The sequence below is a fragment of the Biomphalaria glabrata genome, chromosome 17, assembly GCF_947242115.1.
Source record: "Biomphalaria glabrata chromosome 17, xgBioGlab47.1, whole genome shotgun sequence".
NCBI lineage: Eukaryota > Metazoa > Mollusca > Gastropoda > Planorbidae > Biomphalaria > Biomphalaria glabrata.
The window spans coordinates 21880958-21991742 of record NC_074727.1 but is presented as its reverse complement, the minus strand read 5'-3'; the positions used below and the strand labels follow the sequence as shown (position 1 = coordinate 21991742).

At 38.9% G+C, this 110785-nt stretch overlaps 4 protein-coding genes across 6 annotated transcripts; 2 read left to right on the top strand and 2 right to left on the bottom strand.

Moving 5' to 3' along the window:
* The first annotated feature begins 2369 nt into the window (after nucleotides 1-2369).
* Nucleotides 2370-48213, top strand: LOC129923591 (uncharacterized). Of its 2 annotated transcripts, XM_056015205.1 has the most exons (3): nucleotides 2370-3068; nucleotides 33001-33115; nucleotides 45168-48213. In XM_056015205.1, exons 2-3 carry the CDS (start codon nucleotides 33009-33011, stop codon nucleotides 46621-46623), a joined length of 1563 nt encoding a protein of 520 aa, XP_055871180.1. In that variant the 5' UTR covers nucleotides 2370-3068; nucleotides 33001-33008; the 3' UTR covers nucleotides 46624-48213. The 2 variants fall into 2 exon arrangements, with proteins under 2 accessions (XP_055871180.1, XP_055871181.1); XM_056015206.1 differs by lacking the exons at nucleotides 2370-3068; nucleotides 33001-33115 and adding an exon at nucleotides 35003-35981.
* A 1180-nt stretch (nucleotides 48214-49393) lies between these two features.
* LOC106051515 (DDB1- and CUL4-associated factor 13-like) lies at nucleotides 49394-68325 on the bottom strand. The gene is made up of 12 exons (XM_013206696.2): nucleotides 68166-68325; nucleotides 65256-65455; nucleotides 63186-63293; nucleotides 62842-62928; nucleotides 59078-59233; nucleotides 58913-58990; nucleotides 57428-57510; nucleotides 56174-56241; nucleotides 55172-55268; nucleotides 54643-54778; nucleotides 50405-50568; nucleotides 49394-49689 (listed from the first exon to the last, which is right to left on the bottom strand). Exons 1-12 carry the CDS (start codon nucleotides 68260-68262, stop codon nucleotides 49602-49604), a joined length of 1362 nt encoding a protein of 453 aa, XP_013062150.2. The 5' UTR covers nucleotides 68263-68325; the 3' UTR covers nucleotides 49394-49601.
* Nucleotides 68326-68597: 272 nt separating this feature from the next.
* On the top strand, nucleotides 68598-74975 carry LOC106051516 (uncharacterized). The gene is made up of 2 exons (XM_056015204.1): nucleotides 68598-68757; nucleotides 71515-74975. The coding sequence occupies exon 2, from the start codon at nucleotides 71665-71667 to the stop codon at nucleotides 74119-74121; it is 2457 nt and encodes an 818-aa protein (XP_055871179.1). The 5' UTR covers nucleotides 68598-68757; nucleotides 71515-71664; the 3' UTR covers nucleotides 74122-74975.
* A 2427-nt stretch (nucleotides 74976-77402) lies between these two features.
* On the bottom strand, nucleotides 77403-110065 carry LOC106051514 (solute carrier family 12 member 8-like). Of its 2 annotated transcripts, none has more exons than XM_056015908.1 (16): nucleotides 109919-110065; nucleotides 102196-102366; nucleotides 94486-94606; nucleotides 93555-93692; nucleotides 92571-92762; nucleotides 91125-91242; nucleotides 90706-90819; nucleotides 89739-89940; nucleotides 88852-88939; nucleotides 88461-88607; nucleotides 86926-87190; nucleotides 85112-85333; nucleotides 83587-83675; nucleotides 82330-82447; nucleotides 82148-82202; nucleotides 77403-81585 (listed from the first exon to the last, which is right to left on the bottom strand). In XM_056015908.1, the coding sequence occupies exons 2-16, from the start codon at nucleotides 102279-102281 to the stop codon at nucleotides 81411-81413; spliced, it is 2130 nt and encodes a 709-aa protein (XP_055871883.1). In that variant the 5' UTR covers nucleotides 102282-102366; nucleotides 109919-110065; the 3' UTR covers nucleotides 77403-81410. The 2 variants fall into 2 exon arrangements, with proteins under 2 accessions (XP_055871883.1, XP_013062149.2); XM_013206695.2 differs by lacking the exon at nucleotides 109919-110065 and adding an exon at nucleotides 109466-109614.
* Between the last annotated feature and the right edge of the window lie 720 nt (nucleotides 110066-110785).

Below are 110785 nucleotides of genomic sequence, written 5' to 3'. Positions count from 1 at the left end.
TAACGAACTCCATTTGAGATTATGTTCATATTTCTCTCTTACTCAATCCTTCATTTTAACAAGGCCTAAGACAGCTTCCTCGACCATTTAGAGGGGGTAAAAGAAACAGCAAAGTGGCGAGTGGGTGCCAGGTGGAACTGAGGCGTTTTTATACGCCCGATAAGGTGAAGATAATGATGATGTCAGAGAAAGACCCCGCCATGATTTGGCAGGGCTTTAACGGTCAGAAATAGGATCGTGTCTTCTGCGCTACTGAGCGCCTGTCAAGATTAGCGAGTGGAATCTTTCGTGACACACGATGCAACTCGAAGGTAACGCTTCATAATAGGGGGAGAGGGAGGGTGTGAAACAAAGTACGGTGCACCGCTTGCGTCAAGTATACATTTTTAACAAATGTGGCGACATTTCTCTTATATAGTTTTAAGCTTTAAAGATTTAAATTAGTAAAGAGCTCCTTTTGCCAAATATGATAATAATCTCTCTATATATAATTCTCTTCATGGCTCAAGAGTTTGGACACCAGTTAATGGACAGATCACTCTTTTATTTCTGCAAGTCGGAGGGACTATAGTTCCCCCCCCCCCCCCGTAATTTTAGAGGCGAAAAAAAAAGAGGGGGGGGGGAGAGAACAAGTAGTATTCTCCCGTCACTAAATAGCAGGGCCGGTTCCATTGTGACCAAAAAGTCATGGAAAGAGAACATAAAAACGACCAAAAATTGAGTTATTTTCATAAAGTTTATATATTATAATTTGAAATGTAAATATTTAAATATTTGATATTTGACTTCAAGTGAATTGCTTGTATTTCCTGATGTTATCGCAACTATCTTCTTCAAGCTGACCTCATATTATATTTACATAAGTAAAAAATACAAAATAAATTTTGACATAATTTTCATTAGCTCTTCCTTAATAAATCTTAAATATTCGTATTAATGCTAAAAAAACAAACACAATATGTTAAATTGAAACTAGACAATAAATGTATTTAGAAATATGTTAGTATTTTTGTTAGTAGCAGTTTCATTTCTTTTAAATTAACAAACCCCGAGTAGCTATCTTTTTTTACAAAGCTTATATCAACTCATTCTGTCTGTCTGGTAAAAAAGTGTGTACACGTTTTTGCTCCCACACCGAATCTCGGATCAAGCTGAAATTTTGCACAATTATTTATTTTACTAGCCAACACAAGAATCAATAAAAGCAAATTAACCGATTAGTTCATAAACTATTGATTATTTTGTTTGCTACCTCCAACAAAGGAAATACATTTTACTTTACTGATAAGGTGGTATAAGTAGAATTAGTCCCCTTTATTGTTTGTAGAAAGAAAAGTTTATAAATAACTATAGAACTATTTTCATAAGCAGCTTCCTGGCACAGTGGTTACTGTATTGGCTTGAGGAGGCCTTAGCCCTTAGCCCCCGAATTCGACTTCACGTCGCCAACTTTTTTTTAATAAGTACATTAAAAAATCGATCATCCAGATACCCCTTTCTTTCTAACCCCTACCCTTTCCAACTGGTCCAGACAAGTGAAAGGATCATAGCGTATTGAGAAAGCTAAAAGTATGAAATTGTGCTAAACAAAAACAATAGGTAAAAATACTTCTAATCGCACAAATTTATAATTGATGTTCTAGAATAGTCTAGATTTATTACAAATTTAACTACACGACTGATCCAAACAAATTGATAAAAATACACTTGATATAGATGGTTTTTTTTTTTTAAAGTATTTTTTGTATGTTGCTTGTTTTACTTTTGTAAAACAGTAGCACGAAGAAAAAAAAATCTTATTGTTCTGCTAAGAACAGATGCCGACATGAAAGAGCTTATTATTATTCATTACTGGAACAGACACAAAATAGAGCAGTGAGATTCATAACAAACGAATATTCACATTTGTTAAATCACTTTAGTTAAATCACTAAATTTAGAAAGCCTTCAGGATAGAAGACTTAAAAGTAAAGTAGCAATTGTACATAAAACACTGAACCATAATCTTCAAATACAAAAACAAAATTTAATAAAATACTCAGAAAGACACAAAGATAAAGGCACGTTCCTCATCCCATATGCTAGGACAAATTTGTACAAATACTCCTTCTTCCCTAGTGCTATTAGAGCATGGAATGGGTTGCCTGAGCTAGCCAGGAAAACCAGTGACTTTTGCAGAATTTAAATCATTTGTTAATATGCATGACTGAATGCATAACGCGTAGGACGTAATCATCTTCTTTTTTGAAGTAACGTCTCTATTATATATGACAAAATAAGATAAGAAACGCTCAAATGTGGCTACAGCGGAGCACCGTACATGCCAACATGCCACTTATGGCAGACGGCCGTTTGTTATTTTAACTGAACGATCCGACGACATAGCGTTCCGTAGTCTTGGCCATTCCGCGCGCCTTGCGAACGAGCATGTGGTTTTAGTTTGCAAAACAATTCGCGAACCTAATTGAGAGAACCATAACAAGAGAACTAGAGTAGGAAATAGGGAGACACAGACAAATTGAATTTAAAAAACAAAACAAAACAAAAAAAATATAGAAAAAAAAGGCAAGGGAGATAAACAATAATGTGCTAAAGGCTCTTGTGCGTGACAAGCAATAAGTGCCATTAGTTAGACTAACAAGGTCGTCGACTGCTGGCTGTCCTGATTAGACTATTGTTTAACCAAGCCTACTGGTTTGCTATAACGTTGGCTTAGCGGTATAACAGTTCGCAGTAGGGTAGGCGCGTATTTTATTCTTGTGATAATCGGGTCATATTCTAAGCTAGTCAACACGACTTTTGTGACTGTGTGTGTGGAGATTCCCATTGTTTCATGAAGCTATAAACATTGACATATTTATTGAGTATGGTGCACCGTGAAGGTCATAATTAGTGTAAATCGTATGTCTAGGGTGCTTTTATTGTGACTGCCTCGGCTTCAATACTGTGTGCTATGTAGATCTAAGTCTAAGTGTTCTAGATGACGGAAAGGATTATTTTTCATGAGATGAAAACCAAATTCAAATAGATCTAGAGATCTATATAGATTAGGTGCTGCTGTCCAGAAGGTAAGACCAGAAATAACAATGCTTGAGATTACTATTTAATATCTAGATGTAGACTACATATTTATCAAGATATCTTTACTCTAGATATAGATCTAGATTCTAGATCTAGCCTATTCATTTTTTCCTTTATATTTCAAGTAAAACCTAGATCTAAGTCTAAAATACAAGATATAGATCTAGATCTAGCTTAGATTACATCTAGATTATTATTTTGTATATACGAGTCAGTCTGTCACTCATACTAGATCTAGATGCAATGCGGGTAAAGTCCTACATCTAGACCTAGAGATCCTTTCTGATTCGAGACATTGTCCATACAAAGTCCATATGGAGGACGAACAATTGACATATTTCCAGGCCTATAGTGAATTGTATGTACGAGGGTGTTCATAAGCCAGCACAATGACCCCCCCCCCCCAACTACCTTTTTTCTGATAGGCCCTACTAAACAATACCGAATATCCAAACATCACAGTTCTCCAATCTCATTATCTCCAATACATCATTCTCATTTTTATTACATGCTATATTCCGGAACGCAGTTAGCCCTACCCCCTTCGTTTTTATTTTCTAGATCTAGATCGAGAGCTAGATTCTATATCTAGAATCTAGATTTATATGATGATTGCTGTAGACTAACATTCACTTAATGCAATGAGCTTTTAACAAGATTTGGTTATTAAGTGGATAATCTATTCATCTAGAACCAGACCTGTTTTGTATCGTGTAATCTACATTTGGAAATTTATGTATGCAAGTTATGCAATTATCTGTAGATGATACTATAAACTATCAACGATCAACGAGAAAGAAAGAGAGAGGGGGGAGGGAGACTCACAGAAGAGTAAAGCTACAAGATCTACGTGTATTTTAAACTCCTTTTTCTTCACGATTTTTATGGCTACTAGCCGTTGACCTTGGCTATGTGATCAGTGGCGTAGCTAGGGTAATGTCCACTGTGGAATTGTCTGTTGATGTTGCAGGTCTGCAGCAGTACCGGTCTCTGACAGGTAATGAGAATCTTCTCATGGATGTCTAGACCTTGAAAGTGTCTGTAAGGTTATGTCACCACCCTGAAGCTCTTTTAACTGGAATGGATGTCCTGAAACTGTTAACACTGGAGTCGATGTTTTTGAGTTATTATCACTGGTATGGATGTACCACTAATGGTTGTCACTGGAACAAATGACGCTGAAATGGTTGTCACTGGATTGTCTCTGAAATGGTTGTCACTGGAAATAAATGTCTTTGAAATGGTTGTCACTGAAATGGATGTCAGTGAAGTGGATGCCACTGGATTGGTTGTCACGGAAATGGATGTCATTGAAGTGGATGTCACTGGAATGTTCTGTTCTATTGCAGAAGTGTGTGTTCAGCAATCAATGCAATCAATGAATGCATTACAATCTCCATCTCTATTGATAACGCCAAGCCATTAAAGCCAGATCATTTCTCTCACTTCAGTTCAAATCCTCAGAACATCTACAATTTATACTTCACTACGTTGCATGAGGGCTTTGAAAATAGGTGGCCGAGTGGCAAACGTCCATATTGCGTTCCTTGCTAAGATAAGATTTGAGCAGAAATAAGTGAACAAAAGATAAACTCCATCCTTCAGTCTAATTTATTGTTACAAATGAACAGTGATAGGTAGAGGTCAACGTATGACCCCGGCGAGATGACACAGCAGCTAGTGTTCTCTGCAATCTACATGTACAAACAAAGACAGGATGTGACGTGTCCACACGTGTTGTTCCAGGGGACGAACAGATCTAAGTAGGGGGACAGTTACTAATGAACAGTGACAGATAAAGGTCACTACGTGTGACCCCGACTTGATGACACTGCAGCGAGTGTTTTCTGGAATCTACGTGTATAAATAAAGACAGGATGTGAAGTTTCCTGACATGTTATTCCAGAGGATACTAGGAGTGTTTGTGCAACTTTGGACAAGCGATTAGGGACTCTATATAAGCCAGAGAGTTAATGTTAGAGTCGTATGGAGTCGTATGGAGTCGTGAGTGAGCCGTTACAGTCGATACAGACGATGTAAGACGTGTGCGGCTCTGTGGAAGAGAAATGTGTACGACTCGATGCAAGTTAACTAGGGTAGAGTTAACTGGAGTGGACTACTGTCGTTAAAGTCTATACAGCGAACTACAGTGGACTTGAGCCGTTACAGTCGATACAGTCGATGTAAGACGTGTGCGGCTCTGATTCGGTAGACTTGAGTACGACTTGGTTCAGCTTTGGGAGACCTGGAGCGACACTGGGAAGTGTGTCGTTGGTCTGTTCTGTGGAATACGGCTCGAGGAAAGTTGAGAAGAGATGAATTGCAACGAAGTGAAGAGATGCAGTGCAACGAAGTATAGCTAACTGTAAACTGACAGATATTGTACAGTCTTCTACGCTACATGTTACAGTAACGAATTGTTAGAGTTAATAGTCATTAAAGTTATATGAAACTGAAAGTTTAGTCGTCAAGTTCTTTGCTGTGTTTTTATTTGTGTGCCAACTAATACATATAGCCAGAAGTTTCAGAAATACGTAACAATTGGTGTCAGAAGTGGGATATTTCTGGCTAGAATGTGTTCCATCAAACTTCTTATTGAACTTGACATGAAAGAACTTAGACAAGAGCTTCGAGAAAGAGGTCTACAGCTTAACGGAAATAAGGAAACGCTAACAGCACGTCTCAGACAAGCCCTGTTGGAGGAAGATGAGAATCCTGACACTTGTCAATTTGAAATCAAACCTAATACGATGGAGCTCCTGAGAACTTTGCAATACAAAATGAACTCGGTGAAAGAGAGCATTAAGAAGATAGAATCAGAAATCAACACCAGATTTTCTTCATTTAACCAGTTGATTAAAGTCATGAATGAGAATGAACAAATAGCTACCACGCCCAACAAGACAGAAGAACAAACAGATACGATAAAAGATCAAACTAGAATCATGATTAACGAGCTGCTGAACACCCAACATTATCAGATTGAGTCGACAGATGAAAGAGCTACACCACTGATGAACAACGAACAATTGTCCAACCAAGGATATGGCGAAACAGACAATTACGATAAAGATGCTGGTGATGGCTGTGCTGTTTGTGACTGTGATAGCAAACCAAACGAATGTGGCCCACAAGAAATGAAAAGAGACGGTAGCTGTTACTATTTCAACGAGAAGCAGAATGAGACCGCTGAAGAAACAATAGAAGAGACCTATAGTTTGACCGAAGCTTTAGCTATAGATATACCTGATATGAGTACCTCAACTAGCCAAACAGATCAAGACAACGTTGGGTCTGCGTCCAAGCCTGTTGCTGTGGGCCTTAAAGACTTCTGTCTATCTGTCATTGTCTACGAGAGGAACTCGAAGTTTGATTATTGCACCCATGCGTTTGACAAGAACTGTACGTACGTAGCTATGCAAGAAGACTGTGAATGCCAAGAAATACACCAACAAGCTCTAGACTTAACAGAAGCTTGTACAGCTATCAAGGTAGGCGTGAGAAGCCCTGGTGATAGTCAAGGAATTACAATAGAAACTGATGCTGAAGTTGATGGACCTTTGCACGTTGAATGTTATCAACCTGCCCCACAGTCGAGTCCTCCAGACTCGGATGAAGGTGATGACGTGTTTGACAACTTGCCTTCAAGTGGACTTGCAGTTCATTCGCAAAGCACCCATCGAAGAATAATGCTGAAGCAACTTGTTAGATCAACAGTCTTGATGACTACAGCTATGAAATACAATGCCTTCCTATGTGCTAAGTCGCTGCCATCAGCATTGATCGACAGGAAAGCAAGACAACGACAACGACATCAACGCAACCAAAGAAATATCAAATTGAGGAGGCGGAGAAAGCGACATATGCAGAGTGCAACGTGGATGGCTCCAACAAGATCAAGATACAAACCCACCCCTTCTCCCACTGATAGACCCCCACCTGCATTTATGAAACTCCATAGCCCATGTTGTTAGAAAACAAGCCCACCACTTCTCCCACTGATAGACCCCCACCTGCACTGATGAAACTCCACAGCCCATGTTTTTAGAAAGATTCTGTCCGGGACCATAAACCAAAGAAGAAAGCCTTACGAATCAGTTGAAATTGTGAAGCCACTAATGAATAATCTAAGAACATTCATGAGAATAGGTTTGATGAAGTATAACAGAGGTTTTAGAAGAACGATAATCAAATCAGAAGCAAGAAGGACAGAACTAGTGTTAGATGCCAGAACTGTGAAGTGAGTAACCATCTGAGATAGAACTGTACAAATAAAACTGTACGAGAAGATCAACCCAACAGGCATCGTACAAACCCAAGACAGTTGCTGTTGTAAGAAGAACATGTGAATATTGCTGTACTGTAATGAACCTGGTCATCTCTGAAGAAGCTCTGTAAAAAGATGCTTGAAAATGTAAAACTCAGCCAGTGAAGCACGAACTCGTTAGAATGCTGATGAATTTTCTCGACAAGAGTGCCCAATGTCGTCATCTGAAGGTCGATGTTTCCATACCAAGATTGATGAAAACATTTGTGAGGAACTGCTGAAAAATGAGGATTTGGCTCCCATTCTTCTATGGAAAGAAGATGGACAACTACCAGATTGAAAGAACATCTCTGAGAAGGGGGCAACCACCAAAGCTTCCTACTTGATCGTCGATCGATTTCATCAGTATCGTGATGAAGTAGAATCTGTTCGGGACGAACAGATCTAAGAAGGGGGCAGTGTTACAAATGAACAGTGATAGGTAGAGGTCAACGTATGACCCCGGCGAGATGACACAGCAGCTAGTGTTCTCTGCAATCTACATGTACAAACAAAGACAGGATGTGACGTGTCCACACGTGTTGTTCCAGGGGACGAACAGATCTAAGTAGGGGGACAGTTACTAATGAACAGTGACAGATAAAGGTCACTACGTGTGACCCCGACTTGATGACACTGCAGCGAGTGTTTTCTGGAATCTACGTGTATAAATAAAGACAGGATGTGAAGTTTCCTGACATGTTATTCCAGAGGATACTAGGAGTGTTTGTGCAACTTTGGACAAGCGATTAGGGACTCTATATAAGCCAGAGAGTTAATGTTAGAGTCGTATGGAGTCGTATGGAGTCGTGAGTGAGCCGTTACAGTCGATACAGACGATGTAAGACGTGTGCGGCTCTGTGGAAGAGAAATGTGTACGACTCGATGCAAGTTAACTAGGGTAGAGTTAACTGGAGTGGACTACTGTCGTTAAAGTCTATACAGCGAACTACAGTGGACTTGAGCCGTTACAGTCGATACAGTCGATGTAAGACGTGTGCGGCTCTGATTCGGTAGACTTGAGTACGACTTGGTTCAGCTTTGGGAGACCTGGAGCGACACTGGGAAGTGTGTTGTTGGTCTGTTCTGTGGAATACGGCTCGAGGAAAGTTGAGAAGAGATGAATTGCAACGAAGTGAAGAGATGCAGTGCAACGAAGTATAGCTAACTGTAAACTGACAGATATTGTACAGTCTTCTACGCTACATGTTACAGTAACGAATTGTTAGAGTTAATAGTCATTAAAGTTATATGAAACTGAAAGTTTAGTCGTCAAGTTCTTTGCTGTGTTTTTATTTGTGTGCCAACTAATACATATAGCCAGAAGTTTCAGAAATACGTAACATTATCAAAACAATATTGTTACGTATTTCTGAATCTTCTGGCTAGAAGTATTAGTAGGCACACAAATAAAAACACTGTAAAGAACTTGACGACTAAACTTTCAGCTTCATATAACTTTAATGACTATTAACTCTAACATTAATGTAACATGTAGCGTAGAAGACTGTACAATATCTGTCAGTTTACAGTTAGCTATACTTCGTTGCACTGCATCTCTTCACTTCGTTGCACTTCATCTCTTCTCAACTTCTTCGAGCCGTATTCCACAGAACAGACCAACGACACACTTCCCAGTGTCGCTCCAGGTCTCCCAAGGCAGAACCAAGTCGTACTCAAGTCTACCGAATCAGAGCCGTACACGTCTTACATCGACTGTATCGACTGTAACGGCTCAAGTCCACTGTAGTACGCTGTATAGACTTTAACGACAGTAGTCCACTCCAGTTAACTCTACCCTAGTTAACTTGCATCGAGTCGTACACATTTCTCTTCCACAGAGCCGCACACGTCTTACATAGTCTGTATCGACTGTAACGGCTCACTGACGACTCCATACCACTCCATACGACTGACTTTCACATTAACTTTCTGGCTTATATAGAGTCCCTAATCGCTTCTTCAAAATATGCACAAACACTCCTAGTATCCTCTGGAATAACATGTCAGGAAACGTCACATCCTGTCTTTATTTATACACGTAGATTCCAGAAAACATCGGCTGCAGTGTCAAGTCGGGGTCACACGTAGTGACCTTTATCTGTCACTGTTCATTAGTAACTGTCCCCCTACTTAGATCTGTTCGTCCCCTGGAACAACACGTGTGGACACGTCACATCCTGTCTTTGTTTATACATGTAGATTCCAGGGAACACTAGCTGCTGTGTCATCTCGCCGGGGTCATACGTTGACCTCTACCTATCACTGTTCATTTGTAACACTGCCCCCTTCTTAGATCTGTTCGTCCCGAACAGATTCTACTTCATCACGATACTGAAGAAACCGATCGACGATCAAGAAGGAAGCTTTGGTGGTTGCCCCCTTCTCAGAGATGTTCTTTCAATCTGGCAGTTGTCCATCTTCTTTCCATAGAAGAATGGGAGCCAAATCCTCATTTTTCAGCAGTTCCTCACAAATGTTTTCATCAATCTTGGTATGGAAACATCGACCTTCAGATGACGACATTGGGCACTCTTGTCGAGAAAATTCATCAGCATTCTACCGAGTTCGTGCTTCACTGGCTGAGTTTTACATTTTCAAGCATCTTTTTACAGATGGGTTAGGGCTTTTTCCAGAGCTTCTTCAGAGATGACCAGGTTCATTACAGTACAGCAATATTCACATGTTCTTCTTACAACAGCAACTGACTTTGGGTTTGTACGATGCCTGTTGGGTTGATCTTCTCGCACAGTTTTATTTGTACAGTTCTATCTCAGATGGTTACTCACTTCACAGTTCTGGCATCTTAAACTAGTTCTGTCCTTCTTGCTTCTGACTTAATTAGCGTTCTTCTAAAACCTCTGTTATACTTCATCAACCTATTCTCATGAGGAATGTTCTTAGATTATTCATTAGTGGCTTCACACTTTTAACTGATTCGTAAGGCTTTCTTCTTTGGTCTGATGGTTCCGGACAGAATCTTTCTAAAAACATGGGCTGTGGAGTTTCATCAGTGCAGGTGGGGGTCTATCAGTGGGAGAAGTGGTGGGCTTGTTTTCTAACAACATGGGCTATGGAGTTTCATAAATGCAGGTGGGGGTCTATCAGTGGGAGAAGGGGTGGGTTTGTATCTTGATCTTGTTGGAGCCATCCACGTTGCACTCTGCATATGTCGCTTTCTCCGCCTCCTCAATTTGATATTTCTTTGGTTGCGTTGATGTCGTTGTCTTACTTTCTTGTCAATCAATGCTGATGGCAGCCACATAGCACATAGGAAGGTATTGCATTTCATAGCTGTAGTCATCAAGACTGTTGATCTAACAAGTTGTTTCGGCATTATTCTTCGATGGATGCTTTGCGAATGAGCTTCAAGTCCACTTGAAGGCAAGGTGTCAAACACGTCATCACCTTCATCCGAGTCTGGAGCACTCGCCTGTGGGGCAGGTTGATAACATTCAACGTGCAAAGGTCCATCAACTTCAGCATCAGATTCTATTGTGTTTCCTTGACTTTGACCAGGACTTCTCGCGCTGATCTTGACAGCTGGACAAGCTTCTGTTAAGTCCAGACCTTGCTGGTGTATTTCTTGGCATTCACAGTCTTCTTGTAAAGCTACGTACGTACAGTTCTTGTCAAACGCATTGTTGCAGTAATCAAGCTTCGAGTTCCTCTCGTAGACACTGGCAGATAGAAGACAGAAGTCTTTAAGGCCCACAGCAACAGGCTTGGACGCAGACCCAACGTTGTCTTGATCTGTTTGGCTGGTTGAGGTACTCATATCAGGTATATCTGTAGCTAAAGCTTCGGTCAAACTATAGGTCTCTTCTATTGTTTCTTCAGCGGTCTCATTCTGCTTTTCGTTGAAATAGTAACAGCTACCGTCTCTTTTCATTTCTTGTGAGCCACATTCGTTTGGTTTACTATCACAGTCACAGACAGCACAGCCATCACCAGCATCCCTATCGTAATTGTCTGTATCGCCACATTCTTGGTTGGACAATCGTTCGATGTTCATCAATGGTATAGCTCTTTCATCTGTCGACTCAATCTGATACTGCTGAGTGTTCAGTAGCTCGTTCATCATGATTCTCGTTTGATCTTTTATTTGTTCTTCTGTCTTGTTGGGCGTGGTAGCTATTTGTTCATTCTCATTCATGGCTTTGATCAAATGGTTAAATGAAGAAAATCGAGTGTTGATTTCTGATTCTATCTCCTTAATGCTCTCATTCACCGAGCTCATTTTGTATTGCAAAGTTCTCAGGAGCTCCATCGTATTAGGTTTGATTTCAAATTGGCAAGTGTTCGGATTCTCATCTTCCTCCAACAGGGCTTGTCTTAGACGTGCTATTAGCGTTTCCTTATTTCCGTTAAGATGTAGACCTCTTTCTCGAAGCTCTTGTCTAAGTTCTTTCATGTCAAGTTCATTAAGAAGTTTTGTGGAATACATTCTAGCCAGAAAGATCCCACTTCTGACACCAATTGTTACGTATTTCTGAATCTTCTGGCTAGAAGTATTAGTAGGCACACAAATAAAAACACTGTAAAGAACTTGACGACTAAACTTTCAGCTTCATATAACTTTAATGACTATTAACTCTAACATTAATGTAACATGTAGCGTAGAAGACTGTACAATATCTGTCAGTTTACAGTTAGCTATACTTCGTTGCACTGCATCTCTTCACTTCGTTGCACTTCATCTCTTCTCAACTTCTTCGAGCCGTATTCCACAGAACAGACCAACGACACACTTCCCAGTGTCGCTCCAGGTCTCCCAAGGCAGAACCAAGTCGTACTCAAGTCTACCGAATCAGAGCCGTACACGTCTTACATCGACTGTATCGACTGTAACGGCTCAAGTCCACTGTAGTACGCTGTATAGACTTTAACGACAGTAGTCCACTCCAGTTAACTCTACCCTAGTTAACTTGCATCGAGTCGTACACATTTCTCTTCCACAGAGCCGCACACGTCTTACATAGTCTGTATCGACTGTAACGGCTCACTGACGACTCCATACCACTCCATACGACTGACTTTCACATTAACTTTCTGGCTTATATAGAGTCCCTAATCGCTTCTTCAAAATATGCACAAACACTCCTAGTATCCTCTGGAATAACATGTCAGGAAACGTCACATCCTGTCTTTATTTATACACGTAGATTCCAGAAAACATCGGCTGCAGTGTCATCAAGTCGGGGTCACACGTAGTGACCTTTATCTGTCACTGTTCATTAGTAACTGTCCCCCTACTTAGATCTGTTCGTCCCCTGGAACAACACGTGTGGACACGTCACATCCTGTCTTTGTTTATACATGTAGATTCCAGGGAACACTAGCTGCTGTGTCATCTCGCCGGGGTCATACGTTGACCTCTACCTATCACTGTTCATTTGTAACAATATTATTGTCTTACGGCAATGATCAGTGGAGTTACGAGGGAGGGCGGATGGGGAGGCCGCCCCGTTTATCGGAGCATGGGGGTGTGTGTGGGTATCACATAGGCCTAAATCTCTCGCTACATTCGTTCACTTGGTTTGCATTACGTACAAGTTTTGTGTTGGCTGTTCGTATGCAAATGTAAACGGCGCACCGGTACACTCTTTGGATATGGTGGGAGGAGGGTCGAAGTTGTTGCCCCTGACGCCTAACATCCTCGGCAAGGCACTGGCAAGGACTACTATTCACGTTCGAATATTGTGAACAATATAGAGTCCTGCTATTTATTGTTATATATTATTACATTTATGTTTTTTTTTTGGTTTGTAATCTTCTCTCCTCTTTGTTATATACTGTTCCGCACCTGGATTCACCCCCCCCCCCCCCAATCCAGCTATAATTACTGTGTGAATGCGAAACTGGCTGCACGTCCCCCACCTGTTTTCGATAGGCCTGGCTCCCAGCATTTAGCTCAAATTAATTCTGACAGGGGGAGGTAATTCCCAACGATTTACTGCGTGACTTTCCAAGGCGTTATCTTCCCTTCCCCCCCCCCTTTCGCCATACGTTGTAGATAAGCCGTAAGAAAATTGGTTGGGTGGATCCTTTGGGAGGGGGGGGATGTGATGGCGGCTGGAGCCAGAATGGCAGGATGGAAAGAAACATTGCAATGAGTAAGGAAGAGATTGAGAGAGAGAGAGAGAGAGAGAGAGAGAGAGAGAGTGAGAGAGAGAGAGAGTGAGAGAGAGAGAGAGAGAGGAGATACACAAAACACTGAACCACAATTTACAGATTTACAAAACCTTATGAAATACCCAGAAAGACACAAAGATAAAGGTACATTTCTTATTCCATACGATAGATGGAATTTAAATAAGTATTCCTTCTTCGTAGAGCCATTAGAGAATGGAATGGGTTGACTGAATCAGCTAGGAAAACCAACGATTATTAGCAGAGCCTAAGTCGTTGGTTAACATGCATGACTAGATAGACGCATGAAATGCGTAAGACGTAATTATCTTATTTTTTGAAGTAACGCCTATAATCTATAAGATAAGAAGAATATAAGAGAATGAAATAAAGAGAAAAAAAAGGACAAAAAAACGAGAGCGAGAGAAGGAGGGAAAATGACAACGAAAAGAATACACACATAAGAAGAAGAAGAAAGAAAAGGGCAGAGAGAGAAATGGACAGAAAGAGAAAGAGAGAGAGAGAGGAAAAAGAAAAGGACAGAAAGAGAGAGATGAGAAAGAAAAGGACAGTAAGAGAGAGATAGAGAGTGGAGAAATAAAAGGACAGAAAGAGAGAGAGAGTGGAGAAATAAAAGGACAGAAAGAGAGAGAAAGAGAGAGGAAAAAGAAAAGGACAGAAAGAGAGAGAAAGTGAGAGGAAAAAGAAAAGGACAGAAAGAGAGAGAGAGAGGAAAGAGAAAAGGACAGAAAGAGAGAGAGAGGAGAAATAAAAGGGCAGAAAGAGAGAGAGAGGAGAAAGAAAAAGAGATAGAGAAGGGAAAAAAGAGTGAGAGAAGAAGAAGAAAGAAAAGGACAGAGAGATAGGAGAAATAAGAGAGAGAGAGAGAGAGAGACAGAGAGAGAGGAGAAATAAAATAAGAGAAAGAAGTGAGAAAGAAATAGCTTGGGGTGAGAGAGCTATTAAGATAATAATGTAACAGACTGGAAGGTACATCAGTTTTAAATCAGCGCGAACTCCAATTTGAATTCAGCATTACGACAACAAAAATCTGTGCTGCAGCCACAGTCGAGGGAGATCTACTCAGGGGCATCTTATTTGTCCTTTCCGCTTTGTTCATGGAGGCCCTATAACAATTAAGAGACTATGATAATGGGCGAGATTTCAGTTTAAATAACTTTCAGTACCCAAATTTGTTTGAGAGAGAGAGAGAAGTCAATGTGATTGTGCTTTGGAACTATTTCGGACGGTAAGAAAAAAGAAAATGAAGTCTTGTAAGTCGCCCTGACCTGGTCAACCTTAGGTGAAGGATATCCAAACCTGGACGACCATTTGCAGTATTTGCCATTGTCAGTTGATTCCCAGTTATCCTTGACCTACGGGGTCCCCGCTGCCTGTTCGAGACGTCCAAATACTGAAGCTTCTCTTATCATCTATAACTTAGTGACATATCTCTTATTTAAGTTCCTGTTCTAGCGGCATTTCTATTGTGTACGTATCTGTTATAGTGGCATATCTATTACTTAAGTTTCTGATATAGTGGCACATCTATTACTTAAGTTCCTGATATAGTGGCACATCTATTACTTAAGTTCCTGTTATAGTGGCATATCTATTATTAAAGTTCCTGTTATAGTGGCATATATATATATATATATATATATATATATATATATATATATATTGCCTTGGATGTGACAGAATATGTAGGTCACAGCTAGGGCTGCGCAGCCACGAGAAATACTGCATTCCTCACATCTTCGGACCCGAAGACAAGCCTTATTATTATTATATATTATTGTTCACTGTACTGTCTTTAATATTTAATTTTAATAAGGCTGTTCTCTCTGTTGAAGGTTTTACCGTACTTGCATCCAACAAAAGCCTTCAAGTTATTACAAATGTAATGGTACTGACTCTGGGCATTACAAATGTAATGATACTGACTCTGGGCATTATACATTTAGACAATATGAGAAATAGGGAGAGAGGGGAGAGAGTAGTAATGTGTTCCAAAATGTGTTTCTGGACCACAAGTAGCCCGACGAACGCATTTTGTTCACCCCTTTTTTTTTATTCCCATAATCTACTAAATCCCATGTGTATATGAATAATATAACAAGCCTATCGAGCTAAGCTTACAGTGGAGAATCAACAGTGAATTATGGCTAATATCGGAGACGCGCTTGGCTTCTGAACCAGGGGGTCCCGGGTTCAAACGGCACCTTCGATATAGGGGTCACGGAGGTCATGGTTCAAATCCTGGTGAAGAGTAGGATTTTTTATTTCGGGATATATGGGCGCCTCTGGGTTCACCCAGCTCTAATGGGTGCCTGACAGTTGGGGAAAAGTAAAGGTGGGTGGTCGTTGTACTGGCCACACGACACCCTAGTTAACCACAGAAACAGATGACCTTTATATGATCTGCCTTATACATAGCAGGGTCTGATAGGCGAACTTTACTATGGCTAATATCATATCTTAATGCGAATTAATCTTTACACATTATCGCAAATGGCACACTAATATATATATATCTATATAGATAGATAGATAGATAGATAGATAGATAGATAGATAGATAGATAGATAGATAGATAGATAGATAGATAGATAGATAGATAGATAGATAGATAGATAGATAGATAGATATGTTTAGTCTTTTAACTTTTTTTGGGGGGAGGGGGGGGGGGTTTGCGATTTCAATTGAGGAGAGGGGTGTTATACTTAGCACTGCTCTGGCTTAGCATGTCAAGAAAGGAGGCGGGTTGGTGGGGGAGTTCAGTTTTAAAGGGAAAAGTGTTTACAGTCTTGAAAATGGGAAAACGGAATCAAGATCTTCACGGGCGGGACGAGGATGGAGTGAGATTGAGAGAGAGGGTGGGGGAGGGACGACAGAGAGAAAGAAAGAAGAAGGAGGAGGGGGGAGTGAAAGAACGAGAGAATGGGAGGTAGAGAAGGTAAACATGGACGTGTCAAGCACGTCTCGGGAATAAAACAAACATGTCATATAGCCTCGGCACTGGGAAGAGTTTGTACCAGGCTGACTCCTGACTCCTGCTAGCACACAGTGCTGACTCCTGCTAGCACACAGTGCTGACTCCTGGAGTCTTGCTAGAAATGTAGTGCCATGTTCGACACCGCATGAATTTTTTTTCTCTTGGCGAAAACGCTCAGTACATGCAAGTGTTAACGGAAACGTTCGTTAACGAAAATAAAAGCGATTTGGGATGTAACTAAAATAAAAATTAATTAACAATTTAAATAATGAACAGCGCCTATAGAATAAAGTCGATCTATTGAGTAGAAACTAACGCCAATCTACTCTAGACTAGTGTTATCTTATATACATTTTCGCGAATGATTCATCTTTCTCGAGATCTCTGGAACCTCCTAACAGATTCGCATGAAATTACGTACACAAGTTCCTTTTATCTCTTAAGTGCTCACTAAGAAACGGTTTTGATAAAATCCCGTTTTAAAAGTTTGTCATGTTAATTTTATTGTTGTTTCAAAATTAATTATGCCAGATTTGTTTTTCACAAAATACACAACCAATAAATACACAAAAGTAAAGGATTTATTTTAAGATTTTTTTTTCATTTGAACTTCTGTTATTTTTTTCAAAATAATGTTATAAAATATATACGTATTATTTAGCTTTGAGTTTTCTGGTAGATCTATATTAGCTACTTACTAATAAGAGAATTTTTTTTAAAATATTAAAAATGCAGATTCTATGTACTTATTCACACGTTTTTTTTTTAAACGAGACTTGATAGGCAGTGGTGCGTGTTATTTCTTCGGCCCCTGTATTACAAATCTGGAATCGCACCAAGGGCTCTTGAGATCCTTGACCAATGGGAAGGATTGTTTTCAGAGGCCATTAATGAGAGGCCATTAGCCAAACAGACAGGCGACAAGTAAGACCTAGAACCTTGTGCATTTGGTTGAAGTGATCGCCGGCAATCAGGCTTTAAATAAATATTTTGCATGGAGTGAGTTAGGGCTGTGGGTGTAGTTCATAGCTTCTAAAATTCGGGTTGGAAATGTTGAAACCTTTCTGTCTACTGCACTACTGACCCATATGCGGACCTATGGGGGGCGAATCTGAGTTTTTGTGATAACTCAAACTCTCTTTGTAATCTTGTTCTATTTTTTTTAAATACTTTAGTTACTTTTCGTCTACACATTATAATACTAGCTGCATTTCGTTTTTTATTTTACATGTGTTTCATTTTATTTTTATTTTCGTTGCTGTTAATGGTTTCACTTTTTTTTATATGTTAACTGTTACATTCGTTTCCGATTACAACTCCTACTCTTTTTTTTGTTTAGAATATATTGCGTGCACTTTATTGAAAATAGGTGGTCTTTAAATGCATGTATTTCAAACACAGAACTTCATTGACCTGTCTGTGAAGCAATATCTCACTGAACTGTATGTGCGTGAAGTATATGAAACATCACCTCACTGACCTGTGTAGACTTGGCGTCTGTAAAGCAACTAAAGCAGTACTTCACTGATCTATGTTGTCTTAAAGTATATGAAGCAGTACTTCACTGATCTATGTTGTCTTAAAGTATATGAAGCAGTACTTCACTGATCTATGTTGTCTTAAAGTATATGAAGCAGTGCTGCACTGACCTATGTTGTCTTAAGTCCGTGAATCTGCGCCGCACTGACCTATGTTATCTTGTAGTCTTTGAAGCAGTGCCACACTGACCTTTGTTGTCTTGGAGTCTGTGAAGTAGTGCGCACTGACCTACGTTATCTCGAAGTCCGCACTGACCTATGTAAACTTTCAGTCTGTACAAAAGTACTTCACTGACCTGTGAAGTAATGCTGCTCTGGCTCTTAGAGTATAGTATTTGAGGATGTGCTTAATAGCCTCTTGTTATAGTCCACTTACTATTAACTCTAAGCTCTACTGACTTCTAGAGTCAGTATCTTGGCGAGCCCTCCCACACGATAGAAAAACCTTCCTACCTACCTTCCACTACGGCTTCTACCTACCTACTGTCAGGAGGGGGCTCATCTAGGGTATGACGTACGGGCCCGGGCTTACTCTCCTGAACAGTGTAAACCGAGAACAAAGAATACTAGCAGTGGAACCACAAACTAAATTGAACAACGAATAAACATTATCCAACGGAACCGTTACAGATTAAATAACAGTTGTCAACGTGAACAATACTTAATAATACGTAATTGCAAATTAATAAAATGATTACATGTATATCAGTATCATTGTGGTGAGCATTACATTAAAAAATATTCAAATAGCAATAACACACCTTCCACACGGAAGGAAAGGCGACACTCTTTCCCATAGCCCCAAGCCTAACACCCTGAAATGAAACGATAACCTAGATCTAGCGATGCCGCTACGACAAAGACTTTTCATTAGCGACACCCATACCGAAAGATCAGCCTCCTTAATAAAACTATGTACTTACGTACCGTTACAACGGGGAACCCGAAAACCATCTAACAAAAGAAGCTCCCTTCATTGCGGAAACTAAGGATGACGTAAACATACACATACACAATATTGTAGACAACAAAACGCACCTAATGCAAACCACCTCCTATTCGCTAAAACACAAATATTAAACACAAAAGGAAAACTTCACGCGCGCTCGACACTTACCACTACGGCTTCTACCTACCTACCACTACCTGCCTACCACTACCTACCTACCACTACGGCTTCTACCTACCTACCACTACCTACCTACCACTACCTACCTACCACTACCTACCTACCACTACCTACCTACCACTACCTACCTACCACTACCTACCTACCACTACCTACCTACCACTACGGCTTCTACCTGCCTACCACTACCTACCTACCACTACCTACCTACCACTACCTGCCTACCACTACCTACCTACCACTACCTACCTACCACTACGGCTTCTACCTACCTACCACTACGGCTTCTACCTACCTACCACTACGGCTTCTACCTACCTACCACTACCTACCTACCACTACGGCTTCTACCTACCTACCACTACCTACCTACCACTACGGCTTCTACCTACCTACCACTACCTACCTACCACTACGGCTTCTACCTGCCTACCACTACCTACCTACCACTACGGCTTCTACCTACCTACCACTACCTACCTACCACTACGGCTTCTACCTACCTACCACTACCTACCTACCACTACGGCTTCTATCTACCTACCACTACCTACCTACCACTACCTACCTACCACTACGGCTTCTACCTACCTACCACTACCTACCTACCACTACGGCTTCTACCTACCTACCACTACCTACCTACCACTACGGCTTCTACCTGCCTACCACTACCTACCTACCACTACCTACCTACCACTACCTGCCTACCACTACCTACCTACCACTACCTACCTACCACTACCTACCTACCACTACCTACCTACCACTACCTGCCTACCACTACCTACCTACCACTACCTACCTACCACTACCTACCTACCACTACCTACCTACCACTACGGCTTCTACCTACCTACCACTACCTACCTACCACTACGGCTTCTACCTGCCTACCACTACCTACCTACCACTACCTACCTACCACTACCTGCCTACCACTACCTACCTACCACTACCTACCTACCACTACGGCTTCTACCTACCTACCACTACGGCTTCTACCTACCTACCACTACGGCTTCTACCTACCTACCACTACCTACCTACCACTACCTACCTACCACTACCTACCTACCACTACGGCTTCTACCTACCTACCACTACCTACCTACCACTACCTACCTACCACTACGGCTTCTACCTACCTACCACTACCTACCTACCACTACGGCTTCTACCTACCTACCACTACCTACCTACCACTACGGCTTCTACCTGCCTACCACTACCTACCTACCACTACCTACCTACCACTACCTGCCTACCACTACCTACCTACCACTACCTACCTACCACTACCTACCTACCACTACCTACCTACCACTACCTGCCTACCACTACCTACCTACCACTACCTACCTACCACTACCTACCTACCACTACCTACCTACCACTACGGCTTCTACCTACCTACCACTACCTACCTACCACTACGGCTTCTACCTGCCTACCACTACCTACCTACCACTACCTACCTACCACTACCTGCCTACCACTACCTACCTACCACTACCTACCTACCACTACGGCTTCTACCTACCTACCACTACGGCTTCTACCTACCTACCACTACCTACCTACCACTACCTACCTACCACTACCTACCTACCACTACCTACCTACCACTACCTACCTACCACTACCTACCTACCACTACCTACCTACCACTACGGCTTCTACCTACCTACCACTACGGCTTCTACCTACCTACCACTACGGCTTCTACCTACCTACCACTACCTACCTACCACTACCTACCTACCACTACCTACCTACCACTACCTACCTACCACTACCTACCTACCACTACCTACCTACCACTACCTACCTACCACTACGGCTTCTACCTACCTACCACTACGGCTTCTACCTACCTACCACTACGGCTTCTACCTACCTACCACTACGGCTTCTACCTACCTACCACTACCTACCTACCACTACCTACCTACCACTACCTGCCTACCACTACCTACCTACCACTACCTACCTACCACTACGGCTTCTACCTACCTACCACTACGGCTTCTACCTACCTACCACTACGGCTTCTACCTACCTACCACTACGGCTTCTACCTACCTACCACTACGGCTTCTACCTACCTACCACTACCTACCTACCACTACGGCTTCTACCTGCCTACCACTACCTACCTACCACTACCTACCTACCACTACCTACCTACCACTACCTACCTACCACTACCTGCCTACCACTACCTACCTACCACTACCTACCTACCACTACGGCTTCTACCTACCTACCACTACCTGCCTACCACTACCTACCTACCACTACCTACCTACCACTACGGCTTCTACCTACCTACCACTACGGCTTCTACCTACCTACCACTACGGATTTACCTACCTACCACTACGGCTTCTACCTACCTACCACTACGGCTTCTACCTACCTACCACTACCTACCTACCACTACGGCTTCTACCTGCCTACCACTACCTACCTACCACTACCTACCTACCACTACCTACCTACCACTACCTACCTACCACTACCTGCCTACCACTACCTACCTACCACTACCTTCCTACCACTACGGCTTCTACCTGCCTACCACTACCTACCTACCACTACCTACCTACCACTACCTGCCTACCACTACCTACCTACCACTACCTACCTACCACTACCTACCTACCACTACGGCTTCTACCTACCTACCACTACGGCTTCTACCTACCTACCACTACGGCTTCTACCTACCTACCACTACCTACCTACCACTACCTACCTACCACTACCTACCTACCACTACGGCTTCTACCTACCTACCACTACGGCTTCTACCTGCCTACCACTACCTACCTACCACTACCTACCTACCACTACCTACCTACCACTACCTACCTACCACTACCTACCTACCACTACGGCTTCTACCTACCTACCACTACGGCTTCTACCTACCTACCACTACGGCTTCTACCTACCTACCACTACCTACCTACCACTACCTACCTACCACTACCTACCTACCACTACCTACCTACCACTACCTACCTACCACTACCTACCTACCACTACCTACCTACCACTACGGCTTCTACCTACCTACCACTACGGCTTCTACCTACCTACCACTACGGCTTCTACCTACCTACCACTACGGCTTCTACCTACCTACCACTACCTGCCTACCACTACCTACCTACCACTACCTACCTACCACTACGGCTTCAACCTACCTACCACTACGGCTTCTACCTACCTACGACTACGGCTTCTACCTACCTACCTGCCTACCACTACCTACCTACCACTACCTGCCTACCACTACGGCTTCTACCTGCCTACCACTACCTACCTACCACTACCTACCTACCACTACCTGCCTACCACTACCTACCTACCACTACCTACCTACCACTACGGCTTCTACCTACGTACCACTACGGCTTCTACCTGCCTACCACTACCTACCTACCACTACCTACCTACCACTACCTACCTACCACTACGGCTTCTACCTACCTACCACTACCTACCTACCACTACCTGCCTACCACTACCTACCTACCACTACGGCTTCTACCTACCTACCACTACGGCTTCTACCTACCTACCACTACCTACCTACCACTACCTACCTACAACTACGGCTTCTACCTACCTACCACTACGGCTTCTACCTACCTACCACTACCTACCTACCACTACGGCTTCTACCTGCCTACCACTACGGCTTCTACCTACCTACCACTACCTACCTACCACTACGGCTTCTACCTGCCTACCACTACCTACCTACCACTACCTACCTACCACTACCTGCCTACCACTACCTACCTACCACTACGGCTTCTATCTGCCTACCACTACCTACCTACCACTACCTACCTACCACTACCTACCTACCACTACGGCTTCTACCTACCTACCACTACCTACCTACCACTACGGCTTCTACCTGCCTACCACTACCTACCTACCACTACCTACCTACCACTACCTGCATACCACTACCTACCTACCACTACCTACCTACCACTACCTGCCTACCACTACCTACCTACCACTACCTACCTACCACTACCTACCTACCACTACGGCTTCTACCTACCTACCACTACGGCTTCTACCTACCTACCACTACCTACCTACCACTACGGCTTCTACCTACCTACCACTACGGCTTCTACCTGCCTACCACTACGGCTTCTACCTACCTACCACTACCTACCTACCACTACCTACCTACCACTACGGCTTCTACCTACCTACCACTACGGCTTCTACCTACCTACCACTACGGCTTCTACCTACCTACCACTACCTACCTACCACTACGGCTTCTACCTACCTACCACTACCTACCTACCACTACCTACCTACCACTACCTACCTACCACTACCTACCTACCACTACCTACCTACCACTACCTACCTACCACTACCTACCAACCACTACCTACCTACCACTACCTACCTACCACTACCTACCTACCACTACCTACCTACCACTACGGCTTCTACCTACCTACCACTACGGCTTCTACCTACCTACCACTACGGCTTCTACCTACCTACCACTACGGCTTCTATCTACCTACCACTACGGCTTCTATCTACCTACCACTACGGCTTCTACCTACCTACCACCACCTACCTACCACTACCTACCTACCACTACCTACCTACCACTACCTACCTACCACTACCTACCTACCACTACCTACCTACCACTACCTACCTACCACTACGGCTTCTACCTACCTACCACTACCTACCTACCACTACCTGCCTACCACTACCTACCTACCACTACCTACCTACCACTACGGCTTCTACCTACCTACCACTACGGCTTCTACCTGCCTACCACTACCTACCTACCACTACCTACCTACCACTACCTACCTACCACTACCTACCTACCACTACCTACCTACCACTACGGCTTCTACCTACCTACCACTACGGCTTCTACCTACCTACCACTACCTACCTACCACTACGGCTTCTACCTACCTACCACTACGGCTTCTACCTACCTACCACTACCTACCTACCACTACGGCTTCTACCTACCTACCACTACCTACCTACCACTACCTACCTACCACTACCTGCCTACCACTACCTACCTACCACTACCTACCTACCACTACCTACCAACCACTACCTACCTACCACTACCTACCTACCACTACCTACCAACCACTACCTACCTACCACTACCTACCTACCACTACCTACCTACCACTACCTACCTACCACTACGGCTTCTACCTACCTACCACTAAGGCTTCTACCTACCTACCACTACCTACCTACCACTACGGCTTCTACCTACCTACCACTACGGCTTCTACCTACCTACCACTACCTACCTACCACTACGGCTTCTACCTACCTACCACTACGGCTTCTACCTACCTACCACTACCTACCTACCACTACGGCTTCTATCTACCTACCACTACGGCTTCTACCTACCTACCACTACGGCTTCTACCTACCTACCACTACGGCTTCTACCTACCTACCACTACGGCTTCTATCTACCTACCACTACGGCTTCTATCTACCTACCACTACGGCTTCTACCTACCTACCACTACCTACCTACCACTACCTACCTACCACTACCTACCTACCACTACCTACCTACCACTAGCTACCTACCACTACGGCTTCTACCTACCACTACCTACCTACCACTACCTACCTACCACTACCTACCTACCACTACCTACCTACCACTACCTACCTACCACTACCTACCTACCACTACGGCTTCTACCTACCTACCACTACCTACCTACCACTACCTACCTACCACTACCTACCTACCACTACCTACCTACCACTACCTACCTACCACTACGGCTTCTACCTACCTACCACTACGGCTTCTACCTACCTACCACTACGGCTTCTATCTACCTACCACTACGGCTTCTATCTACCTACCACTACGGCTTCTACCTACCTACCACTACCTACCTACCACTTCCTACCTACCACTACCTACCTACCACTACCTACCTACCACTACCTACCTACCACTACGGCTTCTACCTACCTACCACTACCTACCTACCACTACCTACCTACCACTACCTACCTACCACACCTACCACTACCTACCTACCACTACGGCTTCTACCTACCTACCACTACCTACCTACCACTACCTACCTACCACTACCTACCTACCACTACGGCTTCTACCTACCTACCACTACCTACCTACCACTACGGCTTCTACCTACCACTACGGCTTCTACCTACCTACCACTACGGCTTCTACCTACCTACCACTACGGCTTCTACCTACCTACCACTACGGCTTCTACCTACCTACCACTACGGCTTCTACCTACCTACCACTACCTACCTACCACTACCTACCTACCACTACCTGCCTACCACTACCTACCTACCACTACCTACCTACCACTACGGCTTCTACCTACCTACCACTACGGCTTCTACCTACCTACCACTACGGCTTCTACCTACCTACCACTACGGCTTCTACCTACCTACCACTACGGCTTCTACCTACCTACCACTACCTACCTACCACTACGGCTTCTACCTGCCTACCACTACCTACCTACCACTACCTACCTACCACTACCTACTTACCACTACCTACCTACCACTACCTGCCTACCACTACCTACCTACCACTACCTACCTACCACTACGGCTTCTACCTACCTACCACTACCTGCCTACCACTACCTACCTACCACTACCTACCTACCACTACGGCTTCTACCTACCTACCACTACGGCTTCTACCTACCTACCACTACGGATTCTACCTACCTACCACTACGGATTCTACCTACCTACCACTACGGCTTCTACCTACCTACCACTACCTACCTACCACTACGGCTTCTACCTGCCTACCACTACCTACCTACCACTACCTACCTACCACTACCTACCTACCACTACCTACCTACCACTACCTGCCTACCACTACCTACCTACCACTACCTTCCTACCACTACGGCTTCTACCTGCCTACCACTACCTACCTACCACTACCTACCTACCACTACCTGCCTACCACTACCTACCTACCACTACCTACCTACCACTACCTACCTACCACTACGGCTTCTACCTACCTACCACTACGGCTTCTACCTACCTACCACTACGGCTTCTACCTACCTACCACTACCTACCTACCACTACCTACCTACCACTACCTACCTACCACTACCTACCTACCACTACGGCTTCTACCTACCTACCACTACGGCTTCTACCTGCCTACCACTACCTACCTACCACTACCTACCTACCACTACCTACCTACCACTACCTACCTACCACTACCTACCTACCACTACGGCTTCTACCTACCTACCACTACGGCTTCTACCTACCTACCACTACGGCTTCTACCTACCTACCACTACCTACCTACCACTACCTACCTACCACTACCTACCTACCACTACCTACCTACCACTACCTACCTACCACTACCTACCTACCACTACCTACCTACCACTACGGCTTCTACCTACCTACCACTACGGCTTCTACCTACCTACCACTACGGCTTCTACCTACCTACCACTACCTACCTACCACTACCTACCTACCACTACCTGCCTACCACTACCTACCTACCACTACCTACCTACCACTACGGCTTCAACCTACCTACCACTACGGCTTCTACCTACCTACCACTACGGCTTCTACCTACCTACCACTACGGCTTCTACCTACCTACCACTACGGCTTCTACCTACCTACCACTACGGCTTTTACCTACCTACCACTACGGCTTCTACCTACCTACCACTACCTACCTACCACTACCTACCTACCACTACCTGCCTACCACTACCTACCTACCACTACCTACCTACCACTACGGCTTCTACCTACCTACCACTACGGCTTCTACCTACCTACCACTACGGCTTCAACCTACCTACCACTACGGCTTCTACCTACCTACCACTACCTACCTACCACTACCTACCTACCACTACCTGCATACCACTACCTACCTACCACTACCTACCTACCACTACGGCTTCTACCTACCTACCACTACGACTTCTACCTACCTACCACTACGGCTTCTACCTACCTACCACTACGGCTTCTACCTACCTACCACTACCTACCTACCACTACGGCTTCTACCTGCCTACCACTACCTACCTACCACTACCTACCTACCACTACCTACCTACCACTACCTACCTACCACTACGGCTTCTACCTACCTACCACTACGGCTTCTACCTACCTACCACTACCTACCTACCACTACGGCTTCTACCTGCCTACCACTACCTACCTACCACTACCTACCTACCACTACCTACCTACCACTACCTACCTACCACTACCTGCCTACCACTACCTACCTACCACTACCTGCCTACCACTACGGCTTCTACCTGCCTACCACTACCTACCTACCACTACCTACCTACCACTACCTGCCTACCACTACCTACCTACCACTACCTACCTACCACTACGGCTTCTACCTACCTACCACTACGGCTTCTACCTGCCTACCATTACCTACCTACCACTACCTACCTACCACTACCTACCTACCACTACGGCTTCTACCTACCTACCACTACCTACCTACCACTACCTGCCTACCACTACCTACCTACCACTACGGCTTCTACCTACCTACCACTACGGCTTCTACCTACCTACCACTACCTACCTACCACTACCTACCTACCACTACGGCTTCTACCTACCTACCACTACGGCTTCTACCTACCTACCACTACCTACCTACCACTACGGCTTCTACCTGCCTACCACTACGGCTTCTACCTACCTACCACTACCTACCTACCACTACGGCTTCTACCTGCCTACCACTACCTACCTACCACTACCTACCTACCACTACCTGCCTACCACTACCTACCTACCACTACGGCTTCTATCTGCCTACCACTACCTACCTACCACTACCTACCTACCACTACCTACCTACCACTACGGCTTCTACCTACCTACCACTACCTACCTACCACTACGGCTTCTACCTACCTACCACTACGGCTTCTACCTACCTACCACTACCTGCATACCACTACCTACCTACCACTACCTACCTACCACTACCTGCCTACCACTACCTACCTACCACTACCTACCTACCACTACCTACCTACCACTACGGCTTCTACCTACCTACCACTACGGCTTCTACCTACCTACCACTACCTACCTACCACTACGGCTTCTACCTACCTACCACTACGGCTTCTACCTGCCTACCACTACGGCTTCTACCTACCTACCACTACCTACCTACCACTACCTACCTACCACTACGGCTTCTACCTACCTACCACTACGGCTTCTACCTACCTACCACTACGGCTTCTACCTACCTACCACTACCTACCTACCACTACGGCTTCTACCTACCTACCACTACCTACCTACCACTACCTACCTACCACTACCTACCTACCACTACCTACCTACCACTACCTACCTACCACTACCTACCTACCACTACCTACCAACCACTACCTACCTACCACTACCTACCTACCACTACCTACCTACCACTACCTACCTACCACTACGGCTTCTACCTACCTACCACTACGGCTTCTACCTACCTACCACTACGGCTTCTACCTACCTACCACTACGGCTTCTATCTACCTACCACTACGGCTTCTATCTACCTACCACTACGGCTTCTACCTACCTACCACCACCTACCTACCACTACCTACCTACCACTACCTACCTACCACTACCTACCTACCACTACCTACCTACCACTACCTACCTACCACTACCTACCTACCACTACCTACCTACCACTACGGCTTCTACCTACCTACCACTACCTACCTACCACTACCTGCCTACCACTACCTACCTACCACTACCTACCTACCACTACGGCTTCTACCTACCTACCACTACGGCTTCTACCTGCCTACCACTACCTACCTACCACTACCTACCTACCACTACCTACCTACCACTACCTACCTACCACTACCTACCTACCACTACGGCTTCTACCTACCTACCACTACGGCTTCTACCTACCTACCACTACCTACCTACCACTACGGCTTCTACCTACCTACCACTACGGCTTCTACCTACCTACCACTACCTACCTACCACTACGGCTTCTACCTACCTACCACTACCTACCTACCACTACCTACCTACCACTACCTGCCTACCACTACCTACCTACCACTACCTACCTACCACTACCTACCAACCACTACCTACCTACCACTACCTACCTACCACTACCTACCAACCACTACCTACCTACCACTACCTACCTACCACTACCTACCTACCACTACCTACCTACCACTACGGCTTCTACCTACCTACCACTACGGCTTCTACCTACCTACCACTACCTACCTACCACTACGGCTTCTACCTACCTACCACTACGGCTTCTACCTACCTACCACTACCTACCTACCACTACGGCTTCTACCTACCTACCACTACGGCTTCTACCTACCTACCACTACCTACCTACCACTACGGCTTCTATCTACCTACCACTACGGCTTCTACCTACCTACCACTACGGCTTCTACCTACCTACCACTACGGCTTCTACCTACCTACCACTACGGCTTCTATCTACCTACCACTACGGCTTCTATCTACCTACCACTACGGCTTCTACCTACCTACCACTACCTACCTACCACTACCTACCTACCACTACCTACCTACCACTACCTACCTACCACTAGCTACCTACCACTACGGCTTCTACCTACCACTACCTACCTACCACTACCTACCTACCACTACCTACCTACCACTACCTACCTACCACTACCTACCTACCACTACCTACCTACCACTACGGCTTCTACCTACCTACCACTACCTACCTACCACTACCTACCTACCACTACCTACCTACCACTACCTACCTACCACTACCTACCTACCACTACCTACCTACCACTACGGCTTCTACCTACCTACCACTACGGCTTCTACCTACCTACCACTACGGCTTCTATCTACCTACCACTACGGCTTCTATCTACCTACCACTACGGCTTCTACCTACCTACCACTACCTACCTACCACTTCCTACCTACCACTACCTACCTACCACTACCTACCTACCACTACCTACCTACCACTACGGCTTCTACCTACCTACCACTACCTACCTACCACTACCTACCTACCACTACCTACCTACCACTACGGCTTCTACCTACCTACCACTACCTACCTACCACTACCTACCTACCACTACCTACCTACCACTACGGCTTCTACCTACCTACCACTACCTACCTACCACTACGGCTTCTACCTACCACTACGGCTTCTACCTACCTACCACTACGGCTTCTACCTGCCATCTCTTAAACGGGAAGGAATGCAATGGCACAGTATTGGCCAAACGTTTTCGGCCATGGGCCGTGTAAATTTCGACACGCTTGTATTGGACCGATTCAATAATTCTTTAACTATATCGATTTCCTGAAATGTATACAGAGGCTGCGAGAGGCTGGAATTTACCCACAGGCCGTAAGTTGAGCATCCCCTGGATTAAATCACAACAACTTTAATATAAAATATGCTTTTTAATGATGGCAAAAAAAAAAAAAATATATATATAAAATTTAGCCAACTTAGATCTAGTTATCACTGGCTTACTTGTTTTGCTTTTTTTTTTTTAAAGGCTCTTTTACAATGACCCTCCTGTCGTCCATAACTCATACGAACGTAAACGATTCCATCCAAGCACGTGCCGAGAATCGAGTACCATCATTTCAGAACAAAGCAAACACCACATGTATCGATGCTAACATGAACCACAAAGGAAACGATACCCACGCCCGTGAACGAGAGAGAAAAAAAATGAACGAGAGAGGGCGGAAACGATCCTAGGGAAAAGAGAAAAATAAATCGATACTGCGCAATTTTACATCAAAAGCTAAATCTCCCATCACGATGAGTCCATTCCAAGATGGACTCTGCTCATGTTATTTTAACTACAATTTTTATTTTCGAGGCGGACAGACATTTTTTTTTTAATTATAGATTATTTTTTTTTACTCCAGAACATAGTCTTCAAAGGGAAATCCCAATGAAAGAGGTATCGGGAGAACTCGTCTGTAATATTCGATATTACTGCTGATGGACCTGATCAAAGAGCTGAAATTTCTCTCCTTGGATAGATCTAATTCCTTTCATGTGTCCACTACTGGGAAAGGAGGCTAATGGAATGGTCTGGAATACCGGAATAAACAAGATCGAACTAAACAAGTTTTTTTTTTTTTTAGTTTCGTTAATATTTTATAGTTAAGAGTCATTTTGAAATCCCCATTATAAATAGAGTATTTCCGGTTCCATTTTGTATTTCTTGATTTCTTTTTTGCCCGTTCCCTTTTCTTGATCGTTTCACGCTCCTTGTTCTTGGCTGCTTCTCCCATTGGAGAGTTTCACCTTTCATGTTATTAACAGTTATCTGCTCATGTTCATAGTTTTGGTATAGGATCCGGCCTACATTCTTGAAGAAACAAAATATGGTAGCATCGACAAAGAAGAGAAAATGATATGAATTAATGTTGGTTGCAAGTGACTAGTTTTTAGAATGTACTACTATGGACGGCTTTAGTTACCTTCTAGCGTATTTCCTTGCGAGGGATTCAATCCATGCCATTGGCGATCAGTTTTGTTCATTCAATCATTACTCATATATGTTACTACTCGACCGGCGACGTAGAATACGCCGCTATCTTGCAGGTACGGTCTTAGGCCACTGCAACCTATGTGACCACAGTGGGCCTCGCACTTTCATAGAACTTGCACTTTCAAAGGACCCGCGCTAATTCTAGGTGTATAAATTATTAAATTAAACCATTTTATAACTTATATAACAGATTTCCCTCGACCTCCTGTCGATTTACCAGGAGCTCCTGGAAATCTCCCGAAATTGCAAAATATACGAAAAAGTCCTGGAAATATCCGAAAATTATTAAAATCTTTAGAAAACTCATACAAATCTCCTGAAATACATAGGCGAAAATTGTCATTTTTGGGGTGTCAGTCAATATGGAAAACGCCAATCCTACGCGCGATAAAAAAACAACTGCATTATGCAATACCCGTAATTGTGGAATGTAATGAAAGAAGCTTCTCGCGCCTCAGAATAATGAAGAATTACTTGAGGTCAACAATTCTCGTAGATAGATTGAAACATTTGGTAATTCTTGCTATTGAGCGTGATCTATGTAGGAAACATAATTTTTTATAATATAATGTATGACTTTGCTAGGCGCAAGGCTCGTGTAGTAATTTTGTGCTTAGTAAAGAAAGAATAAAATGCAAAGACGAATATATTTTCTAATACAAACTCTTAATTTTCACTTATTATCCGTATCCCTACCCAAACTGGGCCCCGCGAAATCCGTTTTGCATTGGTCCCCACAATGGTTAAGTCCGGCCCTGCTATTTAGTGACAGGTGAATACAGAGTAGATTACTTGTTTTCTTTCCATGACTTCTTGGTTACAATGGTTAAGTCCAGCCCTGCTATTTAGTGACAGGTGAATACAGAGTAGATTACTTGTTCTCTTTCTATGACTTCTTGGTCACAATGGTTAAGTCCAGCCCTGCTATTTAGTGACGGTTAAATACTACTTGTTCTCCCCCTCCCTTCTTTTTTTTTTCGCCTCTAAAATTACGTGGGGTAACTCTAGTCCGTCCGACTTGCAGAAATAAAAGACATTACTTTATGTGCAATTATATATATATAGAATTGTTTGTCCACAGGTAGGACAATGTGGGACGTTCACAACACGTGCCTGGCAGTGGCCATCATGTCTGTCCTATTGTCCTGTGCGGTCATCTGGTCATCCTTAACGGCACAGGACAGTCCTCTCACCAGGTGAGGTTGGTTTTTTTTTTGACAAGTCGTACGTCAAACTTGTGTTCTTTATAAGCATTACTTTCTTTTATAACCATTTTTTTTCTTTTAAACCATCACTTTCTTTTTATAACCATCACTTTCTTTTTATAACCATCACTTTCTTTTTATAACCATCAATTTCTTTTATAACCATTAGTTTTTTTTTATAGCCATTACTTTCTTTTGTAACCATTTTTTTCTTTTAAAACCATTACTTTCTTTTAAAACCGTTACTTTCATTTAAAACCATTAGTTACTGAAGCACTTTTAAAATATATAATGTTATTAGCAAGATGGTTGGATGTAATGTATTCTACACTATTGCAAAATGGAGAAATAAAGTGGCTTACTAAACAAAAGGTTTAATAATCCGCGAAAACATTTTTTTTTTAATTGGGGATTTTCATTATAAACTAAACAATGTGAAGGACGCTAAACAATGTCAAGGATGCTAAACAATGTCAATGATGCTAAATTTAACTAAAATTTAAAAAAAAAGGATGAGCAGTGCTTTACCCTGCAGTGCTATAAAGTGCTTTGCTTTTACCTCAGTGAAGTGTTAGGATTACTTACTTTTATGACCTTTGACCCGGGAAAGACTTTGATACCGTGGCCAGGATGAGAGGTTGATTCCTCTTCTGGAGGCCTCGATCAACTAGATGATCATGTAATCAAATCCGTTTTCATGAGACACTTCTCCTTGAGCCAGAGGCGTAGTGATATGGTGCAAGGGTGGCACAATGCCCCGGGAGCCACCCTCAGGGGCGCCAAAACAAAATTATTGTAGATATTTTAGTTAGGTAATACATTCTAAGGTTATTTGTATTTTATTTGTATTTTAGACCTTTTATTTATAAGCCTACATTTCTATGTGATGCTCATGGAAAATGGGGGGGGGGGGGACCGCCAACAAAGCTTCTTGCTAGGGCGTACGTTTTGCTCACTACGCCTCTGCCTTAAGCCATCTTCATTAGTTTTGTTTTTGCCTCTTTCTCTCCGTAATTATTTTTCTACCTTCTGGGTCATTGGTCATGTAGGCCTACTAACATGTTCAGATATACCGGTAACTTCAATTCCTTTTTTTTTAATCAAACATGGAAGAAACTAGGTAAATGGCTACTAGAATTTACTTGCCAGATAGGCCTATATACATTTTTCGCTAATAGCCCAATTATTTATATTTAATCCGCAGCCCCCAAGGGTCGGTAAATTGTTGTTACGGGCCGCCAAACAATACCCAGCAAAACAATAACAGACACGCACGCACGCACGGTCTAAGATTATACTTGCGGCAGTCATTGCTGAGAACAATGGGGATTCATTTTAAATCCTTCAAGCGCGTACAAAGTGGGGGGGGGGAATGGAAGAACTGCGCCCAATTCCCCCCCCCCTCCTCTCCCTCTGCTGTCAGCAGACGATTCAAAGCAGACATGATTCTTTTCAAATGGATTTTGACACGTCCGTCTGGTGAGTTGACACTTTTCATAAAGCGCCGCCGAAAAAAAAAAAATAAAAACGACGCATGTGACACTGGACTCTCTCTCTCTCTCTCTCTCTTTCTCTCTCTCTCTCTCTCTCTCTCTTTCTCTCTCTCTCTCTCTCTCTCTCTCTCTCTGTTGCGTAGTTCGATACGATATAGCAGATGAAGCATAAATAAGAACTAATGTGCTAGGCGTATCTTGTAGAATGTAATTGAGGGGCTTGTACACCCACAACGATTGCCATTAAGTAAGTGTGGTTATGTACTCGATAAATTCTTCTAGTCTTTGTCTAATCTCAGTGGTAAAGCTCTTGGCTTCCTAACCGGGTTCCCGGGTTCGAATCCTAGTGAAGACTGGGATTTTTACTTTCGGGATCTTTAGTCTTTAGGGCGCCTCTGAGCTCTAATGGGTAGCTGACGTTAGTTGGGGAAAGTAAAGGCGGTGGGTCGTTGTGCTGGCCACATGGCACCCTTGTTAACCGTGTGCTACAGAAACAGATGACCTTTATATCATCTGGCCTATAGTTTAAAAGGACTGAAAGGGGAAATTTACTTTTACACAAGGTCCACACACAAGGTCCACAGGACTCGCAAAGACCTTTCTTCATGGAACAGCACCAGGAAGAAGAAGAAAAAGAAGCGGAAGACAAAGAAAGCGATGAAAAGACAGCACCGAAGAAATGACAATGCCAAGGACAGAAAGGAATGGAGAAAGACGGTTGACAGATCTTGTGTGGTGCCCCAGTGCTCCAACAGATTATGGGCTAGGTGAAGGAGATATAAAGGCATTCAGTAATACCAGTACTTATCATTGCAAGACTGAGCCTTGCCTGCAAAGCTCAGAACAATTTGGAAAGACAAATGCTTAGTCCGCGGCACTAAAATCAGATTGGTGTCTCCTGGGTCATGGCCACATTCATATATGCATAAGAATCTTGAAATCAGAGCTAGAGAGAAGGATCCTAGCAATGGAATTGAGATGCTATATTAGGATAATAGGTATCACCTACAAAGACCACATCACGAGGATTCATGCGAAGATTTGAAACAGGAACTCATTGGTTAATGGGCCCCACGAGGAACTGCTGACCACTGTAAAAAAAAAAAACGCAAACTAAAACTTTATGGCCATATCACTATGTCCACAGGGCTCGCAAAGACCTTCCTTCAAGGAACAGTACCAAGAAAAAGAAAAAGAGACAAAACAGAGAAAACGATGGGAGGACAACATTAAGGAATGCACATGCAAGAGATTCTATTCAAGACAATAGACAAATAGACAATAGACAAAGAGGATTGGAGACAGATGATCGACAGATCATGTGCGATGCCCCAACGATCCATCAGACTAAAGGATAGGTGAAGGTGAAATGGTGATAATATTCTTAAGATAAAGAGGCTACACAAAGTAAAAGTGAACTTCTCTTTTCACAGTATCACTTTTGTTATCACTTGGATCTATTTCAACCATTTTTTATTTATTTCAACATTCCCTGTCTCCAAGCTCCGCCCCTTGAGTTACAAAATTATTACATTATTTCCTGAAAATAGAGATTATAGATCAATTTATTCTTAACACACTGAACAATTCTCTTTTTTTTTTTGCTGAGTTGTGGCCTCGAACTTTCTAAATCCGGCCTTGTTTTTTATTTATCGGTTTGACAAATAATGTTTATTTTACGCCATTTCGTGGTATATGGGAGGCCACTGTCAAGAACTACTGTCAGCGCCGCCATTTGTCCCTTCTCATGTACCTGGCGTCAGCGTTGATGTTGAAAGCTATTGGGGGAGTGGGGGGGGAGGGGTGCACTGTCTCATTCTCATTCCCACCTGCGCCATGCACTCCAATCTCTCCTCCCCCACTGCCTTCATTAGTGCCACCCCACCCTGCACCCTCATCAGTGCCACAAGGACAACTAAACGAGCCCCCCCCCTCCCCCGGTGCGCGGTACAAGTGTCAACGCTAAGAGAGAAAAAAATACCTGTCAGTTGAAGTGTCGTGTGTCAGCATGACACTGTCGTTGATGGAGGACAAACTAAGATCAGGGGCGTAGACAACTCTTCATGTTATGGCAAAAAACTTAGTCTTAACATCGGTGTGGCTGGTCAAAGAAATAGTGGGGAGGGAAGACATATACATTGTCATTGTGATAATAACATAATAATATCCAATATCCGGAGGCTGAGTGGTAAAGCGCTTGACTTCTGAACCGGGGGCTCCGGGTTCGAATCCTGGTGAAGACTGGGATTTTAAATTTCGGATCTTTGGGCGCCTCTGAGTCAACCCAGCTCTAATGGGTACCTGACATTAGTTAGGGAAAAGGAAAGGCGGTTGGTCGTTGTGCCGGCCACATGACACCCTCGCTAACCGTAGGCTACAGAAACAGATGACCTTTACGTCATCTGCCCTATAGACCACAAGGTCTGAAAGGGGGAACTTTACTTTTTTTTTATCCAATATCCAGTCGGGTAGGATGGACTCGTTAACCTTGGCTAGCTACCCACTTAGGAGAAGGGAAACTCTGAATTCAAGCCTCTGCTTCCTTGCAGCTATAACAAACATGGGAAAGGCTTCAGGAGTCCCCCCTGAGAAAAAATCAGCAACCGGAGACCCTAAGGCAGCTGTTCCTTTGAATACATCAGCTGCTTGAAGCAGGGGAACTGTGTGGGCACCATTTCCATGAGATGATCTATATTCGTTTCGCAACTGAAGGAGACCATATATAATAACCAGTAGACCACAGACATTTTAATCGAGTCCTATGAAATGAAGCACCTGCGGCTTCAATTTGCACTGTGGTCAGTTTTAAGGGTCTAACTCCGAATAGTACCGCGACACTGGTTACAAATGGCATTCAGACCGTATTTTGTGAATCACTGATCGAATCATTTTTGGTCTGAAATAAACAGCCGACTTTATTGACCAAAAAGCTTCACGTCAAAGCTAATTTTCTGACCTCACTAATCACCAAATTAGCGCTGTCCCATTTAACCATTTCAGAGGTACAACAAAGGGGTCGTCATTTAGGGTTGGGAGGGGGTTGAGCCCCTTGCACAACGCCCTAAACACGTGCGTCCTTTAAATCACAATCACGACATCTTATTGCTGATAGAATTCACCATTTTTCGTCACAGCCCTGGTGGGCTCCCCGCGACCCCCCCCCCACACACACACAATATCTACGGTAGATACGCCTATGTTGTCAGCGACATTTATTTATTCCATTGTCCGCATGTCACTTAGACTCGCAACAAAAGGTCGTCGCTTGGTTTTAGCGAGGGGCACACATAACAAATGCATAGGCTTGACGCAATCATTTAAAAAAAAAAGTAACTTCTTTTTTTCTTTAGAGAAGATCAGGCTGGCATTTATTTACCCCCTAACCCACCTCCCCTTCCGGTGTTGACTCTATAACAGTCTGTATTGTATGTCTATAAAGTCACTGCATAAAATTCAAATACATTTATTTAGTCGTTAGTTGTTTTGTTTTGTTTTTTTTTCTGCAAGGGTCATTTTTTAACTTAATCAGGATAAGTTGGCTACGGTTGAGAATCCGGTTCTCACACAGCTGGGTTTACACAGCTGGGTTTACACAGCCGGTTTTTCCGATACATTGCGTTTCTTTTCTCGGTATGTTTTGTATCGATTTAGTTTTCAATACACCGTCTCTTACGTTCTGTGTTTATATATTATGTTTTTAAAACAAGCCTTTTCCCCCCTCTTGTCTATAGTGCCTGAACAAATAGATAATCATAATCACTGGTTCTTTTAAAGCTAATGGATGGCTGCCGGGTCGTGTGGTATGTGCTCTGAACTGTCTTCTTGGTGGTCCCGGATTTGTCCTTACACCCAACCGTCCCACGAGAAGTTTGGTCTTGGGGCAGTGTTTCCCAAACTTTTTTTCTAAACGGAACACTTCGTACATTCTGAGTACTTAGCGGAACACTTTATGTTTTAGAGAGGTTAATTCACATGGTGGCCTACTAGTTAATTAATCATAATCCAGTTCGTGGAACACCTATTCAGGCATAGCACAGTTAGAAAAACTTTGGTCTGGGGTGTAAGCATCTTTAATTCTGAAGAAACATCCGAAACATGTGAAACAAAAAACATTTTAACCTATTTTATTTTTCTGATGAAGAAAATCCTCCATGGCGTCTGTCAGATGGCAGAAGAAGTACTTGAACTCTAAATGTCGTCTTGTCAATCCTAAGCGCTAACCTCTTGATTGGATAGAAAGGGCTTAAGGGGCGGGGATAAGTGATGTTTTACTGATAACAGGCGGAAGCTTCAAAGGGCAGTTTTTTAGTTTCAGTGGGAAAGAAGGGGGTTCCCATTTCGCACAGGTATGTTCCTTGTGGTTAGGGTTAGGGCTTGTTTCGACACCCCCCAACCCATTTCTTCGCTTCAAGATAATTAACTCTTTCTCTCCTAACTGACGATACCAACGTTGATTCCACCAGAATGTGGTAAATAATTACGGAGAGAAAGAGTTAATACAAACTCGTGTTTACGTTTGTATATTCGTAAAGTTTGAAGGGGATCCACCCGAGACCAATCGTTACAGAAGGCCTGAACACTGAACAGCGACGTCACAACCTGTGGGTAGTTTTTAGACCAATAGCTCGTTGCCACGTCGTAGGTCAGTGTTCAACCCACCCTGGACCTACAATATTTGCAATACTTTTTTACCTTTCAACCCAAAAACCCTCGAGGGACGAGCTGGGGGCTCGAGTTCGAATCCAGACTATTTCCTCCTCGTCCTCCACGCCCCCCTCCCCCACGTGTCCACACCAAGGGTGCACCCTCTCCTCACGCTCTACGACACGGGGGCAGCAAACAGTTCACGTGACGGACACAATTAGGGCATTACTGTAAAGGTAATGTTGGTGTACTTAATCACTCCTGACAGAAGTAACTCTCATTAATTAGCGTGCGACTAATGGCAGAAGTCTATAGTAGCGGAAGGTCTACATCTTACCCAGACTCAGTTTACTAATTTATTTCTTTTTATCTCTGTTTCTATCATTAAGTGGTCAATAATATCATCTGTGACTGTGAAGGATTGCGTTTCATGGTGTACTCAATGAGTCCAATACATAAGTATATATGTGCTTATGTTTGTATGGCCTCAGATGTGGAAAACTATGCAGGTCACAACTGGGTTTACCACTGCACTCATCTTTAAGCTTCGGAATCAGTGACATTGCCATTATTATATGACCTCCTTCAGTCGCGAAACGACTATGTATATTCTCATGGAATTAAGATGAATGCCTGGACATAAGCTGTGAAAAGATGTCACGTAGACAGCAGTTCTCCCCTCTCCACGCAGTACCAATACAGTTTGGGATCAGCGGCTTCAAAGGCTCTGTTATGGTGTAGCATTGTGTGCTGCAAGCTGCCTAAGGGTCTCCTCTACAGATTTGACTCCCAAAGCCTTTCCGGCGGAAGTGCTGTCACTAACTGGAGAAGGAGCAAAGGCGAGTAACTGGCGCTTAAACCAGTAAGTCTTGTGCAGAGGAGGACTGGCTACACTCAGTAGACTTAGATTCTCCCGCGCCGTTCGGCTCGTTGGGCGGCAAGCTGTCTCTAGAGGTCAGTCACTGGCAACGTCTGAAGCCTCTTCTCACCTGGTGTCTGCTGTCCTAGGCTACCCACCAAAAAGAAGGAAAACTCTTAATTCAAACCTCTCTTATCTTTCAGCTATATCCACACATATTTGCATAACACGTTTACAAAAGCGCCATTTCATACATTGGATTATTCCAAAACAAAATTAATAAATCTGGTTACCATTTTGTTTTCTGACTCGCTTGACAACACACACACACACACAATCGTCGATTCCTATGGAACCAAAGCCTCTGAGGTTTCTTTGTGCAGTTTTGGCAGATAGAGGCCGTATAGCAACGCCTCACAGGTCGGATATGGTCCTGGGGCAGTAATTTAAGCCTTCACTGCAGTAATACATAAGTATATGTTCAACTTGCATACATTAGAAAAGCGGAAGAGGGTGCACATTATAATTCGAGCATAGGAGGGCTTGGGGTTGAAATGTAAAGGAAAGAGAAAGACGTATAGTAAGCATTTGTGACTTTAGTGAAACCTTTTTCAGATGTCCAAATAGGTCGAGGCAAGCACCCCCCTTTTATGAACCATGTGACCCGAGAAAGGCTTTTATCTCGTGGCCATGATGAGAAAATGGCTCTTCACCGATCTCTCTGTCAGGAGGCCACCGTCGACTAGGTGATCATTTATTCACACCCGTCTTGGCATGTTGCACGATCTGCCGAACCCCTGCATGAATTCCTCCTTTCATGTGGCCGGAAGCTCAAGCCCCACGTGGGGGGCCATCCTTATGCCTATGCTGTCCCATCGTACCCGTGAGGGGACCATCACCACACGTATGGGCCCCTTTGGGAAACGGGCTGATGGGGGTTTCGGACTGGTTTAGCGAGCCTTTTTTTTTCCATCCCTACCACGTGTAATGTAGCCTCGCTAGAGGATACGTGTGGTAGCCCACTGAGAGCTATGTTTGCTACCGTACTTCGCCTATCCACTTTCCCGGACGGACGTTTCAGTGCCAACGCTGAGGCGACGGGAGCATTCCTCCGGCTTTAGTGACACCAGAATAGTTTTACAATACCTCTAGTCAAGGATCCTGAGTGGCCTCTATTCAAGTCAGAACTTCATGGAGGATCCTGAGTGGCCTCTATTCAAGTCAGAACTTCATGGAGGATCCTGAGTGGCCTCTATTCAAGTCAGAACTTCATGGAGGATCCTGAGTGGCCTCTATTCAAGTCAGAACTTCATGGAGGATCCTGAGTGGCCTCTATTCAAGTCAGAACTTCATGGAGGATCCTGAGTGGCCTCTATTCAAGTCAGAACTTCATGGAGGATCCTGAGTGGCCTCTATTCAAGTCAGAACTTCATGGAGGATCCTGAGTAGGTAGAACCTGGACACGGACATCAAAAGAGTTTAGTAGTTAAGAACATTCGCTTAACCGCGAGTCTTTCTCTGGGGAAAAAGGAAGTGAGATGGGGCGGTTTCAAAATGTTCCATTGATTTTTAATCTAACATTCATTACTTTTGAAGAGAAAAACAATCGCTGCATATATTGTATAAAGTCGGTATTGTCTTTTTTAAAAAGTACTTTTAATGTTTTTTCTTGTTTTAAAGCTATAAAGTGATTTCGACTGTGTGCAATGTCTGGAAAATATCCCCAAGTGGAATCGGCTTTGCGCGTGACTGTTCAGTAAGACACGTAATTCCTGGCTTAAAGATCCCCGACCACTAACTTGTCTTGAGACCTGAGATTAAGATCGTGCTGACCTGCCTAATGGAAGGGGAATTTAGCGAAAAGCTAACTGGAGAAGTTGTCAAGAGTTCAGTTCTCCTTAAAGATGCTAATTTAATGTGAAATGTACATTTCTAGCTTCTTATCACGGGAATCCCTCTCTCTCTCTCTCTCTCTCTCACGTAGTCTGTTACGCTCTCCTTGCTCCCCTTTCTTTTTCCTTCTCTCTCTCTCTCTCTCTGTTTTTGTTCTCCCCCCGCCACCCATCTGACACTAATTGAACTAATTGATAAATACTTATGCATGTCAACTACACGACAAAGATGATGCCTTTTAGAATCCGCTTCACTGACAACAGACAGTTTAAGAATGTTTGACAGACATGAAAACAGACAGACATTCAGACTGACGTGCAAGTGATGAATCGACCGTAAAACTTGACGAAATAGAATTGCAGTTGATAAACGCACAAACATTTTCGCAAACACTTTACGGCTCAGCCATTTATAAAATCTTTTGGTTAATTTGTATACATAGCTGAGTAAATTTGTAGTCAGTAGTCCAACTTCTTTCTTTCTTTCTCTGTTTCCTAGTCCGTAGTCCTTCTTCTCTCTTTCTCTGTTTCCTAGTCCGTAGTCCTTCTCTCTTTCTCTGTTTCCTAGTCCGTAGTCCAACTTCTTTTTTTTTCTGTTTACTAATCCGTAGTCCAACTTCTTCCTGTTTCCTAGTCCGTAGTCCTTCTTCTCTCTTTTTGTTTCCTAGTCCGTAGTCCTTCTCTCTTTTTGTTTCCCAGTCCGTAGTCCAACTTCTTTCTTTGTTTCCTAGTCCGTGTTTTTTATTTTGTTTCCTAGTCAGTCGTCCGACATCTTTCTTACTCGTAGGCCTACCATTTATACCAAATGAACGGATGAAAGAATGAAATGAATAATACCACTTCAATGTAAGTTCTACATTTCCTCTTCAAACAAAGTATAGAAAAATTACGACTTTAAATTCCCCCCCCCCCCCTTTTTTTTTTCAAATCATTACAACGCTGGTAATTGTGGTAGGAAGAAAATGAAAACAGAAGAAGACAAGTCTTTGTTCTCAGCATTCCAATGCACAAGAAAAACAACAGAAGTTCTTTCTAGAGCCTCGTTTTCAAACTAAAAGCAAAACAGAAAACTGGTGTATGTTTAACTTGTAAAGTTTCTGTACAATTCGATCCTGCAGCATAAGGAGCTCAAATAGTTTGTGAGGAAAGGGAAGAAGACTTGGTGGGTGGAGAAAGGTGCATTGAGGGGTTAGCGTAGAAGCTACTTTTTTAAAGCTTGATATCGATCCAGGCTAACCTGCCAACTTTTATTTCAGAAATATCCAAGAAATCATCGGAATATTGTTCTTTTGTTTTAAATTCATCTTATTCAGCGTTTAGTTGAACTTTATTTTTTACATCCGGGGCTTAAATTTCTACATTCACTATTCAAACTTTATTTTAAAACGAAGCACTAAGTTGAAATGAGAACAAATCAAGTGGGGTGGGCTTACAGGACGTTGTACAAAGTGAAGTGCCCCTTTCATGCCTAGGATTTATGAGTAAGATAATGTATAGGTCATCTGTTTCTGTGACCAACGGTTAACGAGGATGTCATATGGCCAGCACAACAATCATCCACCTTTACTTCTCAGAAAGCCCTAAAAATCTAGAAATTCAAATTCCCTGTCTTCATCTGGATACGAACCCGTGACCCCTTCGATTACTCGGCCACCACGCCCCCAATAGATCTATAGTACACCTGTTTCTGTGGCCAATGTTTACGAGGGTGTCATGTGGCCAGCACAACGACCAGCCGCCTTTACTTTTCCCCAACTGTCAGGTACCATTAGAGTTGGGTGAACTTAGAGGCGCCAAAAGATCCCGAAATTAAAAATCCCAATTGGAATCTCCGGTTCGGAAGCCAAGCGCTTTACCGCTTAGCCACCGCGTCTCCCCCCAATGGAGTTTTCAAAGATATATTTCAAACTTGTAATAACTGGAAAGTTCTCAAAGGTGTGCGCAAGTAGTTTTTTTTTTTAATGAGAATTCCGAGGTTTGAAATAAGTGCTCACTTGACATAACGCCTATGCCATCTCGCATACCTTTAAAAGACTACATTTACAAAAGCCTAAATTGTTGTTGTTTTTATTTAGTTCAAGCCACTGTACAACCAGCATTGTATTTTTTTTTTTTGGAGCGGAGGATTTTATGGCACACTATATTTTATGGCCGTGACGTCATTCCTGGGTGGGTTGAATAGGAATTGATTTGTGACATGGAATAAAATTGTTGAGTGGTACACGCTAGAGATTGGACGACTAGAACGAGTTGAGAATACAATAACACATTCTCTGTGAGAATATCACGATATTATCTCCATATTGAAACAAGGGTTACCAGATGACCAGTAAAAGATGGTCATTTTTGTTAGTCATGTCCTTCATCTGGAAGAGACGCATTGGAGAAGTGGTAATGCGCCTGGCTTCCTAATCAAAAGGTTCCGAATTAAAATTCTGGTGAGAACTGTGATTTTTAAATTGTAGGATTTGTTGTGCGCATCTGAGTCCACGCAGCTCTACCCGACATTCGTTTTGGAAAAGTAAAGGCGTTAGGTCGTTATGCTGGCCACATGACACCCTCGTTAACCGTAGAACACGAAAACAGATGATCTTTACATCATCTGCCATATAGCCCGCATGGGCTGAAAAGGGAAACATTACTTTTTTTTTTTTTTTTTTACACCTGATTCTTGTATAGCAAACTTCTTTAACAAAAAAGATCTTTCAAAACATTTTCCTTTGTTGTGTTAAGTTGGCCTAGCACACTTAATAACATAACACTAGTCAATCCGCGGCGTAGCATACGTCGCTATTTAGTGACGGATGAATACAGAGAATATTACTTGTTCTCTCCTCCCCCCCCCTCTCTTTTATTTCCGAGCCTCGCTCTCTGTCACCGCAAAAGTTAAGTGGGGTAACTCTAGTCCGACTTGGAGAAATAAAAGATTTATCATTCCATGACTTTTTCATCGAGGGTTAGAGAGTCGGCGTGCTTGTGTGGTGTCTCGCATGGTTGGGTCACGATAAGAATTATATATAGAGAAGAAGCTGAGATTGGTCCAAAGGTTGGCTTTGTTGTCCAGCGTTTACCTGTACATAATTATAACAACAACAATAATAATGTTATTTTATTCCAACTTTGTGATTACCTTTATTTCTTGTTATATTTTCCAGACAAGAAAAAGAAGTGATGAGAATGCTATCAGAGATGAACCAGACAATTTCAGGTGTGGACAAAGGTGGCCAATCTAAGGATGTCCTCCAGTTTGTTTCATCCACTTTGCCATGGCTGGCCAAACTGGACGCGCTGGGGAACTACTTTACCGGCGGAAACTTCCTGGGTGCGAATAAATACCACCAGAAGTACACTCACGGCGTCCTGTCTATTCTTACCCACTTTCAAGACCTCGGCGGAATTTTCGCGGATTGTCTTCAGGATGTTGGCTTCGATCATCGTCAGGCTGTATCCCCGGAAATGACGTATGAAAACCGATTTCTTTGGGACAGATCACGTGACGGAATATACCGGCACAAGCACAAGTTCAAGCTCCACTACGGTACAGCGGCATTTTTCTCTTGCGACGCCCTTGGGGTAGCCAGTGATAAAAAATGCGGGCACGTGCTTCTCATGCAGGACCCAATTCGGATGGCCATGGCTCAGTATGGCTCCTGTCATGTGGAGCTTCGAGATGACCCCTGGTGTCGGCTAGCTCGTTCCCCTGGAGTGAGTGTTGAAGAATGGATCATCGCCAGAGGAAATCCAGTCTTTAAAAGTCTAGTCTACAACCCTATTTTATGTTTGCACAGCAAAGCGTCCTGCGAAGAGAACCTCCACACGTTTCTCGCAAACTTGACCTCAACCAACAACACAAACTTAGTGTCTTACATCATAGGCAATCTAGACTCTTGGTTCTCCATGGTCGGCCTTCACGAGCATCTGGCAGACTCACTGGCAATGCTGCACCATGTTACGAGGCTTCCTCTCCACCAGTGTCATCAGCTTTCTCACCTCGCCTCCTCGGTGCCACGTCAAAAACCTTTGGCCTCAAGCAGGCACTCAAAGCTGCCCTCTTTGCCTTCGTTGGTAGAAAACAGCCAATCAGATGTCTCGTTTTTAGTGGAGCTCAGTGTCGCGGAGAATAAGTTGATCTCTAGTTTGCCGGCGCTGGAACTTCAACAGTCCGCTAACAGTGAGTCTGATAGGGATCGGACTTTACCTGATGTAGACGTGGTTGACTTTGACGTCTGGGAAGCCAACCATCAAAAAAATACTTCCACTGGAGCCAGCATTATTGTTGACAATTACTCAGATGTTGACATGCTTCAAAATGAAGACAATTTTAAAGACTTGAATCTCAATGATACGGGTATAAGTGATGACTATGAAGATTACGATAATGATGAAGATGAATCACAAGAGAAGCTCAGAGAAGTAATGGAGGATCACCAACTGACTTCTGACACCAGAAGATATTTAGAGACCAACAGACAAAAAGAGAACTTGTATATTACACTCTCCAGAAATCAAAAAGTTCTGAATGCATTGTCTTTGGACCTTAACCTCTACGAGGCAGTGAAGAGACTATACAGTATTCAGTCACGTATCTTTTTTAACTCCATCCACCATTGACAAAAACTAAATGTTTTAAGAACAAATGTTTTACTCAAGTCAGAGCTTAACTGAAACGAAGTTTCTGTCACTGTGATATTGACATGATAATGGCGGTCTCTCTGCTCTCTTGCTATTCCAACAAAGCTCCTAGAGCAAGTCAAGGGCAGTTCTCTGGATTAGCCAATGTTTAGGAGGGAATCAAGTTGACAACCCAACGTCCAGGCTTACAGTGCCTGATGTCCAAGCCTACAGTGCCGAATAAAAATCCCATAATTTCCAACAGACTCAAAAAAAGGTTTGCAACATTCAGACTTAAACATTGATCCACATTGTACTAACATTCTCAATGATGCTGTTTTAAGCATTAAGTAAAAAGGCAGAGAGTTTTTTTGTGTTTTTTGTTTGCAAGTCAGTAGAAAACTTGAGCGATGGTTCTCCAGTCTGTCACACTAATTACTTTATAATCTATTTGTTTTCCTTATCGATTTAGTTATTTTCAATTAATTGTCATATTTAAATAACCTGTCAGACCTATCTTCAGTCATTTCAACTTTCTCAGAAGGGAATTGATTTCAGATGTTGTCTTCAAATGAGGGTAAAAGAAAAGTCTATTTACTTAGAGTTAGAAGGGGATTTTTTTTTTTGTGTGTGCTTGTCTGGGGAGATGTGAAATGTGTTATATCCAAACCTTGTCTGGGGAGATGTGAAATGTGTTATATCCAAACCTTGTCTGGGGAGATGTGAAATGTGTTATATCCAAACCTAGTCTGAAAAGTGTTAAGAAAAAGAGGATCCCATCCCTCTTGACAAGACTTTTCTGTGTGTACTGGTGTTAAAGTATTTATTATTTCAATTAGCAAGAGTATTATAATTGCATATAATTTGTTATTATGTTAGCCAACATCTTCATTGACATTGTTATAATCTTATCTGCCATTTGCTCATGAGTTGTTACCTATGTGTTGGCATTGATTTATTTTAAGTTTTTTGTTACTATAACACTGAAGTGGCTGAATCTGTGCAGTGTAGAAATGGGGGGGGGGTCAAAGGTTAGTAAGGAGGGGTGGGAGAAAAGGAGAAGAGAGTTCATATCAAATATACTTTACAAAGAAAGTGGGGGCAATGTTGGCTGAGTGGTTAAGTACCAGCTTCCAAACCTGGGATTCTGGGTTCAAATCTCTGTTAAGATTGGGATTTGAATTTCCGGATCCTTAAGGGTGCCCTTGAGTCCACCCAACTCTAATGGGTACCTGACTTTAGTTGGGGAAAGTAACAGACGGTTGGTCGTTGTGCTGGCTACATGACACCCTGCTCATTAACCGTTGGCCAAAGGAACAGATGACCTTAACATCATCTGCCCTATTGATAATAAGGTCTGAAAAGGGAACATTATTTTTAATTTTAAGACTTAAATGTCAGTGAGAATGTAAGCCACTGACATGGAAAAAAGGACCCCAAAGAATAAATGTTCAACTTTCAGAAAGGGTGAGAAGAGACAACTTTCCTAAAACCTGCCACTGAATGTGTATAGCGAGTTTTTTATCAAAACTGAGTGCAATCATAACACTTTAAAAAGTGAAAAGAAATAAACACAAAGAAAGAATATAAGTTGTTTTTTGTTTAAATTATTTCATGTTTTGTGGAAGAAATTATTTATAATTCAACTTCAAGAACCTGCTTCATTCACTTACAGAAAAAGACTTGACTTAAGTTGCATATGTTCCTTCAGGAAAGAAGACCATTATGTCCTAACACAAACCTGTAGGCTGGCAGAATGTCAGTCAAGATTATGGTTGCATTTATTAGACACACCTCAGCCAGACTGTCTTCCATGCAATTACCATGGCCTAAGAAATCTGTTGTTTCTTTTTAACAATCATTAAATAATTGACTGCGTGCAACAGCCCACTTAATAAACATATAGATCTATTTTATATTTGTATGGACTTTGTAAATTTATTTTTAAAAAATAATTTTAGGCTATTTGCATATAAAATTATTAATTCTGACACCAAAAAGTTATTAAATTAGAATAGGAAATACTCCAGGGAACTAATTGAGAAACTTAATTTCCCTTTTTGATTCACTCTCCCCCAAAAAATAACAGAATTGTGATGAATTGAAAAAATTGTATGAATTGAATAGTCAATTTGAGAAAATGTATCCATTACTTAAAACTGAACATAAATCACATTAATTAGTAGTAAGATCTAAAACATTCAGACAAAAAAAAAGTCAGCCCTTTAGATCCAGACCAGGTTTGAACTTAACTTTATAGTGTACTCAGATTGAACATTAAATATACACCTAACATGCAATACTGATCAAAATCTATGTTAGCCAGTGCTTCACTCCCACCTGTTCAACTGTTAGGGCACCATACAAGGGAGTGCTTAAGAAGTTCCAATCCTCTTCCAAAAGCCCTGGACAAATACCCACTGGTTGTTTGTATGTATGCAAGTCATCAGACAGGTCATCAGACAGGTCATCAGACAGGTCAAGAGCTTGTACGTCCCAGACTTGTCAAAACCAGAAATCAGCATTAGTGCAGTATTCAACAAGACTTGTACTCTTTTACCAACCTATTGTTTTTATTTGAATATTTTGCAGACCCTGAAGGCCTTGCTTTTTTAAGTCAGTCTAATGGAATAAATATGGCCCAAACAATCAAAATAGCTAACCATTATATTCTATTTCTATGGCCAGATAGCACTGCCTCATGGGTGGGATTTAATATGGCCCGAAATACAAAGCCTTGTCATAAGATAAATAAATACAAAAAACAGGCCAAGAGCTTAACCATTTAATTAGGGTCTATGTACAGTGTAACAGCAGAATCACAAGAAATCCAGTCTTACATTCTTTCTCCATTCAAGACAATTATTTTTGTTTCATCAGAAACAGAACAAAGCATCCTAACCCACACCCTTATACACACCATGACAAGTTTTACCAACAGCACACACACAGACACACCACAGAATAAAAGCAACACATCAATCTTTGAGCTCCACAATCTGTTTCTTTCGCTCTGGCTGGAATGGAACAGCTCCTGGCTTGCTGTGGAATCTGCGATTGCTCTCTCTGAAGAAAGAAAAAATTTAAATAAAATCCTAAAACTAATTACTATAAGATCAAACTAACATAAATAAATAGATTATTTGATGATTTATAAAAAAAATTGATAGTATCACATTATAGCAAGCACAAGCATGCTCCGAGAATTCATCTCATTACTGTTGTGGAGATGCATTTTACAATAAAACTAGAAAAAATTTTAGTAAACTAAAAAAGAAAACAGAAACAGGAGATTGTGTGGTCTGCAAAATGGCCAAAAGCCCCCAACAAAATATCAAGTGTTGATTTGATAAATCCAAAACTGATTTTTAGAAATGAAAATGAAGATGCTTTTGTATAGAGAATCTTTCATGCTATTGTACTCAGTGTGCTATGGTCTAATCCCTCTTGTGGACATGTGGAGGGGGGGGGGTACCTGGGAGAATGTTTCCTTGCAGCCTACAGGCGCTCGGCAAACACAACTCAGCTCCAGTCTGGATTCAAATTCGAACCCTTCTTGAAAGTTAGTCAAGCGGTTTTAACACACAGCAACTTATCTTGCCAAAAATGGAACATAGTAACTAGGACTTAATAGTTGCATGCAATACTATTTAGCAACTGCATTTCAAACATCAAAAAGAAATATAATGCTTTATTATTATTAAAATGCTGTTTTGTTTAAAATGTGTTCACTAATTTACTAGTTACAAAAATAAAAGGGAAATAGAAACTGAAAACTGACTTTCTCTTTTGAGCCTCTTTGATTTCTCTGAGTTCTTTCCTTTGGCTGAAGATGAGTTTAGGCAAATGCCTGTGTCTAGAAATCCTCTTGATCTCTGGGTGGTCTTTGAATGTTCTCTTCAAGGTTTCAGCTGTATTGAATGCTGTTTTCTCTCTTGGCTTAAGCTAAAGCAATAGAAAAAATTAAATTTGTTAATTAAAAAAATGTGGTCCATGTCTGAATGGGATAAAAAAAACATGGAGGGGCTGTGTGAAAACCCATACTTCAGTGTACAAAAACAAAAAAACATGGAGGGGCTGTGTGACAACCCATACTTCAGTGTACAAAAACAAAAAAACATCGAGGGGCTGTGTGACAACCCATACTTCAGTGTATAAAAACAAAAAAACATGGAGGTGCTGTGTGAAAACCCATACTTCAGTGTACAAAAACAAAAAAACATCGAGGGGCTGTGTGACAACCCATACTTCAGTGTACAAAAACAAAAAAAACATGGAGGGGCTGTGTGACAACCCATACTTCAGTGTACAAAAACAAAACAACATGGAGGGGCTGTGTGAAAACCCATACTTCAGTGTACAAAAACAAAAAAACATGGAGGGGCTGTGTGACAACCCATACTTCAGTGTACAAAAACAAAAAAACATCGAGGGGCTGTGTGACAACCCATACTTCAGTGTACAAAAACAAAACAACATCGAGGGGCTGTGTGACAACCCATACTTCAGTGTACAAAAACAAAAAAACATCGAGGGGCTGTGTGAAAACCCATACTTCAGTGTACAAAAACAAAAAAACATGGAGGGGCTGTGTGAAAACCCATACTTCAGTGTACAAAAACAAAAAAACATGGAGGGGCTGTGTGAAAACCCATACTTCAGTGTACAAAAACAAAAAAACATGGAGGGGCTGTGTGACAACCCATACTTCAGTGTACAAAAAAAAAACATGGAGGTGCTGTGTGAAAACCCATACTTCAGTGTACAAAAACAAAACAACATCGAGGGGCTGTGTGACAACCCATACTTCAGTGTACAAAAACAAAAAAACATCGAGGGGCTGTGTGAAAACCCATACTTCAGTGTACAAAAACAAAAAAACATGGAGGGGCTGTGTGAAAACCCATACTTCAGTGTACAAAAACAAAAAAACATGGAGGGGCTGTGTGAAAACCCATACTTCAGTGTACAAAAACAAAAAAACATGGAGGGGCTGTGTGACAACCCATACTTCAGTGTACAAAAAAAAAACATGGAGGTGCTGTGTGAAAACCCATACTTCAGTGTACAAAAACAAAACAACATCGAGGGGCTGTGTGACAACCCATACTTCAGTGTACAAAAACAAAAAAACATCGAGGGGCTGTGTGAAAACCCATACTTCAGTGTACAAAAACAAAAAAACATGGAGGGGCTGTGTGAAAACTTCAGTGTACAAAAACAAAAAAAACATGGAGGGGCTGTGTGAAAACCCATACTTCAGTGTACAAAAACAAAAAAACATGGAGGGGCTGTGTGAAAACCCATACTTCAGTGTACAAAAACAAAAAAACATGGAGGGGCTGTGTGAAAACCCATACTTCAGTGTACAAAAACAAAAAAACATGGAGGGGCTGTGTGAAAACCCATACTTCAGTGTACAAAAACAAAAAAACATCGAGGGGCTGTGTGACAACCCATACTTCAGTGTACAAAAACAAAAAAACATCGAGGGGCTGTGTGACAACCCATACTTCAGTGTACAAAAACAAAAAAACATGGAGGGGCTGTGTGACAACCCATACTTCAGTGTACAAAAACAAAAAAACATCGAGGGGCTGTGTGACAACCCATACTTCAGTGTACAAAAACAAAAAAACATGGAGGGGCTGTGTGACAACCCATACTTCAGTGTACAAAAACAAAAAAACATCGAGGGGCTGTGTGACAACCCATACTTCAGTGTACAAAAACAAAAAAACATGGAGGGGCTGTGTGACAACCCATACTTCAGTGCACAAAAACAAAAAAACATCGAGGGGCTGTGTGACAACCCATACTTCAGTGTACAAAAACAAAAAAACATGGAGGGGCTGTGTGAAAACTTCAGTGTACAAAAACAAAAAAAACATGGAGGGGCTGTGTGAAAACCCATACTTCAGTGTACAAAAACAAAAAAACATGGATGTATTTTGTTTCATTAGAATGTCAGAACTGCGAATGTTAATGGACCACTGTAGCTCCTATCGTACAATTTGTTCTTAGACCAAAGACTAAAGACAGTATTTGCTCTTCGTAGTTAGTAGTTTGGCACAACAGCTACTGGAGGCCAATTAGCATACAAAATCTGCTGCAATTGGAAACATTCTGATAATAAAATTCAGAAGCATGTAAATCATGTTAAAATGTTAGTAAAATGTTTTAGATGCTTCAGATGTTCTTTCAGAGTTGAAGTCCAAATCTCCTGCTGAACAATGAAGGATGGCTGCGGGTAGGGTATGAACCCAGGACCATCAAGATGAATAAACTAGTCCAGCATGCTTACCCCACAACTTATAAGTATGTGTAAGAGAAAGTCCAATGGTAGCGCAATGGATACATTGATGCTAGAACAAAGTAGAAAAAAAAAAAAAACTGCACTGGCGCGCAGTCTTGGCAAGAATGATAACGATTTCTCAGTACGCTGAAAAAAAAAAAAAAAAAATAGCACACTTCATGGGAGAACAGAGAAGCTGTATGCGACAAACAATGGTCAGCTTTTAGACTTGGTAGAGATGCTTGACTAATTCGACCCAACATGCAAGAACATCTTCGATGAATTAAGAATGCTGAGGCTCACAACCAGTACCTAGGATATATGATTCAAAATGAGCACATGGAATATTGTCCCATCATCCTTGACTGCATGCAGAGGTCTTTTACATAGTGATCCAAAAGTTAAGGTGAACACTTTAAATTTATGTAGTTAAAAGGCCAATAGTACAGTACTTATGTAAGGTATTAAGTTTTGTAACAAAAATAAGGCCTTCAGCCTTAGAGGCCGACGATTCCGTTAGCGTGACATGGTATGATACGATATAGTCTACCCTACAGCTTAGGGCTCCCTACTATGACATTCGCCCAGGGCCTGCACACTGCTAAGGCTGCCTCTATATCTAGCCATGATGTTAATAGCCATTATGTGGCTGTCAATAGCTAGTTTATGTAACCATGTTCTGCTAGAAAAACAGGTGAAAAAGTTATTTGTCAATTTAAAGTAAAGTAAAGTACTCCTTTCAGACCTTGCTATCTATGGGGCAGATGATGTAAAGGTCATCTGCTTCTGCCCACGGTTAATGAGGGTGTCATGTGGCCAGCACAAAGACTAACTGCAATTACTTTTCCCAAACTAATGTCAGGTACCCATTTGAGCTGGGTGACTCATAGGCGCCCTAAAGATCCGAAATAAAAAATCCAGTCTTCATCAGGATTCAAACCTGGGATATCTTGGTTCAGAAGTCAAGTGCTTTACCACTCAGAAACCACGCCTCAATTTGTCAGTTTACATAAAAAACAAGAAATATGTTCTGCCATTTTTGGAATTGCTTATATAAAGTGTATTTTTCATGCATAGCATGCTCAGAGTGCTACGGTCCAATCTGTTTTGAGGACCAGTGGGATCTGGGAGAAGGTTTTCCAAAGTGCTGCCTTGACGTTATAAGTAAGTTCAACTCTGCTTGAGTCGGGTGTCAGACCTCGAGCCCCTTTGATAGGTATGCATCATAACTTAACAATAAACAAATTATTTGAATATTAAAATACTTGGAAAGACATGTGGAAGGCTGAAATATTTATTGGTTACTGCCCTTAATTTTCGGTATGCCAAAAATGTGTAACTTAAGTCTATGTTTGTGACAAACTTGCAGGCAACAGGGCAGGTGAAGCTAAATTCGCCAATTTGTTGCATGCACTTACTCCAGGGAGATAACTCTATAGATAAACTCTAAAGATAAGCACATATAACTCTAAAAGGTAAGCATGCCAAAAAGACACTTTTGCTTTTCCCAATAATCTGGATCCATTAGAACTTGTTAGACAAGTAGGTCTTTAAGGTTAAAAAATAAAAAATACTAGTTCCATTTATTAACCCATGAAATTTCATTCCACATCTAACAGCTAAGCCTTATGATCGCTACACCCCTAGTCATTTTAATTATTATGATTTGCATGCAAACAATTTTTGAAATCCAAACAGATGAATTTTAAAAAATCCCTACTCACCACACCCAGTTTCTCCGCAGCTTTAGATTTCCACAATCTGACATTCATCTCATCAGAGCCTGACAGGATGTACTTGTTGTCCATGGACCACAAGATGTGGTTGACACGCTGCATACGTTTTGTAGTGTAGACATCTCTGTGTGGAATAGAAAGAGTCCATTTGATAAGTTGATACATTTAATCCCTACAAGTTGTTGCATCTGATAATTCTGAATGTTTTATGTCAAAAAAACATAAAATCAAACTCTATGGCCACATCACAAGGTCGCCAGGGCTCGCAAAGACCTTCCTTCAGGGAACAGTACCAGGAAGAAGCAGATAGGAAGAGGAAGTGATAGGACGACAACATAAAAGAATGGAAGGGTCCGCCATTGAATGAAATTCTATCCAAGGCAAGGACAGAAAGGAATGGAGAAAGATGGTTGACAGTCTTGTGTGGTGCCCCAACAGTTCCACAGAAAAAGGGAACATAATCAAGCAAGTATCAATAATTGTTGAAGAAAAAACTCTCAAGATTTGAAAGTCTCACCTGCTATGGCCTTCCACTGCATTGAATATCCGCACAGCTCTGTCGTAGCCTGCAGTGGCAAACTCTTTACCTGTAGGGGCATAGTCAACATCCATCACTGCAGAAAGAAAAAGCACAGAAAAGTGGTGAAATATAATAAAAAAGGAAACATCAACAGATACACTTCAAATCAGGTCAAAGTTTGAATGTTTTACTGGTATTTTAAAGTTTGAATGTTTTCCCACTAATACAAAGTGTGTATGTTTCATCAATATTATTAGGTTTGAATGTTATACTTCTATTATAAAGTTTAACTGTTTCATACGTATTTGAAAGTTTGAAGTTTCTGGAATGTTTTATTGCTTACATGTTTCTCTTTTGAAGCTCAATTAAGGAATTCAAGTTATACAATAAATATTATTTCATCTGACTTGAAATTTCAGATATTCTGTCCATTCCTCATTTTCTTTGCCATCATGAAAGTCTGGCAAAAAGTTAAGCCTAGACCTATTAATCATTATCTGACAGCAGGTTATGGCTTGCCTTTTTCTTATGCTGCGGTCTACTGTATGGTATCACGTTACAAAGTGGTGCTTAAAGCAATGATATCTCCTTACAATGTTAAGCTTTTTGTGAATCACCTCACAATGCAGTGCCTATAACTAGGTCATGACAGTCTCAATGTGCAGGCTTGAAAATGTTTTTGAGGAGCATCTCATTTCCTAGGTCAGACTATTTTCAGCTGTGCTGCTCATGTTTCTGATTCTCATTTAATGAGCATTAACTCTTTCTCTCCGTAATTATTTTCCATGCTCCGATGGAATTATTCAATTTGCTCATTAGTGTTTCACTACCCTGTTATGATTAAACTTAAATAACTTTTTTTGTATGAAATCAGGAAATGTTATATTAGGTATATTATTATATATTATATTTTTATGCATGCTTTAAAGTTTATAAAACCAAAAATTAATTTAATTGAGACAGGTTAAGAGAGAAAGAGTTAAAAAAACAACTTCTCACCAGCAGCTATATGGTCCTCATGTTTGTTTGCAGCCATTGTGAGATTCCTGATGTCATATGTATACAGACTGAAAACATGAAAACAAAAATAATGTTAAGATCTTGTGACTTTCCTCATTACTTGGGATTTTCAAATAAGATGATAATCATTCATAAACAAAGGCTGTGTGAAGCGTGTAGTGTGGTAGCTTAATTTGCTGCCACCGCTGGCTAAACAATAATCAATTCATCATAATTAATCAACATGTTCTTTCAGAGATAAAAATACAATTTTAAAAATTGTTATTTAAAGAATAAAATTTATTTGGATTTTATAAAAGGAAATAAATTGTTTAATAGGATTTAGAGAGAAAAAAAACTTAAAAAACTATTCATTCAAAATTGGAATGAAGCCTAGTATTCCACCCAAAAAAAAGATGTAGTAATATTTAATGTAATGCCTCAAGATCATGTGAAATAGTGATTAGATGACTAGTGATCTGGAATAATATCAAAACACTGAAAATACAATATATTATTTCGGTGTCCTGAAACCAACCTGGAAATCTCCCTACATCTCTAACAAGACTAAAATAAGAATTAAGGTGGTCCTACTGTATGGTTCTGAAACATGGAGAACAACTGAAGCAACAACAACAAAAATACAGACCTTCATCAGCAGATGTCTGAGAAATATATTAAAAATACACTGGGATGACAAAACAGAAAACACCAAAGTGTGGGAGATGGGTGAACAGAGAAATATAGAGGTTCAGATCTTAGAGAGGAAGTGAAGATGGATTGGTCACACCATTAGAAAAGATACCAACAACAGAGCTAGACAGGCCTTAGAGTGGAATGAACCCCTAGGGCACAAGACGCAGAGGAAAACCAAAAAGAATGTGGCGACCCACTGTACTAGATGGAGCCAAGAGGACAGGAAAGAGCTGGGAAGCCATTAAAAAACTAGCAAGAGACCATGGAGAGTGGCTTGTTTTTACTGAGGCTCTATGTTCCATTAGAAACGCAAAGGAAAGATGATGATTTTTCTGTGTGTGCAGTTATTTAATCTTGCTTTCTGCTTAAAGAACAAATGCAATCTACATTTAATGTAAAGATAATTAAAACTGTATCAAAAAAGTACCTATATGTTTTGTTTTCATTTTTTTGGCTTATATGGTACATGGATTCTAAGCCTAGTAACGCTTTTTAATTTTCCTATTTCAATACCACGTGATGACCTAAGGTCCAGGATACATTACCATAGCTACTTACTTGTAGTCATCACAGGCAGCTGTAAATATGTAGGCCTGCATTGGGTTCCAGCTGATAGCATTCGTCTTCATCCTCATGATAAGCTGTAGACAGAAAACAACACAAAACTTACAAAATGACAAAACAATCAAGAAGCTGGTGCTGGGCTAAGGGGAAAAAAGCAAGGAAGAGGGGGGGGGGGGGGGAGATGCCAATATATTGCACCAGAGGAAGGAATTGTGAAACTCTTAGCTATTTCAAATATTTAGATAGCTAACGGATAACACGACTATTTGCTGCTGATTAAATTAAATAGTCACTGGTTCTATTAAAATGTTACAAGATGCAATTAAAAAACCTGGCCATATATTTATTAACTTATAGGGATTTATGTTTGTTACAGATATTTGAAATTTAACTTAAATATAGGGCATTAACTCTTGATTAATGACGCACTTAGTGTTAATTTAAACTGGTCCTAGTTGGCGGTCAACACTGGCACTGTCGATGCTTTAAAATCTATATTTTTCCCTTTTTTTCCTCACGTATATTTTTTTATTGCTTAAAATTTCTACACTAAAAATTTTTTTTTAAAAAAGGAGTTTTTTAAAAAAGAGAAGGGGCTTAAATAATCTCTAGTTTCTTTAGATTGATGTTCTGAATGGTTGCGATACGGGATAATGAGCTTCAGACAATCCTTTAATGTATTTTTAAATGTTTTCTATAAAACGTAAAATATTGTAAAAAAATAATTTTATTAATTTGGATCACAATACATTACCCTGCTGTTGACCTTTCCAGTCAGTTTTCATTTTTCAAATCCTAGTGTCATGGACAATTAGCTCAATATTTCCATTTTACATTTTAAGTGTTTTAAATGTGTTTTATATATATATATATATATATATATATATATATATATATATATATATATATATAAAAATTTGTGACAATATGGATAAATGTGAAACAAATTTCTTTCTTTTTTCATTTAGGATAATGAAGTTTTACCTAAATCTAGTTTGTCCATAGTTGGTAAGTTTTAATTTTTAATTTTCATAAAAAGTAAAGTTCCCCTTTCTTACTTAGCAATCTACAGTGCAGATGATATAAAACCAATATTAAAATAATTGTTTGTTGTAAAAACATTTTTTTGTGTTATATTTAATTGAAGCATGTCAAAGGACAAAAAAATTAATTCTGTCCAAATGTGGAAAATAACTCATGAGAATAAGTTATATCATTCTTTTATATATCTTTAAAGTATACTTTTTACTTTCCCAATAGATTTAAATTTTTTTTTTCTTTTTCACTTCTTATTTATATACAGGCTAATTTTTTTTTTTAACTCTTAAAATGTGCAGGAGCTGTAAAAAGTGAGTTAAATGATCTCACACCACAGAGGACAAAAATAACCTTGGAAGATTGTCCTAGTTAATTAAACAAGAGAGGGATAACAGTAGCATTGAAAAGAATTACTAAGGCTAACAAAAGAGCTCAGCCTACCTTTTGTACTCCAGCACCACCTCGTATGTCATACAACATAATACTTCTGTCATCAGCTGCCACAGCTACCAGGTGAGTCTGTCAAACAAAGAGACAATACTGTGAACCAAATCATTAAGTGCTTATCAGAATAAGACAGCAACAACACTTTGGGCAACACCTTACCTCAATTCTATTAAATTTGACATAGTGCATACTGTCCAAACCCCAAGTGTAAGACTGGTAGGGTTGTGCTCGGTCTCCTGCCCAAACGTCCAGGGACTGGCCACAGGTAACAAATGTATCATCTTTCTCGTGATGATCAATACTCTGATAAACATGCTAGATAAAAGAAAAATATAGCAAACATGAAATTTATGGTTTTAAAAAAATTGTATATAATTTGAATTAGTTTACATTTGTGAGGCATGATGGCTGAGCAGTAAAAGCGCTTGGCTTTTGAACTTTAGGTCCCGGGTTTCAATCCTGGTGAAGATTGGGATTTTTAATTTGGGGATTTTTTTAACGCCTCTGAGTCCACCCAGCTCTAGGAGAAGGAAAACTCTGACTCCAAACCTCCACTCTGTGGTGATACTCCCCCGTGTGGGTATCGGGGCTTGGAAATGACCAAGAGAAATAAATAACCCCACTGCCTTTCCACTTGCATTTCACTAAGTGAATAATAGTGGACCTTCCACCCCTATAGGTGCTTTTTGACGAAGGTCTGGATTGCACTACACCAGACGGAGGTCCTTGTCTCACTACATTCTAATACTAGATATAAATCCATCATGAAGTGTTTTTTTTCTGGATCTGGTAAATGTGATATCGTGAAGGGGCCTGGATCCAGGATGTGAGGATTCCACAGGGCATACCCAGGGCACAGTCCACTTTAAGCTTTCTACTGCAGAAAAGTTCCATTTGGAGAGCTCTATGGATGGCGGAGAATGGACCATTGGCCAACCCCACCTTGTCTCATGGATATTCCGGTTACAGTCTTCAGACCTAGATGTTTTCCTTTTATGTCAGTATTGGAGAAAATTGCCAAGACGGAAAACTCCCTTAAAATGCGGGGACTATATATTTATATATTTTTTTACAAAGCCTGAAGAAATACCCAGCCTACACTAAATGCCAAGGAATTTAACGAAAAATCCATACGAGCTCAGACGTCGTCTCGTAAAAGGTCTGCACATGGCAGTTTCTTCCAGGACTGCCTGTGATAAGTCAGCTACTGGAAATAAAAAACAGACTAGTAGCAAACACCTAAACCTTTTGCAACTCAACATCTTAGGCCTACAAAACAAGACAACAGAACTCCAACACATACTCAAGAAGCATGATATACACATAGCGCTATTGCAAGAAACACTACTGCCCAAGACTTTATGGCAGATTTAAAAGAAAAAGCATCACAAAGATTAAACATAATAAAACACCTAGCAGGAATATCCTGGTGAGCTGAAAAGAAAACCTTAAGACAGTTATACACTGGATACGTCAGATCTGTAATGGATAACTCTCCATACAAGTAGCTGCCAACAAAACCTATCAATCATCATAAGATACAATCCAAAACCAAGCCTTGCGGCTAATTAGTGGAGGTACGAGAACTACCCTCACAGCAGCCTGTGAAATAGACTCCAATATTGAACCTCTTAAGTTAAGGCGCAACAGAGCAGCATTAGAAGCTATTGAGAGATACAGAAGGTTGGAGGACAATCATCCAAATAAATTACTAACACAGAGAAATAGGAAAAACAACCAAAAAAAGCAAAGGACTCTGATCCAACTTACTGACGAACTAGCCCTAAAACACCACCTACCCAATAACAGAGAAAAAATTACCAGATTTTCAAACATTACACCCGGACTAAACTACAAACAACCAACCATCAAAACACAAAATAACTAAAAATAATTACTAAATAACACCTTAACAAAAGAATCAAATTCACTGTAGCTCAAAGTAGGCACGCTTGAAACAATTGAAAGCTATCAAAAAACAGCTATCCATATTTATATAGACGGATCGGCTTTCAAAGCCACCATCAATGCTGGTCTTGGTGCCTTCCTGGTCTTCCCTAAAAATAAACATTTTGAGATAAGCGCACCCTGTGGCGATTACTGCTCAAACTTCCAAGCCGAAATTGAGGCAATCACCATAGCACTACAGACAGTGGAAATTATATGAAGGATTGCAACCACCATCAGATATTGTTGTATTTACAGACTCCCAATCTACTCTGCAAGCACTTAACAGCAGCACCTCAAACCGCCCAAGAGAGTTGACAACACTCATTGTGATAATCCATCAGACGATATCAAAATTAAATATCAATATCACACTACAGTGGATCCCTGGACACATTGGCATCATGGGAAATGAAAAGGCAGATAAGCTATCAAAGGCAGGTTCATCTATGGAACAACCAGATAGACCTGTTAACTACCTCACCCTAAGGTCAATGTTAGTCAACAATCACAAAGAGGAGTGGCTCAACCAATGGGCATCAGGAAACATAGGCAGAGCCATGTACAAAGAAATGACTATGCCTAACAAACTGGACAGTATTAACTTCCTCCCCCGCAAAGAACAATCTACAATCTTCCAACTAAGAACAGGACACACACTACTATTAAATTACCACCTGAACAAAATAAACTCCACACAACTCCCCTTTGCAGACACTGCGCCCACCCCTTTGAAACCGTAAACCATATCCTCTTTGAATGCCCCTCCCTAATCCACCTTAGGCAGACCCTACTTCCACTACAGCCCAACATAACCAACACCCTGTACAGCAGTGCTGAACAATTGAAGAAAACAGCACACTTTTTTCCTTGGCACAGTCTGCTAAAGAGCTCACAGCTCAGCAGCAATAAAGCTGGCTAGAAGAAGAAGAAGAAAGTATATAATTTGAATTAGTTTACATTTACATTTGTGAGACATGGTGGCTGAGCAGTAAAGCACTTGGCTTTTGAACTTTAGGTCCCGGGTTCGAATCCTGGTGAAGATTGGGATTTTTAATTTGGGGATTTTTTAACGCCTCTAAGTCCACCCAGCTCTAATGGGTGCCTGATATTTGTTGGGGAAAAGTAATGGCGGTTGGTCGTGCTGGCCACATGACACCCTCGTTAACCATAGGCCACAGAAACAGATGACCTTTAATCATCTGCCCTATAGACCACAAGGTCTGACGGGAACTTTCCTTTTTTTTTTTTTATTACATATATACATTTGATCTTTAGATTTAACAAAGCTGTACAACAGTATACAGATTTTAAACAATCTTGTATATATTTTCCATACTTTATAATTAGGCATATAAAACATTTATATGTTCAACACTTTACAATAAGGCAAATAATAGATTTATATTTTCAATAATTTACAATTAGGCACATAATACATTTATATTTTCTATACTTAGAAAATTACTATAGTATATGTTTATATTGTTTCCTTTACTAGTTGGCACAGAATAAATTTCAATCCATACTTTACAAGAGGTGCAGAATACATTTATACTTTGCAGCAATTACTACCCAAAATATTTATATTTAAATGTTATGAAAAATTTACAAAATTTCTAAACCTTTGAAGATAACTTTGTGATTATTAATTGATACTTAAGTTTTCTAAACAAAATTATTCAAAAGAACATTTCAATCAAGAAAAAAAGGTTAGCAAACTAAAATCTAATTAGCTTATATTTATGGCACCATCAAGCTGTCTACGTTGAAAACCAAATAAGCAATGGTCCCGCTTTCTTCTTTTTAGATGAGAAAAGAAAGATAAAAGATGAGAAATGCACAAGAAAGAGAAAAAAATAAAAAAATCAACAGAACAAACTTTTTCGAATAAAATTATTTAAGTAGAAGAAAAAAATGAGCATTTCAACAAAAATGAAATATCTTTAAATAGCAAATATAAAAATTGTCTTCACCTTATTTAGAATTGTTCGGACAGGTTCCTGAGTAACGTGACCTTCTTCTGAACAGGCCCAGAATTTGACATTAGCATCCTGACCACACTGTTACAACCAGCAGACATTATATTAAGTATTAAAATAAAGCATTAACAATAAGACAAATTTCAAATTTTATATGAATAAGATGTGTTTTATAATAACAATATTTAGAAAATGTCAATGTTTTTAAAAGTTACTAAAGTAAATAATGTAATTTTCAAAACAAGATTGTCAATGCATCACATGTTGTATAAGGAAGGAGCTAGAGAAGGCAACTATTTTATGAGAATCTAAAACTCTAAACACAATCTCAAACTTACAGAGAGAAAGAAATTTCCTGATCTGTGTGCACACATCCCTCTGACCAGGCCATCATGAGCTACGACGTTACTGATACATTTTTTGGTTGACAGGTCCCAAAGACGAATCTAAAAATGAAAATTATTTTCACTTCAATTTTTAGTTTGAGTTAGAGATCTAACAAAAAAAAAAAAGTCTACAAACATAGGAAATAGTTTTAAAAATGTATTTAACTTTCTATTTATTATTCACGGATTCAGAAATAAAATCAGCTAAGATAATTTTTATGTATCAGTATATCAAAGTGATAGAGATATGGAATGTGTGGCTGACTAAAAAAAAAAAAATCATTTGGCTAACTATAGAGGGTTCTATGATTAGAATTCTGACTAGAGCTGAATTGTGTAAATCAGTGTTTCCCAAAAGTGTGTTCTACAGAACCCTAGTGTTTGCGAGGCCACAACAAAAAAATAAACAAAGTGTTCTTCTAAATACTCAGAATGTGCGAAGTGTTCCGTAAAGGAAACAGTTTGGGAAACACTGGATGTAAATTGCTAACTAAAGGCAGCACAGAGATTTTCTTCCAGATATCCACTACATGTCCACAAAAGAGATGGAAATATAGAGAAGGTAACAGCATGAAAGATGTGCTACACAAAAGGGATAGAAAAAGGGGGCAGGGAGGGTGCTCAATTCTGTGTACAAGTTTTGACTAAAACTATAATCAAAGGGGAATCGATATTACTTTAGGGAAACACATGTTTATCATATTTACGTTTATTTTGTGGGCCACCATCACATGTATTTCTATGTGTATTCCCAGCATCTTTTGGTGGCTACAAACCAGGGTTAGTAGCACTTTTCCATGACAAAATTTTAGGAGATTTTAGGAGGTTTTTTAAGGATGAAATGTATGATGTGTGTGTGTGTGTGTCCCATCCATTTGTGTGATACATAGTAAAACATACACATTTATCAAATCAATTATTGTTATTTGATTTTGTGAGAATTATCTTCACTAGATTCTAGTGATTTAGAGTAAATCTAGAGTCTAGAAATAAGTCAATAAAATTCGAGGACTTTTCGCGGCTGTGTGCGAATTATCTTCACTGAATATACCATAGATCTAGAGTCTAGATCTAAGTCACTAAAATTTGCGGACTTTTCGCGGCAGTATGCGAATAATCTTCACTGGATATACCGTAGATCTAGAGTCTAAATTTGCGGGCTTTTCACTTCTTTGTGCTAATTATCTTCACTAGACTCTGATTTAGCGTAAATCTAGAATCTAGCGTATTTCTAGAGTAATCTAGACATTAGATGTATCGAGATCATTAAATTGACAAATTCACAGAGTTTTCAGGTTAGGTGCGAATTATCTTCACTAGATCTAAATTAGATCTAAATCTAGATACTATTACAGTTACTAGATACTAGCTAGATCTAGAAGATTTACGGACTTTCCACGCGAAGTCACTCTTAGTCTTACACTTACAACAAGAAGATTTTAGGTGAGGGAAGGCCCGGAGGAGTGTAGCCTACAAATTAGTCTTGTAATTGCTCTAATTATAGGCAATAGTCACTACAGAGTAGATCTAGCGCGTCTTTAGTGGTAACAATAAATGACTTCAGAAAAATACTGCCAGGTGAAATGCTTGCTTGAGCCAAGGCCATCTTCAATCACGAGGTCGCGCTTCACAAGTGGGTGAAAGGCGGTGTAGACGCGTCACTGGTCAGCTCATTAACACAGCCAGCCCGTAAGGTCATGCGATCAGAATGCCTAGTTACGCTGTTGTTTTTTCCCTCACATATTTAGCAAGAAATACGCAAAATTATATAAAAAAAAAATATTGGGTAAAAATTTTAGGAGACTTTCGGCAATTTTTAGGAGAATTTTAGGATTTTAGGAGACTTTTCATTTTTTAGGAGATTTTAGGAGTTTTTAGGAGCACTACGAACCCTGACAAACATAGCTAAAAATATCTTTTCACAATTTAATATTAAGATATCACACATTCTAGAGAATGTAAATTGCTAAAGTATGCTATTTATAATGATTAATAATAACAATAAATGGATTATTATCCAACCTCTCCATCGGATGCAGCGGACAGGACATGAGACAAGCGAGTAGGAAATTTAGCAAGGCATTCAATGTTGTCACGATGTCCTTCCAAGCCACACAAAAATGGCTTTGCAAAGACTCTCTCTAACTTGGTAGCATTCAGAGCCCTCTGATACTCTCTCTCAATTGCAAAGGGATGTAAGTAAGATTCTGGATTTTGAGGAGCTGCAGATAAAAGGAAATACATAAGAACTGTGTCTAGCATTAATAAAAATATACTAAATTTAGAGGTCATAGGCTGTAAAAGTGTGACAAGCGTTAAGGACATATCTAGTTGAGGTAAAAATGAGGTTAGTATTATTTAGTTGTTTCAAGTTTGTAAGATGTTGATGATGGATCAATCTAAAAATTGGTAGGAATATAGTAATAATAATTAGTTTTATTAGTCTATAGTCCATTTTTCTACACATAAAATAAAATGGGATAACTTTACTCCTATATACTATATAACACAGAAAGATAAATTGGGTATCATTGTAAACCTCTCAGCAAGCTCTACATAACTAGATAGTTTCTGTTGCTATAGATAATTAGATCTATCATCTAGACCTATGTTAAATACTATGTTTATTTCCAGAAAGTCAGTGTTCAGATATAGAGGAGGTTCTTATATTTTAGACACTCCATCACATTCTCCTTCCTTGAACGCGTCGTTTTTTTTTTTGTTTTTTTTTGTAATTCATTTGTTTTTATGAATGGAGCTAAAAATGATGTTTCGGGACTGCGCATGTCCAATTTTAGATAAGTTTCAGTAATTTTGTTCCATTTTTCCAAAGCAGATGGCAGTTTTTTAGATTCTCGGTAACCATGTATGTAAAGCTGTTGTTTTAACCTCCTCCGGCAATTCATACACATATTATGAGCCTGTTTGATCTTTAGAAAGACATTCCAATCACATTTATACCGTTACCTGTTAAATAAAATTTAAAAAAGGGGTGTACAACGAATAATAATGAATTCAGCTCATTCTCCTTCCTTGGACACAGCAAAATCGTAATAAGAAATATTATTGGGATTAATAAATCTATGATTTTTTCAATGAATAAACATGACCTAGATCGAGATATCTATAATATATAATTTATGAATGAAAGAAAAAGTGCGGGCTGCTAATTTAAAGCCAGAGACCATGCCCACTGCAGGTGATCACGCCAGATGAGCTGGGGGTGAGGAGAGGTATACAATAAGCGTGTAGTGTCACAAACTATCAAACAGGCAGTGGAGGGAAGGGGGAGAGAGAGTCATGAAAAGAATTATGAGCATCTATGGGTGTTAATGTGACACAAAAGGAACATCCAAATTATGAAAACAAGAAGAGGGTCATTGGATGGGAATTTCAAGAAAGAGAGAAAATACATGTAGCCTAGTTGAAAATATCATATTTATTAAATTATAATAATTAATTTAAAGATATATAATCTATATAGATTTATTTCTGTCTGTTTCTACACATAGATTACATAGGTATATAAATAATAAACTATAAACGATATATATATATATATATATTCTATATATAGAGAGTTAGAGAGAGAGAGACAGAGTGTCACAGAGAGAGTATATTGAGGAAATAGACTATAAATACATAGTGCAAAAGTGAATCTACTTCTTTTAATACAATCTAAAAAACTTTTAAGTAACACAGATATAATTTATTAGCCATTACATAGTGGTGTCCAGTGACGGTGCTCTCTGTCCAAGTGAGGAGAAAGCCCAAAAATTGCGTTCAATAAAGGAACATGAACATTGAAGTGACCCAGTGTATTTTAAAATAAAATCTCGACTATGAGTGGTAATTCAAAGGAACACAGCTATTTTTATAGTCCTTTAGTTGCAGATAAGAATCTGCTTTCAGTTTTTTTGTAAGTTAAACCTTCACCAAATAAAAAAATAAAATAAAAATTTGACCCAGTTCCCGTAAGTCGGTGTTCAGATATAAGAATCTACTATAGATAGATCTAATAGATCTAAGAATCTACTAGTAGTACTAGATTCTAGATCTATATAGATCTACATACACTATAGTATAGTATCTATAGTTGTGTAATTTGTATCTGGTATGTTAAGTATGTATCATGTATAGTAGATTCTTATATTAGGCACACAGTATTCGGGAACTAGGTCAAATTTTTATTATATTTTTTTATTTGGTGACGGTTTAACTTTTTTATTAATTTTATTTAACAGCTAACAATATGAATGTGTTTGGAATGTCTTTCTAAAGATGTTTGGAAGCTTATTTTGATAGATCCACCAGCCTACGATCAAACAGGCTAATAATCAGCCTTCATCCCTTATATGGGGAGGTTTAAACAATAGCTTTACATACTTGGTTACAGAGAATCTAAAAAACTGCCATCTGCTTTGGAAAAGCGGAACAAAAATACAGGAACTTTTATCTAAAATTGGACATGCACTGTCCCGAAACATCGTTTTTAGCTCCAAACATAAAAACAAATTAATTATAAACAAAAAAAGCAACGTGTTTCTTAAAGGAGATTTCGATGAGCTGTGCCTAATATAAGAAGCTACTATATATGGCTTGCGCTCAGGCGGCTCAGCCTTGCAGAATGATCTCTTCTCCAGTCTCTACAGACTACTCCTCTCTAGTCTAGTCTCGCTAGTGATTCGACTCTACTATAGAGTTAGACTAGACTGACTAGGCTTAGATTTAGTCTTAGATCTAGTGACTAGACTTTTAGTCTTGACTAGAGACTTATGACAGAGTAAGTTAGAGTCAACTTAGAGTCACTAAACTCTAACTTAACTAACTAAGAGTGACTTAGTATTAGACTATTCCAATGCTAATGAAATGTCAGATCAAATCTAGATTTGAGATGAGATCTAGCTACATTCAAATTTTATAACTGCTAACCTTTATGGATATCAAGTTTTGTTTCTCTTCTATAATTTTCTGGATTTCTAGATAAAACCTTTAGCGAAAAATCTTTCCTTCGCACGACGGTTGCCATCTTAATGAAGTTTTAAACTGCTGTAGACTATATGTATGTCTAGATCTAATTAAAAACAAAATTAAAACTACGATTAGAAAAACAGAATGAGAGAATGCAATATGACTTCATTATGCCAAGATTCAATATCCAGATCTAGATTTATATCTAGATCTAGTTTATAGGATTTAGATCTAAATATATATATCGACTTTTCTTTTACATCCAAACGGGATGGGATCTTTTTAGATTATAATTTAATACAAAATAATTCTTTGGAACATTTTCGTTTTTCGGGACAAGATATGTGTACTATTTTTATTTGTTTTTTTTTAACTGCTAGACACTATATCTAAATAGTTTATTACAATTTAGAAAGGGATAAAAAAAAAATAAGTTACACTGTTAACGAATAAACCATGAATAAACCTTGACGATCAATTTCTAGATCCAGGCCAGATCTAGATCTATTTAGATTCTAGTTTAACTTTGGATCTTCTCTTGATTTAAATTACAGTTAAGTTAGATTTAAAACAGTAAACAGATGTATATATTATATGAAATCTGTTTTGAAGTAACGACTGCTGTAGGCTACTGTAGCTGTAACTGTACTAGATCTAGAGTAGGTAGATGAGATCTATCTAGAATCTAGATCACTAGATCTAATAATACTAGATCTATATATTATATAGTATAATAGTAACAGTTTAATACTAATGACTAATATTATTTATAATAATCTAATTAGAGTCTAGACTAATTCAAGTTAGATTATTTATTAGATCTAGAATCCACTTAGGAAAAGGAAAACTCTATAAATTCAAACCTCTCAGTCCTCTGCTCAACCCTGCTGCCTTGCAGCTATACCCAATCATGCTGAGCTGGCAACCCTAAGGCAGTTTGCAGCATCCAATGCTACACCCTGGCAGAACCTGTTCCTCTGCTGACTCCAAACTGTATCGGCACTGCCAAAACTGCTGTTCCTTTGGATTCATCAGCTTCGTGGAGATAGGGGAACTAATGTGTGGGAGACATTGTTCCGACCACAACTAATGCTCATGCATTCATCCCATTTCAATGAGATGATCCATAGTCACTGCGACTGAAGGAGGCCATATATACTAGATTAACTAGATATCTATATAGATTTATAGATCTAGATTACAGACATTATATAAATAGTAATATAATTTAAATATAGATCTAGTACTACCTCTATAGAGTGTATAATAATAGTGATTTATGAAGCCATTTATCTAAATGAAGCCATTGTCCACTGGCAGTATATTTTCTTCTGTTTTCTGCACCTGTCTTCAATAAGGGCTTTTCAATGGGTCTCAAATGTGTGTCTCACAGCTTTGTGAGAACCCTCCAACTGTCTCTTTCAGAGACCATCTGCTGCCATCTACCTTCCTCTATGCTATTAAGGGTGAAATTGTGCTTGAGTTGATCTTTATAACGCTTATGGGGGGCACCTCTGTTAGGCTTAGACTTAAACTGTCCTCTTTCAAGCATGGCAAAGAAGATCGCCTTTGCTACTGAGGTGCTCTATGCGGGCTTTTGCACCCTTCTAAAGGCTAGATCAATCATCTGAGAAACTAGAACAGACACAAAATAGAGTAGTAAGATTCATAACAAATCAATGTTTACATTTGATTAGAGTAACACCTTTAGTAAAATCATTACATTTAGAAAGCATTCAGGATAGAAAACTTTTTAAACTAAAAGTAAAGTAGCAATTATACAAAAGACACTGAACCATAATCTTCTAATACAAAAACAAAACCTAATAAAATACTCAGAAAGACACAAAGATAAAGGCGCATTCCTTGCTCAGACAAATGTGCACAACTACTCCTTTTTCCCTAATTTTTAATCTCTTAGATATGCATCGGTTGCCTTAGTCAGCCAAGAAAACCAATAGCTTAGCAGAGTTGAAGTCATTGATTAACATATAGGACTAGATTTAACACCTTTAGTAAAATCATTACATTAAGAAACCCTTCAGGATAGAAAACTTCTAAAAGTAAAGTAGCAATTATACATAAGACACTGAACCATAATCTTCAAACACAAAAACAAAACCTAATAAAATACTCAGAAAGACACAAAGATAAAGGCACATTCCTTGCTAGGACAAATGTGCACAACTACTTCTTTTTCCCTAGTGCTCTTAGATACGCATCGGTTGCCTTAGTCAGCCAAGAAAACCAGTAGCTTGGCAGAGTTGAAGTCATTGATTAACATATAGGACTAGATTTACCTAAGGATCATCTTTTTTTAAGAACATCTGTAATTTATAAGATAAGAAGGAAATCTAGCCACTCTAGGAAATGTCAAAGCAAGTTGAAGTTTCATGAATTGAATAAGCCTAAAAAAAATGTAATTCAGACTCATCGCCACTCTAGATTAGATCTATTTTAACATGCTAGATGCTTGCTAAGAAACACATTCTATATATAAAGCATAAATTCAAGAAAATTCAGAGGTTGTATGTAGGGCTATTTATTTGGTTGTGGGGAGAGTGAGAAAAGTAATACTAGAATTCACAGGCAAAAAAATGTACAGGTTGGAAGGATTATAAAATGGGTCTTTCAAGTCAAGGGTTTAAAAAAGAGGGGGGTTCCAGAGAATAGGAGAGTAGTAACAAATACTATAATTCACTGGGTAAAAAAAGGTATGTTATTGGGATTGTTAAAATGTGGGCTGTTTTATTGGAAGTGCAAAAAAAGGAGTGGGGGGTTCTGGTCAAAATAAACTATATATAGTCTGGCAACCAATCATACAACGTGTAATGCTAGTTATGACACATATATATATATATATATATATATATGCATTAGAGAATCAAAATTACTCATTTGATGGAGCACAATAATTATGTATAAAAGACATTGAGATGCCTTAATTTTATTGTCAAACACAATATACACTGAAATGGTTTTGGAAAAATAATCAGATAATCTTCCATGAATGAAGAGGATCTGTTTTCAACAATATCAAAGTGCCTAGATGTATGCCTATTAGTGGGCCCATTTTTTTGTTTTCTGGCTAACATTGACTTGACAGTATTGTCTGGTCTGTCCATTTGCTCCATGGATTACCCTTCCTTTTCATTTCCGCGTCACCGGGGGAGGGGTCCATTGTAGTGTGCCTGTTTTTTTTTTTTTACACACACACACATACATATATATACATACATATACACACACACACACACACATACAATAAGTAATACGAAATTCTAAAACTTTTTTTTAATTCCTTTTTTAGAATATCAACTTCAAAGTCTTCGTGGACACTTTTTGACTGCCAAAGCAATGTAATGTGTATTGTTGAGTCTCACTTCTTTGTGTTCAAAATGCCATGAGACATGTGCGGCTGATTCCATGTATCAGCAGTTAACGCCCTTGGCTTGATAAGATGCCAGCACCCAAAAATCTGCCCAAAACTTTACCTGTCACACCAGAACAAGAGGGCCAGTTATGGGAGAATAAGCAATTGAGTCTTGAGTCTTCCGCTGGGCTCATACATGCTGTTATTTTCTACCTGATCAAATGCTTTGGTGTGTGGGAAGCAAAGTATCTAAAGCTGTTAACCACTGAACATGTCAAGTACGATGAAGATAAGCTAGGAAAATTTGTCACAATTGATACAACATCTATTGCAAAGGCTGGAAAGGTGATACGCCGGTACGATGATCCTGAAAACCCCAGGAGCTTGTATAAAATTATTAAGATCTATCAGGGCTACCTGGCAAATGAAGGTCCGTTACTCGTACGTCCAATTTCCTCCATAAAAGATTATATCTGCTATAGCCCTTGGCCTTTAGGTGTAGGTATAGTAGACCAGACGGCACAAAACCTTTTAAAAGATCTTGGTGATCAGCATTTATATACAAATGCTTCGATAAGCCTTATGGCTATTGAAACTCTGAAAAACATTGGGGTTGGGACCCATTGTATGGGAACCTGGACGCAGCAACTTTATTCACTGTATACTAAAAGCAATGCTAAAGATGTCTTTGGGGTTTGCATGAAAACCAACTGTGAAAAGAAAAATTTAAATCTCTGCTTGCTAATAAGTAGGCTGCTAGACCCACCGTACCCTCCAGACAGAGCAGACGTGGCAGAGCTGGAGAACAAAAAACTCAAACTGGTTGATGTCTTTTTTGAATCGCAGCTGACAAGTTTGAGCTCCGTCCACCCAGATGATGATGATGTCATCTATGAGAAGACTGAAGAAATAGTCAAAGAGAAAAACACCAAGAAATTCACAGACTCTGGGGGAAATAAGAAAAACTCAAATTTGACAAAAAGACACAGGCTATCCAAACGAGGCTCTAAATCAGGCTGTGAGACTTTTTCACCTAGGTTTAAAAAAAGAAAAACTTCAAAAAATGTTCAGAATGGACTCAATGAAAATTCCAGCCTTTCTGAAAAAGCTCCAGTGAAAATAATTTCTGTATCTTCCATTCCTGAGAGCAGTTTTTCAGTTCAGAGGAATGAGGATAAAATGTCTTTAAGTGTGGAGAATGATAAAATTAATCATGAAGATGCAAAAGACAATCAGTTGGTTCTGGAAAACATTAAAAAGGAGAATGTGGATGAGGGAGATGATCTCCCTTTAACTTTTATTAAAAAAGAAATTATTGATGAAGCTGATAACAAAACCATGTTTCAGCCACAGGAACCATTGGAAGATAGAAAAAATCTTCTGACTGCAATAAAAGTTGATTTAGATGATTTGACGTGGCCTCAAAATGAGACTCAAGAAGAGCACTGTTTATCTACAGAAAACACTGTGATTTTGGCAGCAGTACCGAAGCCATCTGTGGACAGTATTCTTCTTTTACGTAAACTTTGGAAGCAAGAGGCAGAACTTCAACCTCATGACTTAGACAAAAGTGAATATAAGCAGTTTGTGCCAGACACCAAGTTAGGAATGAATGTGGACCTCAGCCCGCCTGTGTTGTCTCCTCAAACCAAATCTACAGATGCAGATGATAACGTAGATATAGAAACAGCCAGACAACTTTATTTGCTTCCCTCTAATTCACAGCCTACCTCGGATAATTGTGTCAAAACAAGCCCACCTGCTGACAATGGTGTGGCATTGGCCACTGCTAATATTTTTGAACCCATATCCAGTGATTCACACAAAGCCACAGAATCACAGTTTGTTTTGAGCAATTTTCCTTCCAAACAGTCAACGAAAATTTCCACATCACCTTTAAGCAGTTTTCCCCTCCTGATGTCTGCACTAAAAACTGCTATCCCTCAAGAAGCCAGTGCAATCATCCCGTCTCTGGTCAGCACACGTCCAGTAGCTAAATCACGAAAGAAGTTTAAAACATTAAAATGGAGCAAAGTCCTTAGTAGCAGGCTGTGCAATTCCACCAACCTAAAGCAGCGTCTCAAGTCAAAAATTGCTACTTCCAGCGTTAGTGACAATGCTGAATACTCATCTTCACCCAAGAAGACACTAAAAGCACCAACAGTGTCTTCTGCTGTCTCAGGAAATAATGTGCCAGTCTTTCCTTCAAACTCATCGTTGTTGAACTCTCCTCTTGCTCAGCTTCAGCCTCACTCTGGTATCTACCATCTCAGCAGCGACCAGGAAAAGCAAGCAGCCTACCAGACAGTAAAAATTCGCACAGACAGTGGGACAAAACTCTTTACTATTGGTGACCAGCACTTAGAACAGTCGGCTTCATCCATGGTGCTGACTTCCGAGACAAACATTGGGGACTACTTTCCGGAAGGGACTATGATCCCTGCTAATGGTCTCAAACTGTTGACTAGAAACGGCCCCAATGGCTTAGAGGTGTTGCTGAAGTTTGAATACACCAGCGGTAGTAGCTCTAGCAAAAAACAATAATTAGTATAGAGAGGCCTTTATCTTCATTCTGTATTACTTCTATCTTGTTAAACTGTATATATTTATATCACAACAATATATGGTTAAAATATTTATTGCTGCAGTTGTGAAACAATTTTTAAAATGGGGCCTGTGACGCCAATACAAAGTAATAACTTGGTCTAGGATTACCAAGAACGTTATAAATTGTGCTTGTGTAATTTAGTGGCACCGTTACTTCTGGGAAATTTAAGCCTCAGGGCTGGAGTAAACTTGTGAGTTTTACTTTGGTTTTAAGGTTACTTGTTTTTATACCATTGGTGGTAAGGACAATGTTGGACATGGTAAATTATCATGGTACTATACAAGTATTTTATTCTATTTAAACTCTGATCCCAGTAATTTTATTTCCCTTACTGTAGGTGTTGAAGTGTTCAAATGAAGCTACGCTTATCTATTTTTATTATATATCTATTTTATGATGAATTATTTTTTTTATATACATTTTCAGTTTGAGAAAAAAAGATTAAAAGCCCTTTCTATGGCAATCTTTATAATATTTTATGCATTTTTCAGGTACCCCTTATTAGTGTTTATTTTAATATTCATATGAGATTCTGATAGGACTTTCTAGTGTTTGTTTCATATATATTGTATATATATTTATATATATAATGATTGAATTTTGCAGGTGTGTATTTGTTTTGTTTTTGCATGTTTCTGCTGTTCCTTCAGAATGGAAGATTGTTACAGAATTGCCCGAACCTCCCATAGGACAACAGGGGATGGTGGCAGGCTTGGTTTGAACCTGCGACCATCGAAATGACAGTCCTGAGTGCACACAACATGACCAGGCAGCCATCCAAGAGCAATACTAAATGAAATGATGTTGAGGCCAAAAATCTAAAAAGCAAAATTTCTGCTTTAATTGTTAACATTATCAGACAGATCACTTTAATTATAAGCTTTATGTTTATTTATTGTTGGACTTCTTGTTTGTAGCTAATGAAAGTCTTATGGCTCAAGCATCCTTTATTGTAATTTTAAATTATCATGGTTTTCGGTATCTATGTTTGTTATTCTGAAGTCATTTTCATGAAAGTAAAGTACCCCTTTCAGTTCTTATGAGGCATATAATGTGTCTCTGGTCCACAGGTAATGAAGTGTCAGGTTGCCAGCACAGTGACCAACCGCCTTTAATTTTCCTCAACTAGTGTCAGGTACCCATTAGATCTGGGGAGACTCATAGGTATCTTAAAGATCCCAAAATAATATATCTCAGTCTTCACCAAGATTCATACACTGGACTCCTCAACTAGTGTCAGGTACCCATTAGAGCTGAGGGACACACAGGCGTCCCAAAGATCCCAAAATTAAAAAAAAAACACCAAGATTCATACATGGAACTCCTCTGTTCGGAAGCCAAGCGCTTTACCACCCAGCAACCATGCCTCTAGTTAGATGAAACCTATAAAAAAAATGTTCAACTCAGGGTCTAGTATCAAAACCATATGCTCTTACATTAGTCCATCCATATCTCTTCTTGCTGGTTTTGTTGATACATTTTTTTGTTTGTAGAATCATAATTTTTTGGTTTACTTCAGAATAAATAAGAGCTGAGTACCTGTGTGAAAGTTCACTATGGAAAATATTTTTGTTTTGTGCTAGACACATAATCCCCACTGTAACCTTGGCAATATATAAAGAATTTGTGTATATGTGATGATGTGAAAAAAAGAAGATGGCCTTATGGAGCAAAATGAGGCTCCTATTTACTCTTATACTAGAGAAGTTCTTTGATTATTGTTTTGCAACTAATTTATACAAAAGATCACTTTAAAAGTGCAGTCAGTATCTTGACTTGATTCAGTTATGACTTATTTCTGCTTGATGCATTAATATAACTAATTAATTACAGACTGTATATTATTACCCTATATTAATTGCTCATGCAAATTGTAATTAAATTATGACATTGTTGTCTTTATGTCATTTATTTTTAAAATTACATTTATTAATTCCTAACAATTGGTGTTGTCAATTATATTCTAAAAATAATAATGCTTGTCTTCAAGTTCGAAGATTAATGAGGAATGCAGTATTTTCCGCGGCTATGCAGCCCCACCTGTGACCTACATATTTTACCACATCCAGGGCAAGCATAACCATTGTCCGCCTGTGGTTGATTAAGATTTTCTTTTCCAGTTTCAACAAGCTGAATAGCAGTCGCAATCCAATTCTGTTATACATAAAAAGAAAGGATTATTTTTGAGTAAAACAAATTATGTTGATAAATTTAAACAAATGTTAAGGATAGCATGTAATGATGTAACAGTAAGTAAAGTTCCCCTTTCAGACCTTATGATCTGAATTGCAGATGATGTTAAGGTCATCTGTTTCTTTGGCCAAAGGTTAATAAGCAGGGTGTCATGTGGCCAGCACAATGACCAACTGATTTTACTATCCCCAACTAAAGTCAGGTCCCCATTAGAGTCGGGTGTATTCAGGGGTGCCCTAAAAATCCCGAAATTAAAAATCCTAGTTTTCACCGAGATTCGAATACAGGACCACCAGGTTCAGAAGCCAAGCGCTTAATGAACACTTCATATTGTTTATTTAATCAGATATAAGTTAATGTTTAATGAGTTTTTAGGAGTTAGGTTATTGGAAGACATTAAAAATAAAAATTATCTATCAAAACAACTATTGCATTAGGCTAGAGAACATTATGTAGTGTCTCTACACTGGCTTCCAGCAGAATTTGGTTGTCTTACAGCAAATGGCTTCTGAAAGAGAACTTCCATGTTGTGAAACACACATTTGAGACCCAAAGAAGAGCCTTTACCAAAGAAGTGCAAATGTCAAAAAGATCATTTAATTAGACCCCCAGCAGATAACAGGTTTGTGTTAAACATGAAAGTAGCTACTGCATCTGTGTAGTCACATGAAATGCTGACTGCAACTGTCCTTAATCTTTCCACCTGAAGTCAATGCTTAGTAAGTCTACAAGATAACATTTTTTGATTTGTCAAATTCAATTAAATTATGGCTTTTATATAGCACTACTTTCATGCTTATAGCATGCTCAGAGCGCTTTGGTCCAATCTCAGTTGTGGACCAGTGGGGGGAGGGGGTATCTAGGAGAAGGTTTTTCCGTGCTGCCTTTAGGTGCTCAGAAAACACAACTCTGCTGGAGTCGGGTGTTGAACCTCAAGCCCCCTTCATAGGTAGCCAAGCCAAGTTCAAGCGCACTTAGCCTCTACCATGCTTTCCACTGGAACTAAAGACAATGAAAACCCAAGCATATTGATCGATAGAATTTATTATTGGTAGAGCACAAGCACAGCACAATCACAACACTTTTGTTATATCAAGAAACTTTGAGTTCTGACTTTTTTCTTATCACATAGTTTTTCACAGAAAGTTTGCGATGATCTTAATCATGAGTACAGTAATACACAACATGCAGTCAATTAAACAACAATGTAGCATATATCACAAACAGCATACTTGAATATTTGTCCAGTTTTATATTAAAATTTTTGTTCAGGCTGAAATATGAAATTACAAAAGTTGATGATTCTACAGATTGAATAGTATTTATTACATTATTCTAGTTTACATGGTATTGAATGGCTTAAAATTTAATAAAATAAAAAATTCCAAAATTGTGCAGTCAATTAAACTCATGAACTACAGAAGAAAATGTTTCTAAATTAATTTTAATTATTTTTTTTCTAAAGACTCCTCTCCATTTGGTTATAACAGAGAAATCTAGAAAGTCCTTTACTCCACTTTCAGTCAGGGTGTTTTAAGATCAGTTGTTAAAATTGAGAAGTACATAGGAGCTCAATTGTATGTTGTCTAGGGACCATTTGTCATAGAAGGTCTGAACACTGACCTGCATCCTGTGGGCAATGGAGACCAGTATCTTGTCATGTCACAGGTCTGTATGATGTGGTAATGTACTAATGGCCTCCACTGCCCACATGTTGCAAGTCAGTGTTGAGGCCTACTATAGCAATTGGTCTTGGTTGTCTGCCTTCATTTGCATCTACAAGAATATTGTTATAGTAGTAATGCTGAGGTGGAAAGCTATAGTCGAACTGAATTTCCTTTTGTTTGGACCAATACAATTATATTTTGAAAAATCAAATGTAAATTTAAAGAATAAAAGATAATTTACATTCTTCAACATATTGTCTTTAGAAAGGCTATTTAATTTTATTTTTAGCATAGAACATAGAAACTGGAAAAAGAAAATTGTTTCTTATCTTGATAGTGCAATGAACAACTCCTGTTGGTCTGATGTAAACATAAATTGTAATATGCAAATTGTGGTTTAATTCAGTGCAAAAATATTCACACACTATTGAGTTTTTTTGTTGTCACAAATGTTTTTTCAAGTCAAAGAGATTTTTAAGTACAACCAATGAAAAAAATATTTTTTTACCTCACAGCCATCAGGGGAGTGAATCACTCAAAACAAATTGTTCTACACCACAACAGTAGATACAATAAAAATGTAATTCTATTTGTAAGGGGAGGAAATTATAGGAAAAGTTTCATCCCAAAGTAATTACCTTGACACTACTCAATTGATCTAAAACACAAAGGCTTCAAAATAAAATGTGTATTCTACCATTCTGAGTAATTGCATTATTTTTACATAGACCTAAAACACAAGCAATTTATGAATAAAATGATAATAGCCTCACCACTGCCATGAAGAAAGTTGTAGATTGTCAATTCTTGATTACCTATAGACATATTGCATAAGCTTTTGAATCTGAATCAAACATGTAACAAATGTTAATTCATCTCATTTTAAGGTTTGTGGTTGGGGGGGGGGGGAGGGAAGCTCCTTTATTTTCAAAATAGTTTTTTTTTTTTTGTTGCTAAACTTTGCCAAGGCCATAACACATTCAAATATTTCAAATCTTGAGCCCATTTCAAAATATGACAATTTACAACCAAAGTACTACCGTTACACACTTAGTCTTAAAACACCACAGAAGCAAAAAGATTTTGCATTGGCATAAACTTTTGCAAGTTATTTAGAAAAAAAAAGTATAAATTGAAAAAGATGAACATGAATTTGTACACTAAATTGCTTGTAAAAATTTTTAAGTATTCTACATGGAAGCAGAGAGACAATGACTTCTAAATAATCTAGACTTAAGGACAGTGAAACATCTGGCTGGCTTTACTTTTCCCAAATTATATCTTATCCTTTTAGAGCTGAATGTTACTTTAAAAAATGTCTTATAATTGCCCCTGAGCTTCATTAGGATTTAAACATATCATCAGTTTAACATAACAGCACTTTAATCTCCCAGCAATAAAGGAAATGGAATCTGAGATTGTTCTCTTCTTAAAATAAGGATTTCGCGTGTACCTTAGTGCTTACACACACAAAAGTATTTAATTGTTTATATAAAGAACCAGCATTAAATAGTATGGGTCTGAAGCAATTTAACCATAATCCAAGTCTTCACAGAATAAACTAATCAAATAGATAGCCTGTTAGTCCAGTAGCTGAACCTTCTTTAACCCAAAATAAAAATGAATAAAACAATGAAAACACAGGTATGAATTAACACAGGTCTGTACTTGAAAAATAGTTTATCATCATTTGTGACATTAAACAACATTTCAATAAACAATCAACGGGTAGCAATGTTTGTTTTTTTCAGTTCACATGGTTAATAAATATTTGGCATGATAATGAAAAAATGAAAAGGATAATTGCTCAACTGAAATAAATATCACATTTTTGTTAATAACAAATCTTGTTTTTTTTGGCATCACATTGTTAGAGCAAGCTTAAGTTTTTTTTTTCCAAGTTTACAATTTATAAGCTTTTAACAAAATTCAACCAAAACCAAACCAACACATTCAAATTAAATATGCTATTTCTAATCATGAGCATATATGTCAAGGAACGTATGGTTACTTAAGTACATATGTATGTTCAAATCACTCTGGAGAATAATTGTTACTTTCAATAATTTTGTATTTAACTGTTAGCTTTCAATATTTATAGTTTCTATCAGACTTTGTTAAAGTTTGAAAATATAAAGTATATTTGGCAGCTGTAAAATTGTTACTGTAAACTATCTTTAAAGCAATGCCAAAGCTGGAACGATTTCCATTTTGTGTGTACAGATATTTTTATTATTTTGAAGTCCTTCTTCAATAAAAAACAATTGTAAGTTGATCATCATTGGAAATTTCTTGACACCAAACAATTAGGACATCAAATATATCCTTATACTACCACTGAACACTATACCACAAGTTCACATACACAAACTTCCCCTTACTAACACTTGGCACCATTTACAAATTACTGGACATCTAATTTTGCAAAACAACAAAGATTTGACAAGACAATACTTAACAGCAACACCTTATACAATACATTTTTTTATGGATGAAATAACTTTCAAACCTCCACTTTTGCAATGAAATAAATACATTTCAATAAGGAAAAAATTTCTAGTCTTAAAAAAAAAAAATTGTTTTCAATTATTTTTTGATATGTTAACAGAAACAGTGTTTGGTCAATTTTGAGATAGAATAAACAAGTAAACCAAAAACTTTAATTTCTTTTTACAAAACTAAAAAGAATTTCAATTGGATTTCAAGTTCATTAGGTTCAAGCAGAAATCATAATTAAAAGAAAACTAGTGATTTTCATTATTTAATAATAATAATAATAACAAATCAACAGCATTATCTTTTTAAAAGACATATTTGTTATTCCTATCCATGTTATTCCTATCCATGTTCCTCTTTTAGGAAGTTGTACTAAGTAAGGTTAATTTTAAAATTTATTTTTAGAAATTGTCTCTTGAGTCTGTGATCTTATCTTATAAATTACCAATGTATCTGTAAAGAAGAATATTATTACATCTTATTAGCATATGGCTGCTATAACAACTTGAAATCAAATGACAGTTTTGACCTGAATCTAAAATTGTCCGTGACATCCTAACAGATCACATCTAAGGTTTTTTAATTATTTTGATTTCATTTAACATAATATTGTATAACAAAGTCCAGACCACTGTTAACATTATTTTTATAAGAAAAGTAAAAATTTATATTTATAAATAATATATTTACTGTTTGAAATTATCACATTTTCCCATTGCAACTGTAACACTCAAGAGCTCTGTTGCATATCACTGGTCTGCTGTCTAAAGAGAGGTAGGGTTTGATATAGAATCATACCAAAATTTTGATAGGGATTATTTTCATTGAGCTGCGAGACTTTTTTTTTCCTTTTGGTGAGCTCTCCATGCTCAATGCTCGTCACTGTTATAATCATCAAAATTTTCTCCCTTCATAACCTCAGACTGATGATAGCGCCCCCTGCTGGCAAAGTCTGCATTGTCTTCTGTCAGCTGTGCCTCAAGTGTTTTGACATCTGGCATCTTGGAGGCTACTATAATGTGCTCTGGGGGAACATATCCTGGCCTGATGAAAGATGGAGCAGAATATTAATGGATTTATTTTTCAAATCAATGCATTTATGGATTTGTAGAACAATAAGGATGGGCTGGTAATGTTTTTAGTTCAACGCCTGGTTTTGGCAGCATATTTCAATGGAGCTAGAGGTTTTACATACCAATCAGTTTTAATGAGTGAATTGTATAAGATAAAAAATTAAAAATTACTAAAAGGGGAAAATTGAATTAAAAGGAAACTTATATTTATTGCTGTTTGTAATATTATTACATTCAACATCTCCTTCTTCATGGTCAAAGATTAGTGAATTTCTCATTTCCTATAAACTTGATGATGGCTTTTAGTCCAATCTTTGCTTTAAAAAGCTTGCCACACACATAGCATGGGTAAGTTGGGTCTAATAAGCCTGCTTCTTCTGTCAGCCTTTTGTAAGCTCTGCGTTTTTTCATGCTGACTGCTCTCCTTGCCTCACCCTAGCCTCGTATCTTGAGATTCTGACACTCCATGCTTCACACCATGAGAATATTCAATACACAATATACAGTTACTATGAAGAAAAAATAACTCCCACCTGCACTTATTGCAGGATTCTTTCAACCATTCATAGAAATTAAATTCAGCAATACCTGGGGTAAATAGAAAATTTCTTTAAAAAACATGTATATCTATTCTTGGTTTTTAATAAGATAATAATAAAACCAAATTCTTTAAAATAAATATTTATTGAGAAGTTGTGAAGGTAAGGGTACTGACCAGGGAAATATCCTGGACTTGCTCGACCAATGTAGATATAGATGACCAAGAAGACAAGTAGTTCTATCAATGCAAACAGCCACTGTGTTGTGAACATGATGACCAGACAGATCAAACACTACCAGAAGATTGCAAACAGATATACCAGATTTACAATGAAAGAATGGTTATGAAACTATTAACTTTAAAAAAAATTAATGAAAAAAATGTATTGATTATTAAAATTATTTGATTTTCAAGTCTTTCTTTAAAAACTATAACATGGCAGGTTGGCAGGTAAAATTTCAATGGCCAATAGCTAGCAAAGGTGATTTGATGCAAGCTCATAGTAATCAGCTTGGATTTATAATGAATGAATTGATAGAATTTTTAAGCACTTAGCTGATTATCTTATTGTCTCAGGGCATTGATTTTTACTTGAGATTGTAGTCATAGACTCTCTTATAATAAATTCTTCTGATTCTCTGGAAGCATGACCACGCCTTGAGTCATAAAAGGTAAGTATGCAAACTACTTAACACATATTTGCACAGAAAAAGATAAACTCAACTTAACCTACTCTTTGAATCTGTAGATTTAAAGGTGAGTCTCTCTCTATTAAATACTCTTTGGTACGTACTCATCTTGGGGCACAATGGCTGAGTGGTAAGCACTTGGCTTCCGAACTATGTTCCAGATCCTGGTGAAGACTGATTTTTATTTTTGGATCTTCGGGCATCTCTGAGTCCACCCAGCTCTAATGGGTATCTCACATTAGTTGGGGAAAAGTAAAGGTGCTTGGTCGTTGTGCTGACCACATAGGCCACAGAAACAGATGACCTTTACATCATTTGCCCTAAAGACCACAAGGTCTGAAAAGGGAACTTATAGCTCTTTTTTTTATGTACTCATCTGTATAGTCTCAGGAACTTTTTAGTACAAAGTACAAGTCTGCAGTACAACAACTCTAGCTCTGCCTCACCTTGATTTAAACCAGGGGTTCTCAACATGTGGGTCGCGACCCCTTTGGGGGTCGATTGACGATTTGCCAGGGGTCGCCTAAGACCATCAAAAAAACGGATTGTTATTGTCTATTCTTCTATTGCTGCATGTGTGTGTGTGGAAGGGGTCGCAACAGAGTGGGGGGGTTGTAAAAAGGGGTCACGAGCATAAAAGGTTGAGAACCGCTGATTTAAACAATGGGTTTTGTAATTAACAATTTATGGTTCCAACCCTAACCACATGTTAAGTAAATGAAATAATTACAATTCAACTTACTCCAAATAGTGACAGCCATCTGTTACATAATACAGAGTACCATGACCTAGGCTGTTTTACAATCTCAGTGTTTGGTGTCCGTTTAACACCTGGAGATGATTAACAAATTGGGTTAATGTATGATCAAGCTCCCCTGTACAGGCTTGATGAACTATATAGACCTGTTGTCACTGGGTTCTGCTGGAATGATATGAAATCACCAAAATAACTCTGTCATATGAGCACACACAAACTTTATAAGCTAGTCATCACATCACACACTGTCTGCTCTCAGAAAACTTTAACACCTCAAGCGGTTCTCTTATTCATGCCAACTAAATAATATGATTAAAACTAGATTATGCATACAAACTCACATTTACCTGTAACAATTTTTTTAGAAAGCTTATATCAACTAACTCTGGTGTTTTTACAAATGCATTTGAAAAGCGATCAGAGTAATATTCACCCATATGGCCATATAGTCCTTTCTTTCTCCCCTTTCCCAACTGGTCCAGACAAGTGATAGGATCATGGCCTAGTAAGAAAGCTAAGAGCATGAAGTTGTGCTAAAGAAAAACAATTTGTAAAAATATATATAATCGAAAGTGGTTCCACAAGGTTGTCATTGCTGGAAGTGGTAATGGATGTAAGCACTCCATTACCTATAAAATGCTTCCTAATGGCATGCGTCTCAAATAGCCTCTGACAACCAGTCCAACTCCTGGCCTTCATGTGTGGCTCAGATATTGAGTCTGGCACAACTATTCTCACTAACCAGTAAGCTTCGGGCAGGAGGGGCTCATTAGCCATGGCTAGCTACCCACCTAGGAGAAGGAAAACTCTGAATTCAAACCTATGTTACCTTGCAGCTATACCCAATCATGGGAAATGCTTCTGGAGTCAACCCTAAGGAAAAACCAGGAGCTTGCGACCCTAAGGCAGTTTGCAGCACCCAGTGCTACACCCTGGCAAAACCTGCAACACCGCTGACCCCAAACTGTATCGGAACTGCCGTTCCTTTGGATACATCAGCTGCGTGGAGAGGGGGAACTGATGTGTGGGCGACATTTTTTGGACCATAGCTAAAGCCAAGGCATTCATCTCATTTCCATGAGATGATCCATAGTCGCTTCGCGACTGAAGGAGGCCATAGATATAATCTCGCAAATGTTTCTTCTTTAGTCTAAACCAGTAATGCCCAACCTTATTAGGTCAGCGACCCATTCTAACTTTTTAACGTATTTAAAAAAATTTTCTTGTGCCAATTACAACTCATTTTTATCTTGTATTAACTAGACAACTGCTTTTATTTTGTTCATAATACATTTTTTTAAACTATACATTACATACATAACCTATTACATAGTATATTTCTATAAGATTTCAAAACTAAATAAGTTTTAAATTCAATTCTTGAGGTCCAAAATTGACACATTTAAGCCACAAGGTAGAAGAAACAAATAATAATACTTACAATCATTAGTTATGCAAAAATAGAAATAGAACCTAAAGCTTTAAAAGCTCAAATGAATGAACAACTCACCTAACAAATGTGTGGTATCATTTAAGTCTTCTGGCTGGTTGGCAGGAGAACCTTCAGAATCTATCTTGGTTTTAGTGGCATCAAAGTCAGCCTCCAAGTGTGATGCAGACTGTGAAAGCAGACGATGCCCTCTGTGTGTCAAGCGCTCGGGGAAAAGCTTATCCAAGTCATTAGCAAATTTTTCTAATGAATCTTTGTTTTGGCTCACATCTACAGTTTTACCTATGACAGTTCATCAAAGAAAATAGATGATTAAATAAATATAAACATGTGGACATGTACCTAATCATCCACATGTTTCAGATAACTGAGGTCCAATCAACATTGACAAAATATAGAGCAATATCTTATCTTATAAATTACAAATGTTCAATCAAAGGAGAAGATAATTATGTCATTTGGCTAATGTTCCTTTGAATTAGAACAGAATAATCTTTTCAATACTTATAACTTTTAATACAATTATTTTGCTGCTTTTCCTTTAACAACCACAGACAATGTCAAACATATTCATATATTTTCATTATTAGGAACAAAATAGTGTTAACATTAAATGACAAAAGGTTCAAAGGTCCATTTTAAATTTTGATATAGGCTAGTAAAATACAATGTGCTGTAAAAAAAAGAATATAATGATCATTGAAAATAAAAAGTTCACAAAAGATAATTAAGGAATTTTAGAATAAGCACCAAAAAAGACCATCTCACAAATAAGGCCATTCAAAACAAGATCACAATGGCTATTGGGCCTAACAAAGAATTGCTGACCACTGTCAAAAAATGCAAACTTTAATCTTCAAATACAAGAACAAAATTTAATAAAATACTCAGAAAGACACAAAGATAAAGGCACATTCCTCATCCCATATGCTAGGACAAATTTGTACAAATACTCCTTCTTCCCTAGTGCTATTAGAGCATGGAATGGGTCGCCTGAGCTAGCCAGGAAAACCAGTGACTTGGCAGAATTTAAGTCATTGGTTAATATGCATGACTGAATGCATGACGCGTAGGATGTAATCATCTATTTTTTTGAAGTACCGGTAACGTCTGTATTATATAAGATAAGATGATAAGATAAACTTAAACTGTATGATCATATCACTAAGACCTCAGGGAACATTACTGGGAAAAAGAGGCAGACAGAAAAAGCAATGAGAAATCAATATCAAAGAATGAACATGTCTGTCTCCTGAAAGAGATTTTATTCGAGGCAAAAAACAGAGAGGAAAGAAGAATGACTGTCAACAGATTATGTCTAGTGCCCTAATAGTCAGCAGACTAATTAAGGGACAGGTGCAGATGAAGAATATGCAGAAAAGTGTCTAAACATGTTTAAAAGCAAAACAATATTTTATCTAGGCTTTAGATTATTAACCCTAAAACAATAAAACTGATACAGTTAAAATGCTTCTTAACATGGGTCATTCTTTCAATTTTAAACCTAATAACTTACCTGAACCAGAATATTAAACGTAACCTAACTAATAATAACCTTTCAAATACTAGCACTAACTCACTGATACCTAAGAAAATCATCAAAACAAACTGGAAGACCATAGTTTAAAAAAAAAAGATTCTAGTACTGCTATTCTATGTTTCATGTTTATATACCCTCATGATCTTATTACAAGCAATGCATATTTATTATTTATAACAAAATTCTTATATGTTTTTTCTTTTGATAGAAGAAATCTCATGATATGTTTGGTTAAATAAAATTATCTGCATTATTGGATGAGGTTTAAGACAAAAAAATCTGTTTAACTCAACAAGCACCCAGAGTTTGTACAACTTTTATGAGCTCTGCATACCTTTTTTAGGTGACAGGTCCGCTGAGATTGCTTTTTCTTCTTTGTTCCTGTCCTCTGAGTCTGTCCCAAACCTCTCTTCCAGCATTCTCCTCTTATCGTAGCTCATAGCCAGCACAAAGTATGAGTAATCCACTGCAGCATAGGTCAACAGAAAGGCAGTGGTCACTACAGGGGCCAGGGAGTTGACATCACCAACACAGATAAAGAGAAGAGTCACAAGTGTGATGCAGATGAGTCCAAACACAGGGACTTTGTTGGGCCCATGCTAGCAGGCAGGGAAAATAAACATTTTTAAATACGTAAAACAGAACACAACAAGCAAAATATTAAAAATCCTTTTAAATAATAAACAAAACTTATCTAAAGGGGAAGAGCTCTGTCCTTAAAACTATATTTATCAATAATGCACAAGTTGTATCAAACAAAATTATTAATGACTTATAATTAATTGACTAATTAAGTATTTTTGTTTATTGATATATGTTTTGTTAGGTACAATAAATAATTGTTTAAAATATCCACTTGATCAGAGAATGTGTGAGGAAAAAATAGTGGTAACAATTATTTAAGGGAACTAAACCCCAAAAATTTAGCCATATATATGAATACTGATGTATTAGTTTCCCTTGTTGCTATTAAACAAAATAATGAGTTACCAGTAATTAATTGTCAAATTGGTTACTTTTTGAATTCATTCATTTCTTGTCAATGTTAATGAATAACTATGCAAAGTTTCAGCTTAATCCGAGAATGGGTGTGAGAGAAATAACATGTACACACTTTTTATCAGGCAGACAAACAGAGTAAGTTGATATAAGCTTTGTAAAAATGGTGGTGAGGTTTAAAAGACATTAGGTAGGGTTAAGATCTAGGACATAAGAACAATTGCATATATGAAGTTAATATCTCTTGTAACCAGAATTTCGAACACAAGTTTTCTGGCTTAACATACAATTAATTATTGGGTCCAAACATATTGAACTATACGATACATTTTCTAAGTGTTTCAAAGTAAAAAAAAATGTGTAATACAGTAGACTCTTGATAATTTGATGGTTATAGGATCAGAGGGGTTTCAATTGCCAAAATTTTACATTGTCATAGGTTAGTTGTACTTCAAAGAATTCTATATATGTCAAGAAAATTCTATTTATGATGAAATGAGAAATTTTTTAAAACATTTTGAAAGTATAAAATAAACAATGTACAAAAAAGATACATGTATTGATTTAAAAAATACAAAACAAGATTTAAACTTTCACATGCTGACTCTAGAATTATCCACTCATTGAACTCTTTACAATGTGGTTGTCTTTTATTTTAGAAATGTAAAAGATATTTTCTAGTTTTTTTCTAATAAGAAAATTTTTTTTAAATGGATTATTTTGGAAATAACCAAACAAGCTAGATTTTTTTTTTACTGACAAAATTTAAGTACCTTTTCTGATTCATTCTTGTAAGTGTTAAATATTTTGTAATTAGTTATAAAAAAGATTTTTTTAGTTGAGAAACAAGCAATGCTAAATAGAACTTACCCCATAGCCTAAGAACTTGATGATAGGAATAACATTTTCATTGGCTATAGACTGCAGTATTCTAGTTGGTCCATACAGACTTCCCATACAGGAAGATACAGAAGACAAGTACAGCCCAGCTAACCAAAGCACACCAAAAAGTGATACCTGTTAACCAAAAATGAAAACTGAAGGAGTCTAAAATTATGATTTATAAAAAAGCAATGGCTTTTGCGATATTTATAAGTTTAAAATAAAACAAACATAATAACTACCACTTTTCTAATATATCAGTTTAGAATAAAACTCACAATAATATGATAAATTTAAATACTACATATGGTAACCAATACTAATGGAAACAATTCACAATGAAAGGCAAAGTCATTTACTTAAGAGTTAATTATTTTACCTTTTCAGCGATCATATAATCAGAGAGAAGGAAAGATCTGACACATGTAGCACCCAGGACTAAGATGATAGAGATAAAAACAAATGTCCTAGGGAGAAAAAAATGAAAACATGTTCAATGAATGTTACAACAATGTTTCTAAACACATGATTCTACATAAGGTTCCATTATGTTTTTGCCTACCCCAGAAAAATTACAATGACTGAATCTAGTGGATTCTTTGTTCTCATATAAGTAAAGAATAAAGAAACACAATCCTTCAATTAAAATTTAATATTTTCAATAAATAAAATAAAAAAGCACAGCCATCTGCAATGGTGTAGCTAGGGTGGAGGAAGGGGATGAATTCTAAAATTCCCTGAGGGGGGCCCCAAATGAGTGTTTGAAATTGTTTTTTACATTAAATATTAAATATTACACAAAATGCAGGGTTCCCCAAAGAGGTCAAGCTCTCCAGGCCCCCAAAAATGATGGCAAATTCCTAGCTACGCCACTGGCAGTATGTCTAGATTACAATATTTAATCTAATGCATCAGTTTTATGTAAGAAAGAATAAACAAATCTCAAATCTAAATTCTTCTACAGTTTTTCCAGTTGCTATCTTCTAGCAGCATCTTAACATCATATGGAATTTCCTGAGATATTCTTAGCTGTTCTAGTAAAAGAACACTGAAGCAAATCTTATCTTATGAAATAGCTCAAACTTCCACTACAAATAAAATAGGTCATAGGTCATGAACCCCCCCCCCCCCCAAAGCTTACCAAGTTGCCTTGTGACTATTTGGCTATTTTTTTTGTTTCCCTTCCTTTCATTATAAGTTTGCTGATGTTGATTTCTTTCTACATTTCAAACAAGGCATTTTAACAAGACAGACAGTCTAGCTTACCCTGCCCCAAGTGCTGCCAATGTACCCTGAGGTATATTGTGGAAAGGGTCCTTCAGGTCTCCGCTCATGTTAATGCCTGCAAGAACCCCTGTGATGGTAGAAAAGAACAAACCAAAGACAGAGAAAAAGTTTTCCCCATGCTGAAAGTCAGGGCCAGAGTTGTTGACAAAGTTAATATCGTTGTAGCCTTCAACTCCAAAACCTGTGTGCAAGGCAAAAAAATATAAATTTAGCCACTACATGTTTTCAAATTATATGTTATGTATTATACAAAAAGTTAAGTGTATATTGATAATTCTGTTGGTTGTCCAACTGGATGCAAAGAGTGTCATTGGTGGTAATGCTCAACTTCTATATAATTAAGACTAGAACCAAATTTGTTGTGATTACAAGGACTCTTTTTTGTTTCAATTCCACAAAAGAGAACAGGCACAACACTCAGAGAAGTTTATTGAGTGACTACACACAGATATCTTAATACTTTTCACACTCCCTAGTCAACAAGTAGCAGTGTGTGGAGCACACTAGGTTTTTACTTATTAAACTAGACTTTATGTTGAGAAGCTGCCTTTGAATGGAAAGTCTTAAATTATTTCTATAGGATTTCACTCTATGTCCTTTCCAAAGAAAACGAGATCAATGAAGACTATTACATGTAGGCATGAATGTTAAAAGTACAAAGGATGTGGGATGTGTGGCAGGTAGGTTTAAACTGCTTAGCTGCCTATCAATGGGGGCTTGAGTTCAACACCCAAGTCAAGTAGAGTTGTATTTGCTGAGCACCAAAAAGCATCATTAACTGTATTCCAACAAATCACAAGTACTTCTCATTAGTTTTCACATACTTTGCTTTCTTCCTATGTCAGTGCCATTGTAGTCAAAAGACTGAGCAAAACAGTTGGCAATAATTGTCATATTCTGTATAGTTAGCTACATTTGTTTAGTTCAGTCTAAATGATGTACTTACTTGGTAAGGTGTGAACAAAAGATCCAACCCACAAATCCATTATGGATAGAAATAGGACAAGTAGAAGAATAAGTTGTAGCCTGATGACCCATTTCACTCCAGATATATTCACACCTGTTACAATAAATAGGTATATGTCAATCAAATTAACATGTTACATACGCTACCAGTCTATTGTAAGTCAATCAAACAGACATGTTATATACACTACTTGTCTATCAAGTCAATTAACTCATTCTGATGAGACTTTATAAAAGCAGTATATCAGTCTTGAGTCATGGTTTTAAAGATCTATAAACCAATAAACATAAATATTAATATTATTAATATGTTTAATATTTATCTAATTTTTAAAAATAGTTTATTAGATTCATCAGATTGTAACAGGGTCTGTTAAATACAGATTACTTGGTACTTACCCAATAACAGCAGCACTACTCCAAAAGCTATCCCACGAGCCACCCATGTGTTGTCCTGCTTCAATAAAGTCATGATGGACTCACCAAAACCCATCACACTCAAAGAACAGCCCACAGACTGAAAGGAGGAAACAACTTTTTACAAAACTAAAAGAACAATTTGCACAAATATTAACAAGAAATGTCATGTGACCCTGCATACCTATGTATACTTTCCCAAAAGTCAGGTATCCACCTAATCTTGGTGGATTCCATGGCTATCTAAGCATCTGGAATTAAATCTTCCCAAAGATCAAGAATCTACTGAAGCTTAGTGGATTCCATGGCTATCTAAGCATCTGGAATTAAATCTTCCCAAAGATCAAGAATCTACTGAAGCTTAGTGGATTCCATGACTATCTAAATGTGAGATGGTGGTCCAAAATGTTTTTTTTTTCTTACTTTTATACACTAGTACAGCAAATGCTGTATCTTTTCACTGTTGACCAGTGGTCAGTATCCTTGTGCGACAGGTTATGTTTGAGATCTGTGTGGTCCCTTTAAAGCTGTTTTTAATCTTGTTAGAAAATCTTATTGGGGCTGTCTGCTATAATTCCTGCATCTTTGATTCACTTCTTGATACTTTTAGATCTAGATTTAGGTGGTTAGTATATACACATTTTATTATTAATTTATTTTTGATTATTTAAATATAATTTTTTTAAAGTAATTTTTTTTTAGTTGTAGAATAAATTTAATTTATTTTGTATTCTTTTATTTGTTCAGTTTAATTTTAGTCATTAGTTTAGTGTGTAGTCTAGTTGCTTAGGTGACTCTAACCCCTTGGTCACAGACTGAGGTGAAGAGATTAGACCCATGCAGTAGCGTTACAATAGCAATTGCAGTTCTCATTAGCCCAGGCTTTGGTACACAAATAAAAATCTGGAATTTAAAATTCCCATATTCTACCAACATTTGAACTCAAGACTGTTTAAAGACTGGTTGAAAGTCAACCACTAACCATTTTGACAACCTGCACCATTCCAAGTCTTCTAATATAGGCCTATGTAATTCAACGTAAAGTGTATGTATGTTTATATGTATGTCAAAACCCTTTGACCTATCTTGATTAAACTTGGTATAAATGTTCCTTAGATTATGGTGAAGAACCCTAACCCACAACTGGAGGGCCCAAAATGTTAAAAATATCTAAATTCATTTATATTAAAGAAAATTTTTTTTCTTTAAATCAGGTAAACTCATTTTCAGAGTATTTCAGGCAAACCCATTTTCACACTCTACTTTTATTTTCATGGAAAAAAGTTTAAAAAATGAAGTGAACACTTGCCAGATTTGACATAGATCTAGATCCAATGCGCTAGATCAGTGATATTCTAAGGCCTGGGGGCCATATCCAGCTAGTATTCTTATATTTAACAAGAACTAAAGTAAAAGTGCCATACAAACCTGAGCAAAGCAATAAAGTATTCCAATGCTTCCCCCTATCCTTGCTCCCAGGACATGTGACAACAAGAAGTAAACTCCACCGCTGCCCACCTTACACCTCTCACAAACACCAATGGCACTGAGAGCCACTATGACAATGATTGAGATTCCAAACAGTACAATCAACACAGAGAGACCAATCCCTGCATTAGCCTATGTAGAAAATGGAACTTTTACAAAACATGTGAGCTACTTGAATAGAAACAGATTAGCAACAATTTCCAAAACATGACATTTTTAAATGTTATACAAAGCTAGATTATATTAGAGAGAGGGTATGTAAGAAAAAAATAGAAAAAAAGAAAAGGAAAAGAGAGTAAGAAGAGAGAGTAAGAAGAGAAAGAAAAAGAGAGTAAGAAGAGAAAGAGAAAGAGAGAAGAAGAAAAAGAGAGTAAGAAGAAAAAGAGACTAAGAAGAGAAAGAGAAAGGAAGAGAAAGAGAGTAAGAAGAGAAAGAGAGAAGAAGAGAAAGAGAGTAAGAAGAGAAAAAGAGTAAGAAGAGAAAGAGAAAAGAAGAGAAAGAGAGAAGAACTCAAGAAATAAAAAGTTGGTGGGGAGGGAAAGAGAGAAAGAGGAAAGGATGGAACTAAATAGAGATAGATAGATAGAGAGCAAGTGATCCAAATGTTAATATAACCCTATTAGAACTGCATGCTTCTTTTATAGGAAAATGTTATAAATCCCAGAGTTCACTAGAACACTTTCAACTGCTGAATAGCAGCTCTGTTCAGTGCTGGATCAAAATCATCAGTACTAATCAGGAGCAAAAAATAAAATGATTGGCTATAGTTCATGCCACACACACAAGTGAGTAGACATTAATATCATTATATATATAAATTAACCATTCCTATAAAATTCCTATATCTTGACTATCTGCTCAACCCATGTACAAGATGATCAGCATCACAGAAAGAAACATAAAATAAACTCTGTAAGTACTGACCACTATCCAGCCCATCCTGAGAAAGATGACCACACCCAATATGTTAATGAGGCATGATGTGAACACACCATCCCATGTTCCAAACAGCACAGGCTGGGAGATGAAAAAGTTGGATTTCCACCAAGGCTGAGATGACACCTGTGAAAAGTAGTTCCAAAATTAGTCCTTTGGCAACAAATTCTTTAATTCTTCTGCATATGCTCAATAAAGACAATGTTCATTTGATGTAAAAGCCACAAAAGTGGAACACATGTATACATTTGAAAGACATTACATATTGCCAAGACAATAATAAAATAAGGAGATTCATTTAGGTACAATTCCTTTGGATACTTAAATCCAGGACTAAAAGTGCCCAAAAGGTCAACTCCCTGATATCTTGTGTGACCCAAACCCAGAATGGTCTTGACCATCATGAAATTCACCATCTTCCACCCCTGATTGCTGAGAAAAAACTTCTCAGCTACAATCTTTAATGTTCTCTATTTCAGGTTGGAATGTCTACATTATTTACTGGTGCTGCAATTGATTTAGAGAAAGTATTAATGTACTTTTTTTTTCCAAAATTGGAATTGTATTTTAACACAGAAGTCTAATTCATAAAGCGCTGGTTGTGAGTGTGTATGAGTTTTGTGTGTGAATATCGTTCATATTTGCATCAATATTGTTATTGTTACAGTAGTTACGCTGAGGTGGTCAATTGTAGTCAAACTGAATTTCCATTTGATTGGACCAATACAAATTATCTTATCTTATATAAAGTTAAGTTTCATAGTTTTGGTTTTACATACATAAAAACAAAACACATTACACAGATATTCATTAAGCAACGAGACTGAACAATTATCTTAATAAATTATCACAGAACAATGACAAACAATGAGCTCATCACTGGCTGTGGTCATTCAGAACAAATCATGAGGGTCCTTACTGCTTGTTCCTCTCTGTACAGCTCATTCTGTTGGCCTACGTCCCCAGTGGCCAGACCTTCCTCGACATTGACCTTTGATTTGTCCGAGCCACTCAACTGCGGGTCCTTGCTCAGACCAAACCTGAAAAGACAAAAAACATGTCAGTTCAGATTGCATTTGTTCTAGTTAATCAATAAACAGCTGCTACTCTCTAAATCCCTTTATCAAAGATGTAAAAACACTGGCCATAATTTATAGTTATATATATAGGTCTGTGCGCAATATTACATATTTTGATATTTTTACATGTAGTTCTAGTAAAGGCTTTAATGTCCATGGCTTTAATTTAAAGCATTACATTTTTTTTTAAAGGATTGCAGAAAGAGAGTGACTTTTTCTTATTTAATAAATTATTTTAGGTACAAGCAGCTAGTTTTGGGTTTACTTTGCAAAAGATATTCATCAGATTCGGTTATACTTCAATGCACATGACATCAGTAGGCTTTTTATTGTTTAGATCATTACACGATTGCCAAAGGGTTAGTTTGAAAAGATAATTGTTGGCGATTGTGAACTGACGATGACACATGATGACTCCAACTATTCTTACAGGACTGGGTCAGAGTTATGATTGTACAATAATAGTACAATGATATTTTCAGTGTTCATAGGGTTAATTTCTATTAATTTATACTTATAGGATAGGGCCAACTAAAAATTGATTAAATTAGTCATAGGCCAACTCTCTCATGCATTGATTACATTATTAGTTTATCATTTGGATGTATATTCATGTTTTATGATTTTAAAATAAAGATGGTTTGAGTACAATTATCAATAATTTAACTAAAAAGTGTTGTCCGTCGATCATCACTAAGACAATCTCTTGGTTGGACTCAAGAATATCCTAATGCAGCATAATTAAAAAAAAAACAAAAAAACACGAATCTCCATTTTTAAGGAGCATTGAGCCAGTAGCTCTTACATTCAGAGTAGATGTAATATTTTTTTCCGTAAAAAAAAATTTTGTTGATGTTTTTTATGTTTATACTGTTTGTGCTTATAATCGCAAAATACAATTTTAAAAAGTGCACATTTTAGGCAGATCACAAGCCAGACGTTTCTCAAACTGTGACCTCCCCCCCAAACCCCTTTATCTCAAGGGGACACCACCTATATACTTACACAAAAAAAAGGGAGGGGGGCGAAACCGGTTCATTTATTTTTTAAAAGGCCAAAAAAAAAAGTTTTAATTAGATTGTAGTTATCAATGCATGTTTGCATGTAAACTAAGTAACATAACATTATTAAAAACGTAATATTCAAAGCATGAGACCAGGTTTCTTTTTCTTTTCTAATAAGGCGCTTGTAAAATGTCTGCCGTTTTCGGAAGAGTTGTCTGCAACAATATTGACTCAAATCGTTTTGACGAAGACATTTAAAAACATTACATGAAAGTCGAGAAGAATCGCGTCAGTGGAGAAGAATTTTCTTCACTGTTGTATACAGTTATGATGACGACTTGGTGGGACAGAAATAAAAAGATCCGCAGCAAGACGACTTGCTTAAAACAAAAGATGATATTACAACAATCACACCCAATATCACACACATTAAAAACGCCCATATCAGACGCCCATCACATGTATGTGCTCTATAATTACCTCGAATGGCCCTCGTGCTTCTTTTTTTTTTTCTATTTTTGACAATTTTTTAAAAGAAAGAATAGCGCGCTCTGACAGAAAACACTTCACTATCGACCCGACACATTCCTTTTTACTTTAACTTTTTTTTTTTACTTACAAGAAAAAGACTTGGTAGACTTCAGAAGAAACAATTTCTGAAGCTCAGAAAACAGAAAAACTCATGGGGCCGGGGCTCCGCTGTGTAAACTTATAACGATACTTCATATCCCCTTAAAGAATGAGGAGAAAACCTTCTGCAATACTACTCCAAGAAAGAATGTCTCTAGTATACAAAAAAAAAAAACGCTAAAAAATTATCTGTAAAACAATACTTAACAAGGTTACAAAAGACAGTTTGTGTGGAAACACAAACTCAAAATCGGCCCCCGAAGTAAAATGTTTTACACAATTCGGATAATCCTTCAGAGTTGAAGATAGTTTACTTCCTAGTCCAAACCTCCCGCAGGACGACGGGGGATGGGAGCAGGCAGGGTTTGAACCTTCGATCTCGATAAATCCAAACGACAGTCCAGCGCGCAAACCGCACGACCAGTGGTCCACCCAGGTAGGCTTCAATATTTTCAGAAAGAAAATCCGAATGAAATTATATCAAAGACAAATGAGAGATAAGAATGGAGAAAGAAGGTTAACAGATCTTGTGTAGTGCCCCAACCGTCCCGCAGATCAAAGGATACGTGAAAGTGAATGTAAAGTTAGATGTGAACCTGGCCTAACTAGTTTGTGGTCTATAGGGCAGATGATGTAAAGTTCATCTGTTTTTGTGGCCTACGGTTAACGAGGGTGTCATGTAGCCAGCACAACGACCAACCGCCAATGCTTTTCCCCAACTAATGTCAGGTACCCATTAGAGCTGAGTAGACTCAGAAGGATTCGAACCCGGGACCCTCGGTTCGAACTAAATAAGTTAATTGTTTTGAAAAGGCTAAATCTCATATTCGAATCCTCAAAAAAAAAAAAAAATTCCGCTATATAGAAAAAAATGTTCACGAAAATGATGTTTATAAGATTACTATTTGTCTTAAATTAGGTCTAACATATAATGCATACTAATTAGCTTTTTCTTATAAAAAACTGCTTGCATAATTAATTTTAAAAATTAGAATTTTCGCTTTCAGGAAAAAAAAAGTAGCCGTTGCATCAGAACTTTGAATGGTCTAAAATATTGTGAAGTCGGATTTTCAATATCTCTTCTAGTTTACGAGATCTAAACGGGACGGACGGACAGACGGACAGACATTTCGCACAAAACTAATAGCGTCTTTTCCCATTTCGGGGGCCGCTAAAAAAAAAAGACTAATAAATATTTATTACGAAAATCTCGATTCTGAACAAAGTGCATTTATATTGCAAAAAAAAAATTTGAAAAATCGTACCATAATTATTTGCCTTTAAAGTTCTTTTTCTTCTTGACATTCTGAAACCTAACCAGACGACACTGTTGGAGCCTACGGCGTACTCAGCTAAAGAGGGCATTCAGCGGGGTGGGGTGGGGGGACACCACCAGGAAAAGTTTGAGAAACACTGCCGTAAGTAGATTTAGTTTCTTTAAAAACTTATTTAACATTTTTACCTCTAAATCTTTTGACTTATATGAAAACATTTTATATATGGGGGGGGGGCATTATGCAGCCTATATATCAGAAGACAAAACAGGGTGAGCTCTTACATGTAATGACCTCTCTCACACCACTACACTTAGTGTTACACTAAATCTATACATCCCTTGACACACACACACACACACACACACACCACTACACTTAGTGTTACACTAAATCTATACATCCCTTGACACACACACACACGCCACTACACTTAGTGTTACACTAAATCTATACATCCCTTGACACACACACCACTACACTTAGTGTTAGATTAAATATATGCATCCCTTGACACACACACACTCCACTACACTTAGTGTTAGATTAAATATATGCATCCCTTGACACACACACACACACCACTACACTTAGTGTTAGATTAAATATATGCATCCCTTGACACACACACACACCACTACACTTAGTGTTACACTAAATCTATACATCACTTAACACACACACACCACTACACTTAGTGTTACACTAAATCTATACATCACTTAACACACACACACCACTACACTTAGTGTTACACTAAATCTATACATCACTTAACACACACACACACCACTACACTTAGCGTTACACTAAATCTATACATCCCTTGACACACACACCACTACACTTAGTGTTACACTAAACCTATACATCACTTAACACACACACACCACTACACTTAGCGTTACACTAAATCTATACATCACTTAACACACACACACCACTACACTTAGTGTTACACTAAATCTATACATCCCTTGACACACACACCACTACACTTAGTGTTACACTAAACCTATACATCACTTAACACACACACACCACTACACTTAGCGTTACACTAAATCTATACATCACTTAACACACACACACCACTACACTTAGTGTTACACTAAATCTATACATCACTTAACACAACCCCCCCCCCCACTAAACGTAGTGTTACACTAAGTCTATACATCACTTAAAAACCTACTACAAAAGAAAAACAATTTGCAAATTTAGATTGAAGGCATATGTTCGCGCTCGAAAGACCACAAGTTGTATGACACAGTCTTACACCTATTTCAAGCACGATACAAGCAAAATCAGATTTTTTTCAATCATTTTCCTTCTCTTACTATTCGGAGATCTAAATATGACGCACTGTGACACTGGACAAACAAACAGAAGGACAGCACAAAACCAATAGCGTCTTTTCCCTAGGGTAAGGGGAGTTGCGCTTGAAACATCAAATGTTTACACATTTTTGATGCTGGTATCAAAAGGGGGGGGGGGGGGTAACAAAGACAGAGAAATGTCACTATCTTTTGAAATGTAATGGCAGAAATCAATACAAAGGGAAGAGATATACGATGCCCAGTACAGACAAGCTGGTAACATTTAGGAAGCGATCAAGCGACATAGTTGCAGCGAAGCACGAGCTCTGGTGTTCTATCAATAAGTGGCTGGGCAAAAGAGTCAGATAGGAGGGCGGATGTGGTGTGGAGGGGCTAAAGAGACGTATCAAGGTATAACAAAAAATATGCAAAACATTTCTCTTTATCCCTAGGGGAAAAAGTTTATGTAGACTAGTTGTCATATTAGGTGATAAATATTAGGAGATAAACGGTAAACTATTGTACTAGTTGTAAACGACTAAACAATTTTAGTGGGAGGGGGGGGGGAGATAGTTAATATCTTTTGAAATCCTACGTGTTTTAAACGCGATTTGGAAAATAATCTAACCTGGGCAAATGTTTCATCCGATTAAATTAGATACCTTTCAACTTTTTTTGGAAGAGTGTCCAAAAAGAGTCAGCATGAAGGCTCTTCTGACCCTTGACCAATGGCCAGAAATGAAACATTTACTATTCACAGGGTTTACAAAATCTCTATTTGGTCCTCATGACGCGCATTGTACTTGGTAAGGTGGAAGCTCACTGCAGACAATACGGCATTTCTAGTTATCGTATTCATTACTCCAATGCACATTTCCATCACAGCGCCATGCTATGATCCAAACTAGACCGTTCGGGAGTATATCTGTTTATATGCTAGTCTCTTGGCCAGCACATTGACCAACTACTCAGCTTTTTACACGGTTCTCCCTCTTCTCATTCTGGGATTAAAGTGAAACTTTGCACAATTATTAATTGTTGATGACGACACATGAACCAAATAAAAAAATAACTTAACCCAATTAGTTTTTTAGTGGTAATTAATTAATTTTGTTTCACATTGAAAAAAAAAGACATTAAATTTTGCATTAATGAGAGATATGGCAGTAAATTTGCAGTTATTTCCCTTTATTAAGTTTATTTTAAAGTATTTTTTTATTATAATTTGCTTGTAGTTACAGCGGCATGAGAATAAAGATGTGTAATTAAGTAGGCACAGTTTAACTCTGCGCAAGCTAATTGTAAAAAAACAAAACGCATGGCTAAACTGGTATGTTTGTGCTGTAAAGAAATAATTACAGTCATTAGCTAATTACCAGTAAACGCGTTGTATTTATTGCATATATTGTTCTTAATGTGAAGAAATAAAACGTAACCTTGCTATATGGTGTTGGGAAAGAGAGTGTGAGATAAATTTAAAGAAAAAATTGGAAAAAGAGAAAGAGAGAGAGAGAAAGAAAAAAAGGGATTGCAATGGCTGAGAGGGTACCAGGTTCGAATCCTGGTGAAGACTGAGATTTTTACTTTCGGGATCTTAAGGGCGCTTCTGAGTCCACCCAGCTCTAATGGATACCTGACATTAGTTGGGGAAACGTAAGGGCGGTTGGTCGTTGTGCTGGCCACCGTGGGCCATAGAAACAGATGACCTTTACATCATCTGCCCCATAGATCATTAGGTCTGAAAGGGGAACTTTACTTAGAGAGAGAACAACACAAAAATCAATTAAAAAGAAATAAATTAGTTTATTAACTATTGGTAATTAATCATTTGGTTTGGAATTTTGAACAAGGGAAAGACAGATGTGGTGGTATACGTTGAATTGGTTCCCTTGAGTACTCTTGAGCCCTGAGTGATTTTTTTTAATGCATTTAAAGAACGAAAAATGTAAGCATTCACCAAGATAGGCCCCTTTCACAGCTGGTCCAGACAAAAGATAGGCCCCTTTCACAGCTGGTCCAGACAAAAGATAGGCCCCTTTCACAGCTGGTCCAGAAAAAAAAAGATAGGCCCCTTTCACAGCTGGTTCAGACAAAAGATAGGCCCCTTTCACAGCTGGTCCAGAAAAAAAGATAGGCCCCTTTCACAGCTGGTCCAGACAAAAGATAGGCCCATTTCACAGCTGGTCCAGACAAAAGATAGGCCCCTTTCACAGCTGGTCCAGACAAAAGATAGGCCCCTTTCACAGCTGGTTCAGACAAAAGATAGGCCCCTTTCACAGCTGGTCCAGACAAAAGATAGGCCCCTTTCACAGCTGGTCCAGACAAAAGATAGGCCCATTTCACAGCTGGTCCAGACAAAAGATAGGCCCCTTTCACAGCTGGTCCAGAAAAAAAAAGATAGGCCCCTTTCACAGCTGGTTCAGACAAAAGATAGGCCCCTTTCACAGCTGGTCCAGAAAAAAAGATAGGCCCCTTTCACAGCTGGTCCAGACAAAAGATAGGCCCATTTCACAGCTGGTCCAGACAAAAGATAGGCCCCTTTCACAGCTGGTCCAGACAAAAGATAGGCCCCTTTCACAGCTGGTTCAGACAAAAGATAGGCCCCTTTCACAGCTGGTCCAGACAAAAGATAGGCCCCTTTCACAGCTGGTCCAGACAAAAGATAGGCCCATTTCACAGCTGGTCCAGACAAAAGATAGGCCCCTTTCACAGCTGGTCCAGAAAAAAAAAGATAGGCCCCTTTCACAGCTGGTTCAGACAAAAGATAGGCCCCTTTCACAGCTGGTCCAGAAAAAAAGATAGGCCCCTTTCACAGCTGGTCCAGACAAAAGATAGGCCCATTTCACAGCTGGTCCAGACAAAAGATAGGCCCCTTTCACAGCTGGTCCAGACAAAAGATAGGCCCCTTTCACAGCTGGTCCAGACAAAAGATAGACCCCTTTCACAGCTGGTCCAGACAAAAGATAGACCCCTTTCACATCTGGTCCAGACAAAAGATAGGCCTCTTTCACAGCTGGTCCAGACAAAAGATAGGCTCAAAAAGATAGACACAAATATTTCTAATGGCACAGATTTATTATGTCTAGGTCAATAGTACACATATGACATAATTACATGACTGCTTCAAACTAATAAATACAATCACACTTAAAACAAGTTTGGCTTTTTAAAAGTATTTTTTAACAATGGTTTTCCTATTACTGTTTTTTTTTTACCACGCACTCAATGCATTTTTTGGTTTCAGTAGAAATACAATAAATACATCACAACATAATTTTAAAAATTCAACCATCACTAGTAACGAAACAATGCAAAAGTCTGACCTTGTCCAGTCCGGAAATTTCCCTTTTGTTTCAGTTTTTTCTGGTGATCTTATAAGTCCAGAGGTTTCTTTAGGCTCTTCGGACATTGTGTTGCTTTCCTGTTGGTCAGCTGGGGTGGTCAGCTAAGCAGAGTACTTCCGCTGCACCTCTCTTCTAAATCCACTAACGCATCTGTTGGTAAAAGTAGACGAAACCTTATGAGTTCATCTTATCGTTATAATGACTGTACAAAAAGGGTTAGGTTAAAAGCAGGCCTGAGCTTGGCGTGGATGAGGAATGGAAAGAACCAAAGAAAGAGGCTTCGACAGTGTAACAGCACAGTAAAGCAGACTTAAGGTGTATGTAGTCCATTGTCTCGGTATGCTTTAGGATTACAATTCGATGGAGTGAGTGTGTGTATAGAATCTTCGGAATGACGTCATACATTCAACATTGACAAGCAAATGCATTACAACATTTGCAAACACATTTGACCAACACATCACATAATTGACCAACACACATCACAACAGTGGCAAACACACATCACAACAGTGGCAAACACATATCACAACAGTGGCAAACACACATCACAACATTGGCAAAAACACACATCACCACATTGGCAAACACACATCACAACAGTGGCAAACACACATCACAACTGTGGCAAACACATATCACAACAGTGGCAAACACACATCACAACATTGGTAAAAACACACATCACCACATTGGCAAACACACATCACAACAGTGGCAAACACATATCACAACAGTGACAAACACACATCACAACATTGGCAAAAACACACATCACCACATTGGCAAACACATTTGACCAACACATCACAAAATTGACCAACACACATCACAACATTGGCAAACAAATATCACAACATTGGCAAAAATACACATCACAACAGTGGCAAACACACATAACAACATTGGCAAACACACATCACAAATTGGCAAACTCATATCACAACATTGGCAAAAACACATCACAACATTGGCTAACACACATCACAAAAGTGGAAAACACACATAACCATGACACACGCACACATTACAGCATGACAAACATGAAACCCAATGAGCAGGACGTTCAGATTTCAAGATCTGTTTCCCTCTTTTAAAGGTACGCAACACGTGGGGCCGTCCACCGCTTCGCTCCCCTCTCTTTAAACAGCACAACCCTCTGTCCCCACAACGCCATAACAAAAATCATTCGTTCTTAAGTCACACTTTGGTCAAAGTATCTTGTTATTGGAATGCTGAGCTCTGATAGCGCTAACCTTAGCAAACACACAAATTGATATTAACCACTGTAGGACCCAGAAACGCGAGTCATGACGGCATGTGCGTAACGTAGGTGGAAATCAATAGAGAAGCCCCAGAGAAGTATTCGTGTGCATGCCTTTGTGTGTAAGTGTTGAGATGGGGGGGGGGGGGGAAGGACGGTAGATGAATTGAGCAGGACAGAAAGGTCAACTGATGACAAGAACTTTGGTCACTCTGTAGGCCCTAGTTTCTTAACCTAATTGTCTGTTATGTAAAATCTACCTAGTTAAAGCATAATTTGTGTATAAAACATTAATGTAAAGAAGGTAAAAACAAACTGCATATAGTATCTAAATAAACCATATGTTTCTTTTATTAAATAATTATTTGGACAGGAATAGACAAGTTGAAGACAAAGATAGATATTGTTTTGTTAACATGATTTTCTTTTTAAAAAGCCTGCCTGCCAACTATGAAAGACGCTATCTTTCGTTGCACTGAGTTCGAAATACCCAGTGGTATAAATACATGCAGATGTTTGATGTTATTATCATTATAGTTTAATTATTACTCCTAAAAGATGAATTCAATCCCCAAAGGGTTACAAAATGGACATTACATTAAGAAAGTGCTGGTAATTGATTTCTATACCAAAAATAACTACGAACTCATTTTTCAACTGATTCAACGATCTTAACTAATCAATATGTTGACCGACACATGAATCACATCACGTGACAAATAAACATATGTACACCACATAACACGCATATGAACACGTTATACATATAATATATAATACATAAGCACACACACACACAAACTTGATGTATAATATATTGATCCCGTTTTGATGTTTTGCTTCTCTTTGTTGTGTTCAAGTGTATTTTGTTTAAGAAGTAAAAAGACAGATTTTGGCTCTACCAAATAAATATTATTTATCGATCTATCCGAGTGTACGACAATAACAGAAGCATATATATATATATATATATATATATATAAGCTTGGTTAGGCCAATAACAAAATATGCATCCTCTGTTTGGGACCTCTCAATTCAAGAAAGATTTAAAAAATGGAACAGACACAAAATAGAGCAGTGCGATTCATAACAAACGAATATTCACAATTGACTAGAGTAACACCTTTAGCAAAATCACTAAATTTAGAAAGCCTTCCAGAGAGAAGACTCAAAAGTACCAATTTAAGACATTGGTAAATATGCATGCCTAAATGCATGACGCGTAGGACGTAATCATCTTTTTTTTTAAGTAACGTCTGTATTATATAAGATAAGATAAGATAAGTAAAGTAGCAATTATACATAAAACACTGAACCATAATCTTTAAATACAAAAACAAAATGTAATAAAATACTTAGAAAGACACAAAGATAAAGGCACATTCCTCGTTCCATATGCTTTGGACAAATTTGTGCAAATGCTTGTTCTTCCCTAAAGCTATTAGGGCATGGAATGGGTTACCTGAGCCAGCAAGGAAAACCAGTGTCTTGGCAGAATTTAAATTATTGGTTAACATGCATGACTAGATGCATGACGCGTAGGACGTAATCATCTTCTTTTTTGAAGTAACGTCTGTATTATATAAGATACTAGCCATATGTTACCCGCGGCCCGAGGATCTTAATTTGTGTATCGTTTTCGATATACTCACTGAGAGTGCTTTGTAAACAAATGAAATAATAATGTTATAAGTACAGCGAATGCGGAATGCGTGAATGTAAAAATAGTATGAATGGAGCTATCAAAATAGCTAATCGACTTAAATCCATTTTTTTCAAATAAAAACATTTGCTTGTAGGCCTACATATATTTGATTAAAATTTGAAATGAATAGACTTAATTTTGTATGTTCATGTGTTAAAGTATAAAGTAGATCTATCATCTTAGAATTAGATCTAGATCTTGAGTTAGAGATAGATCTAGCTAGATCTAGACTAATCTAGAGTTAAATATTGCCTGGATAGAGTTCGTCTCTGCGCGTGCGTGAAGGCTTCGCTCTGCGCATGCGTGACCTTTTTTTATTAGATTTTCGCGATTCATGAAGGGAACTATTAAAATGATTGTCAACACGGCTTCGCAGCTATTATTATTATTATATATATATGTGGCTCCTTTTGTCTCGAAAGGCAATGGATGCGCCCAAATGAGTCACTGGTTTTGGCTTAATCTTGAGACGGGCAGAATCTGGTGTGGCAAATCAAGCCAATTCTAGAACGGCAGACTTTGTCACAATTCATACATGTGTATGCCTCTGATTCAGGGCTAGCGGACGGGACAGCTTTCTTTTTTTCCCTCTTGATTAATGCCGCTTCAATTCCTTTGTTCTCAGCAAGGATTGCCCCAGCACGCACAGTCTGTCTCCATGCACCCCGGTCTTTGGCTATGTTTTCGAACATACTTTCGCTGATGCCTGTGGCTCTCATGTCTCTATGTGTTAATCTTGTGCGGCCCTAAGGTCTGACTCCTTCCACAAACTCAGCATATAAGATATCTTTCGGGATTCTACCTTCTGGCATGCGGGTGACATGTCCGATATATATATATATAACATATTATCCGTATCCCTACTCAAACTAGGCCTCGCGCAATCCATAACTCATAAGGCCCCGCAATGGTTAAGTCCGGCCCTGCTATTTAGTGACGGGCGAATACAGAGAAGATTACTTGTTCTCCCCATTCCCTCTTTTTTTTTCACCGCTAAATTTACGTAGGGTAACTCTAGCAAAAACACACATTACAACATTGACAAACAGAAACATAACAACATCGACAAACAACTACATCACTACAGTGACATGCACATCACAACATCGGCAAGCTAAAACACCTTAACACTGACACAAACACACATTACAACATTGACAAACAAGCATATCATAACATTAACAAACAAACATATCACATCACAACATCAGCTAATTAACCCAACACAACAGTGACAAACAGACACAGCGCGACATTGATAAACGGAAACATTTAACAACACTGACGAACAAACACAACACAACATTGGTAAACAAACACATCACAACATTGGTAAACAGCAACACATACAAACACGGACAAACAAACATATTGCATTGACACAAACACACATCAAAGCATTGAAAAACAAACATGTCACAACATTGACAAACAAACATGTCACAACATTTACAAACAAACATGTCACATCACAACATCAGCAAACTAACCCAACACAACAGTGACAAACAAACACAACTTGATATTGAAAAACAAAAACATTTAACAACACTGACAAACAAACACATCACAACATTGGTAACCAAACACAGCACAACACTGACAAATAGCCACACATAAAGACACGGACGAACAAACTCATCACATTGACACAAGCACACAACACAACATTGACAAGGGAGAAAATGTTATTATAATAGAATGATTTAAATGGTCAAGCTCTTGACTTTAACTTCAAAGTTCACGAGTCTTACTAATTGTAACGAGAATGTAATCCACGATTTGGTGTCTTGACTGTCGCCCCCAGTTTACTCCTCTTTAAATGATGAAATAAGTAAGGGCAGAAGCTCCTTGTGATAGCCACATCACACCCTCGTTAGAAGCTGAGCTGGAAATATGTGAACTTAATATTATCTCTCCCCGGGGCCAGCTATGTCTCAGTGATGGCTTCACTTTAACTTTATAAACTAATTATCACGTAATAAACAATTAACAGCCTGTTTACATTTCGAGACACAAGTGTAAGCTTCCAAAAGTAATAGTAAAATGGCCAAGGGAGTTAAAAAGTAAGCAGATATCATTTCAGTTCAAGATTATGGTTCTTTCCTGCCTATTGCAGAATCTAATTTAAAAGAGGGTATCAATACAAGAGAAGACAATAAGCGGGGTTAGATAAAGGTTTTAAGCTTTATGTTGTCAACTTTTGTGAATCCATCTTTTAGAATAATTAGAAAGACAAAAGACAAAGTTGATATAAGCTTTGTAAAAACAGTAATACGAACTATATATACACAGCCCCTTGACCATTAAAATGCATTGTTCCTTGCTGATAACACATGCATGGCACCTGGTTGTTATTTAATGTCATGCAACCATGTCACCCCTTTATTGCTGATTGCAAAGCCCTATGCTAAATCATAAATGAATAGCTACATCGTTTGATTTTATACCGAAATAAAATGCTTCCCTACAATAGAGCTACAAATGTCCTAAAAAGAAGGACACAAGGTCCGGCCAAGAGTTCAATCAATAGGAAGAGAAGAGCATCACTGAACAGACGATATAAATATCTACATTAAATTATTGATTTCCCTCAACATAATAATAATTTTATAAATACAAATTAATTGATAAAATGATGTTCACCCCAAAAATAATCAATGGCGATTCATTTAGCATAATGAAAAGATTCTGTTTAGGGGAAATGGGTGAGATATTTATAGACTTCCAGACGACTCGCCGTGTGACACGCCTCGCACGTTCTATCAGCTCGTGCGTTCCGAAGAAGAAAAAAAAAATCTAATGAAACAAAATCTCGGTCGACGAAGGCTCGTAACTCTGCACGGCACGCGCATCGCCCTCCCACACCCGTCTCCCTGTGTTAATTGACAGAACAACATAAAAAATCTAAAACCTTTTCACGCGCTAGTTAGCTCACTAAGCTGGGGCATGTTTCACGGTTTGCTTCGTATTTTATCACCACACACATTGTTGAATGTATTCCATGAGGTGAATCTCGTATTTAGCTTGTCAATTACAGACGTTACTTCAAAAAAAGGATGTTTACGTCCTACGCGTGCCCCTGTGTCAATCTAGTCACGCATGTTAAAGTCATAACCTACAGTTTGTTTTTAACAGTATTAAGTAGTTTACAGGCCTAGCTCAGTGTGTCCCAAAACCGTTGTCAGTGCAACAACCAAACAAAGCATATTTACATTTCCCATAGCACCATTCTAAGAATCAATTCTTTTCAATGGAATCAAATTTCCTTAAAACACCAACATATACCCACAAGCGAGACAGACAAATTAAATACAATTTTAATATCAATAATAACGTGTTTTTTTTTTAAGGAAAAAAAATGTTTCTTAGCATTGTGTTGATAAACTAAAACTGCTGATTAGACAAAATATTATTTAGGTCCCTTTAATAGAACAAGGGTTTACACACATAGATTTGTTTAGATATTATAAAGCCTGTTACATGCCCAAAAATAGTGTTAATTTCAGAAACCAGAGTGTCCTTTCTTCAACAAGGGCTGGGGTAGTCCCACATTTTAGATAAGTCTTTTCCTCATTAAAATGTAACGCTTCCTGATATATTTATGTCACAAAAGTATTAGGTGGCTGTTAAAAATCAAACCCAAGACTCGGCTTGATTCTATGATTTAATTACCATAGATCTGCGCCGATCTAAATTATAACAATGAATATCAAAATCGTGTTAATTACACTAATTAAGCGAACAGGTTTGAGAAAAAGAAAGGAATAGAGTCTAGCACTAACAAAAATAATCATAACACATTTTTTTTTTTAAAGCTGCCATTAGAAATGAGGCTCACTCTCATAAATATGGAATAGTCCGGATACTGTACATAAACTATTATTTAGGGGGTGGGAGGGTACTTGAACAATAAAACGTACGCGTCAAAATGCATGCAAGTTGTGATTTTAAACTTTTGTTCAAGCACAAAATAGGAAAGCAGAAACCTGGTTTGGACGATCCTATTATTTCACGTCAAAGAGTAAGAGGTGATATCAACATATCTAAAGACCGGCACGACCCGCTGTAGTCAAGCAGTTGAAAACAAAAGGGGAGGAAATCCCAGAACAACTCACTCATTGATGACAAGATTCCAAGCTAACGAGTGGGCCTTGATAGCGGAACAACTGTAAAGACTTTAAGATTAAATGGAAGAGAAAAAAAAAGCTTTGACCATAAATCTAAATCAATCATGAAGAATAATAATGCTCAATACAAAACAGCATAATCAAACTGACCTTGAAATTATTGTACGGTATCTCCCTTTGTGGAAATATTTACAAAATATCACAACTAGACCCCGCAAAGCAAATTGAATTTTCGGCGAGCTGACAACACGCGACAGGTCGTGAGGAAGGCGACGATTGGCTGCGCTGTTTAGGTCGTCGGGAATCTATTGGCCAATGTAGCCATTCGATCAAATTCGCCCCTTTCCTCGGTAAGAGCGGCAGTAACGATCTCACTATCGATCGAAACATATTTCAGTTCTCTTTCTTCAGATTTCTGATAGCGTCTCATTGAGGACTACTGTGACTGAGGAGGAGGATGATGATGACCCATTTTTTTGTTGTTCTCTCTCTCTGGTTCCGTTCCAAATTTTACACGGTTGTATATGCTTTGCTAGGCAAGTGGGGTAAATGTATTTTATTTCAATAGACCTCGAGAATCATTTTGTAAATTACAGACGTTACCTTAACATAGAAAATAATGACGTCCTACGCGTATCACTGTGTCAATCTAGTCATGTATGTTGGTCAGTGATTTAAACTCTGCCAAGTCGTTGGTTTGCCTGGCAGGTTCAGGCAACCCATTCCATGCTCTAAGTCTAAAGCACTAGGGAAGAAGGAGCACTGGTCGTGTGGTATGCGCGCTGGCGGCGGCGCTGGACTGTCGTTCGGTCGTCTCGATGGTCCCGGATTCATACCCCTGCCCGCTGCCCCTGCCCGCTGTCATTCCCTCGTCGTCCTGTAGGAGGTATGGACTAGGATATAGATTATCTGAAGGAACATCCAAAATATGTCAAACATTTTTACAAACTCAAACATTATACACATTTGTCCTAGCACATGAAGAAATGTGCCTTTTATCTTTGTGTCTTTCTGAACTTGATTAGGTTTTGGTTTTGTAATTGTAAGTTGTGGTTCAATGATTCATGTATTATTTCTACTTTACTTTTTTTTATCTTATGTCTAAATTTAGTGATTTTACTAAATGTGTTACTCTAATCAAATGTTAATATTCGGTTTGTTATAAACCTCTCTAATCTATTTTGCGTCTGTTCTAGTTTCTTTATGTTTTCTTGAGTTGAAAAAAGGGGGGGGGGGTGTGTCCCAAAGAACGCATTCTAATATTGGCCTAGCCAAGGTTAATCTCAAGCCTATAGATCTCATTGGTGAAAAAAAACAGATCATGTAGGCCTATAAGATCTAACTTCCAAACTGGATGCTGAAGCTAGACCAATTGATGAAGAAATTAGTGCTGAAAACAGCGAAGTAAAAGTTTGTGGTAGACATAGTACGACAAGTTGCATACAACTGAATGACCAAACATTAGAAGTT

Bases quoted from the DNA above. Each gene is read 5' to 3' on its own strand.
- LOC129923591 (XM_056015205.1), top strand. From the start codon at position 33,009: ATGTGGGACGTTCACAACACGTGCCTGGCAGTGGCCATCATGTCTGTC. The intron at 33,116-45,167 runs GTGAGGTTGGTT...TATATTTTCCAG, and splicing joins CAGGACAGTCCTCTCACCAG to ACAAGAAAAAGAAGTGATGA.
- LOC106051515 (XM_013206696.2), bottom strand. From the start codon at position 68,262: ATGGCAACCGTCGTGCGAAGGAAAGATTTTTCGCTAAAGGTTTTATCT. The intron at 59,234-62,841 runs GTGAAGACAATT...TCTTTTATCTAG, and splicing joins TCCGAACAATTCTAAATAAG to CATGTTTATCAGAGTATTGA. The intron at 50,569-54,642 runs GTGAGTAGGGAT...CTATTGCTTTAG, and splicing joins CTGCGGAGAAACTGGGTGTG to CTTAAGCCAAGAGAGAAAAC.
- LOC106051516 (XM_056015204.1), top strand. From the start codon at position 71,665: ATGCCAGCACCCAAAAATCTGCCCAAAACTTTACCTGTCACACCAGAA.
- LOC106051514 (XM_056015908.1), bottom strand. From the start codon at position 102,281: ATGTCCGAAGAGCCTAAAGAAACCTCTGGACTTATAAGATCACCAGAA. The intron at 87,191-88,460 runs GTAAGTTCTATT...CCTGCCTGCTAG, and splicing joins TCAAGTTCTTAGGCTATGGG to CATGGGCCCAACAAAGTCCC. The intron at 82,203-82,329 runs GTCAGTACCCTT...TATTTACCCCAG, and splicing joins AAGTCCAGGATATTTCCCTG to GTATTGCTGAATTTAATTTC.